The sequence below is a fragment of the Lytechinus pictus genome, chromosome 9 (genome assembly GCF_037042905.1).
Source record: "Lytechinus pictus isolate F3 Inbred chromosome 9, Lp3.0, whole genome shotgun sequence".
Classification (NCBI taxonomy): Eukaryota; Metazoa; Echinodermata; class Echinoidea; order Temnopleuroida; family Toxopneustidae; genus Lytechinus; species Lytechinus pictus.
In genome coordinates this window covers 7,566,041-7,710,219 of record NC_087253.1, presented here as the reverse complement: position 1 = coordinate 7,710,219, position 144,179 = coordinate 7,566,041, and the positions used below count along the sequence as shown (strand labels likewise).

Sequence of the window (144,179 nt, the reverse complement as noted above, 5' to 3'; positions counted from 1 at the left end):
TCATAATCGTTTTGACTATGACGGTGGTTTTCAATTTTGTGATCAAGTCTATGCGGCATTATTGCATTATCCCAAAGGAAGCTAGTGACGATAGTAATTGGCCGATAAAATCATTGTGACAATTGAAATAGAAATCTTAAAAAAAAAAATGGGTAGGAAATGAAAAGCCGTTTGTATTATCCTCAGTTTCCTGACTACATTTTATCAGATTTTTTTTTATGTTTGACAGGATCATACAAATTACATGGTATCTTTCAGAGGCAGATGTCAAAGACGAAGAAATGTGAATTGATTTGATTATTACAAAATCTGTTAAATCTTACTTACATTTTCTAAATCGATTTGACATATGACGAAGAGACTGCGATTTGCATCAAACGGGCAACCTGCACAGTTATGTAAAGCGCAACTGTTTAAAATTCAAACAATGTTTGATATTATAATCTTCAATCAATTAAGTATGGTTGTTTAATCTGTTAAGAAAATAAAATAGTAAAGTGGGTTACTACAAGATCGCGCTTATGGGGTTTGAGTGCGTATATGTACGTGTACAGTATAATAAATTATCATCTTATACATTTTGACTGAATCTAATCTGTTAAACAATAGGCCTAATAGTGTAAAGTTCATATATATATATATGTTGTGAAAGAAATGGATGAAGAGAACAATGGTAGGCGTAGCTTAAATCAAGGTTCCCCAGAGCTATCTACCCTTTGAAAAAATTGGTGATGCCGAAAAAATTTATCTGCCGGGAATCGAACCCGGGCCCCCAGCTTTGAACGCCGGTGCCTTAACCACTAGACCACAGAGACGGGTTAGTGGCTAGGGCGACCCCGATCCGGTTGACCATCAGATAGACAGATTTTCGACACTATGCCAATTATAATTTCCTTTGTCGGGTGTAGGTGGGTTTTGAACAATGACATGCCGCCATGCCTCAGCAGGATCAAAGCTATTGCTTTGATACAGTCATGGACCTATGATGAGATGGACTATCAACGCGAGCATTTCTTTGGTCCAATGATAGTCACCGTCGCTTGGTTATGCACATCTTAATGAGAACATACAGGTGTTGTAACAATAGCAATTACCATGACTACCAAGGCGTATCTGATTGCCAAAAGACGGAACAGTTACCCGGTCTTGATTTTTGTTGGCTGATACCCTGTTTTAGCATGAGCCTTTCAGTCAACATGCTTCATATTTGGAGCGGCAAACTTGAGAAGCAGACGATCTTTATGATATAAAATATGATATCATAGATCCGCTAACTACCGCTCACACATAAGGACCTCAATAACATTGAGAGATACACGATCTATATATGTTATGTACCACGTATATCTGGAATATTATGGAGAAACTTGGGAAAATTAAATTTCAAATGGTGAACAATCAATCACAATATTGCCTCTATATTAAAATATGCAGACATTTCTCCCAAATAAAACATATGGAACTAGGATTACCAAAGGTAAAAAAGAACTGCACATCAATTTTTCCATGATTTAAGTGATTTGTTGTCTATTGCGCATATAATTTGTGAAATATAAATGTCCAGTCACGAACTGCTTCCGTCCCTTCTCACGGTGACGATCATTGAACCAAAATAGACTAGTACGAAGAGAATGTTATTCAGAGGACAATTACAGTCACCTGTTAGTGAATTCATTAGGTAAGCGATGAATGTCCATCTCTTCATAGGTCCATGATACAGTACACGTATGAGAGAAAGTATACAAATGTGTGAAATTATACATATCGGGGTCGCCCTAGCCACTAACCCGTCTCTGTGGTCTAGTGGTTAAGGCACCGGCGTTCAAAGCTGGGGACCCGGGTTCGATTCCCGGCAGATACATTTTTTGGGCATCACCAATTATTCCAAAGGGTAGATATCTCTGGGGAACCTTCATTGAAGCTACGCCTACCATTGTTCTTTTCATCCATTTCTTTCACAAAATATCTAAATAAAAGAGTTGCCAAAGCTGTTGTACATGTATAATTTCACACATTTATATATATATATATATATACATATATATATATATATATATATATTTATATCCCTCTTATGAATATTCATGAGTATTCTAGATAAACGATTGGTCAATTCGTGATCATGTGACAAAGTATAATTTCAATAGGAAAACACATCGCTGAAATTAGCTCCGTATAGTTTTCTTGTAGCTCCGTATATTTTTCGATATACTTTCATGGGCAGAACTGCGCATGCTCATGCTCGATATTTTCTCTCAACTTTGAATTGCGCATGCTCCCTGACTTGACCCAGATATCGATCATTCGCAAAAAGTAAATAAAGTAAAATACAAGCTCTCGCCCAAATTACCGTACCGACAATCTGAAAAACAACGGTGGAATTGGGTCTAGATTACAATGCAGAAAATCTAATTCCAAAGGCTATTCATACAGGATCCTTGACGCTAGTGTAGTTTCGCACCTCCCCGTTTAATGGTTTTCAAACATGTACAATCTCACCCTAAATAATTCACACCCTAAAATACTTGCATCTGAGCCTCCAAAGTCCAGTAGAAGTTGAATATTTGCCGTTTTGACACTTTTTTTACAAAGTTTTACACCTATTTCGGAATCACTCGGTCGCTTGATCAAGCTCAGCGCTGCACATAAGCAGTCGGTACGCGTACAGTACGTACCACCTAGTGAAGTGCAAGAAGAGCGAGTTTTTCTATGGTATCTTCAAAAAGATTTTTCCCCCTCTTTCAGCTTGCACCAAGTATTACGGTAGTGGTTGTGCAGAGTGGTTGATGTTTGTTGTGTGAAGGTATGTGTGTGGGGTGTGCGTGTGTGTGATTTTTTGAATGAAATAAGAAATGTGAAAAATTTGAATACACGTAGATTTAGCGATGAAATAAGAAATAATAATATAGAGCCTTGTTTTGAACTCTAGGTCAGAGAACTTTCCTTCAGTTTACAACTGTATGCTATGTTGATTGTATGCTATGTTGATTTCATGCTAGTAGATTACATTTTTCAATTTTCCACACGCCGTACCATCTCCATCCATACCACCTGGGACATGCAATGAACATTTCATCCTTTTGTTTGCATGCGCATACACTCACTACATGCAGGGAGGTGATCATATTACGTGTATGTCATTACTCTCAGAGTTCAAAAGAAGGCTCTACATTATTATTTCTTATTTCATCGCTAAATCTACGTGTATTCACATTTTTCACATTTCTTATTTCATTCAAACAATCACACACACGCACACCCCACACACACCTTCACACAAAAAACATCAACCACTCTGCACAACCACTACCGTAATACTTGGTGCAAGCTGAAAGAGGGGAAAAAATATTTTTGAAGATACCATAGAAAAACTCGCTCTTCTTGCACTTCACTAGGTGGTACGTACTGTACGCGTACCGACTGCTTATGTGCAGCGCTGAGCTTCAATCGACCGAGTGATTCCGAAATAGGTGTAAAACTTTGTAAAAAAAAGTGTCAAAACGGCAAATATTCAACTTCTACTGGACTTTGGAGGCTCAGATGCAAGTATTTTAGGTTGTGAATTATTTAGGGTGAGATTGTACATGTTTGAAAACCATTAAACGGGGAGGTGCGAAACTACACTAGCGCCGGATCCTTTAATATGGAATAAACATACCTAACAAGGTGAGTCAAGATCCGATACTAAATTTTAGAGCATAAATTTTGACTGCGCGTATTTATTTTGAGTGCCACTGCAGCAACGGCCAACGCAGCACAGCGGACATCTCATTAAGTGCAGTCGGGTAGAAGCCGCGCGCAGCCTACCCAGGAACTGTCTAGCATTATCTCGACAGGCTTAGAGTAGGACGAGGTCCAACAACGTTAGATTTGGCCTAGATCGGTTAAACATCGGCAAGGACTATAGGCCCACAAGTTAAAGAGGGATATAAAACAAATATATCAGGCGTTTCTTTCGAAAGCATAGTGGGAATTATTAATCCTCGGTTGGACTGGCAATGTAACTATTTTTCCCTCGGGGCTTCGCCCCTTGGGAAAAATAGTAATTGCCAGTCCAACATCGGATAAATAATTCCCACTATACATTCTCAAAGCCTGATATATTTGTATAATATATATATATATAATAAACACAAGTTCACAAGGTTGACTGGAGGTTCATCAAATTTAATTGCAACTCTGAGTTTCACGCAACCTACGTGAGGTGCGATCTTCAGGCCTGAAGATCGCACCTCACGTAGGTTGCGTGAAACTCAGAGTTGCAATTAAATTTGATGAACCTCCAGTCAACCTTGTGAACTTGTGTTTATTATTCAAAGCTCTTCCTGTGAAGGACATCGAGCACTCTATACAAGGATAGTATTCCCGAAGTATATATACACTACTCAAAAAAAGTTAAGGACCACTTTTTAAAACGTACATAAAGATTTTATACAAGGTGTTTTATTTCTGGAAATACCTCAGTACAACTGTCCTAAATGTCCTCAAACACGCTGTAATCAATTTCACGCATGGGTGGTTTCAGTTGTTGCACAATGTCTATCGCATCACTGCACATCCTGAAAAGTGGGCCCCGAGGGGTATCAGCTACCGACATGAAGTGGTAAAAACGAATGTCTGAGTGTCTTTCAGGCAGTTCAGTAACGAGTGTGACCACCTCCTGCAGCAATAACGGCTTCACAGCGCTGTCTCATGGAGCTGATGAGGCGATTGATGTCTCTGACGTCCAGTGCATCCCATGCAGCCTCCAGAGCCACACCCAGCTGCTGCAGTCCAAGTGGATGGGCTTCGAGCTGCTCGAGACTCCTCCCCATCATGTCCCAGACGTGCTCTATCGGGTTTAAGTCCGGGGACCTCGCTGGCCACTCCATACGCTCAATCCCCTGGCCCTCAAGGAACTCGGTCACCACCCTAGCTCGGTGGGCACGGGCATTGTCATCCATGAAAATGATGTTTTGTCCCACATTTTCTGCAAATGGCACCACTATAGGTTCAAGGACCTCATCCCTGTACCTCACTCCTGTCATTGCTCCCCCTGGGACCACGTAGAGACGAGTACGGTTGGCGTAGGTGATGCCTCCCCACACCATGACGCTGCCTCCCCCATAACGGTCATGTTCTGCAATACAGGGGTCTGCAAATCTCTCTCCTGGTCGCCTCCAGACTCTCGAACGTCCATCATTGTGGTCAAGGGAAAATCTGCTCTCATCTGTGAACAGAACTCTACGCCATTGCTGTCTGGTCCATCTGACATGCTCCCGGGCCCAGTTGAGACGAATTCTTCTGTGAGCAGGGGCGAGTGGGACACACTGAGCTGGCCGTCTGGCATGCATATTGGCTCTGTGAAGTCGGTTACGGATTGTTTGAGTGGAAACAATCACTCCAGTTGCTGCAGCGAAGTCATTGTTGAGGCGGCGTGCACTGTGAAAGCGGTTGCGGAGGCTGAGATTCGTCAAGTAGCGATCATCTCTAGGGGTTGTCGAAACTGGTCGGCCACTGCGGGGTCTCTCGGAGTATAGCCCTGTCTCTCGGTGTCTTTGATTTGCTCTGCTAATGACACTGTGTGACACGCCCATCATTCTGGCTACTCTTCGCTGACTGAGGCCAGCTTCCAGCATCCCTAGGGCTCTGGCTACATCTGTTTCACTTAGGTGGTGTCTTGGCATTGCTGTTGTAGGCAAGTTGTTGATTGTACAGACTAAAGACGGAAAATGCTTTGGAAGACACTTGTCTTATGGCCCACTGCAATGATGCCAGAGACATCATGAAAGAACTGCATGTGTGAAATTGATGTCATTGTGTTTGGTGGCATTCTGGACAGCTGTATCTTGGCATTGCTATTGTCAGCAAGTTGTTGATTGTAGAGACTAAAGACAGAAAATGCTTTGGAAGCCACTTTTGTACGGGCACATTGCAATGATGCAAGAGACATGAAAGAACTGCATGTGTGAAATTGATTTAATTGTGTTTGATGGCATCCTGGACAGCTGTATCTTGGCATTGCTGTTGTCAGCAATTTGTTGATTGTAGAGACTAAAGACAGAAAATGCATTTGAATCCACATTTGTACCACTTCACAATGGGCCCACTTTTAAGGATATGCAATAATGCGAGAGACATCATGCAACAACTGAAACCACCCATGTGTGAAATTGTTACAGGGTGTTTGAGGAGATTCAAGACAGCCATATTCGGGTATTTCTAGAAATACAACACCCGGTTTGAAAATTGTATACACACATTAAAAAGTGGTCCTTAACTTTTTTTGAGTAGTATATATATATATATATATATATATAAATAGTAAACAGCAACGTTTTATTGTGTGCAAATCGGCCTGCAGATGACGTAATACATTTTTTTGAGGGGGGGGGGGGTCAATAATCCGCATATAGAGCGTAATCACATGACGCATATTAATATATGTATTTTACAAGGGAGACGTTCTTTAAAGGAAATAGCAATATTATAAATTATGATGACGAAAACATTGTTTAAAATATTAGTTTGTTCATTTCCCCGTTGATGTTGTAATTAAAAAAAAAAACATTACATAAAAACATCGAAATTTAAGATCTGGGCCCCCGTAACATAAAGGTTAACGATTAATTGCTAAATAAAATTGCTTGCGCATTTTGCTCAGTAGACTGACTTGGAACGTATCAGAATTGTTCTTTCAAATTAGCGATTAATCGTTGACCTTTAGATCACAGGGCCCTGGAATTTTACGGAATTTTCAGTGATAGTTTGATTTATTCAAAGTAAGCTGCTACGAGTGGTATTTCTATTATTTTTTATCATTGTGTTATTATTTTTTTTTAACAAGTGCACACCTAATTACCAATAATGTATATAACATTTCCATTTATTTGAATGCACGATAAAAGAGCATCTTCGATTGAATGCCTTTCTCACGGTCATAGGTGTCGGGGCCGCGGATGGAGCCCCGGCCTTTCCATGTATAGCCTATAGCCTAGTGTCGAGGCCCTGTCGGCTGCTTTCCGAGCGAACATGGCTCAGCAAGGGATATAGCGAAACAGAGCGCCGCGAGACAGGGCCTCTTGACACCTGAGTCGAATTTCACCGACTTTCTTTTGTTTTTTATTGTTTTTACCAATATTCCGACCAAGAACTGGTCGGTTAAAATTATCCAATGAGAGCGCGGGCCGCTATGACGTCATATTGAATATTCATGAGCTCATCTTGAATGGCGACCCGTGGATTCTTGGCGAAGAGTGACGACGAAATATCAAAGAGCATGTTGAATATGCCTCTAAAATGCTTAATATTGACCGATTTAAGGATTTGTAAGTCGATGAAATTAAATCTGCACTGAAAGGACGATATGCTTTGTAAATCTACCCACAGGATATGGAAAAAAGCATAATATTTCATGCGATTTCACTATGCGTCGATTATCGATCTCCGCTGTGCAGTGAGGGAATGCTGGAGTGAAGTTGCTTCCCCTTGACTCGAGTCTGACCAGCGGCTGACCAGTCTCTCCCGGGAAGTTTCGGGGCGGTGGTGGGTATGTTACGACCAGTACTAGTAGTACCACTACTTGTAGCATTTTGCTGGTTATATCCCCTTTAGTGTTCCGCAATTAAATGAATAACCTGCAGAATAGTGGACTACAATAGTATTCCGAACCCCGGACGAAACAGCTTTGACATTTCATTGGTTTACTAGGTGACCGGCAATATCATGACTCATGTATATTCATAAGGAAGATGTTCCTCATGAATATATAATTCAGCTCAAATGTCAAGAGGCCCTGGCTCGCGCCATGCCTAATTCGCTTCGCGAATTAGGCAATCCCTCGCTTCGCTCGGGAAGCAGCCGCCAGGGCCTCGACAAGAGGCTATGTATAGGCAGGCGCCTTAGACCACTCGACCAGGGGACCCAAATTGTATTGATGTCAGAGGTTAGATATAAAATACAATGATCGACCAGCTCAAAGCTAAACTTAGTCACGCAAAAACAATAACCAATCCAAAGTAGCAGTAATAAAAGTACAATGAAAATAGTACATTCCATCGTATGGAAACCGCCCAATGACCTTGCAATGTGAAATGACGCGGAACTTATTGAAAGGTTTCAGTTCCGGTATTAGAGTGTATTTCCTTCCTCGAAGGGTATCACCTGTAAGATTAATTGAAAGAGAATACCAGCGTTCCATGAGACAAAGGTTAACTAGAGATTGTACGCTTGTGTTTAAAGATTGACTGTACATTGTAGTCCAGGGGCCGCGGAACCGGGGGGCTGGGGGGGGGGGGGGGGGGCTTCAGCCCCCCCCCCCCACTTTTTTCCAACACCGTGTACAACAACGTAAAAATTACCATATGATTGTGATTTTTAGCATAGTCAGCCCCCCACTTTTGGCTCAGCCCCCACTTTGAAAACCGTTCCGCGGCCCCTGTAGTCAATGTAATCAATCGTAAAAAAGAATGTTTTTCGATGATTGCTATACTTTTTGTTACGGGCTCCAGGGTTAGAAAGACATGCGCAAGTCCACCATGCACGCTTCTGATTGGTGAAAAGTTGTGTTTGACTTTTTTAAAAAGTTGTACTTGATTGCATCTCTGTTTTGCAACGGGCCCCAGGTCGGCAATTTTTACTTAATACTATTATTACACAGGAGTCCCTCATTTTAACACCCAAAGCGATTTTCGACTGGGTATTTTAACTGCTTCGAAGTTACCGAATGTGGGGAATAATAATATGTTTTGGCAGAAACGTCGTTGCTTTTGTCATTGTGATTATATCTTGCTGACATTTTGTGATAGAAAGTGTTATCTTGACGAATTTAAACCAATCAAATTGAATAAAATAATTTCCATAAAAATTTCAATACAAAGAAACATTGTACGCTAGGCAAGGCAAATCAAAGGTAATACTCTAAAGGTTAAGGGGAAGAAAATTGCTGGCCACGCTTTGCTATTAACTTACCATTTATCCGAATTCATCGTCATGGTCAGTGACGTAACTACGGGGGGGCATGGGGGGGCACGTGCCCCCCCAATCGGCTGGCAAAAAAAAAAAAAAAAAAAAAAAAAAAAACGGGGAAAAGGAGAAAAAGAGGGAGAAAGGAAGAGAAACGTAGTGGGAAAGGAGAAGTTATTGTTCATTACATAAGAAACATTTTTTGATAACTTTATGAACATAATTTGCTCAAGGCCTATGTCTTCATTGTTCCTGGTGCTTGAATTGTCTGTATAACGAGATAATCCTGTTATACTAAAACCTCACGTTTTCAAGTCAATATAAACCAAACATATTTCCTCGCACTTCGAGTTATTATTGTTTTATGTACTGACATATGCTACTTTTTCATGACTTCTTAAAGTGATTGCCCCATTTTAAGGTCTTAATGTAAAACATTTCCTGTCCATGCTTATGTTCGCATTAGTGGATTGGATTGGTATCTGCTCTTCATGAATTCTTAAAATCGGTCCTTAAAAATGTCCCTTTTTCTGATCTGAATATAAAAAAATTTCAGCTCGCGCTTCGCGCTCGCATGATTATGTTGATAAAATATGGTCTTAGTGAATTCCTACAAACAAGCCTAAAAATGCCCCTCTTCAAGTCTGAATTTCATAAATTTTCAGCTCGCGCTTCGATTATAATGACATTTGCTTCATGTGTTTAGATGTATACAAAATCAGCTAGCGCTTGGCACTCGCATTAGATGATTATTGTGAGATATGTATACTCTTAATGGAGTCCTAAAATATAGCCCTTAAAATAACCCTGTTTGGGGTCAATATATAAAAAAATTCAGCTCGCGCTTTGCGCTCGCATGGTTTGTTTAGCTAGACAGGTACGTATCATGATTACAAAAAAATTTGCTTATAATGTCCTTTTTTAGGTCTGAATATAAAAAAATTTCAGCTCGCGCTTCGCGCTCGCATCAGTAAGTGACTCAAAAAAATTTCGGGTGCCCCCCCAATGCCGTGACCCACGGTACGCCACTGGTCATGGTAATACAAATAATTACATAAATTCACCCTTGCCCTTGGAAAATGCATTTTAGATCAACATTTTCATAGATATACATTTTTTCTCATATTGCTATTTACCTGTACGCAGTCATCATATAATTTAGTTACAAAATTAATGATCGGACATTCGTTTTCTTTTTACCTTGTCAGATAATCTAAACAAAAAAAAAACATTTAAAGTAATCGGTAATAATCAGGTATTGCTTCAGAGCTTAAACGGATGAGCAATATTCAGATTTTTTTAAATAATGAAATACAAAAAATTAGTCTTAAAGTATTTGTTCAAACTTTCCAACAATAACTGATCAGTATAATAACGGCCTCCAGTCTATGATCCGATTTGGAACAAATCGAATTTTGCTTATTTTCTTAAATGTGAATGAAAAGCAGGTCCCTTTTCTTTATTTGCCATATATAAGAATACTAATCTAACAACAATATATATTTTGGATGATTCCGAGCCTTATTTTTAAGTAAAGCCCCAATAGGTTTCAAATCGTAACCAAACGTACGAATGCTATGACGTCATTAGGACTTGCTTCAACTTGCTTCAATTCTAATAATTATGGTAGGGGAACCACATATTTAAACAAAAGTGTAAGTACGATGATTTAGAAATTAAAAATGTAAGACGATCCATGCCAGGAAACTTTGTATGAATGTTTATTACGATGCGACAATGGGATCGAAGGCCAATTGTATGGTGTGTGGTGGCCGTAAATATACCGGGTTGTTTAATTCTAATTCTTATCGTGTAGGCAGGGGGAAAGAGACGTTATTATGACGAAAATTACTAGTCTTGTGATAAACATGTATCACTTCAAGTCATTCATGAAATAGATGCTTTTACAGGGGGGGGGGGGCAAAAATCCTTCCGTGGTTCTAGTATCTCTAGTACCGCCTTTCATCTTTCACCCACAGAACAAAAAGTGTAGTGTTGACCGGTGTCCTCAGAGGACCCCACAAAATCTTTCTGTTCTTAGTTCAACACTCATAGGTGGTATCATCCCCTTGATTACACCCTTTGGTGTCCAAATTCTAGGGTGTAGTTTCGAAACCTAGCTATTTACACCTCAAGGTGTGGTTTTTTGGCCACCAGAGGTCTGTTTAATAAAACTTGTAATGTGAACAAATTTGCAAACAGTTTTAACTTATATGCTACTGAAATCAATCGACTTGACCGGCTGATACTAGTGACAGCTAGAGAACTTGTTGTATATACATCCCTTATTAATACATGTAAATGCATGATAATTATCATGTCTATGATCACCCCCCCCTAAAAAATAGAGACCAGCGCATCATTGGTCATCGCAAGTTTAAAATTGCAGAAAATATCAGAAACAGTTACTTTCTATTCTAATCTAAAGGCATGCCCTCCGGATATCGTCTATATTATTACCTAGACTTGAACTGTGTTCTTCGTATCCTTTACTAGAGTTGAATAACACCAAACAGAGGCGGACCCATTATCTTATAGGAGAGGTGGTACACAAGGGGGTAGTCTGGTTTGAGTGTGGGGAGGCAGAGGTGAAACCAAATTGGTATGGGAAGTGCACATCTTGGGGGAGGTGGAACAAAAGTTAGGAAAATCAGCTGTTGAGAGCAGAAGAAGGGGACAAATTTCGTTTTACTTGCCAGTGTCGGAACTCCTCTGCCTCAGTGGGAGGGTGCACGTGCACCCAGAGCCCCCGCCCTTGGAAAAATTATTTTCATAAATTTTGACATATTGGCAAAAAAAGAAAAAAAGCAACAAAAGTCTAATTCCAAATTAAACAAAATACCATAGGCGAATTAAACTCGGATTATAAAGTTGCGAGGCTTGTTCAAATCCAAAGCTCACGAGTACATAATTTGTAAAACTTAACAGAAATTGCAAGAGATATAACAATAAAATTTGATTGGCTGATTGGTGATTAGGACCGTTTCTTTTTTATATGATAATTACTCAATAATTGATCAATATGGATAACATCTATCTATGGATAACCACAATAGAAGAAAGAGGTTGTTATTTTACACGCAATATCCACAATACTGAATGTAAGTCTTTTATTAGATTCCCAAAACACAACAACATAGACAAAGTCCACTCTCAAAATAATTATATATTCCAACTTTCACTAATGCCCAATTACGGATTTGAAAAAATAATAAGCTTTTGTACAGCAAGTAGCACTATCAGATTAGGAAGGAGGCACCGAGAAGAAGAAGAAAAAGAAGAATAAGAAAAGAAGAAGTAGAAGAAAGGGAAAAATAGGAGGAGAAGAAGATGAAGAAGAAAAAAGAGAAGAATAAGAAGCAGTAGGAGGATAGTGGAAGAAGAGGAAGAAGACAAAGAAAAGGGAAAATGAAAAGATGATGAATGGGAATAAGAAGGAGAAGAAGAAGAATAGAATTATAAATCTAATTCAGGGGTTAGTAGGTTATGTAAATTAAAACACGTCAGCTAACCTATTGATTCAGCGTTCGATACTGAATTCCGACAGATAAACTCAAGGCAGTGTGCTTGATTTCGTTTTTATCAAGTAAAAATATTTTGACATCCTGTCTGATGGACCTGCTTAAACTACTTTGAAAACTTCTGAAAGTAGTATTTCCGAGATAAATTGCGTGACAAAACCTTATAATTTGTGGACCAGAAAAGGTAAAATGTCTACCTTACCCCCCACCTCCAAAGAAATGTAAGATTACAGTACAGCAAAGCAAAATGAATCGTGGTTGCACAGACTGTGTAGGCTCTGAGAAGGGTCGTACGGATATAAGCTGCCGCGGTATTAATACAATTAAGTTGCAGGTTGTCCATGATTGTGATAGTCCATGAGGGGAAAGGGAATTATTTTTAAACTCGTATTTTTTCTGGTATTGAAAAAAAAATAGTCTGGATGATCTTTTACTTTAAAGAGATTCACACGCTCCAGTCCTGATCTAGTTATCCGTTTTGATAAGCTTATATTCCGCAGGATGCGATGAACGAGTTCCAGTTAGTTTATACTGCTCCCATTAGAAGTTGATAACGCCCCAATCATGTCACCCGCGCTGTAATTAACAATACTATCAAAACTCTAACCTAGTGATAAAATACCGAATGAGAGCGGGAAAATGTACATTCACCTATTCCATTTAAATATTTCATGCAACTCGTGCTATGAAGGAATTTGATTACGAAATTACAGTAAATGAAAGTAAGTAAGTACTCACCCCCCCCCCTTTAAAAAATTGATCGGATCACACCACCATGCTAGATACAGAAATAATGATATATAAAAAAGGAAATCATGAGATCCAATATGAGTTTTTATACTCTAACTTGTTTCTTTCATGAATATTTCTAGCCTGTTGCCACACACGATGATTACAGGATGGGGCTGGCATAACACCTATCCCCTGCTCAGGTTTACCCTTAACTACATGGAAAATTATTACGCGCAAGGTTGGAGGTAGTATTACTAGCCCCACCCATGTTTTGTTCCTTTCTTTTCGAAACGGAATATTCTCTCCAAAAGTGGTTAGAATCTTTTCGTTTTCGCTCGCTTGTCAAATAATTTTGAAGTGCATATCCCTGTACCTGCTTCGTTGAGATCCACAGATGCACGGTAAAAACAATATTTTTTTTGTTAACAAGATTTTGTTAAAACTATTTAAAAAATGTTTTGGAATTCGTAATTGATTTGTAATCATTGTTATCATGTTTCATTTGTATTTGTTTATATATTTATAATGTATGTTTGACTTGTATTTGTTTATAATCTGTATAATGTTAATGGAAAAGAAAATAAAAAGTTGAACATTGAAATTTGTGTATCTTGTTGGATCAAAGCCACTATACAAGAGACCATGGAGACGTAAGCATGTACATCCGTATACCTCTGATACTTCAGAAAAGGTAGAACTAGCAATCTCTTCTGAGAACTTTTTTACCCAGCATCAACTCCAAAGAAAAAGAAAAAATGCAACAAAACTCACATACAAAATCACTCCCACACGCTCACTTTCACACCTCACCCACTTTCATTATTCTAACGCACATCACACATCCCTTTTTCTTTTTTAAACAAGTGCACAACAAGTTACCAATAATGCATAGAGCATTTCCATTTATTTGAAAGCAGGATAAAAGAGCATTGTACATTAAATGCTTTGCTCACGGGCATAGGCGCCGCGGCCGGGGATCGAACCCCGGACTTTCTATGTATAGCCAGGCGCCTTAAACCACTCGGCCACGGCACCTCCACATACCCTTTCCCACACCCACGTGCATATATGGACACACCTCCCTCTTTCTCTCATACACACACAACATTACAAGTTTTATGGTGACTGATTAATTATGTTAATTCCCTTTGCGTTTATTATTAAAGGGATGGTCCGGGCTGAAAATATTTACATCTTAATACATAGAGTAGAACTCACTGAGCAAAATGCCGAAAATTTCTTCAAAATCGGATAACAAATAATAAAGTTATTAAAGTTAAAAATTTAGCAATATTTTGTGAAAACAGTCGTCATGAATATTCATTAGGTGGGCTGATGATGTCACATCTCCACTTTCCGTTTTCTTATGTTATTACATAAAATCATAACTTTTTCATTATTTCATACATGTGCGAATAATATGTCTCCCTTATAATGAAATAAGTTGCAGCAATAAATATATAATGTACTAAATCAGTTGTCAATCCAATTTGTCTAGTTCTTGGAGGAAAAAATTTGAATAAACTTAATTTCATATAATAAAATACAAAAGAACAAGTGGAGATGTGGCATCATCAGCCCACCTAATGAATATTCATGACGACTGTTTTCACAAAATATTGCTAAACTTTGAAATTCAATAACTTTGTTATTTGTTATCCGATTTTGATGAAATTTTCGGCATTTTGCTTAGTGAATTCTACTCTATTTATTAAGCTATACATACTTTCAGCCCGGACCATCCCTTTAATGATTAAGGTCTAACTATATATGACTGAAATCATTATCTAAAATGGGTCTGCACAAAACTGCGCTAGGGGTGGAAAGTATTACAAGAGGAGATATGAAAATTTGAAAAGCCTTCATTGGAAGGAAAAACGCAAGGTTTTGAAATATAACGAGAGTCCCTACCTGCTATTGATGCAGAGGCTATAATGCCCAGCGCCAGGATAAGGTAAGTTCTTGGTACCATACTTGTGTTTGGTGTTTGATACTTGTGTTTGATGTCTGCTTGAAGTGATAGGGTGCACCTTCCTCGCCTACCAATCAACGTCGCCTCTTCGGGTCATTGACGAGATCATTGATGGGTTCATTGAGGAGTTCAAGAGAGGAGGTTTACAGATCACTCAACACCAGGCAATGGAGCAAGTGGAAACGAGCTGTTCAAAATCCCTACTCGAACTCACCGCACGGAGACACACTAATCCAACCAAGAAACTTGAAATCTTTTATCGTGTTTCCTCATCAAATAGATCTACGGTGAGATGTAAAACTGCCTCCTGTCCTGGTAAAGTTGGACTAAGTCTGTAAAGTGTCCTGTTCTAACTTGTGCGTTACATCAGATGCGGGTAAGCTAGAACAGCACATGGAGCCAATGCGAGCCCCGTCTGCCTCGATTGCCTTTCCGCAAGCAACCCACCAATTCTCAGATCAGGATTGCACTCCCGTTGGCTGCGAAAACTCACACACTCACTTTGCAAACTATTTACAGGTGTACAACTCGCTGTGGCAAAAAGTCCGGCTGGCTGATTGGTTGATTGTACAAGCACACATCTGACGTAAACATCTATAACGTAGAGTAGAAAAGGAATCATAGTAAGTTGATTCATAAGTCTTCATGCAACTGATAAAAATACTACGGTGTAATACCATTCGTACCTGTCCCCAGTAGCGTAATATGCAATTTTTTAATTTTTTTGGGGGGGGGTCGATCATACCACAAAGAAACACAATTAAATATATTTCTTTAATGTCAGTGTGCGAAGCCAGCTAGCAAAAATCGTGACTGTTTTAATACAAAATATTGTTTTAATTTTAAAGGGGCAACATCTATTTTAAAATATAATATAGGGGAATATTGAAATGTAAATGCCAGGTCATCTCCGCAAGTGCTTTTATTTAGGAATATCCTTTTTTAACAAAAGAATTTTCCTCGCTTTTAATCACTTTCCTGTAGCTATGCCCCGAATACTATTTCTAAGCATTAACAATCTTCTCTCCAATCTATCACTTGCTTGCATTTCAATTTTACCTCTATCTTTTATCATTTTAATTCCTCATCTCATTCTCGCCATTCCATCAACCAAACAATCAATTTAAGGAGGAGGGGGAGGGGTGTTTCACAAAGATTTAAGAGTTTAACGCCATGCTTAGTGCTGACGCCCACACGATTATGTTACACAGTAAAAACGCTGTTTAAGATTTTATGCTATGCTGTTTACTATATGAACCTTACAGTATTTGTTTAACCGTTTAAACAATCATGTTTAATTTATTGAAAATTAGATATTGAAAATTAAACTTTGTTGCTTAAGATTTAAGCACTTGTTTGAACTATTTAATCAATTACTGTAAGGTTCATATAGTAAACAGCGTTGTATAATTTTTGTTTACTTTGTACGCCCCATCTTATTGATCAATACAAAGTAATGCGCGTGCTCTTAGCATAATATGGCCAATGCGATTATGCCTTTTATTCGGAATGCAACGCGACATTTAAGCGCGACTCTATTGGGGTGTTGCAAGAAACTTGCGATTGAATGCAAATCGAACGCAACTCCCAAAATTGAGCGTAAGTCCTCCGATTAAACGCAAATCTGCAATTGAACGCAAGTTACGTTCAATCCTGTTGCAAGAAGAAGTTGCGTTTGATCAATTGAACGTAGATCAAGCGCAAGCTTTGCAATTGATTGCAAATCGAACGTAACTTATGTAAGATTTTGGAGGATGCGCAAAATTTGCGTTCGATTTACGTTCAATTGATTGTCCATAGGCTTGTGTACTAAAAATTCTGCAAAAAAATTTTTTTTTGTATTTTGTTTTGAAAACTTGTGTAAATTATGCCATTTTCAATTTTCCATGGGTTTTTTTCAAGAAAAACTTGAAATAATGTTATTTTTAATTTTTACAGGCCTCTTCAGCAATTATGCCATTATTTTCACACAATTTCAGTACATTCTCTCCTAATATCATTTTAAAGTGTGTCAATCATCAAAAATATTCTGCTCTTGTTATCAGAGGTCATGGAATATTCAAATTGTGATTTCTGAAATAATTTGTATGAAGAAATGTTGAAGAAATAATAACTCTCCATAGGCACAAAAGCCACTCTTTATAAAACACTTCATGCACTGGCAAATGCTTATCAATATTTCTGAGCGTTTGCAGTAAATACAACTCAGAATATGTTTTGCAAGAGCAATAAATTGCTTAAATGCTTTCATTCATACATATCATAATGAATAACATGCCCGATTAAGTTCTTTTAGTTTGATTTTCAAATAAAGCATACATTTTAGGGGAATGCTACACTTCAAAATCTGAAGCTCTCTTGTTTCTCTCTCTTTAAAGGTCAAGTCCACCCCAGAAAAATGTTGATTTAAATAAATAGAGAAAAATCAAACTAGCACAACACTGAAAATTTCATCAAAATCGGATGTACAATAAGAAAGTTATGACATTTCAAAATTTCGATTATTTTTCACAAAAGAGTGATACGCACAACTGAGTGACAATAGTCGATGATGTCCCTCACTCACTATTTCTTTTGTTTATTATTGTTTGAATTATACAATATTTCATTTTTTACAAATTTGACAATAAGGACCGACTTGACTGAACCATATAGTATTAAACAATGCTAATTCCACATGTTCAGGGAGGAATTAATCGTTGTTTCACTTGACAATGAGGAGAAAATTAGAATATTTCATATTTCATATAATAAAATACAAAAGAAATAGTAAGTGGATGACGTCATCACTCTCCTCATTTGCATACCAACCAGTATGTGCATGTAACTGTTTTGTGAAATTAAGGGAAACTTTAAAATGGCATAACTTTCTTATTTTACATCCGATTTTGATGAAATTTTCAGTGTTATGTTTGTTGGATTTTTCTCTTTTTATTCAAATCAACTTTTTGTTGGAGTGGACTTGTCCTTTAATCATGAGATAGCATCGTAGATATATATCACACTTGCATACAGGGATGAGGTCGAGGCTGATTCTTCCGAGTCATGAGGCAGCTTGAGAGAACTTCCCATAGATTCTGTACAGTGACTTGGACCAAGGCCAGCAAAATGTTGCCTCGAGGTCAGCATTGACTACATCTCTGCTTGGACTTGAAAAGATCCATTGATCTGTGCAAAAAAAAAAACACTGCTTAAGACATTCATTATTGATGGACCTTTTATTTTCATTTTTCAATGTTTCTTGCTCCCGAGGAATTACTTCTGAGATAAATTTCATATCATTTACATCAAGTGTTTCACCACAGAATGTCTTGTTTGGAATTGATGTGTATCATGCAGAAGACCACAGTCCTTAAGGTTGGCATGAAGAATCCATAGAAGTCCAGCCAGGAAAGCCACAAGCGTCTCTGCTTGAAGGAACAAATCTGGTTTTCAGAAGCAGTCTAATTTGAGATGAATTTGGAGAGCTCCATGGAGTGAAGTTTTTAAACAAGCAACGCCCTCATTCTGAAGTCCACTCTTATAATGATGTTACTACAGACAGGAGCAGCTCTGAATTCAGTTCTGATAATCAACCTGTTCATAAAAAATAATAATATGGGAAATAATGCAAGCCAATAACTATACATAGCTTGGATTAGTTCAAATTTTGTCCTTTCAGTTGCACTGAAAGGACAAAATTTGAACGCCCTTAGCAAAACATTTTTGTGCACCCATCGGTGCAGAAATGCCCCTATGTCTGCTGGTAAGGGCGTTGTTTGCACCCAAATGATGATGTGATAGAGGGATAGTGGCTTACTCCTGAGACCATAGTAATTGGCAATTTGCCATGATGTAATCTAAAAAAGTGTGAACTGATTGTTTTTCCCCAAATAAAAGAATCATGGAAATTAAAATATGCAATAAATTAAATCAATGAAAGCAAAATACACACTTTCATACAGTACACCTTGGATGAGCACAACCACCCCCTCCCCTCCCCCCCCCCCATCAATGGGATGTCTTCATTGCTGAGAAGTCCAGTCAAGATAGAGATTTGTGTTAGCCTTTTTCATTTTGCATTATCCTTGGGTCAATGTGTACAGATTTCACCCCCATCCTCATTACGATCATGGTGAATTATTGATAATAATACAGTTTACATGTAACCTACCATTCAAGAGTTGATAAAATGAATCAATCAGCTGGTTGCAAGAACACACATTGTAGCAGACACAGTTATGGTGGTTCTGAGGTTCCAGACTTCTTTGTCATAACTGTAGTAAGCAATTAAAAGCAAAAAGCAAAGAGACAAAAAATATTCATGAAATTAATATACAAGTTAAGCTCAGTTGCCAGTGTGTTAATCATTATAGTAGTCCAAGGGTGTTTTGATTAAAGTCACTTCTGGCCTGGGGAGGGGCACTATGGTTCCTCAGCCATGGGCGGCGCAATAAAAAAAATTATGAAATCATACCTTTTGCTTTAATTTACTAAAAAAAGCTTGTAATAGAATGCCAAACTTTGGTGCACATATTCCTTTCTAGAGCAATCCTAACAACTTTACTTTAAAAAATCTGGTATCAAAATAAATTCCTTTCAATTCATATTTTTGTTTTAATATTTTTTCTTAACTTCAAAAAAAATTTTTAGTTGTTATTTTCAAGACAAAGTTCATCAGTGACATTCAATTACTATTGTCAATAAAAAAAAATTACCCAGTTATGAATATTGACTTTTTACATGTAATCATGTTTTTGTCTGACATGTACTTAAACAAACATAATGTTGCAAAATTTCCTGACCCTGTACCTGGGAATGGCAAATTTAGTATCAAAAGTTGTGTGAGACTTGAAAGTAAAACGTGAGTCAGCGATGCGGTAATAACATTTTGAGTGGCAGATTTATTCTGAAAAATGTCAAGGGGGACCATATGCCATATGCCCCCCCCCGAGTATTGTGTTTGATGTAAAAGGATGTAAAAAAATATCATGATTATGCATTCAATATTAATAATGATGCACCATATGAGACACCCTTTAACTGAAAGCACATACAAAAGCATTGTAATCATCCATTAAACAATTTAAAGTGAAAAAAAAATCTGTCATCTATATAGCACCTCATGTGCTTGCATATATTAAAAATCAAGAGTCAGCTACATAGTAGCCCGGGGGGGGGGGTACTCACGAGATAAGGCATATGGGGATATGCCGCAGGAATGGGTCGCCTTTTTTTGAAGAAATCCCTAAACATGGCGTATGGTTTTATGCTGGAAAATCCCTAAGCATGGCCCAATGTTTAGATAATGTCCTTAAACATGGGTCCATATTCTACTCCAATGTCTTAGGTGCAAATACAAAATGACCTTACATTTTGGGCGATAACCTTTTTTTTTTTTTTTTTGCTTGTCAAGTTTTTCCAGGCGAAAATGTGCCCCCCCCCCCTTTTGAAAATCCTGGATCCGCCCTTGTAATGAATCCCTAATAATGGGTACCTTTTTAGCCAAAATGACCTGTAAATATGGATACGGGTTTCGAACTTACAGCCGCACACCTTTGTCCAAACCAAATCTAAGTACCTCCCCCCGGCATAGTAGATCTACATATTGAATCTAAAAAATAAATGTATTTACATGTATATCTTTTTATATTTATATGAGATGGATATTAAAAATGTGACTCATACGGCACATCATTACAAATCAACGACACAAATAGACTGTCCTTGCAAAGAACCTCTTGTGCAATCTGCCCGTAAGAAATTTAAAAAAGAGCCCTTGGCGGGCAACATCCTATTCAATGTTAAAACTTCCCCAAGAATGTGGCAGATGTGGCCAATAGATTCTGAAAAGTAGCCAAATACATGTAGACCCCCTTTACCTTTGTTTTTTTCTTGTCTGGCGAGATATACGGAGTCTGGAGACCCCCCCCCCCAAATAAAAAATAATAATAATAGATAATTTTTTTTTTTATCCTCCAAAGACAAAAGTCGAAACAGCAACATTTTCACTTTATCCCAGGCCAGGCCAAGGAAAGTCATAAAAAGGGAGGTTAACGGTAGACTACCTCGAGCAAAGTTCGTGCAGGCTCCACTCCACTTCACTACCGCTACACTATGCTCCACCTACCCGAACTTCGAGACCGTGAACTCTATCTGATATTCCGAGTGACAAAGGTGGGGTTTTATGGGGGGGGGGGGGGAATATAAAATTCATGCAACATCACGATCTTTAAAAACAATTAAATTTAATATTCTTACTTTACACCAAGTTTCACTTCTTTTCCATGCTTCTATCAGTCTAAAAATGGGTGATTTAGAGCCAACATGAAGTTTCTCACACGTATAAATAATTCGCTGCCGATTTCAAAACATTATTTGCATGCACGCGCGATACGGCGATATTTATTTGTGTGAGGAACTTCATGTTGGCTCTAAATCACCAATTTTGAGACTGATAGAAGCATGGAAAAGTGGAACTTGGTGTAAAGTAAGAATATTAGTTTTAATTGTGATGTTGCATGAATTTTATATTTTCCCCCCATAAAATCCCATCTTTGTCACTCAGAATATCAGATAGAGTTCAGTCTCGAAGTTCGGGTAGGTGGAGCGTAGTGAAGCGGTAGTGAAGTGGAGTAGGGCCTGCACGGACTTCGCTCGAGGTAACGTTAGACAGACTCTTAAAAAAAAGAGAGACAAATGGAGAGGAATCTTTTTTTTTTGGAAATGTCTAGACTGTAAATGTAATGCCTAATGGAAATCTTTAAATTTTAATTTCTATTTACTGGATGGCTATTCGCCGTTGAAACCGATATAACTTAAAAAAATCATTTCAAATAGGAACAAAAATAATCTTTAAAGGTCATTTTCGATGTTTCATACATAATTAGAGCCTACACATTTACTTGCTTCTGGGTGATTTTTAACAGCACTGCACCGGCAATGACCTGCCGTGTTGTTGATACAATTACAACCGTGCATTACCGACACAAAAAGTCAAGTGTGGGACTGGGATTGAAATTGTACGGTAGAAAACGTCCGACAAGTCCTTTCATGAAACGCCCCCCAGACTACCCAAAGTTACCGTATTCTTTCCAATGACATAGTTCTATCAATCAGCCCATTTGGGTAAATTATGTCGGTGTGGCTTGGCATCATTATCATCATATTAAGAAATCGGGTTTACATAGGCCCAATGCCTTCCTCCCTGATCTATGAAGTATTTTGAATTTGATCCTTGAACCACCCCCACCCATATCCAGTATATTTTCCCTTTTGTTCTAAGAGATATTTGTAAGAACTTTCTTTATTACTTGTGTTTTAATCCCTGGACCCCGTGGAAGAACAGTATTGTCTATGGGCAGAGCTGAACTGGGTGTCTTTCCGATTTCACTATTCTCATGTCTCTTTGATATTGTTGTTTCTTTGTATATGTATGTTCTAACTTGTTATTTCTTTTATATCTTGCTTTTATATGTTCATTTGTACACTTATGTTTTTATCGTGAATTTCGGAGAATAAAAAGATACAAATACAAACCTGGCTCCATGACATTTGCTCCGGCGACAATCGCTCCGATGGAAAATCTGAACGTTAAGCCAAATATACAATCTAATCTCCAACACTAAATAAACCCTTATCCCCATCTTCACATTATTCTGGACCAAAAACTCTACAGCAATCCTTATTCTAACCGTACGCCCGCTGAGATATTAAGACCGGAAAAAATGTCGCAGAAGCAAATGTCGTGTCACCGTTAAGGGTCTCACGGGCCTAAAGCATTTCCCATAGACTCGATTGCTAAAGTGGCACTTAAAAAAACTCATGACAAAAAGGATGGAATTCGGGAGTCGAATGTTTACTACAGTGAATAGGACAAATATCTGCCAATTGGTATCTGACCATAAAATCTGAATAAAATTAAAATCTGAAAATAAAATCGGCATTTATGAAGACATCTCCTGAGGGATCAAACTCATCACCTGAAACAGTAAAATAGCCCTAATACTTCCGCCAGTATAATATAGTTCCAGACTTTTTCCCCCCCAATTTGGGAAAATGAAGTTCAGTAGTTACCCTCCATATAATCAGTGTTAGATGCATAATCATATTCATACACTTTGTCAATCAGCTATATAAAAAAGTGTAAAATTGAGAATTAGTTGGCTCGAATGAATACATTTTGCCTTCCCGTCGCATAAAGCTCGTGTGAACTGTACTAGTGTTAAAATAATGGTAAGCCAAACATGTCAAAATTATGTTTACATTGTATGCGTCTCATGTTTACTCTGCTCTTTCCAAATTCTATGACAATGAAGCCAAATATGATATTAGTCATTCTCAAAGAGTTAGGAATGATTTGGGACTCAAATAAGCTAATATATTCATTCTCTACTATTAGTGATTTGTGTCGCAATCGGCTGTCCATAATTAAACCACAACCTTAGACTAGAGTTTAAATTAAACAAGACTTCAGAATACGAGCCATTTTCTCTCACGATGGAAACGATAGTTTTTATTTATGTGCTCTGATGATAGTGATTAGGACACTGGTATATCATGTTAACGACAATGTACTTTTTTATTTGAAACTAAATTATACTGATTGGCAGGTCAATCGAGAAACCGCAATGCCATTTCCCCCAAGTTCGTATGTTTTGTAGGGCTATAAGGCCTTCACTTAGTAACATATTTAAAAATAAAAATGCACATACTGTGATTGGAATGAGTATTGTGCGCATGTGCTGCTCTGCAAATGGTAGCAAGTCCCTGTTGGGGAAATGTAAGGCCTGCCTATAGCGCTAGCATAAAGTAGGTACCATGTTATCTCTGCAACCAAATTTATCATGCCTTAAGATGATTTTTTAAAGTCTATTTTTTTTTTTTTTTTTTTTTTTATTTGTATGTTCTCATTTACATCGTCACTGTATATTGAACAAAAATAAAAAACAACAGCATGATATACATTAGAATTCAACATAAAAATTGACAACATTATACAAATATAGCAAGAAAAATGTTTAGATACATGTTCAATAGTAAGCAAACATAATGCCTAAATTGACTTTTCAATCTTTGTTTTACAATTTTTCCAAAAAATACTTTTTTTTATATTTGCTCTCCATTTTATTTCTTCTAAGAAAATTTCAAATATTTCTTTAAAATTTGATTTTCTTTTTTGTTGAAAAATTGTATAAGAAGCTAAATTGATTAATACATTAAAGAAAGATATAACGTTGTGTCCATTACCACCGTGTCTACCAATCACAATGTCTTTATAACTAATATCCACATTTTTAATATTCAGATTAATGGTAACACAAAAGTTACTGAATTTTAACCAAAAGAGTCTAGAATAATGGCAATCATAAAATAAGTGATAATAGTTTTCAATAGTTTTACATTTAAAACAGAGTGGAGATTCTGCCAATTTAAATCGAAACAAATATTCATTTGACATCAAAAGTTTATACAAAAATTTAAAGTTGAATTCAGCTAAACGAAATTCTTCAATGAAAGTAACTTTTTCTTTCCAGATATTGTTCCAAATCAAATTTTCTTTGAAATAAAGTGACCAATATTGTTCAACATTTGGGGTTATAAACTTTTTATCCACAAGAAAATTGTATAATCTTTTAGAAAGTTTAACAGATAAATGTTTACTTTGTTTTATATGTAAAACAGGATCATGGTCCTTCAATTGAAAGTAGCTAACAATTGAATGATTTGAGCAATGTTTATCATTAACCAAAATGTTTTTCCATTTTTCTGGTATACAACTCCAAATTAATTTCGATTCACATAAATAATTTCCTTTTTTCTTTAATTTTGCATGAATACACAGTATATCCAATAGTCCATCGTTGTTAACAATATCTCCAATAACAAGAATGTCTGAGCATACCCAATGCTTCCAAAACAAACACTTATTCTTATACAAAATGTTTTTATTACCCCATAATAACTGTTGCCTAATATCTTCACCTGTATTCTCAAAAGAGGGTTTGTTATTACACATTTTCCAAGCAATTATACATTGACGATAAAATAATGGAAGTTGTTTCATTTCAGGCATTTGACATTCTTTTTCAAAAGACATTTTAAGAACAAGTGAATTCGGTCCAAAGTAATTGAGGTGTAGTTCAGGAAGGAACTTCCATCTAAAATTGTGATCCCTGGTTTCAAATAGATTTTTTAGCCAAACTGTTTTTAGGGCATTACATTGTAAAACAAAATCAGGCATGTTTATTCCTCCTTTTTCAGTTCTACCAATCATTGTTTTTCTTTTTATTTTATCACGCCCTTTCCATATAAATTTAAATATGATTTGTTCAACTTTTTTATTAATGTGATCAAGCATGGGAAATACAGTCATTAAATAAGTTATATTTGAAAGAATTAAAGATTTTAGTACAGTAACTTTTCCGAAAAATGTTAAATATCGGCATTTCCACAATAATACTTGGTTTTCAATTTTTGTTACTTTTTCTTTCCAAGTTTTTTCATAAGCATCAAACATATTTTTACTGAAATACACCCCTAGAGTTTTTATAAACACACTTTTCCAATCAACCTTTTGAAAAAGATTGCTGTTAAAATTTCCAAAGCTAAAACCCGAGCTTTTCGAAACATTTAACATTTAACATTTTTTAAAGTCTTAGTTGAGACTTACTTGTTTATATGTTTTATTGGCTGTACAAAATATTGTCAGGTTTTAGGACCGGGAAAACGGCCAGAGTCTGCATGTGTAACCGTTCCTGTAATTATGGTAAAATGATCATAAATAGATTGTGTGTTATATGTGTACAGTGCTAAAGCAAAACCTCAAAAATTAATAGCTAAATAAGTGTTTGGTACCGCAAAATCGTAAAATAGCCTTAAAAACGGACATACTGAAGCTTCGGTTCTATTTTTTCGCTCTGGCGCTTTAGCGATTCATGCGGTTTTACTCCGATGAGTGCATGTCAAAAAGCTTCAGGATGTCCGTTCTTAAGGCTATTTAAAAATCAATAACTTTCTTTCTTCGTTTTACAATCATCTTCACTTTTCTGTCCCTTTCTCTCCCCTTTATTCAATAGTTGGACATTATATTGGGAGGGGGTTTCCACTTTCCCTGTACAGATATCAAAGCGATAATTAATTTTCATTTATTAAACATCTATTCACGTCTATCATTAATTTGTTACTTGTTCCTTTCTGGCATAAATATTGGATTTTCCAAAGGCCTTCATTTGGAGACATAATTATACAATAATGATTCCAATGTAATGGGTATGTTGAATAACAACGACGGATCTAGGTAGCTCATTTCGCAATAAGCCTCCCGAACACATTATCTATGCAAGGCCTCAGAGTTATATGACGGACGCTTGCTAACAAATAAACAAATTCACGATAATGATACATGTAATAGGGCCGGAACAGCGTGAGAATAGCTATATCCAGACAGTAGTAATATAACGTGATTTTACAAGTTACATATGACTGTAAACAGAGGAGGTCACCCGTTGAGATTTTTCCCCAAAAAAGGGAAAAGCGAAGGAAAGGGGTGTGGGGAGAAAAGGAATCAGAGAAGAAGAATTTAAAAAGAGAGATCTTGGTCGTTTAGCTCCATACAACGCCTGTCACGCTGATATTCACATGATAAAAAATGGCGTCATTTCTTATTTCGTCTTGCCCCCCGCCCCAATCAAAATACCCTGGCGCTGCCCCTGATTTTAGAAGACAACTTCGTCCCTCTTGGAATACGGCGGTGAAAATGGTGCTCAGTGCCCATTACGAAATCTCCTCACTTAACAATACTATTTGAATCTGAAAACAGACAAACAACGGGATGAGCCAGTGGCAACACATAGGGAAGGGAGGGGGGGGGGGGGGCAGTGGCGGACCGTGACCCAGAGTAGAAAAAGCATTGGAGGGGCACAGCATTATTCACAAAGAATACAGTGCCCCTCCAATCATAATTTTGTCTCCTTTGGGTCTCGGTGCGCCACTGGAGGGGGGGGGGGCCTTTGGGACACTTGCACTCCTGAAAGAAAAGGAAAGAGATAAGGGTGAAATACATAATTTTCTGAATATTATGCCAAAATCTATCACTAAATTAGATATTTTATAATAAAAATGTCGAAATTTTAGATAGCTCGATTCGTTCGTAGCTGGAAAAAAAAAATCCCGATACGCCATGTCTGCCCCTTAAAACTGGAAAGACATAACGCCACTGTATTGAGCTGATATATTTCGTTAAAAAGCGGAGGGTTTCGCACCAATCATGTAAGTTAGCTTTCAACGATGTATAGTGATATGCAATTGAATGATTTCGTTTTAACATGTCAATATGAGAACACAAACCTAATGTCAACGATAGACATGCATAAGGTCACAAGTTTATTTATTTCCGTAGAATTTCCGCCTAGAGGCCCATTGAACAAAGGTAACAGTTCATTGTGAGTTTGAGCTACTAAAAAAAAGGGAAATGCTTCATGATCATGGAAGTTTTTATATTGCGTTCAAACCAGTAGCGTACCTACGGGGGGAGGGGGGGGGGCAGAGGGGACAGACTGCCACCCCTGACGAGTCTTGAAGCATTTTTTTTTTTTTTGCTTGTCAAATTTTTTTCTGGTACGAAATCCTTTATTTGTGGTTGAAGACCTTTTTTTTTTTTTTTTTTTTGCTTGTCAATTTTTTTTATGGACGAGATCATTCATTTGTGGTTAAAGATCTTTTTTTTTGCCCCCCCCCCCTGTGGAAAATCCTAGGTACGCCACTGGTTCAAACTACTTCAGATTTACAAAAAATCGGAAATTAACCCATGTTTTCTGTCTCCTTTTTTTTTACCAGTACCACCTTTCCGAAAATTTACCCGTTGGCTCTCTTGTGAAGCGGTTTCTTTTTAATGAACCGTCGACCCTCCACTCTTTGAAATCATCTGAATGATTAAACAAACATATACATAAATAGGTGAATAAAAATAATATTAAGATAAATATTTTTGATGAAAAGGGGGGAAATATAAATTCGATAATCCAATATAAGCAAACGCATATCTGAAATTGATAAAATGTAGATATGGCGTGGCTCTGTGGATAGGGCGCCAGACTTTGAACCACATGGTACGGGGTTCGAATCCAACCGCAGCATTCGCGTCCTTTGGCAAAGCGTTTATCTTTATTTCTCCACCCAGGTGTAGTTAATGAGTCATGCCAGTAAGAAATGATTTCCTTGAATGCTCCTGCGCCCGAACAAGGTAGCCGTGCTACAGCCGGGTAATACGGAGTTTTCGCAACCCTCTGGAACGCGAGACTAGGGCCAGGTAACACAAAAGTTAACGATTAATCATAGACTCGATTTTCAAAATTGATTGTACATTATAGTCAATAGAATCAAACGTAGAACACTGTTCTACAATCATTGCTAAGCTTTGTTTTACAGCCCGTAAATATCTGCTTTTCGTGTGCAAAATTCTTTCATGCGATACTAGCATGTCATTCCAAATTGTTGAAATCCCGCTTTCATGCATGTACGGCTGGTCTTCATAGCATATTATGCCTGCCTGAGCTCGCGGCGGGACTGTACCATGGCTATCATGACTTCAGCTGGCGGGAGACATGCGAAATGTAGATTATGACATGGATCAGAAAGTGGTTTTTCAAACAAATCGAGTACATATTGAGTGAAGAAAAACTTACTAAATTAAGGCTTAGATATAGATCATTACAGTCCATCGAATCGAAATTGCATTTAATGTGGATTATTGGTGGATCACTGGCAATTGATTCCATGGGTCAGATCACCTCTCCAGCCGAAACCATTTCGCATGCGTTGATATGTACACAGCATATGTAATAGGCCATAATCCAAATTTGCGGTTTTTTTCCTTTTGCCTGCTCCTCCTACACAAACGGTATACCTCTAGCCCACAATGTAATAGGCATTATGCTTTACCTTCCCCAGAAATGGGGGATAAGATTCAAATTCCCGGGGGGAACACTTCCATGGATGAGTGGATACCAGGCGCGATCATTGGGTTTCGGGAAGCAAGTTTTTTTTTCCAGATTATGAAAATGCATCTCTTAAGTATTTGGCTTGTGAAACCCTACAAGTATTGGAAATATATCCCTTTTTTCAGTATTTTAATCATCGTTTTTGACACCCTTATAACGTTACATAGGCCTATCCGTAACGTACTTGCCCACTCTTTCCCTTTTTACACGTGGTCGCGCCTGGTATCCACTCGTCAATGGAAGTGCCCCCCCCCCCCCGGGCGGCCTCTCGAGCTCTGGGAGGAACCAAATGTGGCTCTGGAAAGTCGTCCTAAATCGGATATATCGCTGTTACCATAGTAGCAAACAGAATTTTGCAGACAAAACGCAGATTGAATGTTTCCGTTCCAGATGCGAAACGAAAAAAAAAAATCGAATTTCACACAATTTGCATTGCAGGACAAAGATTTACGACCATGATGACGGGCCCAAAAGTCTCTTCCAAAATCAGTATACCGTCGTAAATAAGCGTTCGCGTTCTCCAGCGAAAGGTCGGGAATACAGAGTTTAGGAACACTGTAATAAGCACTGTTCAAATATTGTATTTTGTCATTATAATTATTATTATTATTACAAAAAGAATAATTACATTTTGGATATTGCATACCGATGCAACGTTAAAAAACAGTCCTACGACCGATTGCGAAATGTGAGGGTAGACTCGCCCTATGATCCAGGGGTTTATTTAACTCATTTCCATTATGTCATGTACATTTAAGTGTGATTTATGTCGAGTTCGCGGAAATGAGAACCCTCCGACAAATTCCAGTTCACACCACTGTCTTTGGTTAATTTTACGTTACCTGTTTTAGACAAAAAGCTATGTACAACTATCCACATGAAATATGCCACCTGTCAACCTAAAAGCAATAAGAAGTTGCCACACATGAATTTTGAGATTTTTCATTGAGATTGATAAAGAAAATCCCAAGAGTTAAAATGATATTAAATTTGTAAAAAAATGATGAAAAGTAACGCATACAAGAACTTGACTAAATGTATTTGTGTGACACGACACAATTGGTTTTGATAGAATGATCTTGATCCAAACATGCTATTATTACATTTGGAGTACCTCAGGGTTCTGTTCTTGGTCTTCTGTTCTTTATGATATATACTTATCAACATTCTTTTGATACTCCTTGTTTGCTGATGATACCAAACTGTTTCTGACTAAGTCACTAAAAAAATTGTTACTAGTTGCAAATCATGAACTCAAAGAGCTGTAAGCATGGTTTTCCTTGTAATAATCTATCGTTGAATCTTCAAAGAACCAAGTTCAAATTTCCGCTCTACGTGCTCTTGGGGGTTAATAAGCTTCCAAATTGTATTGTCTTCAAGGAGGGGGTCCTGACGTTGAACCTAGTGCGAATATTTTGTTCCTTTGGTAGGTATCGATGATCGTTTATCCTGAAAAAATCATATAGATGCTGTCTGCTTTTTTTTATAGGTTAAAATTTTGCCGAGAATGATTCTGATAACAATACATAGTATTATTATTATATCTTACTTGACACATTGCAATTTTGCTTGGAGAAAAACTTTCAACTCATATCTTGATAGGTTTAGAGTATTGCACAAGTAGGCAATACGACTTATGAAAAATTGAAATCATATACATCCAAGTATATGAAAATGCTACCACTTGTGTCATTCAATTGTGTATTGTTTATATTTTAGGTGTGATCACTGCCTGAAGAGTATTTAGAAAAATCTTCAGAACTCACAAATACATAATTATTGTACACGTCGAAGTGATCATGTTCATCCTTTTGCGGGAACAAATGTCACTCTGAAAATATTTCATAGACCCTGCATTAGAGAATGGCACAGCTTGCCTGTTGTAATAGAAATAGTACAACCCTTTCCATGCTCAAATGGTTATCCAAAATGTACTTTCTTAAAGGATTATGATTATTTTCCTTCATTTTGTGTCTACATTTAAAATGACAATTTACTAATCATTTTGAAGCATGTGTGTTGTGCGGACGTGTGAGAGGGTGTGTCTTTGTGTGTGTTTGTCTGTATATGTCTGTTTGTAAAAGTTTCCATTCTAGTTTAGCTTCTTGACCTTATATACTTTTTTCCTTTGTATTTTGTAGATCAGTATATCCTATATTTTATGTTCTTAAATGTTAAATATCCCAGGGCCCCGCTCAAAAGCCTTGCTTTTATGGGGGTCCTAAATAAATTTGACTTTGCTTTAATCTAACTGAAACGTGTTTACGTACTCATTTTCAGTGTATGTATATTTATTGGGGTGATAATATGATGTGTTGATTTTAAATAAATGAACTTCAACTTGAATAGAATTTAAGAGAGAGAGAGAGAAATTCGAAGAATAACAGAAAAACAAATTTTGAAGTTCGGGGTTCACTCAAGCCTGAGATGTGTACACTATGCAAAAAAATGTGTTTTGAAAAATCATATATTTTCTATTTCATTGAACTCTTCAACTTAAAATTTTGACAACATGAAGAAGACAAACTCTTTCAGAAAAAGGTAACTTTAACTTTTATTAAACAAAAAACATCTGTAGCTATTTACAGAGAACCTTCCCTGGCGACTTGTTGGATTTGGGGTACCAGGTTACATTATAATACATGTATTTATTTGGGCCATAACCTTTGGTATATTCGTTGTAAAACCATGGTTTGCCTAATAGAACAGTACTATGATATGTATGCCAGGGAAGGCCAAGGATTCAGCGATGAGGACACATGCCCGTTTCAAAAGAACGTAAAACTATATTTTCCATTATTGTAATTATTCTGTAAAGCTTGATTCTTGATTCTGGCTGTTGAGAACTTTTACAATGTAGATTTATAAAAATTTAGTTGTCATAATGGAAAAGTTACTATAATTGCAACACGTTTAGGGGGGGGGGGGCTAAAGTTACGTACTAGTACCATCTTTCTCCGTGGGATTTTTTTTACGAGGAAAAAAAGACAAAAGAGGGTATAATAATACGCTCCGTTGAAGCTAAGAGAGTGGAGGGAAAGGGGTGTAATACATTTTGATTTGTGCCCAAGTAAGGCAAGACTGCGAATTAATCCAGATGCAAATGATATCATAATCCTACATGAGTTAGTAAACATATTTGCAAATCCCTTTTCAATGAAATAATGATAATAATGGTGGCTACTTATTTAGCGCACAGGTCCACCTTTCAGTGCTCACGGCGCTTTAAAAAATGCCCTGTTGTTATTATTACCCCGTCTAAGCTGGGCACCGATTAAGGCGCACGCATCTTTTGGGGGAATTACTTCCTGCCGTTACCCATTTATATCACCTGGGTGGAGTGCATCACACTGTGGATTAATTCCTTGCTGATGGTCGGGATTTGAACCAACGGCCCTCTGTTTCAAGTTCTGGAGACTAATCTACTGGGACACAACATTCCACAAATTAACGTGTGAGTTGATTCTAAACGTGTTTATTATAGTGTAAATTATTGAAAAGTTGTTTAGGAATGGATTTTAACGCAACCCTTGTAAGAATATCAGACCATTGATATCTGGATTCAGTTATTGGAGTCTTGCCTTACTTTGACGCAAATTAAAATCAAATCATCCAATCGTTGACATACAAATATGGTATCAAATTATCTGGGAGAACACTCTTTCAGGCCATTATAATAATCATGTGTTCATGACACATTTTTACACTTAATTTAGGAGTTTGTGAGGTGTCAACTATTTTTTTACTCACACGGTAGTTACTGAACGCTTGTGGTGTGGACTATTTTACTTCATATTTTACTTCACATTTAATTTTACTACTCACTACTGCAAAAGGTATAGGACCACTGGGTTACGTCACCTAAGTAAGATGTTTTTAAGAACGTATGAACTTGATTCCCCTACTTCTTGCACTTTCACCCACTAATAATTCGGGAATTAAATAGTTCCTTTCTCAGTACCATTGGTATTTGGTTCTGAAGTCTATAATCGCAAAAACAGCAACAACAACAAACGATACAAATAAATGCAATTATTAAAGGGGACTTCACGAGATAAATTACTTCGTCATCTCAAGGGGTCTCTGGCACTACAAAGCTTCCGTAAGATTTAAACTTTGCTTATATATGTACTTTTTTCAAGGTGTAGACTTCCAAGTGCACTAAGTTAAAAAAAATATATATGATGGCCATGAAAACGACTGTCATATATACGACGTTTCGACATTTTTCTTCTTGTCGTCAGAAGATAATTATATTTTAAAATCAATTTATTTTTGTTCTAAAAATGTTAGAACTTATGCTGGTATTTTGCGACTTTGATGTATTACCAGCAAGACAAGCATGTCAAACCAATTACACTCTAATGAATATCATAAATATTTATGATTGACTGGTATCAACGTACATATCAAGACAATATGGAACATAATCGCGTTCCCGGTTGCAGTCATGAGTTAAAATGGCGATCTATTCCATTAATTACATTTTCAAATGCAATTTATTTTCCACAGGTTTTTCGAAATTGTGCTGGCGGTTTGTAACTTTGATAGCGTCACGGTAGAGCACCAAACCTTTTTATACCCTGATGAATATCATGTCTTCAGGAAATTACTTGCATGGTTATGAAAATGATATTGGAAGAAATCAGTTTATATCTCACATGAGACTGGAATCTTTCTAAAATTTGGGAAAACCCAACTATAGAAAGACTTCGATCCCCAAAATACACAGGATATTCTTTTGAGAATGCAACATTACATTCAGATATCCATTTAGAATGCTATAGATGATGACACATTCCAATTAAATGAAATGCTGAATGAACGTTCCATCCCCTCCCCGGAGGTAAAATCAGTCATCATTTTTTTTCCGTTTTGGTCGGCCAAGTACATGTGCCTCTGATGCAGTATTGTAAACATTGGTCTTGAAATCCCCCCAAAGTTCTTTAGCAGTACTTATCTGTGGCAAGACTTCAAGGAAAGCTTTTGTTTTCCATGGTCCTTAATTTACGGCATTAGCAATGTACATACACCTCTTTCAGAGCTCGCCACATAAATGATAAAATGGCAAAGTCGGCAGATGATATAAATACACAGGTACATCCATGCCCGACAGAGGGCAGTAATTCACAATGGCCCGATCACTTTTCATGTTTTAACTTCAGCTTGCCTTCTATTATTTTTCTTAATTACAGCAACTGTCCACCTGATATTTATTTACATATTGTTAACAACCGCATAGCGAAGATTTAATTTTGGAGGGGGCGGTAAGTGAATGCAAATCGTGCCAAAACTTACAGAGCTTCTCAAGTTCTAATCAAGCAAAGACGTCTTTTGCGTCTCTAGTATCCTCATCAACTCGAATTTAATTGAAATGCTGGGGTTAAAAACTTGTTTTTGAAAGAAAGTATTTATGAGCACCTCAAATATGGAAAGAGATTAGGGAATTTTAAATCATTTAATGCCTTCCCCATTGAGCAGATACTTGCCGAAAATTGCTTTCTGAAAAACCCCGACAAAATATAGTACGGATTCGGCGAGTGGTGGTAGTGTTTACCCGACCAGAAGAGAGGGTTTTTTGTGTCAATGCACTTTTAAAAAGTCACTTTTCAAACAATCCGATCAATACATACTTTATAATTTATGACAAGAAATAAACGAGTCGCGTAGATGGGGAGAGGAAAAACGGAGCAAAAAGGTAAACAGGCATTTTCAATATGTTTCAATTTATGTTTACATTCTTTTGACAAAAAATAAAAACAAAACAAAACAATAAAGCTGTACCCTTTTTCCCTTTTTATTCGCCTTTTTTGTTTCTCCACCCCCTTTTTTCTTTTTCGGATTTTTTTTTTTTTTTTTTTTTGGGGGGGGCACCGCCTTCCTTGTTAAATATGAAATCACATTTAACGCATAAACAAATATCATCTCAGGTATTGGGGCTATGGAAATATAAGTAGGCTTATGATTATAATAACAAGAAAGCAAACAGGCCTTCACATAAACACCCACTTTTAGCTATACAAGAATGATAAAACAAAGAAAAAGTTCAACTTTGCTAACTAATAAAGTCACATTTCATGTATCATTATTATTTTCAACCGCATTGTAGCGTACATATTGATTCAAAATCATGAAGTAGATAATGTGCAACGCGATTGAAATAATACCTTTATCACCTTTCCTCATTCCATCCCATTAAGCAAATCAACCGCAAGTCATGATGCAGGCAAACACCTGCTTATCATAAGAATAAATTCAAAATGAATGAAAATGAAAATTTACCTTTCTTAAAATATGAATAGATACAGGACCCGTGCCCACACAGCAAAAACTGTGGTGTTAACCGATGTACATAGAGGACCACACCAGTCATTTTACACCGGTGTTAAATTGACAGTGTTAGTTAAACACCTATAGGTATTAGTACAACACCTTTGGTTGTTACATTGACACTATTTGGTGTTATGTTCCATCTCTATAGGGTGTAATTTTAACACCTCAAGGTGTGGTCCTCTATTAACACCAACTGGTGTCAGTTTTAACACCACAGTTTTTACAGTGCATGTAAGAAATAACCCTCCACCTACTGTTTAACAAAATTACCCGCATAAATCAGCCTAAGTTGCAAGTAAAAGCCATACTATAAAGTGCATTTATCTTTGTCACCATTAAATAATTTTTTTTTTCCATTTTTATCTGTTTACATCCCTTGAATACGAACTGTGCAGGAGGCAGGGAAAGTAATGCTCCTCAATCTCAATACATATCCAAGACCAACCAATAAAGTGTGAAGTGTCTGCAATAGGAAAACGAAATTATTTATCAGTATGGCATATACAATTCCTAAACTGTAGTGATTGTGAACTCAACAGCTTATTACTTTATGGGGGAACCTACTAAATTATGTAAATCACAATGATCTATCAAAGTTTCTATCTGCAATTCTGGCAATTTTCCTGTGTTGTTGCAAGGTTTTGTCTTTTTTATTTTATTATACCAATGCATCCATGGGCAATGGGGCAGTTCTGAGCCTGTTGCTCACTAGAACCGGTTAGTCCCTGGACATTCTATATGGGCATTACTGATTCCAGCAGTTAATTAGCAGGTCTAATATCTGTTCAAGTATAATTGATTAAGAGGATGGCCTATTATTGTCTCATCAAGCTAAAGGGCAAAGTCCTAACCATTGAACTTATGAGTATTTCTTTAAGTTCTTTCTATAAACCTCCTAACCAATCTTTCTCCCTTACTCGAGAAGCCACCTCCGATCTAGGAAATGTAATTATTGGGGATTTCAACAGTCACAGCATTATCTGGGGGTATGGAGAAAACCCGGGAGAAACCAACGAGATGGAGAATCTGTGGAGAACTGGTCACATGCAAATTAGATTTCATCACCCGACAAAATTTGAGAATGTTGTGCTTGACCCTCTCCCGCACACTCAACATCGACCGATTGGGCTGAAGGTGAATGCAGCCATCACTCCATGCACAGTTCCTTTTCACCCTGAAGAAAGCAATCTGGGAGCAGTTTGTCATAGATCCGAATACCTATCCACAGAATCTTCCAGCACTCCTTACGACATTAAGACACGTTTGGAAAGCTGTTGAAGGAATCATCACAGAAAAATATTCCACGAGGATGCCGTACAAACTATTCTCCGGGCTTGAAGGATGACGAAGCTGCTGTACAATTAATAATTAAAGGAATATTGAGAATTACCCCTTTGGTGCCGATACACTTGAATGTGGGGGAAAATTGACAATTGTCATTATGGATAGTAAAAAAAAAGTGACAATAATTCATTAAATCAATGGATATGACTCACTACAGCAGAAAAGCCGGGGAAAATAATTCGGATCCTTGAAAACGACTATGCGAGTCTCAAACTATAACCCTAGTGACCACCGACCAAATTGCCAACTATGTTCTTGTGTACAAGGTATCCCTATTTATTGCCCGCGAAGAGCCAACCTCCCTAAAAGTGCAGACACAGCCTCCCAACTAAGAGTCATTTGAAACCACAAGACCATTCAGCATGAACGTATTGTCTGCTTGTGCTATGCTATCAAAGAAAATAATGAAGAGCAACAAGGCACCTGGATTAGATTTCCTCTGTGAGCAGATCACACTTCTTGAACCTGTTGCAGCCCAATGGCTGCTGACATGTTAAACCACTGTTTGCATGAAAAAATAAAACAACGGCAAGAGGAAATTGAGGGTAGTTGCCTAACTAGAGCCAGGTAAAGAACCAATCAGCCAAAGGAGTTACAGAACAATCTGTCTACTCTGTCACACATACAAGCCATTTGAAAGGCTCCTGATTGAACGCATTCCTCCCTTTGTGACTGAGTTCCTCATTCAAGTATGCAAGATTCAGGCCAGGAAAGTCCTTTACTGAATCTGACTCAGTACATCAAATGGTTTGAGGAAGGTCTGAAAACTAGAGCAGCCATTGTTGACTTCTCTGCAGCTTATATAACAGTTAATCATAGGGTAGGCCTACTTACGAGGAAAGTCATTGTGATGACAAAGGACGTCAAGTTGACAAGGCTAATTTAGACCGGTTGTTTGTGAATCTCAGTGGTTCCAGCAGCAAATGGTGGAGGCAGAAAAATGGTCCCCCACAAAGAAATATCCTTGCCCAAATACACAAACTACCAACTAGTTCACCCAAACACCAAGAGCTACCAATGCTTATGAACTGTACATTGCCTCACAGAAGCAGTCATTTGAAGAGGTGGAAAAAACATTCAGTGATCCTCTGGCGTATCTGGCTCTTTACTATCAAGAGAACATCCAACTTAGCTTCTTCCACCTTAACAATAGAGATGCAGACCGTAAACTGATGGTCAGATGGTGTTGAAACTTGAAAGTGAATGAATCACACCAGCAAGCTTGCCTACCTTGACGTCACTCTTGCATACAAAGAATATGTTTCCAAGACAAAGGCAAAAGCTGGAGAAAGGAACAACATCAAAAACAGGCTTGCTAGCACGATATGGGGAGCTGATGCCAAACCATCCGTTCAACAGCTCTGCTGTATTCTACAAGTTTAACCCAGTCCTGAATGCTGTTTGCAGAGCAATTTCCGACTGTCTGCTACCAAAAAGAGTAAATTATCTTTACCTATTGTGTGACACAGTCCCACACATAGAGGTATCAGCACAGGTGGAAAAACAAGCAAAAAACTTCCTTCTTCTTCCACTCTTTAACTCTGAACCTGCCAAAAAGAGACTCGAATCAAGACAGTTTCCTTCACTTGACTGAATCCCTTGATGGCTATGCACACAGCCAAAGGATCACCCTATGGTCAAACCACCGCTAGTCTGTGACGCAAAAGCTTTCCATGTGACCTAGCGAATCTGGCCCCCAGGTACAAGTGACGAATGGCCATCCTGGCTATGTCTCAATCGCCTATGGTCTGGAACAGGAAGGTGCAAAGTCCTCAATATGCAGTTCGGGGCTACACTGAGCAGGGATGCAGACACTATCTACGACTAAGGAGAGGATCAGACAGTGCATCACCTTTTGGTCTCCCCCCCTCCCTCCTACCAGAGCCGTGCGCTGCCAAAGATCTGGAGTCGTTCAACCCAAAAGCCAAATCTTGCTTGAACCCTCTACTGACCTGTGTACTGACCCGAGAAGATGGGCACAGAGCAAATATTGCCGTTTAAAATCATGCAGTATACTATGACCAAATGGGAGCCTAGGTGTGCAGGAGTCTAGGTCTCCAAAACGTGGCTTTTTATGGGGGTATGTAGATATAAGGTAAGATTGATAGCATAGAATATCTTTGCTCTTTTACTGTCAAATTGTAATTTCACCTTAAAACACTAACAATCAGAATGTAGGCACCGTTTTCAGCAAAGTTTTAGCCTAACCGACAACCCCATCAGGAACCAATCAAGTCCCTGCCCCCTCCCCCTTCCAAAAGTCAGATTACCATAAATAGGTGTCTTCTACCAGTCAGATAATTAATGACACACTTCTTTTTAGTTCATTAAAGATGTCATGTCCTGTTAATGGTACAAGATCTACATGTAGCTTTCCTGTGAAAAGACTCTAGTGCAGTGGCAAAGGCAGTGGCAGTTCAAAGCTCTGGTAGGAGGGAGCAGACACAAAAATGTTGTATCCTATGATCATCCTTACAGTTGCAGGTAGTTTCTCCATCCCTATTGTAGCCCCATAGGCGATTTAAACAAGATCAGGTAGGCCATTCTTCACTTGGACCTGGAGAGTGATGTACTAAGTCCATAGGTGAGATCGTGCATCACAGACTGGAGATTGTTAGACCAGAGGGTGACGCTTTCATGCGTGCAGAGTCATCATGCGTGTCAAGGGATTCTGTTGAGTGGAGAAAACTGTGTCTAGATTTGAGTCTCTTGGCAGGTTGATGGTTGACGAGTGGAATACTATCCTCTTGATTGTTTTTTTTTCCTTCTTCTGTGCTGATGACTTCTCTTCTGATGTACGATGGGGCAATAATACAGAGAAGGTAAAGATTACTCACTTCTGTTAGTCGCAAACAGCCAGTGATGGCTCGACCTGCAAGCTCCATTTAAGACTTGTCACCAAGGGCTGCGTACTCAGCAGTGGAGAAGCATAGAGCAAGAGCTGTGGTACAGATAGATTTGTCATCTCTCAATTCCCCATCTGTTCCCAGCTTCTTCAGAATGATATTCCTTGCTCCAAATTTTGCATTTGTTTTGGAAGCATGTTCTTTTTATGAAAAAGAACGGTCTAGAATAACGCCAAGATAGGTTGACTTGTTACCATCTGATCCTCAGTTTTTTATCTGCTCTCTGTTTTTAAGGTGGAATACACTAAGTTGGGGTCTTTCTGGATTGGCTCAGAGATGATTTATAGCACAGTCAGGAGTAAGACTTGCCAGATCATCACTTTGGCACACAAAGGAGTAATTATTTAGAGATTATTGCAAAGTTCAATGTTTTCCCACTCCATTAAAGCAGTGATACAAAATTATGGCTGTAATTTAGATGCTCCAGCCTTATTATTTGAACTAATCATCATTACAAATACAGATTAGTATGTTTTACCAATACTGTAGGGGTATCATCCCAATTACATCAGTTTTAGATATATTTTAGACGTATTTCTTATACCATGGATGTCTTTAAAGATTTATATTGATCTAAATCTCCATGGAACGAACAGTAGCGTTAGTGTAAGCCCTACAATAGTGGCATGTGTACCTGTTTTTCGGAAGCTTTGTCAATGTCCTTTACATAGGTATGCATGGTGAAGGGAATCCTTGTCTTTTTTTTTCAGACATATTTTCTTAAACTGAGTATTTAAGGCATCAGTTTTTAACAGCCGGAGTCACTGACACTATTGATGTGGCAGAAAATACCTGAAGGACAACATCAAAGACCACTTAAGCTGATATGCCTCCTCTCTATATTCAGGGACTTTTCTTGTATGCCCTTCCCTGGTTGTCTCTATTTGGCAGATGTGTGCCAACATCATGACATATTACATAATGACATAGAAAACATCTCCCAATTTAGTTGGTTGGTTTTCTTGTCATTTTCTTGGCCTAATCAGGAATGATAGCTCAGTCGGTAAAGCGGGGGCTTCGGATTCCGGTGACCTGAATTTGATTCCCACTTGGTACATTAGTGCTCTTTAGTAAGGCGCATCTCATTACCAGGTCTCGGAGAGGACATTAAGCTGTCGGTCCTCTGGTTGTTTTCTTAGAAACATTCATGCTTTCATAGCAATCAGGTAAACAACCACCATATTAAGACCTAAGATCCCAAGTTTCCATACTTTCATCCCTCTGATTTCTTGACAGTTATCAGATTGAAAGTGACATCATAAGTTCCCTGTGATTAAACTTCTGACACTTATTAATAGTATTCAACAGAAACTTGTCGAACTCACAGCTTTGGCATCTTTGGGCTACAGCCGCCACACGGACACAAACTTGGAAGTTGGACATGCATGGGTGACTAGGTATTATTTGACAAGACACATCCATTTGTTAACCATTCCATATTCACTTGAGGAATATGCAGCCAAGAGCTAAAAAATATGTTATGTACCCAGCTATTAATCCTCCAAACCATATTAATTTCTTTACATCTTCAACATTTAAATTTCTCTTTGGAGCTGCTCTTTTTATGTGATCAAGTTTAAATACCGTGCTCATCGTACTGTTAAGAATTTGTAGACAAGCAATATACAAACAAGGATAAATTATTTTTTTTTAGAAATGAGAGAAATTAAGTGGTGTCCTTTAATTTGCCATTGCCAGTATGCATGTAGGCATATTATTTAAAGGGATGGTCCGGGCTGGAGATAGTTCTATCTAAATAAATAGAGTAAAATTCACAAAGCAAACTGCTGAAAATTTGATCGAAATCGGATAACAAATAACAAAGTTATTGAATTTTAAAGATTTGCATTATTCCGGTAAAACAGTTCTAGGCATGTCTTTATGAATATTCATTAGGTGGGCTGATGATGTCATATCCCCACTTGTTCTTTTGTATTTTATTATATGAAATTAGGTTTATTTAAAATATTTCTACCAAGAAACAATTGGATTGACAACTGATTAAGTACATTAGTTATTATTGCCGCAACTTATTTCATCATATTGCAGACACATCATGTACGCATGTATGAAATAAGGAAACATTTATGATTTCATGTAATAAACTGAGAAAAAGGAAAGTGGGGATGTGACATCATCAGCCCATCTAATGAATATTCATGACGATGTGCATATAACTGTTTTCACAATATATTGATAAACTTTAAAATTCATTAACTTTGTTATTTGTTATCAGATTTTGATGACATTTTCAGCATTTAGCTTTGTGAATTTTACTTTTTTTTTATATAGAAATATTTGCAGCCTGGACCATCCCTTCACAAATAGTACTGTACACTTAAAAGTGGATTATTTTCCTCAAGTTTGTTTAATTGGGAAATACATCGTTGCTAAGGTAAATAGTGTTGCTAGGCAATGGAATTGTGTCAGTAGATGATGATAAATTCCTGAATACTGTTTAACAAACTATCATATGTTAATTTTCTCAATATTTGTACTCTAAGGCACACATTCCTCAGCACATTTGACCGAGATGAAGAGTGGTAACATAGCCGTTGTTAGGGAATATTGTTACTAGGCAACACATTTGTCTCCATGGAAGCTAAAAAATAGTCAGTTTGTTGAATGATTATTGAAAACGAGGTTGTAGGCATCTAAATGATAAATGTGTCAGTATTATTGCTCATAATGAACTATTTTTACACAGATTTTTTCAGGGAGGAGAGTCGTTATCATAGTCGTTGCTATGGAAAATAGTCGTTGCTAGGCAATGAATTGGTATCCATGGGTAATGTGAAATGGTAATTCTTTTGTTGTTCTATTGAAGACAAGATACTGCTTGTTAATTGATCAGGTATTATTAACTCAATCCACTTTTTTCACCACAAAATAGTATAAAGTATGTGACTTGTATGTACGTGTATCAATGTAGTCAAAATGAACAATAATATGGCGATTTGTACGATAGAAGGGGGTGTGTTCAGTAGAGCTTAGCCAATTTATTTGAGGTTCGCAATAGTTAAAATTGGGTTTTTTAGTTCTTTTTATTATTTTTTAATAATACTTTATAGAATTTCATTGGTGTAACTTATTAGGTTTAATCTAACCTAGTTAAAAAGTTAAAAGTTAGGTTTGGAATGGAAAAATAAGTGGTTTACTTAAGGAGCTAACTGGTTGCTAGGGAAAGTTATGTTGCTAGGCAACAATTTATGTGAAAATGTTCATAAAATTCATGCTAAGTTGTTATTCAGTAATCCTTCTTACAATAGAAAGTTGAACTATCCTTTAAAAATAAGAAAAAATACCTGATAATTTAGATTAATTAGTAAAAAATCAATATTCACGATAAATATTCAATATGTATTTAAAATGGGCGTGGCTTAATCAAGGCCGGTTTCCATGGTGATGCTACACATTACGTCACTTTTAATGCCCAATTCCGAAAAATTCAGAAAATTTCCTTTAATTTGATGTATGATTTTGCTTTGATCCAGCCGGGGGGATTAAAGTCAAGAAATAAGCCACTTTTTGGCTTCTGGCCGCTCACCTAAAAGCAATGAGTCTAAAACCACCAAAATACCAGTAGCGTACCGTGAACCGCAGGAGACAAAGCATTGGGGGGGGGGGGGCAGTGCATTGTCTGTGAACAATGCTTTGCCCCCCCCAATGCTTTGTCTCCTCCGAGTCACGGTACGCTACTGCAAAATACCCTAATATATCAAAACAATTGAAAAATGCCACATATCAAGCATATTAAGACAGATACTCCCTTAATCATGTACCTTACACTGTACAGCATATAAAAAACGAGGTATAGTAAGCAAATACCAATGCGTATCCATTACACTCCTGCGCATACCCGGTGTGCATAGCGCTCCTTTTACCTCTAGCATGACAGTGAAAGACGTAAATGAACTATACACAAAACTTTCCATTTGACTGGCAAAGCTGATAAATCACCAAAAGGTATTAACTACCAGGACTACTTACAAAAAACTTGTAGTCTCAAGTAAAACATATGAAACTCTAGTCTATGTATTAAATATACGATAAACAACACGAAAAAAAAAGCGAACGAGCAGCAAAAGAAAGTACATCTGACCCTTAATAAAGATCACATGGACAATATTGGCAAAACACGGGGGGGGGGGGGTAACAACAATAAATGTCAAATGAAAAGGTATGAGCATAGGATGTGCCTTGGCCGATTGGTTTCATGCTCCTAACTGTACATGGAAAGTCCGGCGTTCGATCTAGGCGGTACCTGTGAGCAAGGTATTTAATCGGCAATGCTCTTTTATCCTGCATTCAAATAAAGGGAAATGCTTTACGCATACTTGGTAAAAAGTTATTCTGCTCACTCAGCCAAATCTATTTCAGCTCACCTGCTTTTATCCATGTATGTGGCAAATGCTGTCTTGAAGAGACCTTCTTCGGTTTTGAACAAAAGCTTCTGAGACTTTGCCCTTTTCCTTGTAGGACGTCTGTGTGCTCTTTCAATCTCTATTGGGTAGCAATTATTCAGTTTCATAAAGTTTGTTATTAAGTCAGATATGAAATCTGGACATCAATCAAAACTATCCTCAGCACCTTCCCCCCAAAATACCCCCAAAATACAAGGTTATTCCGTTTCACCCTACTCTCCATGTCCCCAGAAGGAAAAACCAGTAAGACCAGTAAGAATTTTTACTGGTTTCCAGTATATTTTTACTGGGCCAGTTGATTTTTAACTGGACCAGTAAAAATCAACTGGAGACCAGTTCCAACAATTGCATTCCAGTTGAAGCAATAAGTAATACCAGTTAAATTGTTTTTCATCAAACTGGTGTTTCTGGTCCAATAAATAATGACTTTATTTCAAGTCAGATCATTTGACGAATTATGGAAAATGAATCTTGCAATTCAGAGAAAGTTATTATCGTTATCATTGTTATCATCATTCTTCTTTTAATTATCATAATGATTATTATTATGATTATTATGATCATTGTTGTCATTGTTATCGATCTTATTGTAATAATTATTGTTAATATTATCATAATTATCAAGTATTAACATTATCATTAAAATAATTATTTCCTTTAATTATGATTAATATCAAAGCCAGATTCCTCTGATATAGTCAACTGGTCTAAAGTAATTCATTGTTTGAAATTGAACTGGTCAAGACCAGTAATACCAGTAATTCTGATGATGCTGATCACGTGGTTTACCTCATTTGCATATTTCCTATTTTAAAAAGAAAAATCAGGATTTAGAATGGAATATCCATGCAATGGCACTCATTGTTGTTTAAAAACTTTCCAAATAAGTGTGTGAACTAATTCACAATGAAAATGTGTAATTTCATATATCACATTTAAATTTATTAACACATGACAAAACAAACGACGCTCCTACATATTGGGCTGACTTTGCCGATAGTCCTATAAATTGGAAGAATGTCTTTCAGAGAAATTTGAAAAATATAGGGGAAAACAAATTGAAACAGTTCAATTTAAAATTGTTGTATAACTTAATTCCTACGAAGAGGATGTTGTTTTTATGGCAATTGGACAATGATGATAAATGTGAAGTTTGTAATATCAAAGAAGATTTAATACATGCTTTTTTGTATTGTAGTTTGAATAGGCATTTCTTTTATAATTTATTCATAATGATGAAAAATGTGTATGACGTAGACCTTTGTTTTCATGTCGATATTTTGTTGAAAAATTAAAAAGAAAAGAAGATTTATGATATTATAACAATAGCACTTTGGAGTATTTATAAGATGTTAATTTTTAGAAACTTACATAGAAAAGAAGAAAGAGAAAATAAATTATGGTTTACTTTTGTCAGAGAATTGAAATTAAGATTAGATATCAATAAGATTCTGAGGAAAAGAAGAAAGAAAGAAATGTATAATTTGCCTGTTTCTTTGGAAATGTATCTATGAGTTTTGTTTAAAAACGATGTGTATATGAAATGAATTTTTGTTGAAAATAAATGCCCCTGTTATGGGTGAAAGAGAAAAAATATATATCACATTTAAAATAACAGCAGAAAGATTAATTTACTAACCATCTTTTCCATCACATTTCACTGACCATGGTATATAACAAACCAAATGCATGTAATAAATTGATCCAGTAAGACCAGTACGAGGACCAGTTCGACCAGTTCGAGGACCAGTCAGACCAGTAGAAAATACCAGTAAAGACCAGCTTAATCGAATTGGATACCAGTATGAAGACCAGTGAGACCAGTAACAACCCCAGAAACAAGACCAGTATAAAATTCCAGTAATTCAAGACCAGTTTTATTTTTAACTGGACCAGTAAAATTTTAACTGGACCAGTATGACCAGTTAGGCCAGTAAACCGATGTTCCAATTTCCAGAGTTACCAGTTAAAATTCTACTGGTCTAACTGGTCCAGTGGAACTGGTTTTTCCTTCTGGGTCATTACATCTTTCTTCCACCTTGTCTGTCTTTCTTAGTTTCTTTCACGAAATTCTCCCTTTTGGATCTTTATTTCCTCATTTTGATTCATAGCATAATTATGGCTACTCTCAATATCTCATACTTTCTGCTTGGTGGTAGACAAGTTTATATCCATATGTGTTTTAATTTCGATTCCGTAGTATTTAGCAGTGTTATCACGCACTCTAGCATAGAGGTTATGTTATCGAGTTTACCACGTAAAATATTGCTGCTGTTAGTCCTAATCGCAGACTCTCGTGATGGAATTGAACGAGGTGCCTCTTTCGAGAAAGGAGAGGCCTTTTTTTTCTTGGATCCTCGTCGATTTTTTTTAATCTGTACACTTGAGTTCCCGGGCTTCGTTCCCGTCTTTACCAGACATCTCTTGAGCGCGTCGATTTCGTCACCTCGATACAAGAAAACAGTTTAATTTATAGACGGGTCAATATATGGTTTGACCCGGAACAAATTGCAACAAATGATTTTTCAACTGTTTCTAGCAGTATTTGACCTCAGGAATTACATACTAAAAATCTACCAAAATCCGCACATGGGGACCTAGTTATTTTCAAGATGGCGGCCAATTTTGGACGCCATTCACTGAAAATGGATATTACTCACTCGTTATCCACCCTAGAATCCTATTTGGATTCATATTCCATGGTCCAGCGGGTAAACGAATTTATTGATATAAGTTAGAGTGAATATTAGCACTCCAGGTTACCAGGAAAACCAAGATGGCGCCCATAATGGCTGCCGTAGGCTAAAAAATCCAAAGTTCATCTATTACTTACTTAAAAGGCTTTAATTTGGTTTTTATTCAATGGTTTTAACGGTGAAGTAGTGCATCAGGACAAGTTACAAGGAGGGCCAGTGGTCTGGTGTGTCAAAAAATCCAAGATGGCTTCAAATAATTGTGTTTAAAATGGCCTTTAATACTTAAAATAGACATAGCTCATATCATATCCACCTGTGAGATATGATTTTGGTGTTCATACCATGGTTTTAATGGTCGAATAATACATTGGGATAAGTTATAAGGACGGTCAGTGGTCCAATGTGTTCAAAAATCCAAGATGGCTTCCAAAAATGGAGTAAAAAAAGCTGTTGCTACTTAAAAAACAGCAACCTAGGTTGTTCAATATCCGGGAATATGATTTTTGTGCCTATTCCATGGTTAAATGGGTCAAATAATACATTGGGATAAGTTACAAGGACGATGGGTGGTCAAATATGTCCAAAAGTCCACAGTGGCTTAAAAAATAGTATAAGTTAGCCGCTGGTATTTACAAATTAGCATAGTTCATGTTATATCCGTCAAGGGAATATGATTTTGATGTCTGTACCATGGTTTAAAAGTCAGAAAGTCAGTTACAAGGACAGTCAGTTGTCCAGTATGTCGACAATCCAAGATGGCTTCCAAAAGATCGGAGTATAAAATGACTGCTGTTACTTTAAAAATGGACATAGTTCATTTAAAATCCACCAAGGAGATATAATTTCGGTGTCCACACTATAGTTCATGGTTAAAAGAATACGTTTGGACTGGTTACATTTATATGCAGTTGTCCATTTTGCCTAAAAATCCAAGAGGGTTTTCAAAAAAGGCATCTAAAACGACTCATATCACTCAATAATGGTCAGAGTTCTACAACATATATCTGTAAGAAATAATGTTAGTGTCTAAATTGTGGTATGAAGTAACAAGGATGGTTAGTATTCCATTCATTAGAAATTGTATTTCCTCCTATCCTGAACATTTATACCAAAGTCTAGAATAAGCTCTTCAAATAATTTATTACCAGGGTGAGGAGGATTCAGTAAATCACCAATATAAATAATACCCTTATCTTACCAATCCGGGTATATGAAATATTGTTTTGACTTTGAACGAATGTTTCTATTAATCCAAATACACTGACAAGAACCAATTGAGGAAAGGGGAGTATCATATTCAGCTTCAGAGAATTTTTACCTAAATACATACCATGCTCGGATAGACTCAGCCAATTGACTTGAGCTTAGTTTATTCAAAATACTTTCCAGAGCATATGATTTCCATAAAATATCCTGTATATTACTAAAATTAATTAAATACAGAAATTTCAAGGGACTTCCACATACCTTTATAATCATCATCAAAAAGCATTTTAACCCATGACATTTTTTGTGCAAGACAAAAAGTATAGGGATCAACCATTCTTAAAACACACAGAGAGAAATCGTTACATATAAGAAAGCTTTTGACCCTGTCATTGCCACCACTCCATATGAATTTAAACAACATAGTGTTCATTTGTTTGAAAAAAACTTTGTAGTATTCTAACACATAAGACAGAAAAAAATAAAGGAGTTGCGGCAACAACAGGGTCTTAACGACACAGATCTTGCCTACCAGAGATAAGTTTCTTGCACGCCAGCAATTTAAAGTTTTTATAAATGGATTTGAGTTTAGTCTTGCGATTGATTTCATAAAGCTGACTTGTATTCAAAGAAAAATGGATACCTAAAGTTTTAAAAGTAAAATTATTCCACTTTAAACTATTATCAGAAAAAGGGAATAACTGAGAACCTTTCTTGGAGCCAATCCATATTGCTTCTGATTTGGATATATTGAGCTTACAACCAGAGCAATTTTAAAAATGATTTATAGTTTCAAACAAATATTTAAAAGAGGATTCTGATTATAATTTTTTTCTTTCTTCCCCCTTTTTTTAAATTTATTTTTTGCTCCGCCAATAGGGGGGGGGGGGGGGGTGGGGGGCGGGCCCCTCCCCTGGATCCGCCTATGTTATACAATAGCGATTCCAAAAATGTATAGTTTCCAATTTCTCCAAAAAAAATCCAGCGAAATTACATAGTGAAACTGACTACATCTGCAAAACAGATTCGACCAAGCTCATATCTGGCATCCTTTCTTTTAGCCGCTTCGAAGATGGTTTTAAGATAACATGTTTGCTGCTACTCCTAAAATCCAAATTTTGTAGCAAATAATATTTTCAAGCCGACCGCCTATAAGATCTTCATATTTTTTTAGTTCAGGAGTTCTCGAATAATTACATTTTATTATATTGAATGGCTTGAAATAGAATGCTTGGTATACAGCATTTCAATATCATTATCATCTGTAATATCTGTGCGTATACCGGATATTTTCTATTGCGCCATCTACTGTTGAGATGTGATACATTTGTGCTAGTTAATTGGCACCTTAATAAAGACACTCTGCAACCGTATCTCTGGCTGGGAGTCAGGACGTATTACTTATTGTGCTCGTCACATCGCATGGTGTAAGAAGTTTTAACCAACCAGCACTTTTATAAGAACATTTGATAAATATGTCGGGTCTGCGACCCACCTGGACAATTGTCCTTTGAAGGGAACTTGTCTAAAAATGTCAACGATTGGATACGGAAATTTAACGTGTATGGGAGGTGAATTATCGGATGGTCTAATACCACTTGGTCTACTTATTAGTTCGTCCAACTTCACATAGTCTAAACTCATTTAGTCTACAACCAGTTCGTCTAATATCCAATTCGTCTAATTCCCACTTGGTCTAATATCCAATTCGTCTAATTTCCATTTGGGCTAATTTTCACTTGGTCTAATATCCAATTCGTGTAACTCCCATATTCAATTAGTCTAATGAGCAGTTGGGCTAAAACCATTGAGTCTAATTTCCATTTGGGCTAATAACCAGTTGGGCTAATTTCCACTTGGTCTAATTTCCATTTAGTCTAATTTCCACTTGGTCTAATATCCAATTGGTTTAATGACCACTTGGTCTAATAGCCAATTGGTCTAATACCCAGTAGGGCTAATCGTCACTTGGTCTAATTTTAATTTGGTCTACATGTAATTCACACTTGGTCTAATGTCCATTTATTCTAACATAACATCATTCATTATTATTTATTTGATCTAGCATTAAATATGGTAGTGGATAAATACCATGCATCAGTTAATACATGTCGCCAGGATCCGGAGGGGTAGAGCCGGGGTAGGGCTGGTGGGCGCAAAACCTCACCGTGAAGGACTATCGATGACGAGATAGTCGCTCATCAAATGAATTATTCTAATCATATATAATTCTTATAATTGGCCTACATATCGATTACATAGATGATGATGAAAATGACATCATACTCATAATCATTACAACACCGCATGCACATTTACAGAACAATAATTTGGGGACCGTGTAGCTTATAATGGTCGAATGGCGGGGTTTTAATCAGCATGGTGATATTATTGACAATGTTGAATGCTATAGATACTTAGGAACGGAAATCGACAGTAAAATGTCGTGGGATGCAAAGTCAAAATGCACTTTGACCAAATGCAATCAACGGTTATATTTCCTCAGAAAGTTAAAGTACTTTCATGTAAATGATAGGATCCTGTATCTATTTTACCAGTCGATCATCCAGAGTATCATTACTTTTGATTCAATCATCTGGTTTAATAATGCAAAACAGAGAGATAAAATAAAGCTTAGAAGACTTGTTAAGCAAGCCAGCAAAATAATGAATAACACTGTTGACTTAGATGAAATCTGTAAAGAAAGAGTACTTTCGAAAGCTCTCTCCATTATGTCTGATCAAACCCACCCCCTGAATAGCCAGTATATTCAATTAAGAAGCGGACGAAGACTGAAATCTGTAAAAGCAAGAACCAGTCGCCGCATTAATTCGTTCGTCCCTTTCTCCATAAGAGTTGTCAATGAAATAAGGTAGAATAAGGAGTGTGGTTTATCTGTAGAAACAAAGAGAAAATGTAGCAGACAACTCTGCAACTTACACGTAAGTAGTAATTGTAGAGTTTTAATTAACAAATAAATGAATGAATAAATAACTGAATAAATAAATAAATGCTCAATAACTATGCCAGCAAAGTCATCGATTTTAATTAATATATACATTACATGTACTTTGTGTACAATCATGATGATTACGTTCATGTTCATGTTTAATATGTTACCGGTATGTTCATTGTTGTTATGTTATTCTGTGAATAATATTTTTGTTGCAAGAATTGTCAAGTTATACAATTATCCGTTTTAACGGACAAATAAATGAAATGAAATGAAATGAAATGAAATAACATTATTATAAAGAAAGGAACGAAAATATAATGTAATTGATTGTGTAGATACGTATCTGGTAAACATGTTTATGCCTCTTTAGATCATTGCTTTCCACCATTACGGACGATACTTGAACTTGGTGGAAAATAAGCAATAGCTATGCAGTTTGGGGATTCCAAAAAGTTACAAAGCCATTGGAATTAGATGATGTAATTTTGTTATAAATATTTTGTTCAGTTATTGCAATAGTTAGTTTGGAGGCAAATAACAGACCAGTTAGATATAATTTGATCCCACTATACAGGTTTATTGGGTTAGCTGCGACAACATCACTGCGACCATCTTGGTAGCAGCCATATAGACGTGTTAGTAACATAGTATAGTCTACGTTTGTAGACCTTTATCAGTTATCACCACAGTAGTCATTCATCTTCTGTTTTTTGTTCGACTTCTTCGCCTCCTCCTTAAGCCGGTTTTCCACTAGGGCACGGACAAGACCAGGAAGGGTTGCGGAAGCAACTTTTGTCATTTCGGCATGCTGTCCGCACCAAATCCCGAAAAAGATTATGCAAATGAACTTGTCCGAGGACATAACCAGGACTGTCTCCGTTTTGTCCTAGGACATTCCTAGAAATGTCTTGGGAGTGTTTTAGGACAGCATTGTCTGAATATTTTTCGGCGTTTGGCGCGGACAGCATGCAGATCGTATCAGGACAAAGCCGGACAAACTTAGGACAACGTCCCGAGAGGTAAAATCAAGGACTCGGATAATCATAATAATTTACGGACAACCACTTGATATACAAAGAAATTATCGTCAAGTTATTAAATGAAAAACCATTTGTTTCCAAAACGACCAATTTGAGACAGGCGAGAATATAAAATTGTTTCGTCATCAAAATACACTTTTCAAAATCGTTATTCCTATTAAATAGGCTACAAGATTTTCTTTTATTTTCAAATCAAAATTCATCCATATTTTATGCCTTCATACGAATGAATGAAAGGAAAAATATATCTTTTCGCCTGACATGTCAGAACAGTGTTATATTCTAACATGGAAACGCGACCCATGATGTATCACATCATATCATAATTTGCAGGATTATGCATCTACCATATTGTTCATGATTTTATCATAGTCCATCGAATTAAAAAAAAGAAGAACAAAATGTCATTAAAATGTCACGGCGTTGACGTTTCAAATTTGGATTCGGACAAATTTTGATTTCCCGAACACCAGGAAGGGTTTAGGACAGCATGCGGACACTCCCAGGAATGTCCGGACAGATTGCGGAAGGGTCGCGGATTACAATTATTACATTCCGCGCCTTGTCCTGACGCTGTCCTGGCCGCGCGTTTCCGTTTTACACCCTGGCGAAGGCATTTTCCGGAAAAATAGCCACAAAGCGACTAGTGAAGAGTCTACGTCTACGTTTGTTTACATAATCAGCTGGGCGCGATCCAAAAGTCCGCACCGAAGATATCCGCAGAACATACGTGCAAATGCAGCTGAGCTTATAGACCAAAAGCTTCAGTCCATGTATTTTGGTTGTTCCGCTGAACTACTGTATATACGTTGGCTTCATGATTTTTTTTACTTTATCGCACATGATCGTTTATATGAATGAAAACGAATAATAACTAAAATATTGAAAAATAAAACACATAATTACTTTTTTTCATATTATATCTATCCTTATATCTATCATATCTGTCTATCCACTATCTATGTTATAAATCAATCTATGGTACTACATGATATATCTATCTGTTAATTTGTCTATCTACTCTGTCTCTCTCATTCTCTATCTACCTATCTATCTGTCTATCTATCTATCCATCTAACATCTATCTCTCAAATTCTCTATCCATCTGTCTCTCTTTTATTTCTCTCTATCCATCTGTTAATCTACTCATGTGCAATATCAACACTGCTTCGACTACCTTCGGGAGTCTATTTCCTCAGCTCTACTTTTCCCTTTTTTGTGCTCAATTCGATTCAATTACTACTTTATTTACTTGTTACCATTGTTAAATGTCTTGTATTGCATAATGATTTTTTTTTCTTCTGAAGGTTGCTTCCTATTCTCTTTCAAATTCCACCTCTTGCTTTCCCTTCTCTTTGTCTTATCCCAATTTCTTTCCCTTCTCTCACCTCTTTTTCTTAATCTTTCATTCCGCTTTTTTCTTCTTTGGTGACACTTTACTTTTGGCCTTTTGTATTTATTTATGATACATTTCTTTTTTATCTGTATGAATTTGTATTGTATTTGATATTTATTTATAATGTTTACTTTATATTTTGTTATGATTCTATTTGTATGTAAACATTCACTTATTTCAGTCTTTGACTGCTTGTGATTGTATTTTGATAGTTTTTATTGCAATAAAATCCAATATATATATATCTCAAATTCTCTCTATCTATCCATCTGTCTGTCTTTTTCTCTCTCTCTCTGTTTCTCTCTATCCATCTATCTATCTATCGAATTCTCTCTATCCATCTGTCTGTCTGTCTCTCAAATTATCTCTCTCTATCCGTCTATGTATCTATCTCTCAAATTATATATCTATCTATCTATTTATGTGACTATACAGTATCTATCTATTAATCTTCTCTGTCTCTCTCTCTCTCTATCTATCCATCTGTATTTCTCTAGTTCTCTCTCTCTCTATCAATCTATCTATCTATCTTCTATCTATCTATATGTAACTGCAGTATCTATCGATCTGTTAATTTGTCGCTCTTCTCTGTCTGTCTCATTCTTTATCTATCTAACATCTATCTATCTCTCAAATTCTCTATCTCTCTCTCCCCCTCTCTCTATCTATCTATCCATCTTTCTGTCTTTCTCTCTCTATCTATCTTCTATCTATTTATTTATCTATCTCTCAAATTTTATCTCTATCTATCTATGTAACTACAGTATCTATCTATCTGTTAATCTTCTCTGTCTCTCTCATTCTTTATCTATCTATCTCTCTCTATCTCTCTCCCTCTATCTATCTATCTATCTATCTATCTATCTATCTATCTATCTATCTATCTATCTATCCATCTGTCTTGTTTTCTCTCTTTATCTATTTCTCCTTTTCCGTCCATATATATCTATCTATCTATAACATCTCTCCCTCTCTCAAGTTCTCTCCCCTATCTATCTATCTATCTATCTATCTATCTATCTATCTATCTATCTTCTATCTATTTATCTATCTATGTAACTACAGTATCTATATATCTGTTAATTTGTCTATCTTCTCTGTCTCTCTCATTCTTTATCTATCTATCTATCTATCTATCTATCTATCTATATATCTATCTAACATCTATCTATCTTTCAAATTCTCTATCTCTCTCTCCCTCTATCTATCTATCCATCTGTCTGTCTTTTTTTTTCTCTCTTTCTCTTTTTCCGTCCATATATATATATATCTATCTATCTATAACATCTCTCCATCTCTCAAGTTCTCTCCCCCATCTATCTATCTATCTATCTTTTATCTATTTATCTTTTTCTCTCTATCTATCTCTCGAATTCTCTCTATCCATCTGTCTGTCTGTCTCTCAAATTCTCTCTATCTATCTATCCATCTGTCTGTCTTTTTCTCTCTATCCGTCTATGTATCTATCTCTCAAATTATATATCTATCTATCTATCTATTTAATATGTAACTACAGTATATATCTATTAATCTTCTCTGTCTCTCTCTCTCTATCTATCCATCTGTATTTATCTAGTTCTCTCTCTCTCTATCAATCTATATATCTATCTTCTATCTATCTATCTATCTATATGTAACTACAGTATCTATCTATCTGTTCATTTATCTATCTTCTCTGTCTCTCTCATTCTTTATCTATCTATCTATCTATCTATCTATCTATCTATCTATCTATCTATCTATCTAACATGTACCTATCTCTCAAATTCTCTATCTCTCTCTCCCCCCACTATCTATCTATCCATCTGTCTGTCTTTCTCTATTTCTCTCTATCTATCTTCTATCTATCTATTTATCTAGCTATCTATGTAACTACAGTTTCTATTTATCTGTTAATTTGTCTATCTTCTCTGTCTCTCTCATTCTTTATCTATCTATCTAACATCTATCTATCTCTCAGATTCTCTCTATCTCTCTCTCTCTCTCTCTCTCTTTCTCTCTCTATCTATCCATCTGTCTGTCTTTTTTTCTCTCTCTCTATTTATTTTTATCCGTCCATATATCTATCAATCTATCTATCTATCTATAACATCTCTCCATCTCTCAAGTTCTCTCCCCCATCTATCTATCTATCCATCTCTCTGTCTTTCTCTCTCTCTCTCTACTTCTATCTATCTATGTCTCTATCTATTTATCAGTCTTCTATATCTATCTTTCGGCATCTAAGTGTATCAATCCATCAAACTTCAATTTTCTTTCTATTATATGTATCTGTTAATTTTTATTTTGTCTGTCATTCTATTCATTTAGTTAATAATTTATATTTAGAAAAAAAAAACTTAAAAACGTAACTGCAAAAGCATGTTCGGATTTCACTTATATGACTGCTCTCTGAACATGAAGTGCCGAGGAACTTTATGCTCTGATCAGTAACTGTGCAGATTGCATGCGGTGGTGTGGGGCTCGCCTGTGTCGCACGCTGCAACCAGCGACGTGTGTAGACTCTTCACTAGTCGCTTTGTGGCTATTTTTGCGGAAAATGCCTTCGCCAGGGTGTAAAACGGAAACGCGCGTCCTGGCCCTAGTGGAAAACCCCTATAAAGGGGAACTCCATGCTAAACAAATGCTTTGAACAGAGAAAAGGTAATCGCGGTAGTGGTTTTTTCTGTGCACCATGTGCAAAGTCCTGGAAGGACTGGGATGAAAGTGGATACAAGAGAAATGGAAATGCGAGAGAGTGGTGTTGGGAAACAGAGTATTATTTTCGGGATGAGTGTGGAAGCTTGATTAGAAGGCTTGAGTATATGATGCTGGTTGAGTTGAATAGGTGAGAGAGGCTTGAGCGGGCGAATGAAGCTGTATAGAGAGATATGGCAAAAGTCACTGACCTTAAACTTACAGAATATTGACACTCAACATTACTGATTACTGACATGCAAGGATTTTGTGTAAAATATTGCGATGTAATTTAATTCAGCACAATGTGGATATATCTGAGCAGTAGACTAAAAGACCAAAACTTATTTTCATTTGTCTTTATCATTTAGTTTTATTTTACCTTTCGGTCGCAATTCGTCCTGTTTCTATTAATGTTTATTTCTTTTCCTTTTGTCGTCCCGTTTTTTGGCTTTTATTACGTTTTGTTTTAACTTTTTTTTTTAAAGTTTTGTCTTGTTCTTTGTGTTATCTTGTTCTGTGTTTTATCTTGTTCTTCTTACTGTTCAGTAAGTCTCCGTAGGCAAGTAGCAACTATTGCGTCTCTTTCTCTAGGGAAGTTCATATTATACAAGCTATGCTTTTAAGTGAATATCCCATTTCCACATATATATTATGTTTCTATTTAAATTATAATTTGTCTACAAAATGTACCATATTTTGTAATTACTTGTATTGATAATATTGAATATAATTATAATGACAAAGATTTGTATCGTAAATGTCTGTTATAAATGCATAACAAATCATTTGTATAATCCCTTATGTTCTCTTAAAAATAAATCTGAATGAAATGATAATTACAGTTAATGGCCCGTATTCTGAAGTCGGGTTTAACTTAAACTCAGGTTTAAAGTTGTGATTTAAGTATGGGAAGCCAAACGTATCAAAATCTTTATTAAGTTGTATGTTTCTTATGTTTCCTGTGCTCTCTCCTGATTCATCGATGGTGAAGACAATAATCTATATTTCCTAGACAATTATGAATGATTTGAAAGCCAAATGAGCTGTCAAGGTATGATATCTCTACTGATAGTGATTTATGTAACAATTGGCTCGCCATACTTAAACCACAACTTTTAACCTGAGTTTAAGTTAAACCCGACTTCAGAATACGGGCCAATGAGTTATAGACTAAGGAAATATACATGTAGACCAAACTGCAATGACATAAAATATTGGACTATATTGGTGCAGCCCATGTAAAAGTAGACCAACTGTTTGTAGACCAAGTGAGATTTAAAAAATCATACATACCTGTACGGCTTTTTCATTTTATATGTATTAATGCATTACATTCGCTTCAACTACATGAAAACCTACATGTACCCTACTATCCACATGTTCTACTATCACAAGGAGTTTGATTGTGTTATGTCCATCCTATTTTAAAACTAATACACTGTATAAATTCAATTTTTTTTTCAAAGGAACGAACATTAATTTTGGTGGAAAATCGCAAAAAAAATCGACAATCAAAACTTTCAATGTTCGAAGAAGAAATCAGAAACAGAAACCATCCGAGAATTTGTTTTTGTCCAATTATTCGTGGACATGTTAGCAACTTCGCAGCGCCAGATCGGTCTAGCTCTATCCCTTGTATTGTTGAACGCCAATCAGGGTAGCAGCAACTTCTGACCTTTAACGTATTTTGGTATGACGCGGCCGGGGATTTGAACGCCCGACCTCCCAAATGTGACACGGACGTGTTGTATCGTGGGTTCTTGAACTAATATATATATGTACAGTAACTGAAAGTAAAGGCAGAGAAACTCAATAGGTCCAGTTGCAGAGAAGTTTAATGGCAGACTCTCAGAATCTCTGGATATCAAATCAAGCAGGCACAGCCTAGGATTGGAATCTTTAACATTCAGAAATGACCATGCTAGGCATGTGCACAAACACAATAGAGGTGGTGAAGAATGTATTACAGAAAGGTAGCTACTGAATTACCATTAATGGTTGCCATGCAATGTCTGAACACAACATTCTCCACCTTGTTGAAATTCGAAACTACTACTAGGTCATTACACTTTGGCTTGTTTACAAACATTGATCAAAGTATAAACAAACGAGTTTCAATCAATTATCAGTTTAGTGAAGAGATCTTTGTCAAAGGAAAAGTTTAAATGTGAATTTTGTGACATATCTTGACATCCATATTTACTATAAATTGAGCATAACATTATCAAATCTTTCAACAATAAACTTCACTTTTCTTTTTATAGTTTTACTTTGATTTGCAACAAGATTGTAAAACTAATTCAAGATTTGATTTCTCACATCAACTAACATAATACACCAAAAAGATGTTATCAAATCTTTCCTAGATTTATTATTTAATACCTCACATAATCCTGAAGGTATGTTGGTTCTTTCCTTACTCTACTACTTCTCCTTCTCTCTTGTAGACCTCTTTCCCTAATCTGTCTATCTTCAAGGTCTCTTTCTATGACCTGTCTCTCTTCTCTTTCAGCAACAGAAGTGTGATTTTCTGTGGTACATGGGGACAAATGAAAAGCGTTCCAAATTGTATGATCATCCAATTCAAATGTTGCTTTTCCTTTGTGTTTTATGATTTTTCTCTTCTCCCCAAACTTTGGAGTACCTTTCTTTACATGTCTTTGCTTCCTAACTCTAACAAAACTTCCTACTTGGAACTCTGACACTCTAGCTTTTCTTTTAGCGTCGGTGTACTCTTCAGACTTTCTTTGTTTTTGTTTTACCCTTCTTTTGACTTCATTCTTCTTTTTTTTCAGTCTTAACTGGCATTCTACCCTTTACATCTAACTTGGTTCTCATCTTCCTACCATGTAATAACTCTGATGGAGACAGACCTGTTACTTGATGAGGCGTAGACCTATATGTCAACAAAAGATCTAACGTGGTCTCTTTGAAAGACCTTTTTCCTTCGATCATAGCATTTTGAATGCTAGACTTCAAAACCCTATTGAACCGTTCTACCTCGCCGTTTGCACGAGGGTAGTACAACGACGATTTTACATGAGTGATACCATATTCTTCTAAGAACTCTTCAAACTCATGTGACACAAACTGCGGCCCATTGTCTGATACTAAATGGGTCGGAATTCCCTCTCTAGTGAACAATGTTTTGAGAACCTGTATTACAGATCTGCTTGTTACATTGCTACAAAACGCTACTTCAGGCCATTTGCTATGGTAGTCAACTACTACAATTGCATATCTTTGGTCATGAGGTGCATTCTCAAAAGGACCAGTAATATCAATTGAAATCTTTTCCCATGGTGAATTAGGAAATTCTACCGATTGCATTGGTGCACTGTGTGTGCGATGTGATTTGTCATTTTCTTGACAAGTGACACATTTTTTGATTGTTTCTTCAACAATTTTGTCAATATGTGGGAACCAGTATGTTTCTTGCAACCTTTGTTTTGTTCTCACAATGCCCTGATGTGCTGAATGAGCAAAATCTACAAACTTGGCCTGAAGTGACGTTGGAATTACAATTATATTCCCTCTCATCACAATGTCATCTACTACAGACAATTCATCTCTCAAGATGAGATATGGTTTGATCTCAGGAGGAAAGGATTTATGGTTACCAGACCATCCTTCCTCAATGTACTTTCTGACCTGTACCAATACTTCACCATTATTAGTTGCATCTTGTAACTATTTGACAGTGACAGGTGAATCTACTCTTACTTGATTTAGAACATACTCTTCCTCATCTACTACATCTGACCATTCTTCATCACCTAACGTTAAGCTTGACAAAGCGTCTGCAACATAGTTTTCTCGACCTGCTTTGTACTCTACAGTGTAATCAAATTGTAACAACTGAGCAGACCAGCGTCCTATACGCATGGTTTGTCTACCTGTACCTCTAGTACTCAACATGGTAACCAGTGCTTTATGATCTGTTCTAAGTACAAAGTGTCTACCCCAAAGGTAAGTATACCACTTGTTACAAGCCCAAACACAAGCTAAAGCCTCTTTTTCACCTGTTGAGTATTTCCTCTCAGCAGGTGACAGTGACCTGGAAGCGAATGCTATCGGAATCTCCTGTCCCTCTTTGACTTGGGAAAGTACAGCCCCTAACCCATAATCAGATGCATCAGTGGTAACTACAGTATGTAAATTCGGATTAAATAACCCAAGAACAATTCTCTTTGCAATTGTACTTTTGACTTTGTCATAGGCCTCTTGTTGCTCGGCCCCCCACTCAAAAGGTACATCTTTACACAAAAGACGTCTCATTGGTTCTACAACAGTGGCATAGTTTGGTACAAACTTAGTGTAGTAGTTTGTCATTCCTAACACTGACCTAAGCTTACTAACATCTGTAGGCGCTGGTGCCTCTATAATAGCTTGGACATGACTATCATCAGGTGCTAGACCCTTACTACTCACACAATGCCCTAAGTAACTGAGTTCTGACAAGTAAAACTGACATTTACTAGGGTTCAAACGCAATCCTGCGTCTTGCAACTTCTTCAGTACATTGTTCAAATGTTTGTCATGTTCTGATCTGTCCTTACCATACACGATGATGTCATCTAGGTAGCATTGAACTCCTGGTAGTCCTGCGAGGATACTACTCATGAGCTTCTGAAATGTGGATGGCGCTGACGCTAATCCGAAACAAACTCTCTTGAAGCGATATAATCCATCGTGTGTGATGAACGCTGTAAGATCACGAGTTTCCTCATCCAATTCGAGTTGGTGATATGCTGACGCTAGATCCATCTTGGAAAACACTGTGGATCCTTCCAGCTCAGACAATAGCTCACCGATATCAGGTAACGGATAACTATCAACTACAATGGCTTTATTTACTTCACGTAAATCAACACAAAGCCTGATGCTTCCCGACTTTTTCGCGGCGACTACAATGGGAGAGATCCATTCGCTTGAATCTATTTTCTCTATCACGCCTTCCTTCTCCAACCGCTTCAATTCTTGTGAAACCTGATCCTTCACAGATAAAGGTAACCTGCGTAACCTTTGTTGAACGGGTGGATGATTAGCTTTGACTTTGACGCGATGTTTGAAGTTGTGTGCACATCCAAGTCCTGGTGCAAACAAAGTAGGGAATCCCTGTGGAATGTCGCTTGATGTAGACGATGTCGACTCTGGCGTTGGAGAATCACTTCTGACCGTCTCGACGCAGAGCTTGCTGCCTTCAATCTTAAGCTTCAACTCGTCGAAGATGTCCAAACCAAGTAATGCTGAACCTCTGTGTACGACGAAAATCGTGGCGATCATTGACTTAGCTCCAACCTTCACCTGTGTCTCCAAGATTCCAACTACTGGAATGTTTCCTTCAGAGTAATCTGAAATGCTGATGTTTGCTGGCTTGAGAGCATCGACTAGAAAGTGTTTCTTGTAGATACTGAGCGGAATTATTGACACACTAGAGCCTGTATCAATAGTCATGTGAACCTTGGCTTTCCCAGCGAGCTCAACTTCACACCTTATTGGCTTCGTAGGGTGAGTGTTCACAGTTAATACCTTGGGCATTTCAAGTTCATCAGCTCCACTTTGAACTTTGCGGACTCTCCTGCTTATCCGGCAAACCTTAGCCCAATGTCCAGTCTTGCCGCAGCTGTAGCATTTACTCTCTCTTGCCTTACATCTCTCGTCGAATGCTGCATGAGATGGACTTCCACAATTTCTGCAACTGTTTTTCTGTGTTTTCTGCTCTGTTTTCTTCCTTTCTCTTCCGTCCACTCTACCTTCCTTCGTTTTCTTTCTGTATAGTTCATACACCTTCTCACTGTCACTTTCATGTCCCTTGGCAATTGCTTTGGAGTCTCGCTGTGCATCTTCGATGCATCTACTGAAATCGAGAACTTTCTGTAGATTCAAGTCCGATTCTAACAGTAGCCTCTCACGAATACGGGGATTGTGACAGCCTTCTACTACCTGGTCTCTTAACATCTCGTCCTTCAAGTTTGCAAACGCACAATGTTTTACAAGTTCTTGCAAGGCTGCTACATACTCAGCAACTGTCTCGTCTGGCCTCTGTTTACGCCGTCTGAATCTATATCTCTCAGCGACTACGTTGATTCGCGGAACAAAGTACGCTTCTATGGCAGCCAATGCCTCCTGGTATACATTGGTAGCTGCTTGAGCCCCACGAGCTGGGCGTGGCTCAGATGGTGAGGAGATGTCCAGTGAATAAAAGATTCGCTGTCCTTCAGCTCCCAGACAATGTAACAGAAGCGCTTCCTTCCTATCTGGCAGAAACTCGCTGCCTCCTGAGGCTAGGAGATAATTCTCGAATTGCTGGAACCATAAATTCCATGGAGTCGTCGGTTTTCCAGGGTTTTGCAGAAAAAATGAAGGTGGAGGTATTGATGTCATTTTAATGAGTAAAATCAGGAACAATATCAGAAACTATAGAGTCCTTTGAAATTAATGAAAAGACATCCTCGTCGCCAGAAATGATGTTGTATCGTGGGTTCTTGAACTAATATATATGTACAGTAACTGAAAGTAAAGGCAGAGAAACTCAATAGGTCCAGTTGCAGAGAAGTTTAATGGCAGACTCTCAGAATCTCTGGATATCAAATCAAGCAGGCACAGCCTAGGATTGGAATCTTTAACATTCAGAAATGACCATGCTAGGCATGTGCACAAACACAATAGAGGTGGTGAAGAATATATTACACAAGGGTAGCTACTGAATTACCATTAATGGTTGCCATGCAATGTCTGAACACAACAGGACGCTCTACCCACTGAGCCAACACATTTGTTCATTTACATGTGCATCTACGTGTATGAAAATGTTTACATTTACACCGAAATCAATCAATTAATAACTAATACAATCAAGTCCAATTGTCAAAAAGATAATTCTTGGCCTCCGTACGCTAATTACTGTGAACATATTGAAGTGCAGTGGAATTTCCAAGCCGTTCTTTTGAGGACCAATCATGACCATTTGATTTTGTTTCTGCATTCACATCTGATAAGACTATAACAGATAAAAGTGTGCTAGAGATCGTAAATGCTGCTAATAAAATAATCGTATGTAATGTAAGCAAGAAAAAAATATTTTGGCAGTTGAAGATTATCTTTTTTTTTTAAGACGTATTTCATTGTGAGCGGGAATAGAATCCACTCACATTAGGATGATAAGATTTTATCCGAAGCAAGCGCAGTTTCTTTAGAAAAAAAAAAAAAAGAAAATCCACAATGGCATTGGTCTTACGCGAAACTTAAATTTCAATCTGATGTTATTCAATAGCAATTGTAAGGCTTTGAGTAAGTGTTTAAGAGGTAAGCCAACGGTGCACGACTAATGTAAAAAAAGTCACAACTCAAAGAGAAAAAAATGTTAAGGAAACAGGACTTACATCAATGATAAAACCCCTACATTATCGCTTATCGTGCAATCCATGCCCGAAAACTCCATTTGATCCGATATCGCTATTTCTTCCGCCACATTCCATGGTTATGTAATGGTTAAGCAAATAAAAAAGAAATTATTTAAACAGTTTGGGATCTTACGGTCTTTGAATGTAAGTGATAAAGTTGAGATATTTCTCATAACAAATGCTTTATATTTTCACATTTTATCTCGCAATTAACATGTTTAAGTCAAACCTTGAAACTGAATAATTCAAAGATTTACCAAAATTTTAAAGAGGCTTTAAAACTGACGGGCCCAGTAATACTGTCACTGGGATTAAACAGAGCCATCGTTCGTAGAGTTGGTGTTAATATTGATAGGATCGTCAAACATAGATAATTTTCGAACCTCTTTCCTCGTGAAAAGTTCCTTAACCGCCTGGCGGAACTTTTGATAACGGACACTGTAGATGACCGGATTGATGCTCGAGTTGACAGCAGCAAGGATAATAAAACCCTCGGAAATCTGTTTTTTCATCTGGGACTTAAGACGGAGCAATCTTGAAATCAAGTGAAGAGCCCTGGCAGGTGTCCAACAGATGATGTACGCCATAATGACCATGAACATCATTTTAATGACGGCTTTGCTAGCTGCTTGATGATAGGTTTTAGAACCTTTGAAACGCTTAGACTGCGCTTTGAGCTTGACAGCAATTAAGGTTTGAGTGACGGCCATGATGGTTGCCGGAATGAACAACTGGATGATTGCCACGTAGAATGCAAATGCCGTGTGGAGCTCGGGAGACATTCTCCTAACTGCGCATCGACGATGTACCTTGTCCACAGTGATAATCAGCGTTTGAGGGATGCAGAACATCATTGCGCAAATCCACACAAATACAACCACCTCAGAGACTCGGCGTCTGGTCAAAATCCTCCTGAAATAGATGGGGTGTGAGACCGCGATGTAGCGCTCAACCGAGATTGCAGTCAGCAAGAAACCCGACATGAGGGCCCACACCCACATGTAGAACGGAGACCAGACCACCTTGCAGTATAACTGCCCTAACCAGGATACCGGGACAGTTTTAGCATACGGTGCAGGAAGCAACCCAACCGATGTCAGAAGATCGGCAACCGCTAGTGCGCCTATCAGGGTGTCAGTGGATCGGCTCTCAGCTCGTCGCAGAAAGAGAACGATGACTACCAACAGGTTACCGATGATGCCAATAACCCCAACAACTAGTTCCCCACATGTGACAAATGTCCAGCGAATCGGAAACCAAGACCATGAGCCAAAATCATCTGCATCATCACCAATATATTCATAACTTATTGTTGTAACGTCCCACTCATCCCCAAGTTCTTGGAGCAGCGTATGGTTCAGACGATCCAAGGAACCTTCTTTGCCATCTTGGAGGGTGAAGTCAAGATCATCATAAAGGTAAACACTGGTTCCCAAAACAGTTGTCATGGCCGCATTCGGCGTCGAGGACGTGGCGGAGGAATTGGAGACAGCTTCGGGTGTTTCCATACAGGCTGCGCGGCGTGAGGTGAAAGAAATAAGCAGTAGTTGAATGAACATAGACAGATCCATGCCCCCGTGACACGTTCGCAAAATAAGATCCTGAAAGATAGACAAAACAAGTTGAGGAATAATACGGGATTTAGTATTTTTTTGAATTTGATATCACTTTATTGAAGTCACAATAAAGGAAAGACATATACAAAGTAATTACAAAGGCATAATAGATATTAAGATAGGCCCAGGTCATGACGCATTACTGTCGATGCAGGGCAGTAGAATAAAACTAAATGTACAGTTTCGATGTAAGTAACAGGTACATAACTTATACATATAAAATATCTTAAAAATCAGTATGTGAAAAGTAAAGAAAGTAATGAGTAAAGAATAACTCAATATCCCTAAGCCGAATTGGGTAAAACATTTGAAATTGTTGTTGAGCCTAACTTCATATCCCGGAATTCCGTCCCGAAATGCAGATAGGAAATAGAAAAAAAAAAATTACCGAAATCCTCATTGGATTATTTGAATATACATAATTATGAATGTTTGTTTTCTTTTCTTGATTTACTCGACATGAACTCTCGTGGAATGAGTTCGTTTTTTAGAGGCAAAGTCCATCTTAGAAGAAGGTTGATTTCAATCAATATAGGAAAAAAAATTATAAAAAGCAAAACACTGAATATTTCATAATAATCGGACATAAGTAAAAAAAATTATGACATTAAACAATTTTGCTTATTAAAAAAAAAAAAAACAAGAGTTATATGCACAACTCAGTGATAAATGTTATGTAAATGTGCGAGTCAATAATGTCACTCATTGACCATTTTTTTTAAATTGAATCATTCAATATTTCAATTTATACAGATTTGACATCAAGGACCCTCTTGACTGAACCACAAAATATTTCACATGTTAAGGGAGGAATACAATTTTGTTTAACATGACCATGGGAAGAAAATTGATTTAATTGTCCATTTAGTAAAATGCAGAAAGACATAGCGAGTGGGTGATATCATCAGTCCCCTAATTCGCATACTGACCAGGATGACATTAAGCGAAACTTTAAAATGTTGTAAATTCCGTATTTTACGTCCAATTTTTATGAAAAATTTTCAGTTTTATGCTTGCTTGACTTTCCCCTTTTATTCAAATCAATTTTATTTAGTGGTGTTCTTGTCCTTTTATTCAGGAAGTATTCGATTTATTCTCTCATAATATGTTTTTGCATGGGAAATAGAAGCGGTATGGTAAAAATCTCACCCCCCCCTAAAAAATAAATTAAAAAATATAAATAAAATGAAATGATAATTGTAATAAGCGAGAGTTGAAAGCGACGGAATAATAACAAGCTCCTGTAACTTCTACGCAATTCTTCAGCTCCGAAAATGAATGAAATGTCCCACCTTAAAATACAGTGGTCTATGTACCATAAGTCATTATTTCCTGTCATTTGGGGGTCTGTTTGAAGCTCCTATTCGTCTTGCGTCAACTTAACTGCATAACTTTTGCACTTTTTCGACGTTGTCGATGAAAAGTTCACGTCCGCAATTTAGGACATTCTGCAGCGGACCATTAGATGATATTTATAAGAATATTGAAATCATACGATTGGTAATCATTGCTGGACCTACAGTGTTGCCTAAGCATAAAACATTATTAATTAAAGATTTACAAACATTATTTGGTGAAATAATATTATGCAGCGATTTTTATCAACCCATTGAAAAATAAGATGTTCGTGGTGTTTCAAATACTTAAAGAGTGTTCGCTCCCAATCATGTCAGAATCTGCTGACAAACGTTTATTTGATAAAGATTGTTAAGGACAAAATATTGCTTCGTATTTTATGTCGATAAATGATAATAATGATATTGACAATACGAATAATAAAGATAATAATATCAATAAAAATGATAATGATAATAATGACAATGAATGATGACAATGAATTATGACAATTATTTGTAAAGCGTATATGACATGATAATTAACTTCTCTATGCGCTTTTAAAGGGAGTTGAATATTGTTAGTCCCATACATTGACGGTCCGGGAACGAAACATTATATCTGAAGGAGGGAGTGACAAGAAATAAATAGAAATCATACGTTTAAATGAGGTTTCAAATGTCCGTCTTTGAATAGTTAAATTTGAGATAATTTAACGAATTTCATGCCATCGGACACTCAAGTCTATCGTTTTTTCTGCCTAGAATGTGCATATGATTAATATTCACTATCTGTGAAATGTGAGTGTAATACAACATTATATATGATTTAAATACCCAATGAACAACATATTTACGCCTTTAATTTGAAACTTAATGATCGGGAGTTCGAAAATGGATATAATAATCAGATAATATATACTTACAACTTGTCTATGAAGTAAACAGCTAGTTGTGAAAAGAAATTTGGAATCTCAGTAGATCCGCAGGAAAATTCGTTCGATATTAATGACGTTCCTGGATTGAAATTCTCCATTTTTATACTCTGTTCAATTTCTAGGTGCGGTAATGTATTTTGATTTTTAAGATATATTTCTCACACTTTTGATACGCACGCACAACATACACCCATCCAAATGTGTTTTTTTTTTCTTTGACAACATATTGAGAAAATTTACGAACTTTTACCATGCACTCGGGCTATCCCTTTACTATGAAAAGAAAAATATGAATGGGCAACGACTGTCATTATACACACAAAGGTGTTTTTTTTCTTATTCCAATCAAGTAACCCACAATGGGGGAATTTCCTATTCTTAGAGATCTTCCAACTTATTTCTGGATGGTTGACTACTTGAAAAAGTAATATTTCAGTTCCATATCATATTGAAAATCTTACCTAAAACATTCAGAAAAGGCATTCCAAAGCGATTTTACGGAAAATTAACGAAAAATAAAGAGTGTTTTATTTACTTGAGATCTTTCTCGAGGAAAAGCATAACGGCATGACTGACGTCTAGGCGTCTAGTTTGATAGCACAAATAAAAACATATTGTAGTTCAATAACCTATACGTAATGCACTGCTGTTTCTTTTTTTTTTCGACTCTGTGGGGGTTGTTCTTTTTTACAGAGCAATAGATCTCGCGTTCTCGCATTTGTCGCCAAATCTTCATTTCCTAACTTAACGATTCATTCTTTTTCCCAGCGTGTGCCGAATTTTAACAAAAAAAAAAACATATGAAGAGTTTAGTTGCAAAAGGGCTTAGGTCTACTTTGGACCATTCTGAGAAAAACCATGTTTTTTTATTCTCACTGCGATATTCTTATGAGAAACTAAATTGTCATGATGTACTACCCTATCATGTGAACATAAAATTGGGTATAAAAGAAATCTACCTGTCTTCAATTTTTTTCATAAATTCTTTTAAAAATTATATTGTGGACCTAACCCCTTTTGCAAGTAAACTGAAATGAATCCAATCTATTTTGATTAAAAAAGTGATTTTTCTTGGCCACTTTTATTCACGTTTTCATGTAAATTTCAAATTTTCTTTGTTTTCATCAAAGCGACTCAAAATTTTGAGGTTTTGAGACAGAAAACAATACAATTTATGAACAATGGACCTAACCCCTTTTGACGAATGAGCTCTTCAGAAGAGTTTGTTTGCAAAAGGGGTTAGGTCCAATCCAAGAAAATCATATTTTTTAAAATTCTCCTATATTGCATATTCTTATGCGAAACTTAATTTTCTAGATTCCCTACCATGACAACATAAAATTGGGTATAAAAGAAATCTACCTTTATTCATATTTTTAAAATATTCTTTTCCAAAAAATTCGGTGTGGACCTAGTCCCTTTTGCAACTAAACTGAAATGGACCTAACCCCTTTTGAAAAAAAGGGATTTTTCTTTGCCATTTTTGATCACTTTTAAATATGAATTTCAACTTTTCCTTGGTATCATAGAGCTACTACAAATCTATACATTGAGACCAAAAAAAAAATCAAATTTGATGAAAAATGGACGTAACCCCTTTTGCAAGTGAGCTCTTCATATTTCTAGTGATGGGTGACCTTGCATGAATCTGTCCTTTAACCACGTTGATAGCGTGGAGATAATTTTTATTACTTCCCCGATCCTCTATCTCCATCATTATTATTTCATATCAAGACAATTTCTTGTTTGCCTTTTTCAAAATGTTTAGCCAGGCGTAAGCTTCATCCGTCGGAATAAATCCTTTCATCGAATATTTGCTCACTTATACGATCATTGGCTTTTAATTATAATTTTTTGGTAAATTTTTTTTTGATAAGCAATATTGATCCTTCAATCGATATATTTCCTTACTTTGAGTTGTAGATTTCCAATCAGGTATTTCTTTTCTACCTTTTTTGATGTTTGAGATGTCACTCATTTTCCTTTTTTCAGAATGGTCTTTAACATCATTATCAACGTGGAGAAGGTGTTACAATAAAGCACTAATAAAGGGTTTTCGCAACCACTACGCGGACGCTTTCAGGAGCGCAAATAATCTATTGTCAAAAAGCCCTACATGACAAAGACAGCCTTTGTCAAAGTCAGTGATTCAAAACTGCAAAATGTCGTCCTTGGGAACGTTTCATCAACATTTTCGTCCAACAAGTTGCCAGGTCTGACAACTTTCCTTGATAACGATTGGCTGAGATTAACTGTTACCATAGCAAATGTCGGATAAAACAGTTATTGTCGGATAAAACGTTAGAGAAGTCCTTCTCATGAAACGATTTCGAATTGAACAAAATTGAGTTTAATGGACGTTTTTAATACAGAACAAAATATATATCCAACAAAAAATTATTGTAAATTGAAGCGGGAGTTCTTCAGAACTGAAAACTGGACATTCTATTCACTTATTTAATCATGAAAAGTGTGGGTTTCTGCTACAGAAATGCTGCGAGCGCGAAGGGCGAGCTTAAATTTTTGTATATTCTAATATGAAAAGCGGACATTTCGAGCACAATTTTGAATAAAGAATGAGTTTTGTATATCAATCTTGCTTGCTGATTTTTGTGTAACATTACAATCTTGTTCCATTGTTTGCACATGCGGAATTATAGGGGGGGGTGCAAAACGATATGTTTACCCCCCAATAGTTTCATTGGTGGGGCGATACCCCCCCCCCCCCAGGATCGACGCCTCTGCTTCGCGGACAGACACCTGATTGTGTTCTCATTTTGTTTTGTTAAATATTCGTTTTGCAGTTTGCGAAGATGACACCTGCAATAAACAGGGTGAATGTAGAGACGATGCTACCACTGGCACATTTTACAACAGAACAGCGTGTTACTGCTATCCATGGTTTTATGGAAACAGCTGTGATTTTACATCCAGTGTAGTCGCTCGTGAGTAAGGAAATGTGTCAAAACATGGTCCACGTAGATAGTCTGGTTAAACTCCACTCTTGTTAACAAAGGAAACTAGATGTCAAAATCAACAAAATGTTTACATATGCTAGCTTTAAAGCACTTGTAATTAATAAAGAAATCACAGTGAGGCTATTAAAGCGACTTACACCATATTTGTTTCAGAATCCAAAGTCACAACGTGGCAAATGAAAGATCAATATGATGGGATTAAATCAACTTTCAAGCTTATTGCACATGTCATACAAGGCCAGGAATCGTCTCAATATAAAAATCAGGACTCTAAAAATGTTTGCATGACTGGAAGAATCACACAGGCTATCTTGGGATGTCCGGGTTAGCGGGGGATAAACTGGACACGGTACATGTACATGTAAGTGGAGGTCACACGGGCCTAATTACAACTGGCGGGCAAGAAATATTAATTCGACCCAATCCATTCTCAATTTTTTAATTTGATATTGCTGATTGACAAAAATGAATGAGTATGATTGACAATCCAACACTGATTCTAGAGAGGGTACCTACTGAACTTATTTTTTCCAAGTTGGAAAAAATATTATCACAACATTGGAAATATTCTTTTTACTGGCGTAAGAATTAGGGCCATTTTATGATTTGTTCCCCCCCCCCCCCTCTTTCTGACTAGAATGCGACACATGCTACTGCTCCGTGAATTCAAGCTCGGCTGCTGTAAAAAAAAAAATGAATAAATACAAAATAAATAAGTGAAAGGCAGACGGGATGGGATGAATTAGTGATTCCAATTGATTTGATTCCAAGACCCGGGGAGCGTAACACAAAGATTAGCGATCAATCGCTAAATGAACTGACCAACCAAGATCATCGTTACACGCGCATTTGGCTCAAAATACTAACTATAAACCAATCAGAGGCATTCTTTGATAATTGCTATTCATCGCAAAGCTTTGTGTTACGGAGCCCTGGTCTAGTAATCCAGAGGTGATGGTGGTTAAAAAAAAATTTCTGCGATTTTTTTTTCTTCAAATCATTTCGTTCGCGTAGCAGTAGCGTGAGTTACATTTGGGGTATCGTTGGAGACAAATAATATATCTGTTTCTTCCATGAGGGGGGGGGGGGGAGGGGGGGGGGGAGGGTTGTATGAATCTCATCACAAATACACTGCAAAAACTGCAGTGTTGATTTAACACCAGCTTGGATTATATGTATGTCCACACCAGAGAGGTGTTTAGCAACACCAGTTTCGTTTAGGTGTAACACCTTCGAGGTGTTTTTAGTATTAAAACGGGATCGGTTTGATACCAAACTGGTGTTGTTTAAAGGCTTTTCTGGTTAGGACATGGATATATTCCGGGTTGATGTTAAACTAACACCGGAGTTTTTGCAGTGTAAAAAACAAAAGCAACAATATAGTAAAAAGTAAACCCTTCACAATCATTATGTTAATTCGCATTATTTGATCTGCCAAGCATATAGCCGGTCATGTTTATGGTCCGATTTTTCAGTATGTTAATATGTTTTGAATCAACACATTTTTTTTTTTACTTTCAACAGCATATTGTGACTTTTACGACATGCCAGTAACCGAATCTAACGTAGTGATTAATGCGACTGATTTGAACGGTCGTATGATGTGTGCCATCACTGTGAAGCCGCATGGTGCTGATGTCATTCGCGTTGAAGTGCTACATTTTGATGTGGAAGGAGGCAAAGACAGCGTTCAGGTTGATCCTGAATTGGCCGTTTTTAATGTAGAATATGACAACTTTTCAAACAATTATACTGGATACCATGGTGGCACATACAACGCGAGTACTCTATACATTGTCACGCAAACTGACAGGAACATCAACAGTTCTTGGTCCTTTAGAATATCTTCTGGTGAGTACGAAGAATTCTTCTAGAGCTGAACCGACGAAGGTAAAATACAGTAATAATGATGGCAACCATGAAAATGTTACATAATTATGTTACATACTCATCATCCATATATTTTTCTTTAAATACATGCATCAATTTACATGTATTATCAAGTGTACATACCTTCTTACATGTATGTACCTATTATGACTACCATTGCATGAAATTCTTATTAGTTCTAATTTTTTTGAACTTTCTCTACACTCTTGGATCTGAAAAAACCCGATAGTCATTAGTATTCAATGCTGTATCAATTTTTAGGAATTTTGTTATTTTCATGTCTAAATCTGCACAGTTTTTATACCATGACGATTTCAAAAGTATAACAGTTACATATATTAATAGTATGTTGTTCCCTTTTCCATAATGGATTTGTCATTTTCATTTGAATATGTCCATAAATGTATTACCATAGCAGATCACAATTTGCATAATTATAAAAATATAGAAAATGGACTATTTCGACGTTGATCAAACAGTTCCACAATATTAATAACATGTATTTTATATCTACACACACACACTCCAACACACACACACATGCATATATATAATAATAATAATCCGCTTTTATATACCGCTTAATCCATCGGAACGACGTGTCTAAGCGCTTTACAGATATATTATTACCCCGGTCGTCGGATTCAATCAGTCATTCCCGCACACAATGTGTGCACATCCTCCACTCCCTGGGGAGTATTCCAGTCAGTCGCCTGTGAGGCGCACACAGTACTGGACAAGCTACAATGACTTTCACATCCTACCGGGTACACACTTAGCACCTGGGTCGAGAGTGGCAAAGTGTGGATTAACGCCTTGCCAAAGGACGCTAGACCGCGGTGGGATTCGAATACACGACCCTCTGTTTACAAGGCGAGAGTCAGAACCACTACACCACGGCCCCTCCACACACACACACACCCCCACCCCATCCACACACACACACACACACACACACATATATATATATATACACCTGTATATCAAAATACAAGGTAAATAAAACAACCGTAGAGAGAAAAGTTGATCAAATTTGATCAAGTAGATATATATATACACACACACACACAGACATGTTGGATATATTTGGAATAAGCGTACTGTGTTCCAGCTCATATATGATTTTTAATAAAGTACATGGCATATCTTTGGTATGTAGACAGAAATGACTGTTTGAGTGTAGTAACTCCGTGTCAGAATGGTGGGGTGTGCATAGACCAATGGCAAAATTACACCTGTGTATGCCAACCCGGTTTTACTGGCCAACACTGCAAAATGGGTGAGTTTAAAATTAGTGAATCATAAATGGTATTCAATGCTAATTACATGTATTCTCAATGTCAATACTACGTCACAATTATTACACCATTAGACACAGTCATTACTTACCCAGGACATGAATCGGAAAGGATTAAAGTCCATCTTTTAAGAAAAAAACAGCCCCTAACTTCTTGAAATTTGATAAAGCATGCGCAGTCAAAGATCATCTTTAATTGGGCCTCCAATTTCAGAATATTTCTTGCCAAATCATTTTAAAATATTTCCTTTCATGATACGTATATTCAGGCTCAGACATTATCTCCATCTCATGTTTTTTTGTTCATCTTGTTTGCCTCCTCTAGCGTGTCTAGTATACCAATATATTTATAAATAGTGCACTTTGTGTGGATTAGTTTTTTTTCCGTTCGACATTTGAAAGCTGTTGTTAGTTGAGATTAATCATCGTAAATTTGCCCAACCGAAAATGCAAACTATTTTTTTTCGCGAAATATCGACACAGGACCGGGAGTGGACTTAGCTGATAGTAGATGAAATAGAAGATGATTTATTTTCTTTGTTCTTGAACTCATATCGCAGGCCAGATTGTTTAAGTACTTAGTAAAACTAAATGCTAGTCTACACCACTAGTAGAATTTCCCTGAAAATCCCCCTATCATGTCTCACGCTAGCTTCCACATGTAAGTATACCAACTTGTAAGTGTGTAACCTTTTCAGTTTGAATTAGTTGAAAAAGTTTTTTTTTTATTCCTATTCACAGAAATTGATTTCGTGGAGATACCAGCAATGCCACCAGTAATCGGTTTCGAAAACAGGCTATTGCCACATAAAATCGGTTGCAGTTGCAAAGATAGACCAAAACCACCAGAAACCACTTTTGAAGACATACCAATGCCGCTGAAAATTAGTGACAAAGACAGGCGAATGCCATCAGAAATCAGTTTCGAAGACATACCAATGCCACCGGAAATACGTAACGAAGACAGGCCGATTCCACCGGAAATCATTTACGAGGACAGACCCAATGCGCAAGAAGTCGTTTAAGAAGACAGGCCAATGCCACAAGAAATCATTTACGAAGACAGACCAATGCCACCAGAAATCACTAACGAGGACCGATCCGAGAAACTAGAAGTCGTTTATGAAGACAGACCAATGCCCATAGAAAATAGTAACGAAGACAAAGCAAAGTCATAAAAAATCACTTGCAAGGACAGACAAAATGCCTTGAGAAGTCAGTTCCGAAGATAGCAGATGCAGCCATCAAAATATTACTATAAAAGAAGACACTTATTGAAATACCGACCGACCTCTTTTTGCTCTATTTTTATTTTAAGTTCACACTAAGTTACCAATAATGCATTTAGCATTTCCATTTATTTGAAAGTGGTTTAAAAGAGCATTGTACATTGTACATGACTAGTGAACTTAAGTCGATTTATCCATCATTGAACGAAGATATATGCCGTCATTTCATTAAAACTGGCAAAGATGGCCATCTTAGTAATGGTGGTCACCCTACAGACCTACGGGACAGTAATCCCAAACAAAGAGATATCGATCCATGCCAGTGCTGCGTCATTGAACCTAAGCTCCACTTTCTAAAGCAACAAATCGAGACAATGTCCATAACAATTGACCAACTGATAGAAAGAGTGTCTTCCCCTAAAAATGACAATGTGCCCACTGTAGCAAAAACCAATTTTGGCCTAAATACCCCAACTTGTAATGAGGTAGACAACAATGGTCAATCATTTGAGTCTCAGATTGCTGATTATCGATCCAAACAACAGGAGATATTTGTATCTAAATCGACCAAAAACAAACCTGAACAAAGCGTCAAATCAACAGAGCCTAGCGCTAAATCAACAGAGTCAAATAAAGCCGATATTCTACTTATTGGTGACTCTATGATCAAATACATACAGCCGAAAAAGCTGTCAAAACGTCGAAGGATCAAATGTAAATCTCTACCAGGAGCCAAATTGAAAATGCTTATGACACCATCTGTGACCTCACAACGCCTAGTCCTCCTGATTAAGTGATTCTACACCTTGGAACAAATAATATACCCAGTGATAACAATGACGTGATTATTGCAAAATGATCATCCCTGTGTGACGAAATTATCACCCTCTGTGATGTCCCTAAGCTCACATTATCGACCAGCATACATCGATATGGCGAATCCCCCAGCCAACGCCAAAGAGTTGACGAAGTTAACGCCCACATCAAACTTTTGGCCTATCAACGCGGATGGTCGATCATAGACAATGACGTGATTCTCCCGCACATTCATCTCTCGTCAGACGGCATTCATCTGAATTGGAGCGGTATCGTCGCCTATGCTCGAAATATCATACGCCATCTACGGCATTACTCCTCTACTGAGCACGACCAACCGCGTTTAACAGATCACCGGATGACCAATCATTGGCGTACACCCCGCGGCCAGGAGTTTCCCCGCGATTGGACGAACCCGACAGGAAACTGGTGGCCGATGAACGACAGTTAACTCTCGCAGAAGTAGTTAGTGATAATGTTGATGATCATGATATTTGCTCAAATTTGAACATTACGTCAATTTCTGACTCCAATGATTATGATGTATGTATAAATAAACTCAAGAAATACAATGGTCTCAAACTAGCTCACTTAAATGTCTGTAGTATGTATGGGAAACTAGATGAACTGCGATTTCTCTTGCAGAAAATTGATCTTGATGTATTATGCATTTCTGAAACTTGGCTATCTGAAACTATAAGTGACAATCTGGTATCAATAGATGGATATGCACTTTTCCGTAGGGATAGAACAGATGGTCGCCTTGGTGGTGGTGTTTGTATATATGTTAAAAACACATTATCATGTACTCAACGCGATGATGTTAAAAGTTCTGAAATAGAGGCGATATGGATAGACTTAAAAATACCTTGTCTGATAATCTGTTAATATGTTGTCTATATAGACCACCTGACTCTAATACTGATTACTTTAACAATATGTTGGATGTGTTTGAAAAGGCAACCGATGATCCATCTGATTTAGTAATCATGGGTGATTTTAATATAGATTATAGAGTTGATGAATCACTCCATGAAAATCACATAAATCTCTTAGAAAATTTATTTCTTTTTACACAAATGATACGTAAACCTACTAGAGTAACCTTGACTTCTTCAACCTGTATAGACCACATATTAAGCTCAATTCCTCAGAAACACGTTATATGTGACGTAGCAGAAATTTCTATGAGCGACCATTATATGATATATACATGCATTGATTTCTCCACCGAAAAGAAACAACACAAATGTCGTCGTTTTCGTGACTATAAATCATTCGATGTAAATAGGTTCATTGCCTCTGTGGAAAATGCTGAAATATTCAAAGGAAACAATAACGGTCCATTTGAAGAAACATGGAACACCTGGAAGGAATCTTTTCTGACAATATGTAATGAACAAGCACCTATCAAAACAGCAAGAGTAAAAGATAGAATATGCCCTTGGATGACCCCTGACATTATAAAACTCATCTACACTAGATATTTTCTCAAAAGAAAGTCAGTGGCTTCTGATGAATATGCAATACGCACTGAATATTATGAAAAATATAAGCAGGCAAAAAACTATATTACTTGTCTTATCCGAAAGCGGAAACAAGAATATTTCCATGATGTACACAAGAAACATAAAAATAATTCTAAGAAGTTATGGTCAGAACTGAATAAGATTCATGGGGTGTCGAAATCTGTGGACCCTAGTTGTAATATTGAATGTAATGAAATGAATGATTTTTTTATTGATACTGGTAAAAATATCTCTAAATCCTTTTGCAAAGAAAATTTAAAGTGGAATCATCCACCATGTATCTATGAATTCAATTTTCAACCAATTGACTGTTCAATGATTCTACGGCATTTGGACAATTTGGACTCAAATAGTAACTTAGATATCCTTGACTTTGATACAAAATTATTTTCGGAAATTAGCTGCCCCTTTTATTGCCCAATCCTTATGTGACATATTTAACACTAGTTTAGATACGAGAATTGTACCTGCTGACTGGAAAATTGCACGTACGACACCAATTTTCAAAGGTAAGGGTTCAAAAGACGAAAAATCTAATTACCGACCAATCTCAGTCGTTAGTCACATCCCCAAAATCACAGAAAAGGAAATACAATCTCAACTACTATCCTACCTTCAAAAGCATGACATGATTAATGTTGATCAATACGCATTTCTTCCGAACCATTCAACAATAACGTGCCTACATCGTGTCTTAGATGATTTCTATGATGCATTAAATATGAAAGAAATGGTTGCTGCATGCTTTCTAGACATCTCAAAATGTTTTGATTGTGTAGATCATGGACTTCTTCTATTCAAACTCGAAAAATATGGAATTATCAATAATATGCTCACTTGGTTAAAAAACTACTTAAATGATAGAAAGCAAGCTGTATTTTCCAAAGGTAAATTATCTAATATTAAAAAGTTTTCAATTGGAGTACCGCAGGGCAGTGTTCTGGCCCCCATCCTGTTCTTAATTTTTATTAATGATATATCTGAATGTATTACAGAAGGTACTAGCAGCATATTTGCTGATGATGTAGTAGTATTTGCCTCTGACAGTAAGTTGGAAGATGTAACAAAGAAATTACAGAAAAATGTAGACGCCTTAAATGACTGGTATAACCGAAACCGATTACGCATTAATACAAGCAAAACCAAAACAATACTAATTAAATTAAGATCATCTGATACATTGAATATATTCATTAATGATGATCTGATTGAACAGGTAAAGTCTATAAGATATTTAGGCATTGTGATAGATGAAAACCTGAAATGGAATGTATATTTAAGAGAATTATGTAAATCGATTGCCTATAAGATCTACTCTTTAGGCAAGTTGAGTAAATTCCTGAGTTCACATGTACTAAATATCCTGTATAAATGCATAATTCAGCCCTGTATAGACTATGCAATCTCTGTTTGGGGCAACTGTCCAGCAGCCTACAAACTGCCCCTAAACAGATTGCAAAAAAGAGCTGCCAGATATGTATCTGGAATTTCTGACTATCAAATTGCGAGCGGGAATGCATTGATAAATCAACTCTCCTGGCAAACTATTGACCAACGTCGAGATTATTTTCTGGCAATTCTCATGTACAAGTGTATAAGGGGCGTTGCCCCTCCCCGCTTATCAAATGAAATTGAAATGTACTTCGATCGCCATGGCATGAACACTAGGAATGCAAATTCACTAAATGTAGTATTACCCAAACCTAACATATCCTTATTTAAACAATCCTTCAAATATGCCGGAGCAGTAACTTGGAACAAACTCCCGGAAGACATCCAGAATGCCATTTCTGTTGAAAGTTTCAAACATCATTACAAGAAACTTCGCTCAAATCTATAACAATTATTCAACTGTTCTACTTTGGTCCATATATATCTGTAGTATTGATACTATTAGCATGATTGCCAAATAATACACATCTACTTATTATCGATTATTATGATTTCCTATGAGTATTAATATTGTTACGATTCTTTAAATTGAGACCCATTCCTGTCACTATCGATATATAAAACGTACCTCTTTCCTTTTTCTTCACTTCTTTATCTTACTATGAGATAAATATTGCTAATTGTTCTTTTTTTCTGATGTTTCATTTTTTTAGCATTATTTGTATTTTAATCTTTGCTGTTTATAATTACATGTATTCCTAATTATTTGTAATCTTTCCTTTTAATATGTGTATATTTTCTTTATGCAGGACCATTATGTGAAACAGCCTGCGAGCTGATTAATTTTTTATCCTGTTGAAAGATGTTTTTAATAATAATAATAATTTAATGCCTTGCTCACGGACATAGCGCCGCGGCCGGGGATCGAACCCCTGATTTTTGTATGTATAGCTAGGCGCTTTAGACCACTCGGCCATTTCGAAATCTTCACCAAATATCGATTATAACTGGTTTGAGGCCCGGATAACTACAAGCACCCCACCCCAGATATTTCATTTTTATTCGACTTCGCGAGTAGAATAAATCGGGAAAAGATAACAAAAAGTAATCCTTTGAATTTTACATTATTAGAAAGTTATACTTTCGTTTTGTTATTGCATTACATTTCATTTTTTTACGAAACAGTCGTTGAATTTTTATTTGTTTCTACGTACACCGCTGGGGGTATTTTGAAGGTGTCTGATTAATGGTGGAATACTATGTAGAACAGTAGTTTAAGAGTTCCCCAAATGGGTAAGCTAATCAGCCGGTGACTGGTTTTTTTTCTACGTATTTTACTAAAAAAAAAAAATTTGATTGCATCTTATTTACGGTGAAGGACTTTTAACTGTAATGTAGCAGTTCCCTAACAGGTTTATCGTTATATTTCCGTTATTTTGTAATTTTTCGTACATACAAAACACATTCCTTAGTGGGTGACCATTTCATGAATATTTTCATCTTTGTATGGTTTAGGGTTAGGTTGAAGATAATTTAATGACGGCGGAAAGAGTTTTCAATAAATGGTAGTTTATTTATTTTATACACTTTAAAACATATTGGATCAAATCTTTGCCACCACGATGTAAATTATGTGTCCAACCAATTTGGGGCAGTATTTTACCCAATGCGGGAAGGATATTGTCTAGTAAGGTTAAAAAATAGGCAGCAATTACAAAATTTTCACCACCCTGGATGAATGAAAATGCCCAATAGAAATGCTCAATGTTGGTTGAACACATAATTATACGTTCAAGTGATCTTCTTCTGATCATGCGCAAAATGAAACTCCAAACTTGCTTATTTCACAAGTTAACAGCGTAGTGATATGTTGTATTATAATACATTGCGTTCATAAGAAGCTGAAGCTGGGTCGTGTGGTCCCATGGTTAGAGGATTGGACTCATAATCGCAAGGTTGTGAGTTCGAATCCCCACTTTTCCATTGTCTTTTTAATGAAAAGGCCCAAGATAAATATTTGCTGTCTATAAAGTCAGCGACTATAACTCATTAACCAAGACGTAAAATGTTTACTAGGTAACTGGTTATAATTATACCACCTTGGCGTTTACCAGCAAAAATGCTTTCCCTGCAGAGTTCCTACTTGAGTTACCATTAGCCCTAAGAAGACTGGGGGGCTGATTCAGCCGCCCCCCAGCATTTTTCGCAATAAATCCACTGCTCGGAATTTTTTAGTCGCGTCGCTCACAGACTTTTTACTTTCAAGTCTCGCGCAACTTTTGAGACCAAAATTGTGACCCCCGGATACGCGGTTCCGGAATTACGCAACATTTCGTAAATGCATGCAGACCCCAATTACTCAAAAACGTGAATTTGTGTACAAATCCAATACAAATAATGTTTTAGCCAAAATTCATAAAATGTATTTTTTTTCCTTTTACGGCTTAAAATCAATTAATTTTATCTTGTTTATGGTCAAAATAAAGCTCCCGACAATTTCCAATGAAAAAACAATAAAAATAAAAAAAAATCGAAAAACAAAGAAATACATAAGAATTTAGAACACAATAGAATACATAAGAAAATAAATGTGATGTTGAATTTTTTGAAAAACAAATTTGATCAGATGCCCATCTAAAGTATGTGAAACAAAAATTTGCATTTTAGGGGCATTATAAAAAAATTCGTAAAATCATAAGTTTGCTCTAATTAATAAATTATTAATCATAGCAAACTTACGATTTTACGCATAGATTAGCATAATTAATGAGCAATGAGATTTTTTGCAGAATTTGATATTATAGTTTTGTAAATAATCCCATGGGTAAAACACGTGCCAATTTCCGTCGCGATCGCGCCATCGACGGCCGAGATCATAAAGGGGGGGGGGGGCTGAATCAGCCCCCCCCCCCCAGTTTTCTTAGGCGTCCGAATAGCCCCGTCTATCTAGGGTTAAGAGAAACAGAAACATAAATACACGTTCTAATGTTCATATTATGATTTTTTATATTTACCAACGTAAAATGATAGAGGGAATTAGATAATTCTTCATTCCGGTAGGGTATCAAAAGTTTTAATCATCATTATTTTTAGAATATTTTTCATGACCTGCTTTATTGCCGCGTCACACCTAGAATACGAAATAAGGTCCCGTTAGTGGAATCGTGCATTTGGAGTAATTTAAATAAATTCTGAGCTTACACTTAGTTGGTCAGCAGATTATAAATCATGTCTATTAAAAAATATGGGCAAGAATAAGTTCTATATTTATCAAATGAGTGCGTCCAGTCGGAAAACAGTGACGTCCGGTATGTAGACTTGTAGCGACGAGTATGACAGGTATTTCGATGAAAATGACAAGCCACTTGCATTTATCATGGCCGTCGAGTTTGGGCCATGATTGGGCCGATTCGATCGATATGATCCCATTATTAGTCCACAACTTTTTCAGCGTCATGATTCTTGACAACAATTGGATCCACCTTCAGCCTTGTTGAAATGCCATTCTGAAATAAGAATCACAATTATTTCAAGTAAGAATATGAGTAATACATCAAAAAACAAAATTTTAGGACGATTGATATCCACAAGCTGGATTGAGATTGCTGTATGACCCCGTATGGTATCGAATTGAATTTATTCCCGATAAAAACGAATCCATGAGAAAATGAACCTTGTAAAATTACTTAAAGGCGTGGTCCAGGCCAGGTTTAATTTATATCCACTAGATAGACAAAAACCTTCTCTTTCCTATACTATTTTTTTTTAAAGAAATAAGAGGCACAGTTATTTTTTATTGAATTTTCAATTTTGCCAAAATCATATTCTGGCACGAGTCTGTACGATCCCAGAATGCAATGCGCAGCTTTTTCTGTGACGTAGCATCTCCACTTTGGCAGCGCGAGCGAGCTAGCTAGCTAGCTAGCTATCGCTCGCACGTATGCGTATAGATCATCAGCGCTGGCCGCATACGTACGGTATTAGTTTTCGACTTGCATTGATTGCAGCCACCGTCGACCCTGTAATTCACAATTTGTTTGTTTCTCGCCGTTTATTTCATAATTTGAACAATTAATATGTCGGGTCCTGCGGGATATGCATTCCAACCAAGGTGGAATGCGGAAGAGTTGGAGAACCGTCGAAGAATAGAAGAAGAAGAGGTGGAGGAAGATCCGATCGTACCGCAGCCAGCGGCCGATCGAGTGGGGAGAAATGACTGGTGTCGGTGCGGGAACTGCCCGGTGATGCCGACGGCCAGAGAGAGCATTTGGTCCTCGCAAACGACTCTACTCGCGTTATATTTGTATGTGTTTATGTCAAACTTGTCAGTCCCAATATTGTGAAGCCACTGGGCACATCTCTCTCGATCTCGGATCGGATTTGGTATAGAAAACGCACTTTTATGGTTATTTTCTCCCGGCCGAACCGTGCAGCCGTATGCCTGACACATAGGCATATTGCAGCTGTGAGACGTCGCGCGCTGTATTGTTGCGAAACCAAAGTGGAGATGGTACGTCACAGTCACGTGACCGATCTCGCTACATGTGCGCGAAATTTAATTCTTTTTGCCCCAAATAACCGTTACAAGAAATGCTCTTAAAAATCTCCAAAGTCGAGTAAGGAGATAATACTTTTTGAAATGGCTCCTGTAATTATTTACTACGGGCTAAATATTTTTTGGAGCTGGCCTGGACCACCCCTTTAAGGATACGGAAGGATGCGCCTACTCAGCTGTATCAATCATGGTCCTACTGGCCTACCGAGCTTTGATGTGTCTAATCAACGCGTACAATCAAGATAAACTACACAGTGCGAAATGCATGCACACATACACACAATGACTACCCTTGGGACCCAAAAGACCGCGTGGTAGCTCTTCCATCTATTGTTATCGACGACTATGACCCAAGTTTTGTGTCATTTGTTTTTATTTTGAATCGAATTGAGTATATATAATTTAAACAAGTAAAGAAAAATAAATAAAAGAAAAATGGAAAAAAAAATGCCTAGGAGCAGACAATAGGAGAGGCGCTTCATGAAAGGGCTTGTCAGACGTTTCATCATACAATTCCTGCTTTATCCGACAGTTACTATAGCAACCGTACTTTTCAGCCAATTAAAACCAAGGAAAATTGTCTCATCTGAGAACTTGGCGGATGAAAATGATGATGAAATGCAGCACTGATGTTAAAGGTATTGTTTAACTTTGTGAGCAGCCGATTTAAAAAATTCTCAAACCAAGATGAAACATGTGTACAAGTGCATGTATTAGAACCAATAAACCCTGAAAACAACCATTATTGAGAATGAAAAGCTAAAACTACAAGGCAAACCCCGATTTTGTAAATAGGCGTCTTATAGACGCCTAAATAGTACACATAAGTGTATGGGATGAAATTAAGATGGTGTTTTTGGTCACTTTATATTTCAATTTTTGAAGCACTAAATAATTATTTTCAAACGCAATTTTTTTCTGGGCTTCATTTTTGTAACATATCGCAGACACAGGTGACAAGTGTGACCTTCTAGCTCAGATTTTTTTAAAGTCAAACCAATGTTAACCAATCACTTTAAATTAACCCGTAGAACGGTCATTTTCGATCATTATCTTTATTCTAGTAAGTACTCATTTGACAAAATCATATTTTGAAAATAAAAGAGATCATTTTGTTTCATAATGAATGCAAAACAGATCGTTTAAATACAGACGAATACAAAAAATCAAATCAGTGTATCATTAATATATAGGAGGTATTGGAAGTGAGAACGTTATTTTTAAACTTACCAATTTCGTTATTAGATTCTTGTGATAAGTTATTCCCCCTTCTTGTCTTACTTTCTCCATATGGACTCTCTCAGGGTCGCCTGCAACTAGTACTTCCGTTTCCCCATCTGCCTATAATGAATCGTACAGATCATTTAATAGATTGTATATAGTTTGAACACGATTTATATGTCAAAGGGTATATGTGAAGCTATTTTGGTCGTGTATAATTCATGAAGATGGAAGTGTGCTATATAGAGTACTTGACTAGTTTGATTTCTTTCTTAAGTTTAATGCATTGGAGCATTGTAGTATAGATACACGACAAAGTCACCCCTTTTATACTTTTTTTCTGCTGGTTTTATCATATTCCTCTTCTTTGCACTTCCTCCTTTTTATTACTTCACAAATAATATGAGTGAATGCTTTTTGGCCGCCTTAACACACTCATGACAGAAATCAACTATATGAAGAGTTTAATTGCAAAAGGAGTTAGGTCCACTTTTGTTTACAACTCCGAGAAAAAAATGTGTTTTTAATTCTCACTTACTGCAATATTATTATGAGAAACTAAATTGTCATAATGTACTACCCTATCATGTAAACATAAAATTGGGTATAAAACAAATCTACCTGTATTCATATATTTTGTTTGTATTCTTTTCCCCAAAAAATGTGTGTGGACTTAGCCCCTTAAAAAAAAAAATTCTTTGCCATTTTAGATTACTTTCTAATGGGAATTTCATTTTTTTTTTGGGAATCATCGTATAAAGCTACTAAAAATCTATACATTGAGACAAAAAAAAAATCAAATTTGATGAAAAATGGACCTAACCCCTTTTGCAAGTGAGCTCTTTATATATTAAATTGAATTAGCAAACTCACTGGTTCAGAATTCCTGCACGATGCCATCAATGACGTCATCCTCTCTGAAAATCCGGGAGCGAATGCATCAGAATTTATTGCCACAAAACACTGACCCTGAATTAATCAGAATAAATTAATAAACTAACCATTTATGATGGTATACAGTATGTGTACAATGCATAACTAAATTTGGTAGTAGCGTTACAAAAGAAAAAAAAAACACCAGTGTGGGTCTTGTTTGCGTTTTGAGCGAAGCAAGAGAGCAAGATATCGAAACTTTTAATCAAAGTCTGTAATAAGTTAATTTAGTCTGTTTACGCAAAACGAGACGAGTATAAACACATATGCGAATAACTTTACTATACAGCGGTTTCTACTTAGAATAACTCTTGAGGGTCGGCAGTGTGCTTTATTAGTGGGGGGGGGGGGGGGGGGGGAGTCGACCGAAAAGTTATCTTTTTTGCCTCATTCAAATAGAAAGGGGAATTATAGAGCCAAGCAACGAATTTTCGGGATTTTTAAATCCCTTTTTTCTTTTTTCTTAAAAAGTCCATCCTTAAATCCTTATAAAAAGTACAATAAACTGTTATTAAAGTAATCGTATACTTTTACAACATATATACATGTATATGGGTTTAATGTAATGCTTCTTAAAGGCGCTATAACCACCGGTTTTATCACGCCTTCCCTGAACAAGTGCATAAACATTAAAATAATTTCTTTGTACAGGAAACCAGTTTACTACATCTGGGTAGAGAGTGGTAAAATAAGATTTGAGATAACAAATACTAACCAGGTCAGCTTCTCTGTCACCACCGTGCCATTTTCTGATGTTGGAACCAAAGTGTGCCCCTCCCAATATACCAGTCAACACCTCCACCATAAGAGCAAGACCAGTTCCCTTATATCCCCCCGTTATCTCCTCTCCTCCAAGGGGCTGAAGGCCCCCTCCGTTAAGTACCTCGCTTGGATCAGAGGTCTCCTGTACAAACGTTAATTAGTCCTTTGTTTAAAGCTCTACCATGTCTGCTGATACAGCAATGCAAGCCACTTAAGAATGAAATGAACGCTGTTACGTCTTTCTGCTAAGAATTGCATTGACCATCTTTTTCTATGTTGAAGTCATAAACGACGTTATAAACGATATAACAATTATCAGCAATATTATTTGCAATAGTATATTTATTGTTTTAAATTATTCATAGGTATATTTATTACAGGCTTTACTATCATTATTCTCATTATTATCATGATTGATGTCGCCACCATTGTTATTGGCATTAGTGTGATGATAATTATAATAATACTAATGATAATGATATCCAGAATATGATTAATAGTGATAACAACGATAACAATAACAGTAATAAACAATAATAATAAACAATTATTATTCTCTCTTTTATAATCAATGATTCGCTAGTACTACAGATGATTTATTTTATAGTAATAGTATTGCCGCTAACAATAGCGTTACATTGGCTATATAATTCTTCATTGGACGATTGGAAACTTAGGTAGGTTGCCAAAATGAAGAAGTTGCTCGGAATTTCCACGACAATGTTATCTTTATGAACATAACTACATTATACCCCCTCCATATATATATATATATATATATATACACACACACATAAATGGGCGTAGCCTACCTTTCCGCCTGAATCACAACCCCATCCTTTTGGTAAAGATTGTCCCTTCAGATGACATATTTCAGCCTGTAATATAAGTGTTACAGATGAAAGAAAAATAGCACACTCTTCAAGAAAAAAAAATCAAATTTGCGCCTCTAAAAAGGGTTTCCTCCAAAATGTCCTTTACTTGTTTACAACCTTAAACACTGCTAAATGGTTTAACAAAGAACATAAACGAAAGATTTCCAGACTTGCTGTTTAAGGCATTTTATAACCTTTGTGGGAGCCTTTAAAGGTTCCATCTTCGGGACAAGCACAAATCGGTATTTTTTTCTTATACATGTATTCCAGCTAGGGAGACATGAACGTTAAGTTCAGGAGCGTTTCAATTGTCAATTATTGTACAACATCACGCTATATAATTACTTACATTTCCTATTCAGATTTTATTACCTTTCTTTGTTTAAAAAATTTACTGATGTACAATCACCTTTGTAAACTGTACAAACCAAAACATTCAACCATGTTTTATGGAATGCAATTCAACGGTAGTCCAATCAGGTATTATAATTTCACCAACGAATTACCTACATGACTTTGTTTCACTTTTTGGCAAATCGGTAAACATTCCAATTATACCCCTTTGAATGAAAGTCGGGTATAGAATGTTGTAAATTGCATCGATTGAACTTAATTAGTTACTATGATAAACCTGATTTAACGTAATCATTCACGTACACTTTATATGATACACCATATATCAAATTGAAGAAAAAAAATCGTTATTATTCAAATGTACTGTATTTTGAAAATTTGTAATCTCCAATCACTTTATAAGAAAAATAAAACAAAAATGTTTTTACGCAATTGAATTTTATATAACAATTTCCCTTTATTATACACATGTGTGTTTTTTTTCCTTCAAACAAACTGATTTCACTTTTTAGGATGTAAGCAATTTATTGCTAGTTCTTCATGATTATGATTAATACAACTGAATACATTAATCTGACAACACTACCTTGCCATATGCCACGGTCGTGGTAGCCATGTCTAAGTCAAAACTATCCCCGTTCTCGGCAGGAGCACTGCATGCTAAGGGGTTCGAACCGGTGATAATCTATATAATAATAAAGAAAGAAGGATTGGGGTCTGTTTCTTTGAGCCTCATACTTACGAAAGCTGTGCCTCCATGGTGAATACTATTATAAAAAAAAAACCTTTATTAAATCGCCGGGGCATACCGTGGACCTCACAAAGGTATAGATCTTAGAAAGGGAGGATAGATGGTTTGAGAGAGGACTGAAATAATCCATCTACATAAAGACGCACCAACCTTAGCTGAATCGTGACAGGGGGTGAAACAATCTTCCAATAGTTTATGACCCAAAACGTCACTTCCAGCGAAGATCAGATCGGTCATATCCCTCAAGAAGACTGAAATGCGCAGTAGAAAAAAGGTAAATAATCTTTGTTGAATTTCTTCGGTATTAGGATCAAAAGTTTAAATTTTGGGAAAATGTCAACAATGCAGTTTAAGTTAATTCGATTGTTAAATACTGGAGCAATCTCACAGCCACCCATAGCTCGTCCTGGAATATCTTGGCAAGCAGGATATTTATATTTTTAATGGGCTATTCAAGATGGTCCATTTTTATAAAGTACAACAATAGATCTGAGCATTCGCATTGGTTCGCATCGGTCCGTATTCTGAAGTCAGTGATAATTTAAACCATGGTTTAGATCTATTTATGTATGTATGTATTTTGTTTTCACAATTTTGATTTTGCTCATTTTGTAAAGCGCTGTGATACAATCATTTTGAAGAGCGCTATATAAATACTTATATTGTATTGTATCTGTGCTGAAGTAATTAGAAGCCGAAAAAATAAGAACTTAGTTATTACATTTTTTTTCTTGTTCATGTGTACTATGTTATTCTTTTAGACTTTAATGGAAAGGGGCAAAACAATCTAGTTATCATTCCCAGCTAGTTATAACAGTTAAACAAAATGCAACAAATAAATAATAATAATGATAATAATAATAATAGAAATTGAACCCCAAAATTCTTTGACAGTTCAACAAAAACTTTAGACCTGAGTTTAGATTGAACCCTAGCAGAGAATACGGGCTCTTTAAGCAGGGTAAGAAAATAATTTTTGTTTACATTATTAAACGGTATCTCGCAATCCCCTTACCTGTCTCGATCTGGTAGGAAAGGTGCAAGGAGATGTGTTAGTGAAACTCAAACCAATCATTCCAGCATCCTTTATCCTCATAGAGTACCAACCTGCTATGCCATAGTGGTTTGAACCTAAAAGAAAAACCATCAATAAATGATGATCTCTGATAACAAACAATAAATCGTGATTATCATCCATGCTACCTAGGTGGGGGAAGGGCGCGCACTTACCCGAGTCTTCTACGGCGCTTGCGTTGCTGTTGCGGTGTTATTGGGGACTTAACGTGATAGGAGCATGATGTAAAAGTTGGCAAGATATATGAATATCCTAACAGAATTCAGTCAAGCATGCATGTATTAAAAATGTTTTGTATGACATACTCGTTTACTCATGATCAAAGTAAGAAGGGTTCAAAGTAGTCTCGTTAATATACGATACTTTGTCTTGATACCACAATGAAGGAATCCTGTCACAATCAAATTCACATGCTCTAGAGACAGTTTCAGAAAGTAGAGTGCGTGAATGAATGATAATGCATGACAATTAATGTAACAGAGTGGCAGTAAATTTATTTTACCCATGACATCCTTATTCGGGTATTTGAGCCAATTTCGTGGAAACTTTCCGAACATACAAGCTACTTTTGCAAGCGCAGTTTAAACAATTACGCTCAAGTTCCGAATGGGCGCATTTGATTGGTTGAAATCAAATACTGTAGCTCATGAGCGAAACTTTTTCCTGCAACTGGACCCTTCATCGAGCGATGTAAAACCTCACCTTTTGCCACGACCCATCCTATACCAGCTTGCTTAGCCTTCTCGATGGCAAGGTCCACGCAGAATTGACCAACGATAGGACCAAGCAAGTTCTTCCCATCTACCCAAGCTGTTCCAGCCATCTCTTTTATAATAACAGGTTTGCCATCCTTAGCAGTCACGCCTCGTTCAACGTTACCAAGGTAAACATCTGTGAATTCATGAAGATGAAAGAAAATTCGTAAGGACACTGTAAAATAAAAACACGCTCACTTGCGATTTCAAGGGAGATTTTATCTCTCTCTTCAAGTCGTCCCTCCTCCTTACGAAATAACAATGATAATAATAATAATAATGATAATACACACTAATAATTATACTTACATCTATACTACTATTACTATTACTACTACAACTACTACTACTACTACTAATGATAATAATAATGATAATAAATAATGATACTATTTACAATACAAATGAAAAAATGAAATAAATTAAAGAAATTCAAAAAGAAAAGACAATAGAATAAATTAATGCAAATTAAAGAAGTATGTTAATGCTTCTCAACTATACTAAAGCATTGACGTAAATAAATATAAATAAAAACTTTGACCATCATCAAACCAGTAAAGGGAACAATCACATTAACAAGGCAAGATTCAGGCCGAACAATGACATGTCATCGAAATAAAGCAATTAAGCTATTGTCGGCATTCAAGTGGTTTTGACTGCATGACCCTTTAAAAAATATTTGCATAATTCATGTTTACAAAAAACAGTATAAACTTGTGAAATGGAATACAATAAATGTTCATTTGAACTAAATTGATTAATTTTCGAATTATGTAATCTTACCGATGCGATTTATGCCATGGCTGTAGTGCCCTCTACGGTCGGCTGTTACCAGGAGCTCGGCAAGGAGAGTAGCATGGGAGGGGTTTGTTCCGATGGCAACCATGCATCTCTCAATAAACGAGATGGACTCTGCTACTTCTACCAGCACGTGATCCCTGGGAAATAATGAAGCGTGTGTGTGTGTGATTTATCTTTTTTTCTTCATTGCCTGCGATGAATATTTCACAGCTGGTTTGTTCAAATATGTATATTTTTTTGTTTTTTCCTAGCCGCAAAAAAAAAAACATAGACGAGTTAAATAGGGATTTTGAAACATTTCCTTGTACACTGTAATCTAACTTATAAACATACGCATTATAACCAATTGTATGAGTTTTTTGTGTGTGGGGGGGGGGGGGCACATTCACCCAACATCACGAAACAATCAGACAAAAAATATATATCTTTATCTATTATTTAATATATCCATGGTTTGATATTGATATATTCAGAGGAAGCGGAACATCGGGCTCAGACAAAGAAAGTGGAGGGGCCGAGGGGCACCTTTTGTCTGCCAAACAATAGGTGCCTCTCTACTTTCATTGTATGAGCCTGACATTCCGCCGCCTCTGTATATATTGATATCATAAAAAAATACGCAAATCACATATTTACAACTTACTCCATATAGGCCTATACTGTTTACAGGATGTAGAATTTGACCCTGTGACATCTGATTTCCGTTCAAACTGTCAAAGCAAAATGAATCCTTGCTTTAAGCTCTGTTTAATCTCACTTTAGCCTGTAGAAGTGCATAGAATGATACGGTTCTGTTAAGGTTCACATGAAACCCAGCACCCCCCCCCCCCTGCGATCCCCCTAAATAAAAAATAAAGATGTGTCATATAACAGCAGCAAACGCCAAAAAATATGCAAATATGCCAGAGCTATGAATATATATATATATAATATATATATATATATATATATATATATATATATATATATATATATATATATATATATATATATATATATATATACATATATATATATATATATATATATATATATATATTTACTGTTATACTCATTGACTTCATACCGTCATAACAAAACAAAGCCGAAAGTTATATCTTTTTTTCCAATCAAATATCCTTCGTCTTTAAGAGGATGGCAATGATCAGACCAATCATTATTAGAGGGCGCACACTAAGAAAGACGTTGCTATCTGATAAAATGTCATTCAAAATTTGAGTAACTTGGAATAAACATTTAGGGAGCGAGTTGGCTCGCAAAACCATGATCGTGGGTTCGAGTCCACCCTGGGCGGATGACTGAAGCCTGCGTTGCATCCCTCGGATATGACATTAAATGGGGGCCCGTGCAGTGTAGAATCACCACCTTCAACGCATATCTATAGCCCAATGCACTATTCGTAAATCTATTGTCCGACCTGTACCTCCCTTCCCCCATAATCGGTTATATTAGGAGAGACCTGAGGGTTATAGTGACTCAGTTCGCTTTCGCCTCCAAACAAATGATAACAATAATATCATTTGATTGACCCCGATTTTTTTTTATTTATTTATTTTTTTTTAAGTATAAACTGTTCTTATTGATATTGCTCTATTGCTTAGGATCTGATGTAGAATACACATGTATGCCAAAATGTACAGGAAATGCAGTGAATAAATCCGTATACAAAATGTTAATTACATTTTCATTGTCAACAAAATTTACATACTGCAGTTATTTTTTTTTACAAGGATAGAGAAAGAGAGAGAGGGGGCGGGTATGACTGTAAAATCCTACCATAATTATGGATTAGTTGAACAGTGTGTTTCACTCACAAAACCCACATTCTATTAAATGAACCAAATAAGGAAACTTTTTTAACTCACCGAAGTTCAGGGATGGTAATGATAAGTCTATGTTAAAACTGGTGTGAGAAATCATTACCTCCGTGGGATGCCTCATCTGATATATCCCCTTTATCTCAGTCAAACGTGGTTTGCACGTATAACGCTGGAATTTAACTTACGGTCATGGACTCCGCGGAGGATATATTTGAAGCTTGAGTGAAAAGGGTCAATTCAGTTACATTGCGAACAAAAGCGACGACAACAATCTATATCAATTCACATAAACGTCAGCGTTTAATTACGTACAAGTATTCCTCGAACATTTTATTGAATTGGTTGATTTAATAAGTAGTGCACTACTGTGCATGAGTGTTATGTAACCAACCTTTGGTCCATGAACTATCGGTGTTCGATTGTTTACTTGTATGTCTTTATTTACCCGTATTTGACGATGTACAGAATATACTACATGCAGTTGTCGTTTATGTGCCAGTTAGCATGTCACACGTTTGAGGCATGTAAACTAGCTGTACATGTATAACCACTGCTTACACGGATGCGACGTCCAAAACAAGTGGAGCTAGCGCTATAATAGCATTAACAGCTGTAAGGCCTATCGAAGGGCAACGGGGCATAGTTTTCACGCCACTTTAAGGGCGGAGAGGGAGGATGCGAAGGGGAGAGGGGAAAGTAATGAGAATATTTGTTCATTTATTAGTTTATTCGCTGTATTGTTTTGTCTTTTTAGACGGGTGGTCTCTCACATTAAAGGGGAATCCAACCCGAATAAAAACTTGTTTTTATAAGGAAAAGAAAAATCAGACAAGGTGATAGGTGAAAGTTTGAACAATATTGGACAAACAACAAGAAAGTTATGATTTTTTTAAAGTTGTAAATATTGGTAATCACTATACCCATGGAGACTTCAAATTGGCCGCATATGGGGTGTCATAGTGATGTAAGGCAAGGACTACTCTTCCATATACTCCAATACATATTTTGGCTAAAATGTCGTTTTTCCCAAAAGTTTTATTTCAAATTATATTTTTCTTTCATGAGGACATAAAAACAATATTCTACCTGGGTTATATTTAGATTACTTCCCCGGGGAAATGGGTACTTAAGAGAAAACCACAAATCCCTGATAATAAAGTACATGGCCTATGGGAAAGTTGTCCTTGCCCTTGTCATAATTTACTTACCCAGTTGCCAATTTGAAATATACATAGTATTAGTGATCTCAATTTTAAAGCATATAACTTTTTTATTGCTTGTCCGATTTCTTTCAAACTTTCACCATTCTGTTTAATTTATTTTTCTCCTTCCCAACGCCCCATTTTATGGCCAAGGCTGGATTCCCCTTTAAATTGTTTAATCATGTTAATGATCTAGAGAGCCCTACACGTACACCAAGCACGATCCAGTATACTGATTTCATATTATTCAAAACAATAATTGTGTTGTATTGTCCATTGATGAAATTCATAATCTGTCCATGCGACATCCAACAGTATGATAAGGCTATATTATGCAGCGCTTGAAACATTGAATTATGCGCTATATAAACGGTGGATATTATTATCATATATCAATGTGGTTGTTGTTATCTCTGTTGCAGCTATTACTAGTAATAGTTATTAGCGAAGATAAGCACGCGTAATAATGAATAGAAAAATAATCGATTTCAAAGAGCAAGAGTAACGATCTTGGCCGAGTTCAATCCCCGGCCATGGTACCTATGCCCGTGAGAAAGTCGTTTAATCGACAGTCCTCTTCTACCTTACATTAAACAGTTAAAGTAAATTCAAATGCTATATGCATTCTAGGTGGCCGGGTTCTTGTACAAAAAAGAAGAAGAAAGACTAAAAAAGAGGGTTCGCTGACAACTGCTAATATTCAGTGCTCGTCCGCGCTATCATAGTTATTTTGCTGTTGGCCGAGCTCTGATTTTCCCCCAACATGTGCGCTTAGAATTGTCCATCTGGTACTAAATCGATTGATGCAGCTGCTCACTTTCAAAACAGTACAACGTTCGCATTCCGACACGAGCCCATGCTTTCTGAACAGCATTGTTTAACGTTTAATAGCAAATTTATTGCATTTATATCATATAATATATATATATGTATATATATATATTTATGTGTGTGTGTGTATGTATATATATATATATATATATATATATATATACACATATATATATATATATATATATACATATATACATATGTATGGGTGTGTGTGGGGGGTTGGGGTGTGGGTGTGTGTAAAGGGGATTTTTTTTTCCAGAACGAAACCACGCTATATTTAGGGGTCTTGAAAAGGTCTTCACTTTTCAGTATGCAATCCATTCTCCACTTTTTTGTAGGGGTTTCAATAGGAGGGAGGGAGGGGGTGCACGGGCAGGATGTACCTCCCCAGGATGTGCCACATACAGAGCATTTGGGACTTCTGAAATCTCGAAAAAGTACCTCCTGAAGCCAACCAGGTCCTCATTCAACCATTCTATTAAAAATTCATATTAATATCGATTTTTTTTTCACTCAAACAGTAATATTTAATGACACAACAAAATCAATATATTGCATGCCAATCAATGAAATTTATACAAAACTCTATATGGACCAAGCCAGGGATAGCCAACTGTGTACCACGTATACCAAATGCATAGTCCACATATACCACATGAATATTCACTCAGCCCTATGAACAAAATCAAACGAGTTTGAAAAGCAAAACGAAAAGGAAAAGTAATCTTAAATATATCAACGATCAATAAAACTATATATGTCAGTTCATCATTTAAAACAAAGAACCATTTAATCAACTTATAAAACAATTGAATGTCTATCAAACCAAATTCGTTAGAGACTTATCAAACCATACAGTAAATCATTCATGGTATCTCTATAGCACATTCGATTGTCTCCTGGACTTATAACAGGATTGTATGATATAGGGCGGAAGTAACAAACAATAATATAAATACAGCCGAATAAATGACTTAAAGGATCATACCATCTCCCGTAGACAAAATACAAGCAGGTATTACAAAGTCAATTATCTTCAGAATTTTCACTCAAACATATAAAAGAACAGTAATAAACATAAATGTAATATTCATAGAGACAAACAAATATTTTAATTCATGAAAAATACAATCCTAAGGGTAAATAATTCAATGCACACCACACTTTTTATACAACACCACTAGCGTACCTACGGGGGGGGGGGGGGCACTCTGCCCCCCCTGACGAGCCACAACCCATACAAAAGACATATACCTGCCCCCCCTGACGAGCTTAAAATACCTTTTTTGCCCCCCCTGACGAGCTTGAAGACCTTTTTTTTTTTTTTTTTTTTTTTTGCTTGTCAATTTTTTTCTGGTACGAAAACCTTCATTTTTTTAATTGAAGACCTTTTTTATTTCTTTTTTTGCTTGTCTAATTTTTTGGCGGCCGATTTTGCCCCCCCTGTGGAAAATCCTAGGTACGCCACTGTACAGCACCAACAATTAATAAAAATAGGGGAACAAGACGACCAACACGACTTCAAGGTGACAACACTTTTCATTTCTTAAATAGAATTACCCTGTACAAAGCAGTTATAGAATTGCAGAGCCCAGATTTGTACAAATGCTTCTTATTCTTCTCTCTTCAATTTCCCTTTCCCCGTTCCGCGTTTCCTACTTTTTTCATTTCTTTAAAATCATAAAAGGCGGTCTGGTTCCAGCCCCAACCCGACTCGTGGCACCACCCCTGAGAAACAGCGCTTGGAAGTAACAAACTGCCGATCACGTTTACCGGTATATTAATTTGAAACAATGTAGACTGCAAAGGATTCTTTAAAACATACGACTTTGACCCTGTCAGTGAAATTGTTCAAGAAGCTAACGTTAACGGTCTTGCACGTATAATACAACACAATGTGAAATGACACTCTTTATTTATTTTGAACAAAAAGATTGAGCAAGAAAGCATAATCTTACGGAAAGCGACCTGATAACAGAGTTCTGTAAATATATTCGACAGGTTATTGAGCATGGGGTGTCAGCTTTGTACTGAATAACTAGCAAGAGATCACACCTTTCAACTTGAACAATACTAGGTCCCGATAATAATTTATACATAATTATCAGCACTTGCAACCTTAAATCTTTAATAAAGATATAGGCCTAAGAATGAAAATATGTCTTGATTTTGCGCACTCTGTATTACATGTTTCAATACATGACCTATAATTGTAAAGCTTAGAGTCTTCTCTTTCATCTGGTGTAACGTACATGTAGGTAATGCCTCCTTTCCACATGTCTAAGTGATAACATTTGAAGAAATAATTTAAGAAAAATCACTTAGCGCCTGGTATCTTACATAAAGAAAAATTGTCTAAAATATCACTGTCTTTCATTTATAGCAGAAAATACATGGTCAAGACATATAAAACTTCTTCTATTTGAGCTACAAGTTGTGATAATAACAATTACTAGTATGTAGTACGTTCTCTATATAAAAACTATATCTCAGCGGTTACAAACATTGAACATCGAAATACATAACTACGATACATATACAAAATGTTATGATAAGTAATTGACAGCTCTCTCCGTTTCGGTTTCCGGAAGTACGAGAAGACCGCCTTCCATACATAATAAAATTGGCTGAAGTTTAATTTTCATCCGAAACATTTCGATAGGCATTGCGCGGAACCAGTGTCAAATCTTTTACCTGGGGGTAATTTATACGAAAAAAATTACCCCCCCCCCTCGCCGAAAAAAATGAAGTTGTCATGATTAAAAAAAAAGTTTCTTTTGGAATTTGAGTTAAAGTCTAAGTTGAAAAAAAAATAATGAACTAAAATGAATAAAAACAAAAATATTCCCGAGAGAGGGTGGTAGATATTAAATAAATTATTGTCGCAAAGTGTCTTCTTTTTAACAAATAACAACAACTATACTTTTTTTATTATGTATACAAACTCCTCAAAAAAAGTTTGGAAATCTGAGTATGGCCAATAATTTATCCCAACTCCCAATTTTACGCAATGTATATTCATTCAAAAGATCATTTAATTGTCTTTAGACATGTTAAAATGATACCCTATATGGTATGATTATGGTTCATATGGAGGTACAGGGCCTTAAAATGTGGGGCAATTCAAAATTCAAAAGTTGCTAGTTGTCACAATATTAAAAGTCACTGTTCTTTTTTCCCGTGGTGATAAGTGAGTTTCTTAGTAGTTTCTTTTCTTTTTATGCACGTTAACATCGAAATTAACACGGAATCAAACACACCTCTGCACAAGCAAACACTTAACAAACAAACAAACATGCATGGGTATTTCAAACCACGATCACTCATACCATGTTATATCACAGAACCATCACTACGGAAGCAGGGGCTTGATTTGAATGGATTTTCATCTCTATTGACACAGACATAAGTATCATGTTCTGTAATGACCCTTCATGACTATTTCTGCTCGTTTTGCAGCTTTTCAATTCAGACCTCATCCAACACTTTTGAAACCTGCTCTTTTCATTATGGCATGATCATACAAGCATGGCATCATTTTTAAGAAAATTAAATGATATTTTGAATGATATTAAATATTCATTATGTAAAATTGGGAGTTGGCAGAAATTAATGGTCAAACTCAGATTTTCAAACCTATTTTGCTTGTTTTGCAGCTTTTTAATTCTGACCTCATCCAACACTTTTGAATCCTGCTCTTTTCGTAATGGCATGACCATAACAAGCATGGCATCATTTTAAAGAAAATTAAATGATCGTTTGAATGATGTGAAACATGCTATTTTTTAAAATTGGGAGTTTGGAGAAATTAATGGTCAAACACAGATTTCCAAACTGTTTTTGAGGGGTTATATATATATATATTTATATATATATATATACATATATATACATATACAAAATCACATTGTCGTGATTTTTTGCCCTTTCTCATAATTCAGGCGGGATATGAATTGTGAATAGGTTTGAAATCATGTACTTATTGTGAGAGATGGGGACAACTTGATCATATTCAGGTATTATAAAATAAAGAAGATTTTCAAAATAGAACACTAGAAATGATAACTGTATTATCCATAAATAAATGTCATAGAATGTTTTATCTCCGTATCGATTGAGAGAGGTTCTTTTTTCTGAACATTCTACTCAGTTACATTCGTTGTGCAGTTTTTACTCCTTCGAATTAACATCCGAGGCCCCTATGTAGAACCACAATGGTCCTGTACTCTTCTTTTATGTTTAGGTCATTCAAACTTCGACAAATCAATTACTTTCATTTTGAATTTTAAGCTAGAAAACAAAATGCATGTACTGAATCTATCATTCAAATAAATATTTAATTCAATAATCTAGGGGCTGGACCACCTGTATCTTCAATTACTACCTTTTTTTTTACTGAATCCTTGGAATCGCCATGCAAGGAGCATAGTTCTTGATTTTTTTTTCAAATGTGGACTTAACCTTTGTGGATAACAATAGAAAACTTAGGCAATGGTGGATATTTAGCCTTTGTGTGCCCTAGAATAATAGGTAATATCTTTATTTAGGTTTCATATTTCTGCTTTCTTCTTTTCTTTATGAGGGCATCGACGTACACTATAAACGTATATAAGAAAGGGTTAATGGTTGAATTGATAGGGACGATGAGAATCACTGTCCAAGCATAGAGCGAAGGATCAAGGGTGACTGCACCGGTCTGAGAAAGGATTCCCATGATGATAACTGGCATCCAACAGACGAGGTCAGTAGCAACGATCATCGCCATACGAACAGCCAATCTGGTCTCTTGCTTATTGGAGCGGTTCTTCCGAACTTTCGCTGAAGATCGTGAGGACTTTATGAAGATCATAATGTAACAGATCAAGATAAAAGTGAATGAAACAAGGTTGAAACCAATGAAAATTATAAGGGAAAATAGCCATGGGGGCCTGGAACTGTTGTCTGTGACCACGAAATTGACCTGATACTCAAAAAAGAAATTTCCTGTGATCTCCAATACCCCTGTGTCTGCAGCTTCGACATGAAGAGGGAGACCAAGGCAAACGTCGGAGAGGCCATACACATCCGGTCTGTATGATGTAATGATTACCAGACTCAGACTTAACATTATAGTGAAAACCCAGACAGCACCGACAAGAATCAATGAACTCTTGCGCTCAATCTTCAGATCTGGCCTAAAAGGAAACATGATGCAAATGAACCTATCAACGGTTATCAAGGTCAGGGTCAAGATCGAAGCCTCACTGGACAGAAAGCCAAGGAAACCAGCAAACCGACACAGCTGGGATCCTCGCCACTGAGGGGCGCTGAGATAAAACTCATTTCCATAGTAAACATCGGCAGAGGTGATAATAATCATGTATAGTCCCATCAGAATATCGGCCATTGCTAAGCTAGCAATAAATGTATTCTGAACTCTGGAAACCTTCTTTTTCCTATCCCTAAGTCGAATAAAGAGAACAGCGCCGTTGCCACCTAGAGCCAGCAAACCCATGACCCATCCTGCAATCCTCAAGGCCAAGTTTGGATATAACCTGCTACAGGTGTCCAAAGGACTGGTCTGTGATGTCCTTGCGCAGGTGAAATCAGCATTATCTTCTAGAAGACAACATAGACGATTGTCAGATGTAGACCTGAGTAAAATCAAAATAAAGGTGAACTCTTAAAATCTTCGGGTTGGATTGAGTATGTGTATCAGTTAGTTGGGCAACAATTAGTTCCAGGTAAAATATGAACAAGAAAAGGCTTAGAGTGATCCACACTACAGGTATTAATACCATATGCACCTTCTACACTTATATCACGGTTAGTATCTATACTGATAGAAATAAAGTTTGAAAGGTTTATCCCCCCTTTGTTAGGTCACGACGCTGGCTTCGAATTTCTTTTTCACCAGCAATTCTGCCATCGAGACACAAGCGACTATTAAAAACCACTGGTACGATAGTCTAATAAGCTAAATTAAATAAATATTGCTATCATATCCAAAAGTAGCCTTTTCCATGACAAAACAATGTCACCAACTATTAAGGGGGTGGTCAGGGGGATCTAGACACGTAGAACAAGTGCCTCGAACCTGTGGCATTTCGGATTGAGATCCATGTCACTACCATACTAGACGTAGCTTCTCGCGAGCGGGGCTGTTTCAAACATTGAATCTAGCTGCCACGCTTACTTCACTCCAGTCGTTCGTTATATCTATTTTACTGCAGATTAATGGAATATTTTGGGTACGTGGCGCAGCTACGGGTGTGAAGTATAGGAACTGAGGTGCTTACATAATTGGTTAAACAGTGAATAAAGTGATTTTTTGTTGGATCACGAAATAAAATATAGTGTACAAAATTAGACCCATAGTCTCGAAGCGTGAGCTCATGAATATATGTAAATACACTGAATGGTAAATAAATCACTGAATGGTGTAATATGTGCTTCCTTACATTTTCTCCAATGATGTTAGACCAGTCAGTGCATCAGGGCTAACGGCTCTAAGTTCAGTACCAAGGAAGAATCTGATTTAAAAAAAGCCAATCCAAAAAAATGAGGTTCATTAGCTGATAGACAATCATGAATTTACTTCCACTACCACAAAAACAACAAAATATACTACTACAACAACAACAACAACAACTACTACTACTACTACTACTACTACTACTACTACTACTACTACTACTTCTTCTACTACTATTGTCTCTACTACTTCTGATACTACTTCTACTAATACTACTACTACTACTACTGTTCCTACTACTTCTGATACTAATATTAGGCCTACTACTACTACTACTATTACTACTACTACTACTACTACTACTACTACTACTACTACTACTACTACTATTACTACTACTATACTTCTACTACTATTTCTACTACTTTTGATACTACTACTATACTCATACTACTGTTAATGCAACTATCATTACCTCTATTACATACTACTTCTACTCTTAGCTTTATACTTATGCTACATGTATGACTATATAATCACCACTACAACTACTACTACATTTTTTTTTATATTACTGCTACTACTAATACTACTACTACTACTACTTCTACTACTTCTACTACTATTACTTCTACTACTACTACTACTACTACTACTACTACTACTACTACTACTATTACTACTTCCACTACTACTTCTACTATAACTACTACTACTACTACTCATATTTCTGATACTACTACTACTACTACTACTAATGTTACTACTACATGTATTACTATTACTACTACTACTACTACTACTACTACTACTTCTGTTTCTTCTACTTCTGATACTACTACTACTTCTTCTGATACTACTACAACTAATACTACTACTATTTCTAATACTACTACTACTATTTCTACTACTCATGATACTACTACTACTACACTTCTGCTACTGTCGATACTACTATCTCTACCTCTACTACATACTACTGCTACTCTTAGCTTTATACTACTGCTACATGTATTACTAGTATTATTACTACTATACTGCTACTCTTACTTTTATATTACGGCTACTACCATCACTACTACTACTTCTACTTCTGCTACTACTACTACTACTACTATTACTACAACTACTACTTCTATCACTTCTACTACTACTACTACTACATTTAAAGGAAACCGAAACCCAAGAACATAAGGAATCTTATTAAAAAGAGTAAAATAAGCGGAACAGTTAAAAAAAGTTTCATCAAGTTATGGATGTTTAAAAAGTATAGATGTACTTTCTATGGGGATCGTCAAATAGGCAAACGTGTTTTAAAATGGCTGATTTTGTGGACAACTCTTTTCGGTTTATACACAAATTGTCTGACATTGACATATGTGGTGTGAATCATATTTTCCCATGACATATGCTTTGCTCAGCAGGAGGCAAGATTCAATTTGAAGCATAATGAGGAAAATCTGAAAATGTGTGTACAAAACAAAGTGAGAGTTGTCTACAAAATCAGCAATTTTGAAGCATGTTTGCCAATTTGAGGATCCTCGTAGAAAGTACAACAAAAGTTTTTAAACTTCCATAACTTGCTTATTTCATAACCGATTTTGATGAAACTTTTGTTTAATTGTTTCTCTCATTTTACTCTTTCCAATAAGATTACTTCTCTTCTTGGGTTTTGGTTTCCTATACTACTACTACAACTACAGCAACTACTACTACTACTACATTTAAGGCGACTACTACTACTGCTATTACCAAACACACTATATCCAATGGAAAAAATAAATGGCGGGGTAACATTACTTACATAAACTGAAGAGACGCCATATGTTCAAACGTAAAGCCATCAATGGATTGGATGTGGTTGTTTATCAAATCACTGAAAAAGGGGAAAGAAGAAACCCACATGTCGTAAAAGGAAATTGCGTCGGAAATTAAAGGAAAATAATAAAAAGGAAATACAACGGCATATAAAAAAAAAAAATTTTTTTCAATTAATAAGAAACTTCCAAGAAAGGACCCTTGTTATCTTAAATTCGCATAACGCTAGGGATGCAGAATGTATATTTTTAATTTGTTGCAAGCCTTGTGGTCGAGAAAAGTATGAATCGGCTTAAAGTCGCAACCAAAGATGACGTCATTTCGAATTGGAATTCAATTTTTATTTTCACTTTATTTTTTTCATTTCATTTATTTCCATTTCAAATATTTTTTTTCGTACAATAATTCAGATATTTAGGCAATGAAACATATCAAATTTCGACGTACAAAAATTACAGTTACGAGTATCAATATTAGCATGTTAGAAATGGAAGAGGCTGCTAAGAAAAAGCGGAGCTTCTAGGGTGCAGCCTCCTAAAAGTGTTATTGTATATTGTATACATCAAAACCAAAAAACGCACAAACACACACACACACTGCCAACTTGAGCATAAAACCAGTTAGAAGTAAAAATCAGGAAAAATTAAAATAAAACATAATACAATGGTATTCCTGCAGGGAGGCTCGAAATAGACCAAAATTTCAATTTCAGCGTTTACGCCGCTTTTTCAAATTTCATAGGTTGGAATAATCATATAAAATACTATTACAATTTTTTTTAAAATGTAATCTCAACGGATCAATCACAGTGTTCCAGGCTTAAAAAAAGCATCAGCGCTTTTCACATTGAGTGATTTGCAAGCAATCAGGAGGGGGGGGGGGGGGGGCAAGACGAAAATGAAATAATACCGACAAAAATGAATTTATGGATATCAAGGATAAAGGAATTCGGAAGAAGGGCATACAACAAACATTATTCGGTATTCGGATAGGCCTGTCCCAACGCATTGCCGTGAATTCCTCCTTAGCTGGGGGGGGGGGGGGGTAAGTAATATATTTAGATGAAAATTATCATATTTTTAATTCTATTTATTAATTTCTTTTATTGTTAATCCTAATTCATTCTTTCTTTCATTCATTCATTCTTTTTTTATATTTATCATCATAATTATTACTATTATTATTATTATTATTTTTTTTTTTTTGTGGGGGGGGGGGGGGGCACTGAACGTCCTTCCTATATGGGGTACATAAAACGTGTACTTACATGTAATATATCATAGTAGGTAATGGCATTTAAGGCATATGCGATTTTTTTTTCGAGTGATGTTTGAATTGTTTTGGTGTGGTATAAACTACTGAATTGGAGTTGGGCTGACCATTCATATCGATATGGGAGCAAGCGAAGCGTGCGAGCAAGCACACTTCTCGTAGTTGGATGTTGAAAAACGTCTCTCAAGTATGGGAGAGACTGAAAGTATTGCATGTAATTGGCGTTTCCATGCTGCCTTAGAAACGTCGATTTAATTCATTTGTACTTACAGATATGAAAGAGAGAAGAGACCAGCAAACATCCCGCGTTGCAAGTGCTGAATGGAATTAGACGACAAATTTCTGAAAAGAAGCACACAATACGCACAATTAAGGCGCATTATCAGTTGAGAGGTATTATACATTTGTTTCAACTGACGTTGATATTCGAAATATTACTTTATACTACTTAATTATTATATTGCATAAATACAGAGGATTGTGAGGTATAGTTATTTTACGTAAGATAATTCATTCAGTTTCTATCACAGTCATTTGTGAATTTATTTTTTCTTTAAACAAACATTACTCTACGGTTTACCTCCATTAAAAAAAACCTTTTTTTATATACAAGAGAACCTGTGGTCTGCTAGATGCACTTTAATGTTTCATTGTTTGGGTACTCATTCATCTAGTAATGATTCGTTTACATTTTGGATATTAACGAATTTGATAGCCAACGATTTGAATGAAATTATGCATTAGATTAAAACATTCTTAGATTAATGGTATAACATACTTTTATTCTGGAAATCGTTAATAAATTGAAAAATTACAATAGTTGAAGATTCCTTAGTTCAGAAAACGAGCCGACCTCGATCTCGCTAATGTTGTTTGATTCCATATACCTGAATGTGATGACAATAAAACAATAAAGGATGATTTGTAATATAACTCGCTGGAATACATATTACTAATAATACTACATAAAAAGAAAATCTAAATTTTCAATAATGATTCATTATTTTTCTAATATCTTAAAATTGTTGTTCAAAATTAGTATGTATAGACAACAGTAATGAACATCGTCAAACGTAGAGAAGCATCAGTCTTTGTTCTATTTGTGGGATGTGATGCATAGTAACGTCTATAATATCTCAACTGGAAAAAAAATATTATGAATGGGTTTTTTCATCAATAGCTCAAAAAAATATTTCATATTGAATGTTTGACAAGGAGCAAGATTGATGTCCTATTTCCGTATGTAAAAAGAAAAAAAAATGGAAATTAGGCTTATCAATAATTTGCGAAAAAGATACAAATTGAATATATAACATTAATTTCATCAATTAGTCAATTATGTAGTTTTTCTTTAGAATCCTTTTTTTTTCGTGTCCCTAAAATTTTCTCATAAAACAACTAAATTAAAAACTACTATTGTATCATTGCATTTGCTCGGAACATTCATTAACTTGTTGATACTATACCGGGAAAAGAAAATTGGTCGACAGGAAAAGTAAAAGGGAAAAAAGTTGGAGTAACACACTTACAGAAATTGTAAACTCTCCATACCATAAAAGAAACCCTGTTCGATCCGACGAATTTTGTTCTCTGAGAGACCCCTGTCAACGACATTGATATTACAGATTAATTGATAATGCTATAATACTTCAAGGACAATTGAACAATGAATTGAATTGAATTGGACACCAAAGCCTGTAGAGAAAATTTAAAAGAAGAAGGACGTTGTTTATGTTCAGGCACACATATCCAGCATCAGATCCTATATGTCCTAAAAAGCATTTTATGGGCCTAATGGTCTCGGGAGTCGGGACAATAGTGACGAAATTATGCTTGTGCATGGGCCCTAGTTGATGCTAGATACGCTACTGATGTTACTGCATTTTTAAATTTTGTGTGATTTTGATCTTTGCGATCTACATACTATCGAGTTTAGCATCTATTTCATTGTTTAGCTGTAGCATAATTGTCAATTAAACGCCCTTAGTCACTTTATATTGTTAATCAATTTCGATAACGCACCTAATTATGACAATTAAATAACATATGATTTCTCTGAAAAGGGCCTGTCCCCTAAAGATTAAAAACAAGATTACAAAAAAAAAAAGTAGTAAATCATATGGGGGTGGTGGTATGTACATAGTACTGGCGCCCTAATATATTGTCGTTGGGATTGAAAATGTATTTTCTGTTTCGGAGACAGTGTATTCTCGTGCTGAAAATCAAACATCAACCTGTAATCCAGTGGATGCGAAAATTGCTAGCTTATTTGTGCTATAAACATGACAAACTCAAAAAGACTGCGTTCTCATGATCTCAATTTTGAATCTTAAATTTATAAACAGAATCGAGTTGATACTATTCAAGGTGGTGTTCAGTTCTAAATTAACCGTAACTAGGTTGGGGTAGTTTATTGCATCATAGACCGAGGAGGGGGGGGGGGGGGAGGGGGGGTGTGATCGAAGACCTCCACTTTCACAAGATATCGAAAATCTTAACGCATGTTGCTTATGTCATAGTTACGACCGATAGAACGCTACATAGTTACAATGAATATACACACTAAGAAATAAAGGTTCAAAATTGAACGCCGAAAGGTTGATGCAAAATCAGCACCATATGGGTTAAAAAATTGAACCCTGCGGTTGGGGTTCATTTTTGTACCCTGCGGGTTCAAAACTGCACCCTAGGGGTTCAATTTAAAATTTAGGGGTGCAGTTTTGAACCCGCAGGGTGCAAAAAATGAACCCCAACCGCAGGGTTCAATTTTTGAACCCCAAATCAGGGGTTCAATTTTTGAACCCATAGGGTGCTGATTTTGCATCAACCTTTCGGTGTTAAATTTTGAACCTTTATTTCTTAGTGTGTACGTAAAACATTGCCGCATTGTTGAATCATAGATAAACATAATTTTCATTTTGATTTCACGGGGGGGGGGGGGGGATTCCGCCCCATAGAACAAAACACAAATGAAAAAAAATCCAATAGACAAAATCTCACTTTTAAAAATGAAATTTCATTAAGAATACCACAACGTGACATTCTCAATTTCATTTTTCCTATTTCTATCCCGAGTCTCTCAGTCGCTAGGCCCGCTCGTTGAACAAAATACGACCTTCATGTGTATTTTTCAAAGCAATTTATAATTTGATATAACAAAGTGCCAAGAAGAAAATTACATAGAATGAAATAAAGATGGGATTTACATTAAAAGTCCATGGCTTGGAAGACAGTAATCTCACTTGCATTTTCAAGTTTTTTTTAGATCTCCTTTTCAAATGTTTCCCCCTCAACCTACATTACCGGAAAATTTTATACCAATTAAATATAAAAATATACTTTATTGGTATCCATTAGATCGTTAAGGAACATATTAATACATTTCACTACGATGTTATAAACCAAAACAGATTTGGGACTATTCGTGTGTAATTGATCAAATAACTGGTATTGAAAGAAAGTGGTTAAACTTGAATAAAGATTTTGATAGTATCTGAAAACGGAAGAAATGTCCATATTAATGAAATCGAGATTTTGAGCTGTTGATTCAAATGAACTAGTACAATGTTAAAATTGTTTACTATAACAAATAAAACATGAGTTTAATTACTTACAGGCTTCTGAGATTTATCAAACCGGTAAAGGCGCCAGGTTGCACACGGACTAAGCTGTTATTAGCTAATTCCCTTAAAAAAAAAAAAAAAAACACGAATATAGAACTTAAAGAATTCATGACAATTTCTTGAGACTTTCATCTCGGTCAGAAAAAGGGGATGGGGAAGGGGATGCATGTAGACAAGACAACACTCTCTCAAAGCTCCGTAGGAAAGGGACACACCCCACTTTACAGGCCCGTATTCAGAGCGTGTAACCCAGTTCTTAAAGGTCCTCCTTTTCAAAATTGAGTATTTAGAAAGTGCAAGATTAAATGCAGAGTTTTACCCGTGCTATTTTTTTCATCATGTTCATGGTCACAAAAAGGTACTTAGGATGTAAATTTTAAGGTAAGAATATACAATATTTCTCTAAACAGTTAAAAAGGGTCACGTATCGGATCAGAATATCAACAAGTCTTCAACCCAACGACTCGTTTATTTAGGAAGAGACCTCTTTTTGTCATTATTAAGAAAAAGCGCACAATTGTTTTTAGGTCTTAATGTGAGAAGTTTTTAGCTCGTGCTTCGCGCTCGCAACGAGATACACAAGTTGTTTTATCGGAAACGCTATGACCCACGTGCATCAACTTTATACATTACGTTGGATGTATAGATATGTACGTTTTGCTTATTAAGATCGCAACATACGTTTCAAATGAAGCTACACTCCCAATACTATACTGATTACAATGTGGACCATTCATATACCAAACATCATCAAAAGTCAATTTTTTCTTGACTTACGCCCCCCCCCCCCCCACACACCTCCTGAAATATCCAGGCTTCTATACTTACAAAAACAAAAGACTCTTCAAGTCAGCAAACGAATCATTTTCGACAGAGATTATCCTGTTTTGTCGAAGATTTCTAGAAAAGAAACAAAGGTTAAACATGTTTAGAAATACTAAAATACACAGATACACACGCATGAAATTATATTTTTATTTGTTTCACATTATTGCCGGAAAATCGAAATTGAATAAGAATGATAATTTTACCAAATGATGATGACAGAGCATTGAATGGATAAGAATATATCCTACTTTGGCCATAACAGCAATGCATTTTAACCTGTAAGATAAACCATTTGGTCTGGCAATGAGGGGGGGGGGGGTACCGGGTGATCCCTCCCCATTCTGATACTTTTTTAAAGAAGAAAATAAAAATAGAAATAAATAAAGGAGACAAGGTGACAGAAACTGGGAACATATACCTACAAATTACTTTGTGATATGATCATAATAGTACGATTGATCGTGATAATTTCTACCTGATTGCTATCAAGAGATGAATTATTGCAAGCAAGCAACCCGAGGACGGACGACTTAAGTCCCTCTCCGAGGGACCTGGTGATGACAATAAATGCCTTACCAAAGATACATAGGAGGTGGGGAGGGTGGTATCGAAATCATTTTCAGGAGGATGGGTTGGACTTTAAACAAAATGTATTGTGTGGACTAATGAAACGCAATAAAAATCACCCTCCATCCCCGCGTATTGCTGTACAGGTAACTTAAAGGGGAATCCAACCCAAATAAAAACTTGTTTTTATAAGGAAAACAAAAATCAGACAAGTTGATAGGTAAAAGTTTGAACAATATTGGACAAACAACAAGAAAGTTATGAATTTTTAAAAGTTGTAAATATTGGTAATCACTATACCCATGGAGACTTCAAATTGGCCGCATATGGGATGTCATAGTGATGTAAGGCAAGGACTACTCTTTCATGTACTCCAATACATATTATGGCTAAAATGTCATTTTTCCCAAAAGTTTTATTTCAAATAATATTTTTCTTTCATGAGGACATAAAACAGTATACTACCAGGGTTATATTTAGATTACTGCCCCAGGGGAATGGTTACTTAGGAGAAAACCACAAATCCCTGATAATGAAGTACATGGCCTATGGGAAAGTTGTCCTTGCCCCTTGTCATAATTTACTTACCCAGTTGCCAATTTGATATCTACATAGTATTAGTGATCTCAATTTTAAAGCAGCTATAACTTTCTTATTGCTTGTCCGATTTCTTTCAAACTTTCACCATTCTGTTCAATTTATTTTTCTCCTTCCCAACACAACATTTTATGGCCAAGGCTGGATTCCGATTTAACTTACTTTGCAAGAGAGTGCATGAAGTCATGTAGATTAAAAATATGCACCATTGTATTGTCTTTTACATAATGAATTCAATACTGCCCCCCCCCCCCCCCCTTGCATCCTCTCCTACCCCACAAAAGTCATCTGTAAAATGTTCAGTTCACAGCCGGAACTTGAACAATTTACTGAGTGAGCACGTATTTAATATCTTATCTGTAACTCAAATCGTGAATGAGATACCGCTGCGACACTTTGCACTAAGACTCAAGACTTTGTGAGATAGTAGTTCAAGCTACGACATTATGCGCTGACTGTGACATTATACGTTGGTTGATCATCGCATAATGTCATTGCTTGCGACATTGTGCATTACTGGGACATTAATATCATACCATTCATGTATATTGTTTAATCAAATTTTACTATATATATTTATTTTCGTTTGAGATGCGTAAGATTGGGAACTACAGAGGAAAATACAAAATGCAACAAGAACATAGACAATACTTGTAAATTTACTTTAAGCAAAACATGACAATAATAATCATTCATTGCCAAAAATAACTTACAGCAATTGCAAGAGTTGTAAACCGCTGAAAGTTGTATTGTGGAGTTCTTGAATATTGTTCTCCGCTAAGACGCTATGAAAGCAGAATAAAATAATCGTAGATATATAATTTTGGTTTCCATATATACCTTTGACAAAAAAATGCATTATTATCTATTCAAGCCAGTGCTATAAAACAAAACTAGTAATAAGCCCCCATCATACTTATTCGGAATCAGCAGGAATCAAGCAGAAGCTGGAACAAAAAAATATTTAAAAAATCTAGAAATTTTTGGGAGGAACTTATGAATTCACCAAACTGGGGTTAAAATTCAGTAAATTGACCTGGTGAATCATCATACACTGGTCAAAATGAACCGCAATGGAGTCAGATTAACAATTCGTGCTACATTCTTGGACATTTTAGGCGCATTCTAAATATTCTGACTGCATTCTGAGTCCATTCAAAATATTTTTGTCATTTCTTTTGGCCGTCCCGAAGGTTTAGGTCATGTTCAAAACATTCGAGGGGTATTTTCGAACGGTGTTCGAAGTAGATTTAAATGACCGACTGGTGGTCGAACCAAGGAGATAGTGATATCTCCTTGGTCGAACAATAGTCCTTTCATTCAGGCCAATTCTGCTTGATTCGGAATAAGTGTGATGGGGGCTTAAGAGCAAGATAGGTGGGCGGCGGAGCAGAAGATTATCCTTTGTTCATGGGGGAAATTTATTATTGCGTCCCCCCCCAAAAAAAAAAAAACCACACACACACACAAGATAATCCTATGCTCCACTGCACATAGTAGGATGATTTTCCCCCCTCATGATATACAGTCATGAAAGTTAAGATTTCAGTTTCAAAACGTGATACAAAAAATCAAAATCAATGTTTAGCTTGGAATGATTAATTCACGGAATGGACTGTAGTAACGTAAAACAAGTAAAAAACAAATGTATGCCCACAGTTTGATTTACAGTCAATTGGTCATTGATTTATTCAGATGAGCGCAGTCTGTGCCTTTACGAAAAGGGTAAATTGTGTGTGCCATTTTACTTTACCATATTTACTTTTTTTATTCTTTTTTTTCAAACGTAAACTGGAAAATTCACCAGTACGACAATACACCAGACGATGGACTGTACTGTTTCCAGAAGAAGAAGAAGAAGAAAATATTGTATTTTATTTAATCTGTGTATGAGCATTTCTTATGCGAATGAAGAAGAGTTTGAATTGAATTAAATTTGAATTGAATATTATCACTAATATTTCCATTTTGATCAAAAGAATTAGATGTAGTACCTTTCGGACGGCTTATCCTAATCAGTCGGTTCACGTGCGCGCGCGAAATCACTCGGGTTTGGATTATTGGCGATTTTTTTTTTTTTGGGGGGGGGGGAATTTCGATGGGATTTTTTCTAACAGTGTCGTCAATGGGACAAACACGCTGGAAAAATAACATTAAATTGGAATTCGAGTTTCGTTTAAGCAGGCAAGTGCCTTAAATAATGTGTACTGGACAACTGTGTTAACACTTCAAACAAGCAAATCAGCCATGCGACCGACTGATTAGTATAAGCCTTTACGGAGTCTTATGCATCCAGCCATACCGTATTTTCCTCCCCCTACACACAAGGCAATCATACACACATTACTTTTCATGTAAGAAAAAATGACTATGATAATTGTAATTATTAGTACAGTGACGATAATGATAGCATGGCTTCAGTTTCTTCCGATTTATTTATTCCGTGGAAGTAAAGGTATACTAATTCTTACAGTGTACGAAGGCTTGGAAATCCACTGAAAGTATCGTCGTCAATGTGGTGCAAATTTACACCATACAGAACCCTGCGGAGAAAGGGAAATACGGAAAAGGGGACAATCTTGAGTTAGGAATGGCAGTCGTCATCCGATCGGTAAAGCAGGAATTATTCTGCGAATAACTTGTATGAAAAGATGAAAGTAGAAGAAAAAAATCAATAAAGGTTTGAGAAAAATGAACAAGGATTAAGGGAGTTATGGGCACTTAAATATTGACATCACTAATGATATGGACATACTCCCATTGTCAATCTGACCAATAAATATAGGTGACATCGCACTTGTACAACTCCCAATTTACTTTTTTTGCCCTTTCGGAATGTAATAGAGGTTTCGCAAGGTATATCATGGGCAAACAAGTATGCTCTTTCGTTAGAAACGCGATGTTAATGTGGTATATTTGTACCTATTACTCTCTGTTTTCCTAAATGCTAACTTGTTCCAAGGCTTTATTGAAAGCAATCTTGAAGTTCGCTGCTGTTTTCAAATTAGTAGATCGAGTGGTGCAATAACTATACTAGATAAGATGGGTAAAGATTTAAGTTAATGAATTAAATTTGTCGAAGGCAGAAAACTTGCATCTGAATGAAGAAGAGTTATTAATTTGTCTCTTGATTTTTTTTTCTTGGGGGGGGGGGGCAATTCATGAATCATTAACAACCTAAAAGCACAAATTGGCAGTTTAACCACAGTTCTGATTACTTAACTCTTACTCTGCCAGGCCCAATACCCCTCTACTGCCAGGGATATTCGAGGGAATCCTAAATTGACCGAAATGTGAGCAGCGACTGATTTTAAAACGGTCATAATTCTTTACCCGTACGTTGTATAATAAAACCTTCTACACATGAAATGATGCATGGTTCATGGGCTTTATGGTCGTGTTATTATCTTTCATATTCGCGTTTGGAAAAATTGAGAAAAGATGTAATATTTTACATCATTTTTTTTCAATAAGTAAAACCTAGAAAATTATGATTTCATGAACATTTCAAAGAGTAAATAACCTGATGAATTGTAGAGATACCAAGAAATTAAGAAGATAAAATGAAAGTTCAATGTTTACCCTTTCAAATGACGTATCTATTGATGAAATTGAACAAACAGAAATAACGAAAAATAATGCTCTTTTGAATGAAATACTATTTTGCTATTCAAGTTATTTCCTCTGAAGTACGAGAAAGCGACCTGTTCCAAAAAAGGGCATTGTCGCCGATCAAGTGACCAATCACAGCACAGCTGCGATCCCCACGCAAACACACACAATAATATATTAGAGCCATGTATCTTCAAAGTGCGCCAACTGTACCCTTTCATTCGTGTAGTCTTCAAAATAAGACTCTGTAATTTTTTTTATTCGTAGTGTAACAAACAAAGTTATTGCCAGTCAGAAGGAGACAAAATATAAAAGAACTAAAGATGATATATTGAAATATAGATAAAGAGGGGTCGGACAGATTCAATACTTTCAAGTTTGGGGTATAAAATCCCACAAAATAATATGGGCGTTCTTGGCAAAGTGCACAGAAGTAAGAAAAACAAGTTTATTTTTCGTGAATCAAAGAAGAGGGAATGCAAATCAGTTACAAACAAAAAAATCAATACAAATTTTCAAAAAGAAAATAGGCCTATTTTTTTCTGTATTACTGGTCTGACCAAAGTAGCCACCTGTTAACATTCTACGTGACTACATTCCTTTGTTCATGCCACCAAGTCATAAACAATAGATGCCCAGACTCTCTTTCATGAGGAATCTCTAATCCGCGCTCCCTCCTGACCTATTATCTAGGAGAGTAATTTAGCACAGGATGTTCATAGAAATCGGGGCTTACGCGCGTCTTTTGATTTGATTTTTGAATACTTTCAAAGGTTCCGGTATTGATTTATTATGGGTGACCCAGGTAAAGAGAAAACAGTTTGCCCCCCTACAGAAAACTCCTGCATCCGCCCAGGGCCTCCCCAGCTTGTAGCACTATCCGTGGTAAAATAAATAATTTGTTCAGATAACATAGTGTACAATAATATGCGTGGTCTAAAGAAATGTAATATTCAACCCGTTATCATCGTTATCATTTTCAGTTTTACTCTCTAAAGTCGTTTTAAAACCCCCTTGATAGTGACGTCAATGATGCAGCAACTAACAGGTCGGTCTGATCGGTTTTGTTAATGTATCCCTTTCTTTCTTTTCCTCAAAACATCTGATATTACTGTATATACTCCGTTTACTTTTTCTCTGACCAATGGTTTGATTTAGCAAAGGAAAAACATCCACCTTGAAAAAAAAAAATCTTGAGACAAATAAAGCTGATGATTCTGATGGCAATAACATTAATAATAAGAAGGTGAAGGAGAAGAATAATGATAATAATAATAACAATAATGATAATAATGATTACGATAATAGTAATACTAATAATGATAATAATGAATGAATAATAATAATAAATGAATAAATAAATAATGAGTGTGATGATTACAGTGCGATGAGAGTTGGAAATGACAGCCTTCTTTACTCATATATTTATAACGAGAAGAATTTTGTGAGAATGCTAATAAAACAAAGTATAAGACCTTTCCGCCCACCCCCCCCCCTCCCCCCAAAAAATCTCCCCGAAACTGTGCACATTTGCAGGCAGAAAAAGGCCTTGACACAAGAATACTACCATACCGGCCTGCAAAAGAACCGATCGATAGCTCATGAATATTCATAAAACAATAGCGAATGGGCGAGTAGCGTTGGGTGAGAGACATCGTACCGCTCTGTCATTGGTCAATTCTGAGCTGAATGCCTTCGCACACTCGCCTTTGCTCTGCCCATAGAAGTACGTGTATTGCTACACACAACCTTTATATCACACGTGTCTATAGGGGAAATCTTGATTCAGATCGCGGTAATATCCGCAATCAACTCTTCAAAATAATGATGCAAAAATGCCATTTTACTCAAAAAATGTCTATGTAAACCACTATTTTTTATATAACAAAATCAATTGTGAATTCCTTGCCAATATAACAACATAAAAAACACAGAATATGGTCTTGATTTTCTGGCTGTAAAATTGGTTAAACAAAAAAAAAGTTACTTGGGCAACTATAGCTGCCAGTGGCACTAGAGGGCTATGGGCAACTATAGCTGCCAATGGCTCTTAAAGAGTTAAAGAATGGCAGCGGTTTTTTATAATTCGCTATCATATAGTTATGAAATGTTAGTTGCATCGGGTGCAAGGGGGACAGTTGCCAAAGCATGTAAATGTTTAAATGTATATTTACAAGTACAGAGGCGCATTGAGCCATAATTCTTAGGGAGCTCGACATGGCGTACTGCGTAAAATCATTAAAAAGTTGTGTTCGAACGAAGCGAGCGAGCAAAAATTTTGACATGATCATTACAAAAATGCACGTTTGTGATAGATTTCGTCATAATATTGACAGAATAACAGAGAAACAATATAATATTTTACTCTTATTCTGTTCGTTTCTCTCCTTTGCTCTTTATTTTCCTTGGACTAGCCCCCCCCCCCTCCCTCCCACACACATACACACATATATAAATATAACAAACACACACATAATATAATACACTGGCCATCATCTCGGATGTTACTCTTTCACGTTCTAGTTCATATATTTTTATTTATTTATTTATTTTACTTTAGCAAGCCCTAAAAATTCTAAAACATTTATATCTATGGAAACTGTATATCAATATTTCAACGATCTAAGCAAAATGTTATTTCAGAAGATTTATAAAGAAAAAAAATCAAGCTTTTTAGATTCGAACTTAATGCGAACTCACAAGACTGTAGCCTGGTTTTGACGGTTGTATATATGCATTGGAAGAAGACGTACTCCATCAAGGTTAGTCAGGAGAGAAGTAAGTCTATCTAGAGCAATTATAGAATCATTTTCCAAAGTAGACGATGCGTACTTCAGTTCGTTTATCGTAGTTAACAACTCTTCTATCAAACTAGGTATAGGAAGATTGGTCTGCGTATGTTCGTCTGGATTCCTGTTATCGGGAAATCAAGAAAAGTTGGTAATTATTCAAACATCAGAGAACTTTTCATCCGACTCTAGATACATTTTTTGATTGAATCACATCTCTACATCATTAGAATTATTGTCCCACCTAAGAACCAGCAACAAATGTTTATGCTTCAGCAGAGTCTCGCGGACAGCTGTAAACCTTACTGCACTGTATTTTTTTTTTCATTTTTAATTCAATTCAATTGTTTCATTTTTCATTTTTTCATATTTATAATTATTATACAGTGGACATGGTAGCATATAATCATAGCTGAAATATACTACAAGATATTAACATACTATTACAATAGACATCGATGAATTAAATAATCCAGTAATCATTTATAATAAATGGATTTAGTCTTTTTTAACGTTTATCGACCAACATGTGCATTGCAGAATATCACTTGTAAAAGAATTCCATAATTTTGGACCCATAAAAACAAATTTATGTTGAGAAATTGTTTTTTTTCAATGAATGGCAGCTATCTTGGATGCCATCTTGAAAATAACCACTTTCACATTTGTCCCACCTAAGAACCAGCAACAAATGTTTATGCTTCAGCAGAGTCTTGCGGACAGCTGTAACCTTACTGCACTGTATTTTTTTTTTCATTTTTTAATTCAATTCAATTGTTTCATTTTTCATTTTTTCATATTTATAATTATTATACAGTGGACATGGTAGCATATAATCATAGCTGAAATATACTATAAGAGATTAACATACTATTACAATAGACATTGATGAATTAAATAATCCAGTAATCATTTATAAGAAATGGATTAATTTTTTTTTTACATTTATCGACCAACATGTACATTGCAGAATATCACTTGTAAAAGAATTCCATAATTTTGGACCCATAAAAACAAATTTATTTTGAGAAATTGATTTTTTTTTAATGAACGGCAGCTATCTTGGATGCCATCTTGAAAAATAACCACTTTCACAGATGCAGATTTTGGTACATTTTTAGCATGTTAGTCTAAAGTTCAAATAATGCCCAAAGTAGTCGAAAAACCCTTATTACAGTTTGTTTGTGGTAGTGGTATTTTGGGCTGTATATTGACCCGACAAAAATAGTGTTGGTAGGAAGTGTTTTATTTTACCAAGGCTAAAAGCATTACGAGCAATGATTTTGTAGACATTACCAATATGTGGTTTCCAAAATAGTTTTCATCGATGCATTGCGTCATTACAGAAAGGGGGTATTTAGTGTATGACATTATGACATCTTACAAATTGCCTTTGAGTCTTTTTTTTTTACTTGTTTTCTTTTGAATTGAAGACAAATTCCTGTCCTAACAATATACAGAATCAGTCTGTTTTCGCTGTGTTTGTGCAAAACATTATACATGTAAATAAAAACGACAACATCCAAGCAGTCAATTTCATAAATGTGTTAGGAGTCTTGTTACCACGGGACTTAGTCTCAACCTATTGTACTGAAAATTAGATATACAATTGATAAATGAACAAGAATTGATTATGCGATCTATCCTCACTCAGGTTGAGGCTCTCTTTAATCCATTTTCCCCAGTCTAACGGCTTCGTGCAAGGGGTCAAACACGGCTTGCAACGTTTAGTCGCGTTATCACGTCTTGCGTACATTCGTAAGAAACATTCTTCTTATAAAAAAAAATGTTGGGGTATGTGACCCAGCAAATAGGTGAAATGCTACAAGTAAAATACGAATCACCACGTAACGTTAACGAAATAAATGTAATTTGTTACAATAAGATCATAGCGTTACCCTTCCTTTTTATAATACAGGTGTGTCGACTTACATGCATCTTACTGTTGAAGGAACGGGCTTGACTGGCGTAGGTAAACATATTAAACCTGTTGATGAAATCAAGTGATAATATACGCTCTTATCCAAGATATACTGTCACGTATCACAATTGCAAACGTTGTTACCACACTTGTTCGAACGCACTCAGCAAACTAACATTTGAACTATAAAATCAGTCAACTTAACTTGAGAAACTAAGATGTCATTGTCTTCATACTCAGTCTGTATGCCACTTGTTGACTGCGTTTGTTTTTTTTGTTTTTTTCTTTTCGTGCACTGTAATACTTTGGTTTTATTTAGGCCGTATGTCTCCTAATAGCTTAAAGGGATGGTCCGGGCTGAAAATATTTATATTAAAAAGAGTAGAGTAAATTTCACAAAGCAAAATGCTGAAAATTTCATCAAAATCGGGTAACAATTTTTTTTTTTGAAAACAGTTATATGGACATCGTCATGAATATTCATTATGTAGGCTGATGAAGTCACATCCCCATTTTATTTCTTCTTATTTTTTTACATGCAATAATAAATGTTTCATTTTTTCATACATGTGTACATGACGCGTATCCATTATGATAAAATAAGTTGCGGCAATAGATAACTAATGCAGTTGTCAATCTAAATGATATGCTTCTTGGTAGATAAATGTTGAATTAAGATAATTTTATACAAAAAGAACAAGTGGGGTTATGATATCAACAGCCCACCTAATGAATATTCATAAAGACATGCCTAGAACGGTTTCACTGGAACAATGCAAATCATTAAAATTCAATGAATGTGTAATTTGGAATCCAATTTTGATCAAATCTTCAGCATATTGCTCTGTGAATTTTATTTATTAAGATAAATAAATCTCCAGCCTGGACAATCAGTTTAAGCAAGTGTTTAGATGCCTGTTAAAAAAACCTACAGTTAAAGTTTATAAAAGACTATGTGCCATTGCATTTCAAATCACATAAATTTTCATGAATAACAGAATAATTACAAGTAGACCGAAGCGAGTTAATAAAACTATAGTACACGCGATAATTCTTTAGATATTGCTACACAGTGTACGGGCCACAGACAGTTATATTAACAACTTTCGGCAACTACTGCGTAGACGCTTTTTGGAGCGTTGGAAATCTATTGAAGATGCTCATCAAATCATAATGACCGACTTAGAGGTCATCATCGAAAACAGGGACAACAGAGGGTTATGGGTTCGAATCCTAGCCAAGGCGTAAAAAAGTCCTTCATCAATAAAGTGATCCGAATTGTGTGGCGCTTGACCCACGCGGGAAGGCAAAATATAACATGGCAGGAACGTATTATCGTGCGTAAAAAGGCAAAAGCAAGATGATAATATGTTAGCTCTTTAGAAACTCATAAATACGTTAAATGTTTGACAAATAGAGAAAATGCATGAGTTCGATGGTGCGAAATTTCGCAAGAGGTGAAAAAGATGTTCTATTCAACGACGCATGTTACAGCCGATGATATGGAACAAACGCATTGTGTCGCAAATACAACATTATGTCTTGACTGTGAGAGTGACATTGTGCGTTGGATGATTTTCGCATAGCGTCACAGTCAAAGCATAATTTCGTAGCCCGAACCACTATTGCATAACGTCGCAATTCTTAACGCATAATGTCGCATCGGTATTTTCTTTTGGACTTCAGTTACAGATATATAAGATATTTTGTTACTCAGTAATTTGCTCAAGTTCTGTCATCTGAACGTTTCGAAAGTGTGTTTGATGGGACAGGCCGGGATGCAGGGGTGGGGTATTGAATTAATTGTAATAAAGAGGGGCCACTTTTGACAAATTTAATGACATTTCATCATTATTCAAGGCATTATAGTTTATATTGTTACTCGGAATGTGACGTATGAACAATAATTTTAAAGGTATAGGTCATTTACAAATTGTCCTTGGGAGAGAGGGGAGCACGTGATAATGTTTTTGTCGCTCTTCTAAGTAACGGAATCACTCCTAGCAGTGGTGGCACCAGTATTTGAAAACTAATGGGGGCATAAGAAAAGTTTGGGAACAGATGAGGGGGGGGGGGGGTAAGATTTATTTTGCATGTTTCACAAAACAGTGTGAATCACGATCTTTATATAGTAACTAGGGCGCTAAATCCACCTTTTGTGTCCCTGCTGGAGTCCAGGGGCCGATTGCACGAAAGGGTCTTTGTATGAACCGTCTTTCGTGTCGCCCAATTATTATGATGCGTCATGTGAAACGCGTTTAAAATAAATTACCTGCAAACATATTCACTCATCCGTTTAAGTTAAGAAAATCTTTTTTCATAAAATGATGTGATATGTCATGAAATTGTATACAAATACCTAACGAATTTATGTAATACATTTCATATATATCTCGCATACAGCACATCATAAAAGATGGGGGACAAGAAAAACGGTCCTTGGAGAGACCCTTTTGTGCAATCGGCCCCAGGTGCAAAACACGCAAGTAGTGTTTCTATTACAATATATAAAGCGATCCATATTTTGACCAGCGTATTGGCTCAGTTGGAAGAGCGTCCGTCTCACAATCGGTAAGTCGGGAGTTCAAATCCCAGCCGCGTCAGACCAAAAGACGTTAAATGATGGGAGCTGCTGCTACCCTGTTTGGCGTTCAACGATAAAAGGGATATAGCCTTGGCGATCTTGCGCTGCACAGCGGCTGCCGGGTCCACGATCAAGAGGGCAAAACAAATTTCTGAGTATTTTCATTTGTATGTCTATTTCGAACAATAAAAAATGAATTTTCATTTTTTCATCTATTTCCAAAGGAGGTTGGGGGGATATTTTCATTTATCTTTCCCAGATCGGCGGCTTAACTCTAAACAGGCCGGGGGAGGAGGGTGAATCAACACCCCCCCCCCTCAACATTTTCTGCGATCATTTCGCCGCGCGAAATTTTTTGACCGCGCAACTCACAGAGTATATACTTTTTTATAAGTCTCGCGCACATTTTGAGACCAAATTTACGACGCCCGGGTACGCGATTCCGAAATTACGCAGCATTTCATAAATGCAAATGCAAATTCAAAAGTTTATTGATAAAAAATCCTGATATTTAAGGATCATCATCAAAAACAAAGAAACATAAGAAAAAATAATAATACAACATAAACATAATATAGTAACAACGAGGTATTCAAAATAAAAAACAAAAAAAATACAAATCTTGGATGAAATGTTAGATGCGAGATATATAAATGCATACATATACACACACATACATAATATACCTAAACATTAATACACCCATATACAAATACAAAAGTATAATACCATATTTTTCTTTCAAGCATGTCAGACCAAAAATTGTTCCAAAACTTGATATTGTCTACAAAGCCAACGCAAATTGAGTTTTCTCATTTTATTTCTAAAGATATGATTATTTTACTTTAAACAGCTGAAATCAATTGATTTTAGCATAATTACATGTATGCTTTAAAAAGGTTGTGCAATAAATCTGGTAGAAAAAACAAAGAAAAACAAAAGGTTGAAAAACATAGAAATACATAAGAATATCATAAAACAATAAAATGCATAAGAAATAGATTTCCAAACCGAAGTTTTTTTCAATTGCGATTGTTAAGAATGCTACAAAGAATATTTTTACCAAAAATTTGTATTCTAGGAGCTTCATTTAGTGAATTAGATCGGCGGCTGAGATATCGGGGGGGGGGGGGGTTGAATCACCCCCCCCCCCCCGGCCACAGAACAGCCAAAAAAGCCCCGCCTAGTTAGGGTTAAAACGATTTTTTTTGTTTTGAGTGGAGTTTTAGGTACATTTAATTAGCATTATTCTTACAAGAAAGTGTATCTCGCATGGCATAAAAAGATATTGCGAGCGCGAAGCGTGAAGTCAACTTTTAGGATATGTGATGCATTTATACCAAATGAATGAACATTATTCAATATTCTTAGCAGTTTCTGGCTATATAAGATACGCGAGCAAAAATTGTGGTTATATTGATATACAAGTATTGATTATTTTCTATCATCATTATCACTATTGTTGTTAGTGCAATTACCATTACAACTATGAGTATTGTTATCCTCGTTGTCTTCGTCGTCATAGTAGCAGTAGTGCTACTAGTAGTAATAGAAGAAGTAGTAGTAGTAGTAGCAGCAGCAGCAGCAGTAGTGGTAGTAGTAGTAGTGGTAGTAGTAGTAGTATTAGTAGTAGTAGTAGTAGTAGTAGTAGTAGTAGTAGTAGTAGTAGTAGTAGTAGTAGTAGTAGAAGTACCAGTGGAATTATTATGAAAATTAATCTCTCTTCCTTACCTTGATACCATCCTACGGTAAAGCAAATTTCAACAGCTGATATGCACCTACTTGCTGTATGGAATTAAACATTTAAACATTTATGAAAAATATGCGATGATTGTATATCGCTTATCACAAACACATATCTAAGGGGTAAAGACAATCAGTGGAAGGAGAAAGGAATTTTAGCCAAACAGATATTTATGGTTTTTAGTTCATGTATAGATTGATGAATCACGCCCCCCCCCCCAAAAAAAAAAAAAAAAAAAAAAAAAAAAAATATATATATACATATTGTATATATATATATTTATGTGAAGTTATACATGTACAACAGCTTTGACAACTCTTTTCTTTGAATATTGTGTGAAAGAAATGGTTGAAGAGAACAACGGTAAACAGCTCTGGGGAACCTTGATTTAAGCTACGCCTAATATTGTTCTCTCCAACTACTTATTTTACATTATATATATATATATATATATATATATATATATATATATATATATATATACATATATATATATATATATTTATATATTTATATATATACATACAATTAGTGGCAATGATAGATTCTTACCGTTATTCTCATCGACAAAGCAATGGCCAAGCACACACGTATCTTTCAGAGGCAAAGAAGGGGCCGAACCTGAATAAAAGTAGTTTGCAAATAAAATGTGAGGTTTAAATTGTTAAATTATGACATTTTATACAACTGTCAATAGTTCATGACCTAATATTTCGAATTGTTCCTTGATTGAGTAAATTTACACACATACACACACACAGCCGCAAATCCATCCCCACACACACCCTTACGCACATACACACACACACACACATATACATATACTATACAGAACATATATATAAATAAATAAATACATATTCTGAAATTGTTGTGAGCAATGGTGGATGGTGGCTGCCAAAATATAGACAGGTTGTATTTAATTGAACGGGGTACAAGTTTAAAAAGACCTGTGCGAATGTCACATTTAATGCAATTTTTAGTAGAAGTAGTAGTAGTAGTAGTAGTAGTAACATATGGAGTAGAGGAAGCAACAGTAGTAGCAGTAGTAGTAGTAGTAGTAGTAGTAAAAGTAGTAGCAACAACAGTAGCAATAATAGTAGAAGTAGTAGTAGTAGTAGTAGTAGTAGTAGTAGTCGCAGTAGTAGTAGTAGTAGTAGAAGTAGTATTATAACAGTAGTCGTAGTAGTAGTGATTTATAGGAGTAACAGTATCAGCAAAGGTCAGCAGAGGCAATGGCAGTGATGAGATATTACGCCTAGTGAAAATCTACTTTTTTCTGTCGAGTAAGGATTGAATCACCCTTGGTTTCCATTGTGTTAGCTACACGATTCGCCTACCATTTTTACCAAATATATCACATTGGTTGCAGCTGCTTTGGCAAACAGGCCACACGTTTCCAGGGTAAGACTCACACGCTCCTTGACTAGCCCACGCTATACAAAGTGGATGGACATCTCGGCAATCTGTTATATATAATAATGATAATAATAATAATAATAGGCATTTATATAGCGCCATCTATCTAGAAATATTCTATTCCGAGGCGCGTTGTAATTATCGTTATTACCCCGGCTTTAGCTCGAGCTGCCTTTCAGCGCTCATGCATTCAAGGAATTAATCCTGCCGGGTACCCATTCACCTCACCTGGGTCGAGTGCAGCACGGTGTGGATAAATTTCTTGCTGAAGGAAATTACGCCATGGCTGGGATTCGAACCCACGACCCTCTGTTTCAAAGTCAGAAGACTTATCCACTGGGCCACAACGCTCCACTATATGGAAGCTATACGGAAGATAAGTTTGAGTGATGAAGGGGGGGGGGGTCACGAAAAAACAGGGTATCAAGCTTGTAATAATGACAATAGTACGAAGAAGAAGAGGAAGAAGAAGAAGAAGGAAAAAAGAAAAAGAAGAAAGAAGAAAAATGAAATGAAGGTTCGTATTGTGATGAATAAAATATAACTGGTTTACTTAATTCAATTATCTAGATTGATCAAACTCATTTCCAATAGTGTAAATATCATTACTTTACTGTTGTGATAATTAGTCTCATTTCATTCATTTTGACTATACTTGTCATATTATTTAAAGTGCATAAATAATCATCACGGCACCTCGCTTTTCCATCTCTTCAGCTACATTGCTTCACGTGAAGAAAACAATGAAGTATCTACAATTTTGCAAAGGACCGTTTTACTTACCTGAACACCTCACGCCAGCCTCACGAAAACTGGACAAGCATTGCGGCTGAGGATCGGGGATATTCCTCAAACATTCCATGACGTCAGCTTCTGTCCCATCACATTGGATATTGTCAAGATGAATGTTTCCAAAACTAGGTCCAAACTCAGAAAACGATGTGGTACCTAATGCCCCGGTGAAGCCAAGAGTGCGACAAACCACAATGGCGTCGTTGAAGCTCAGGTTTTCATCACAGATCGTACCCCAGACTCCATTGATACGAATCTCCACTCTTCCTTCTCTAGGTGTGAGTCCATTTACTATTCTTACATCTTTAAGATAAAGAAGAAATACGTCAGTTTGCTTAACTAACATAGAACACCAATTATGTGATGGTTTGCTATTGTAACTCCATTTGGGCTGGCTCCATGACACTGAAATTTCGAGTAAGTCATCGATATAAGGTGCCAACTAAGCTCTGTAGTACTTGGCAAAGGACAGTGATGTAAACGTAAGATCTTTAAACATGTAACAAGTGATTTACAGTCAAAGTAATCGACAGAGCAAGAATGATATGTGGTCATCTAAAATCAACAATAAGTCGCCTTGAAGGTTTTCAGAAAATAGCTGGAGTAGTTTTTTTCAAAGGGTGGGGATGGGAAAATAACCTAATCTGAAACAATAATTCTTTTTCATACTTTCAAAAATATTAAGTTGATTAAATATTAATAAAGACCAGATACACAAATTTATTTGACCCAGAAGAGAAGTTTCACCCAAAATACACAGGTTGGAAGTTTCACCGAGATTGCGCAGTCTACACATTTCAAGTTTCACTTAAGCTTATGTTGGTCTTTATGAAGCTAAATAACAATCTTACAATTTATTTTGTGCAAAATATGTTTGGTTTTGGCGTGGTTGGTTATACATAATATAAAAAAGAAAGTTATTTTCAAATGTACAAATCAGATACAATATAAGAGACCCATCGTTTGTAGAACATGTTTTTTTTTCCAAGAAAAGAATCATCTGTCATTCTAACATGAATGTATGGACGATCGACAATTGTGTCGGAAAATGCACGTGCAGGTACAAATCATCCAACCACCCTTAAATGGTAATTCTTTTAATGTCCGTATTTTATAATCTACCAACATGACAACAGGTTGGGCGCAATAAAGACCATTATAAAGGGCCACGGGTGTGGATACATGGCGTCACTCCATTTTAGTGTGTGTGAGGGGGGGGGGGGGACAGTCCCCCTCCCCCTCCCTGAACAGTTTGCTGCCTGAATTTATGCAGGACTATACCTGGATTTGAATTTTCTTCACTGGTAATTGTTCGCTGAGTCATTGTCGTTTCTGCCGGTGGAACTCGCGTTGGAACGACAGTTGCAGAATCAGTCATTCCTAAATCAGCGGTACTCATTGCTTGGTTTGACGTCGTCGCTGTTGCCTTTTGCGTTGACGTTGGAACTTGCTGTGTTGAAGGTACTGGCACTTTAGTGGTACTTATGTTTGGAATGTAAACTAAAGAATTGAAAAAAAAATGTTTATTATTCACAGATCACCACTTCGAGCAACATCTCGTGTCACATTTTTCTAATAGTGGCGTCAAAAGTTCAAAATTTCCAAAATGTATGTACACACGCCCAAACCAACTCACACAACGACATACACCTCAACCGACTTTGCATCATCATCATCATATCGGCCTCTTACTGTATACAGGTCATGATATAAATATATAGGTAACATAAAGTGTTGGTCAGGTAAGCACATGTCTTAACAACATGAGTACTCCTAATAATAGTTTTTTACCTAAAAAAAGTCGTATCTATTTTGTAATGCTGCAGTTATCTTGCTTTCATCATCATGATAATGGATGTATAAACAATTACATCGACTTACCTTCGTAATTCATAATAAACCCGGTTCCTGAAGATCTGCTTTCAAACCGAACCACGAACGACGAGATCGGGTCGGATATCCACGTTCTCCTTGAATTGAATGTCTCATTCTTACCCCCTGCAGAGATAGTGATGACGTCAACAAAATTAATGTTAAAGGCGGGAAATGTAATCTGAACGCGGTGCGTGGAACCAAAAGTGACCTCCCATACTTGGTGGTCGTTGGCGGCGTACTTGCCTGGGTAATCATATGACGTGATTGAACCGCTGTTATTGGTCAACGTGTAACCAGTAGACCCGAGAAGAGCTGAACAAAAATAATTCAGATATGAAAAATATGATTCTTTTAGATTTGTTTTAGCTGTGGTGTAAGATTTGAATTCCTACGTTGCGATCATCCACAGCATAAGTATACACAGCCGAATGCTAAAGAATGTTTTAAATGAAAGCATAAGGAAATAATTGAACATTAAATTCTTACTCGAGTAAACGGCGCGATAGGCTCCTATTCCCCCACACAACTGGTAAGGATCGTTTCCACACAATTCAGCACAGAACGAATCATCTACAAGGGTACCGAATTCGGACAAACTATGTCCACAGCGGTGACTGTCCCCAACCGTCTTAGAAGAGCCGGCATAGTCATATCTGAAGATTCTGCAGAGTCCAACAAGGCCGTGGAGTGTTTGGGAATCGTCCGCTATCCCTACAGGAGTTGAGCTTTCGTAGCAACCTTCGTAATAAGGAACTGGATGGTGAAGAAGTACAAGTTCTTTAAATAGCACCCGCGATCATTGTCATTCATTTGGGGGTTATTGTCAAAATTTATGAACTAATTAACAAGCGTTATTACATGCTTTCTAATGTATGCCATATTTTGTGTTTAAAATATGCGCACATTTACGTATCAATTCATGGACGGGCGCAGAGTGCAAAGCGGCCGCCCCCTTTCCCTCGCCCTACATGAGTGCAAAAAGAAACTCGCAGTACTCTTTAGTGACCATTGTATTTATTGTTTCACAATAAAAATGTGAAATTCTCCAGATTTTAGATCATTATGAAAGATATATATCTATATATATATATATATATATTCATTTGTAAATATATCAGCTCTGTTGTTTTCAATTAATATCGAAATTCAGTTAACAGGAATCCCCCTTCCTCATCCGACCCGAATTTGACCGCTGTAGTAGCCAGCAAGGGAAACTGTTGATAATTAACTGCCCCCCCCCCCATACGACTTACGTGCGCAGAACATAGCGACCTGTCTATCCATAGAGCATGTCCTCTCGGACCACGTGACATCAATGCACTCATCGAAGTTGTTCTCATTTCCGACGCAGCTGGCGCTAAAGAGGATAGTATCAAGCGAGGTGTCCAGTGTTGCGAAGCTGAAACCATCTACTTGGCCCATCCCAAGAGCACCGTGTCGAAACCCTATTAAGATAAAATCAAAGGGTTTGTAGAGGGGACATAATATTTGCTCCGACGACAATATATTGCCCCGGGCTTCATGTAGTATAATATATATGGTTGCAGTAGATTTTTATGTTAGGTTTAGGATAGGGTATAGTGTTCTATCATTGATTGAAGTTCGACATTCCTTTCGTATGGAATTTACAGACGAGCAATTGTTGCTGGAACAAATGTCATGGAACCTTTGTAGATACCAGGTGGGTGTTTCATAAAGCTGTTCGTAAGTTAAGAGCAACTTTAAGAACGACTGGTGATCCTTTCTTGTGGTAAATGTATTCATTGGTGATGGTTAAGCGCGTATAATAAAGGATCACCAGTCGTTCTTAAAGTCGCTCTTAACTTACGAACAGCTTTATGAAACGGCCCCCAGGTGTACATGAGAATGGGTTTGAATTATTGAAAACATTCTATAGAGAAACCTTGAAATAAATGTATTCAGGAACGTTAAATAAAAACAAGAAAATGTTTTTATGTTGTGCTTAAAAATATAAATTATTAGATTAGAACGTGTATTTCTTTTGTTGCTTATTTTAATTAATTTGTAGGTGATTAACTAATTATATGTTATAAACAAGCATGTCAATATCCTACATTTTCTTACCAAGTTGTCTACAGACGACGTCAGCCATTTTGATATCGAATCCATCGATGCATACTGCCCAGAAGCTGTCGTTATATCTCATCTCGATCCGACCTGAGTTCGCTTCTCCACCTCTTAATCTGATTTTCCTGTCTGGAAATATTGTATGCATGTAGAATAAGAAACATCATTTTTTTTAAGGAGAACACAAAGAGAAGTGGGGAAAAAAGTAAGTGAAACGAGAACAAGGGCAAACTTTGCAGGTGTTTGAGCCACCACATTCTTTGTTATATCAATGATTAATAATTCAAATTATATTAAGACGAAACTGAAGAAACTTTTATCGTTTAAGTATCAAGTGAATCATTCCGGGAATTAAGTATCATCATTCATAAATTTCAAAATATAGGTTTTTTATGTAAAAGTGTAATAAAAAAATATTTATATATTTATATTTATATATATTTATTACATAGAAATTCATGTACAACATGGAAAAGGTTTACGGTTCACCATGTGTAATATGAAGAAGGGAAAGGAAATACGGGCAGAAAAATTGAAATGGAAAGACGAGAAAGGATGAAAAGATGAATTTAGAGGTATTCCTTTCTTTAAAGTAAGTGAAGTCCTGAAAAGGATTGTAAACCAGACGAGATGAGCTGAATGTGGCTTAAGTAGCGCTAGATTGAGAAGAAGTAGGATGAAATCATGGAAGTGAAAAGAGGTTACTGGACGTTTCTGATTGGTATAACATGGAGAAGGTTTACGGTTCACCATATGTAATATGAAGAAGGGGAGGAAATACAAGCAGAAAGATTGAAATGGAAAGACGAAAAAGGATGAAAAGAGGAAATTAAAAGTATTCCTTTCTTAAAAGTGAGTGAAGTCCTGAAAAGATGAGCTGAATATCGCTTGAGTAGGATGAGGTGAAGAGAGGTTACTCGATGTTTCAGATATGTTGACTGTTATTTGATTCATGACAATGTTTATGTGGGACAACTTATTTGCATAAACATTATGGGCATAGCAACACTAACACCAATACTACTAATAATACAATTAATAATAATAATAATGATGATAGTAATAATTACAGTAATAACAATACAGATACTAGCAACACCAGTCCAAACACAAAAATAACATTTAATACATGATAACGGTACACAACTGCATTTCATTTATGAGTTGTGTGAAAGATATATAAATATACACGCAATTTGATCAAAATTAATGGCAATTTGTAAGGTTTAAAATGGCTATAATATCAAGAGTAAAGCACCGTTGTATATGGATGAGTTTGGACTATGGCCCCTAAAAGTTCTACAACCAAACAAAATAAGGAAGAAAAAAAAAGCAAAAGTGGAATATATTTTTCTGAAGATCACGTCAAAATCTATCTTCATGTTAAATTATCATGAAAAGGTGATTTTTATTTTATTTCACTCGTAACTTATATTAAGCTACTTCTTGCCACAAGCGCCATACTGGGCCCCCTTGAGCATATAGAGCTTCGCCCTCATGCGCACAATCATAACAAAAATCCTGTTCACCGAGGCGTACAAACAAGAGAGAGAAAAGCGTAAGGAAAGAGAGGTAGGTAAAGTATGATATTTTCAATTATGTCAAAATCTATCACAAAATTTGATTTTTGCAATAACTCTGTCAAAATTTTTGCTCGCTCGCTCGCATTTATATGCATTTTTTGCCCGATACACCATACCGCCCCCTCAATTCTTTTCCCTATGATGCCATTTCCTGTTCCATAATATGAGCGGGATTTTTTTTGCTCTTGCCCCCCCCCCCCCGGCCAATTACCCCGCTTATTATGATAAAGGTTTATAAAAAAAATCAATACTGAAATGATATAAAATGACAATAAGTGGGGCTCTTGCCTTCCGTGCATGATCCGATGTCGAAAGAACACATCAACGTCGGATCGTAATCGACAACCACCTTTGAAGAAATCAAAGAAAGATCGTGGCACAAAATGGAGGCGGCAAATTATCATGAGTCGACCTCGTGCATGACCGATGTCATAAACACCTAGCGGCATCGTATCGTAATCAACGATCATTGTGACTATTTCCAGCGAAAGGAAATGATAAATGAGCACTGGAGAAAAATGTCAATGACTCGGGGAAGGCCTTCGTCCGAGAGTACATGTATCTATATGTCGAAATGTTTAGATTCATTGCGGTAAACGAAAAATAATAAGGTTCGACGTTCCAGCCAGGATGACCAGATTTCACAAAATTAAATACGGGACAATCGGCAAAACACTTCATGTATGTACCATAGGATCGACCGAACCAGGCCAAAAAATCAACAAAAAAGGCCACACAATGTTAAAAAAAATATTTAGAAAGGGAAGGAAGGGTTAGCGGAAGAAAGAAATGAGGAAGCAAGAAATGAATTGAGAGGAAAGAACGAAAAAAAAAAATTAAGGAAAAGTTAAAAGGAAAAAAGTTTGAAAGGAAGAATAAAAGACAGATAACAGTTTCCGTCATTACTTGAAATGAAGAAAGAAATAAAGAATTAAACTAAAGGAAGGGAAGATGAATGAATATGTGAAAGAAAAAAATATATGGAGAGAAAAGTAAGAAAAATGGAGGAAAAGAGAAAGAAAGAAAGAAAGAACGAAAGAAAAATAATTTCTTCATTATTTGAAAGAAACAAAGACAGAAGAAAAACGGGAAGGAAGCAAGGAAGGAAGAAAGGGAAAGAAATAATAAGGGAAGAGAATTAAAAGGAAAAACAGAAATTAAAGAATGAAAGAAAGGATGAAAGAAAATAAAACAAATAACATCTATTAAAATCTAAAATTTAATCTACAATATTCCGATCACGCTAGTTTAAAAACATAATGGTCTATCACAAGATAACCGAAGTACATGCACATGTAAACATAAAACAATGTACGTACCCTAGGGTACCCTAAGATAAGTGCGGGCACGGCCAATATTATAGAGCACGCAGGAAACTGCGGGCGCGGCTAAACACACTAGTCTGCTCCCCTTGAATACCCTCGGTTAGACGCGAAAGCACCCTATAGGGTGTTTGCTAGTCTAGATTCTAGACGTCGGTGTACTTGTTATTTCTCTCCCCTTGCTTTATCTCCCATGCGCGCAATCTCCAGTGATCGCGCAATCCCCTCTTTCACGCCCCTCATCAACGTCTAGATAGCTCTGTCAGGAGAAGGGTTCAAAAGTTCACCTATAATTATTCTGACGTAATGCCGAAACCAGCCCCTTCGCCGGCAATGCTCATGAATATTCATAAGTAGAGAGTTTGTGTGCGTGTGTGTAACTTTCGATTCACCAACAATGAGGCACCTTCAGCGATCCTAGGCCGCCAGGCCTAGCCGACCCGGCTTCGATTCGGTCATGCATAGCGCATGCTGCTTCGCCACTACTGGTTGGAAGTTTTGGCTATTCAATACCGGAACGGTACCGTACGCTGCCCAATTCACCCTCAAAAGCGCGATGCGCACGCTGCTTATTATGATTATCATTTTAAATTCGTCCCAAATTCCTTATTGTTTAGTATACTTCCATAATTAAGCACCCAAGAGGAGACCATTACATGAAAAAAACGAAGTGTGGAAAAAATAAAATTAATCCCTTAATAAATCATCGTGAAATACTGCGTTTAAGTGTAAACTAACCCGATAACTGTTTAAACTTCGATCAACTCCACCGCAACTGCACCAAATTAAGGTTTTTGTCAAACACTTTAAAAACTCATAGAAACAGTGAAAATGTTATATTCTTATCTGATGAATGAAAATGTGAGAGTCGCAGGTGCGGGAGGTCCTGATATGTAGTCATGACGAATTCTCCAGAATAAATATTTGTTGTGTGAATGAATTAGCGAGGGCATTCCTTGATATAGCAGCCTGCCCTAACTTCGCTCACCCTGATTGTAGTATCATGATAATCATTGTTAAAGTATAGGGCCTAAACGGATTTGTCATAATTTTTTCAAGCAGACTTTTCTTTAGAATCTGATTTTTTGTGTCATTTCCTCTATTTTGAGGGTGCTGAACATGAATCTGCTTGTTGCCAGTTCCATAAATGTCTCCTTCCGCCGTTGCCATGGCAACGGATTAATATGTTTAAGAAGATAACATAATTGAGCCTATATGGCATATTCCCTTGTCAATTTAAATGGTCCAATCTATCATTCTTAAACATTCCAAATTCAATTTCTAGATATAGGCCTATCAAGTCATCAAAGTAATTGCAAAAGATCCATTGCCATGGTAACGGCTTATCTTGTCATAATTGTCATAATTTTTCCCGCAGAAAAATAAGTTGTCTTGATTGCTAGCTGCAGAGACAGGGCGCCGCTTTTTCCGACGGCGCCCTGCGGGCGGCGTCGTAAACATTGAAATCTTAAAATAGGATAAGTTTGTGAAATGTAATCATAAGTTTGAAGTAGGCCTCTAGGTTTCTATAGCTATCATGAAACTTAGAAATAAGGGAGTCAGTGAAAATCCTATAGTGAGTTTCAGGTCATGCCACGGTCAAAGGTAATTTAAGGTCAGTGAACTTTGGCCTTGTACGTTGGTGGCATTTATTGAATTGCCATCATAAATCAACATTATGGTCGGAAAAGATGAATGGTGGAAAATGACGATAAAAATGCCAAAATCTACATAGATTCGACCACCTCATTTGAATTAAATTTCGAACACAACAGAGTGTTCTGCATGGATAAGTTCATTTGAATGCATGGTAATGATATGTTGCCATGGTAACGCCTGATTACTCTACTAATTCAACTCGTGAATTTAATATGAGATGAAAATTAAGTGTAAACAATGTAGGAATGTCTGAATTTATTTCAGGTCATAATTCAGCATAGGCCTACCTCATAAGAAACATCGCTTCAATTAGAATAGTGGTAATATTTGCTTTTACAACTTTCTAAGAGATATTTCTCTTGATCAGCCTATATGCTCATGTGTAGGTAGGGCAGATTATAACTGCAATACATGAATAATAGATAAGTCTTAAAAGAGACCGAGTGTCATATGAATTCATGAACAAAATTCACGAGAGTATTAACATGGGCGGGGGGCGTGTCCCCCCTACTCAAAATAGTAGGGGGGACATAATATCAAATGTCCCCCTACTATTTTTGGTCTTTTATGAGGGTAAGAAATACATTATTCAAAATCGAAATAAAACATGTATTTTAGGATGAGATTACCTTACGTTGGGATGATAACCTTTTTTTTTTGGCTTGTCAAATTTATTTTCGTCGAAGTGACCTTGAATTTAAGGTGATAACCCCTTTTGTGCTTGTCAAATTTTCCAGCCCCTTGTCCCCCCCCCCCCTACTTTTTGGGAGAGATTTCCGCCTCTGATTCCGAAAAAACGAGACACTTTAAGCCCTTTTGGAAACAAGACATGAATAATAAAAACAAATAGGCAATGCGGGCGCGAAGCGCGAGCTGAATAGTTAATTTTGTTTTAAATGAAGGGTATAGGTATTTGTCGGTCCCCCAACTCTAATTTTCGTCTTGTCTTCTCTCTTTTATTTTCTTTCCTCTTAATCTTTTTTTTTTTTCATTTTCCTATTCCTGCCTTTATACCCCTTCCGTTGTTGTCTTTTTTGCGACGCGGCCATTTTTTCTTCTTTATATACTCTTACATTTTCCTCTCTCACTTCTCCTCCGATTTCTTCTCTGTCTCCCCTCCGAGTCTCTCCCGCTCTCCCTTTTAGCTGAGGGTGACGGCAAATAAAAGCCCCTCGGTCGTCAACGATTTATCATGGAGCAGGCAGATAAGCTGACGTTTACAGAAATGTTGAAATATGATCAAAAGAGTTTGTCACTGTTCACCAGAGGTATTTTGAGATTTAATTGTAGTCATTATCCCGGCCCAAAGTGTTTGGGAAAAAGTTTTAAAAAAATTATCTTGCTCTATAACGAATCGTAGGGTCATCATACAATGCAAAAAAATGAGATTTCAACTTTTAGTATTAAAGACTGCATACCGACGTACAAGCAACTTGGAGACAGAGGGATAGTTTTGTTTTGTTCTGGGGTGAACCTCCTCCCCCGGTTTCGCGGCCCCTGCATGTCTTCTAGGGTATTATCGATCTTAATGCTGTGTTTTATGTGGCATATTCATATTTTGATGATTACCAATATTATTTACTCTGAGTATGAAATTTAGGGATAATTTAATTGGAATGAAACAAGGATTTTATACACGTCACCTCAAATAGATGTGCAATTAGGCCTATGTGATAATTTATGAGCCTAATGATACATATAATACGTTATGCCCTTTATCTGTAGGCCTATCTGATTCATTTCATTTCATTTATTTTTCCATTTCCAACAATCATTTACAATAAGTTTTGTTACATACATATTGATATAATCAATAAAACAAAGAAACTTATTATATGTAATATTTAAGATAACAGTTCAGAAACGGAGGATTCATATCTATAATTCTAAATAAAATAAAGAATTTAAATGAATAAGAAAAATCCCACTAATAGGCCTATAAAGGCCTTTTGAACTCGGTCAGCAGTTTCCTGATTGATTTGAATAGATGAAACTTTGTCATGTTTCTGGAGATTTCCTTTTTTTTTATTATGTTTTGTTTGAAAACGGAACAGGGTTTACATTGACCAATTTATTTTGAACAAAACAAATTTTCTTGAGTGCCTTTATTATTCCCCCCTCTCCTATCTACATAGTGGCGGACATAATTTCAACACGTTTCGATGAATTGCAATAAACAGAAAATACGATTGAATAATGATTTTCAGATGATAATATGTCAAAGCGAGGGCGAAATCGAAAAAACAACAAACAAGCCAAATAAGCGAAATTCGTATAACCTCGATCCGAGACGTCAAAAATATTTTGATTAATTCAACTTTCGCTTTATTTTTATTTGTGTGACCAATATTACCTTTGTACATTCATATAATAATAATAAAAATTACTAGCTTCATCATTTAAAACATTATTATGCATAAAATGCAAATATGATTAGTTATCAGTTAAATAATAATTCAAACATAATTTTAAACAGGCTAACACTTTCAACCCTCCATCAAAAATGACGTAATGTTCGTAAGTAATTGTCACATTCAACCGTCCAATGAGCGGAGATCAAATTAGCTCGGAGGTGTGGTCAGTTTCTGGAGTTTTCGGGGGACGGTCGTAAAATTGACAGAGTTGAAAGGACTGTGATGAGGGTAGGAAATCGTGTAGCTGTTTTCATTTCGGGCGTAGAGGTCAAGGATTGTGTTATTGATCAACTTAATAGTAGAACAGTCCTGGCAAAGGACAAGGTGTTTGCGTGCTCGGGCGTGACGTTTCATGCGGCCGGCACTGTACAAAAACAAAATCTGTATCAATTTATCACCATCAGCACTAGGCCGATGTTGCAATACAGTGAAGCAACACCACCTTATATTAAATATATATTCATCACTGCGGTGTACATTTCATGCCAATGACGTGAAAGCTTCATGGGGGGTTACTAGTTGGGGTTTCCCTTCTTTTTTACCTGCCTTTGCAAACGACGCAAATAAGTTGCCCCACATGATCATTGTCATGAATAGGGTAACTGGATGTGGATCAAAAAGGGGAGTGAACGGGGAGTAACGAGGAGGAGGGGGGGGGGGTCACGGGTGCTTCCTTGTATTTAAAGTTTCGAATGATTTGAAAAGAAACTCCTAGTGATGAAGTCACATCTGAAAAATAAATTATGTTTATACCGTACACAAATGATGCATAATCTAAACTCCTCAAAAAAGTTTGGAACTTTGATCGATGATCCCTCCCCGGTTTGTGTAAACATTAATAGGTAATTGATACCAATAAATAGTTAATTTAATTTCCTTTAAAATGATACCCTACATGATGAGATTATGGTTCACATGGAAGTGCAGTGCTTAAAATGTGGGGCAAGGTTAAAATTCAAAAGTTGCAAAATTACACAATATTGAAAGACACTTTTTTCCGTGGTGATGAGTGAGTTTCTCAGCGGTTTCTTTTGTTTTCATGCACCTTAACATTAACATTAACATGTAATCAAACACACCTCTCACTAGCAAACACATAAAACAAACATGCATGGGTATTTCAAACCACGTTTCAAACCATGTTGTCTCACAGAACCCCAGGGGGGCCACTTACATTGACGAGTGGATACCATGCGCGACCAAAAAAACACGTAAAAATTATGTTTTTTTTTCGAGATAGGGCACGTCACATACGTAACGTGATAAGGGTGTCAAAAACACAAAAAAAAATCGAAAAAGGGTATCTATTTCGCTCGGAAATATATACGTGTTTAGGGTCAAATGTGCGGGGATGATAAAACAAAATCAAAATGTTTTATAAAGGATGTCCTTTTAGCCCCAACACTATGTGTTTAGAGTCCACAAGGTGTGGAAAGTAGGGCCTTACTAAACCAAAATAATGGTGTCTAAAGGCCCAATGGACCCGTGACATAACAATAAAATATCGCTGTACTTGTTTAGGGGTTCATTTCAGGGAATACTTGCCTAGAGTATCGTTTTGTTTCCAATACTTGCTAAGGGGTGCATTTTCAAAATATGGACAATACATCGCTGTACTTGTTTAGGGGCTCAATTCTGGGAATACTTGCCAATAGTATTTGTTTCCAATACTTGTTAGGGGTAGGGCTTCACACGCCAATACTTGTTAAGGGGTGCATTTTCAGAATATGGAAAATATGTGTTTAGGGTGCTTTTCAAGACCCCGTGGTTGCGCATGGTATCCACTCGCCAATGGAAGTGGCCCCTCCGGGACAGAACCATCACTGCATAAACCACAACAACGCATCAACAACGAAGAAGCAGAGGCTTGATTTGAATGGATTTCCATCTTTATTGACGCAGACAAAAGAATCATGTTATGTATTGACCCTTCGTTTCGCAGCTTTTCAATTCAAACCTCATCCAACACTTTTGAATCCTGCTCTTTTCGTGATGGCATGATCATGACAAGCATGGTATCATTTCACATGGAGAATTGAATGATCCTTTGAATTATATCAAATATCCATTGGGTAAAATTGGGATTTTCGAGAAATTATTGGCCAAACTCAGATTTCCAAACTTTTTTTTGAGGGGTTTTATTAATTAATCTGTTGACTCCTTCTTCCTCGCGGGCGAATTATACCAAAAAAAAAAAAAAAAAAAAAAAAAAAAAAAGACTTGAAGGTAATTAAAAAAAAAAAAAATTACTATGACGGACACTGGTCTGAATGATAATGCATATCTTCACAAAGAAAAACAAAACCCCAAAAGAAACTAAATCATGTAAATTAAATCTGCCAATTTATGGTCATTTTGGTTATAAAAAAATGGGATTTGAAAAATACAAATATAATGATAGGGTTTGGTGCTAATTTTAGTATCTTTCCTTTGATATTATCAACAAAAGATATCATGATTAAACAACACAAAAAAATGGCCAGGGTAATTTTGGGAGCCAATCTAAGAACTCCTACCCAAACTAATTTAAACAAACTGAAATGGGTTCCAATCGAAGATAGATGGAAATATTTTAAATGTAAAATGATATTTTCTGTATTCTTTAATAAAAATCCAGCCTATTTGTTAAATATCTTTAAAAAATCTGAAACTGTACATAGTATTCGTACTCGTAGTGCACAAAGCACAGGTTTGATTTTACCCAAAATTCGAACAGAAATGGGCAAACAAAGTTTTTCATTTGCTGGTGCATTCATTTGGAACAATTTACCAAATTTTTTAAGAAATGCCCAATCCGAATCCTCATTTAGTCTTTTATTTTGGCGTTATAATAATCTTAATTTATAAACTGGCCCTTATGTGTTGTTCTTTTCTTTACAGTTTGTTCGTTTCAACTTACATTGTACACTATTTTACCCATGTTTGTTATATGTTTGTATTTTTGTTGTAGGGCCTCCAAGGACAACAGTATACCAATTACTGATGGAGCCACCCTACTAAAAAAAGACTTATAAATAAATAAATAAATAAATAAAATCTTATATTTTGTTTCTGCATGCGGCTGAGCTCAACCCAATGCTTAAATCATAAATGCTTAAGGGGGGGGGGGGGAGGATTAAAATAAAAGGAAAAAATGAACATCTCCAGTTGTGACTCCTACCTTAAATGCTCCTATGTATGTTCAAACAAATAAAGGAGACCCCCTGGTGTTTCATTTAATAATGATGCACTGACGTAATAAAATATGCTTAGAATCCAACCATTGCCGCCGTTACTATGTTGTTAAACATTCAGTTCATCGTTCATTGTTGTGAATACAATAAAAAAGATTTGGGGGTGTAGGGTACATGCCCCCCTCCCCCCCTCCCCTCGCCCCCCTCGTGGTCTAACGATACAGCTTGGGATGCAGGTGCATACGTTTATTTGCCGAAATTCGTATTTCCAAAAAAAAGCTTGTTTAAAGGCTGCTTTCACTGGGGTCAAAAGTCAGTTTTGTATCAACCTTCTAACCTTCAAAATTATTGTAATATTTGTCTGTGTATGCGAGGTAAATTAAACAAAATATTTGAGGAGATGCAGCTTTTCTGGCAATGATACTCGCTCACACTTTGTAACAGGTTTTCCAGAACTTAAGCTCGCTTGAACTCAGGTATGAAGCTCGTTTATTGACCGGGAACACTACAGGGAGCAGGAGTGGGGACTGCCCACCAAAAATTAAGATTTCAGTGTTGAAAATGAAAATATAAAGAATAGAACGGCAGTGTGGTCCAGTGGTTAGAATACTAGACTCATAATCACAAGGTTGTGAGTTCGAATCCCTACTCTGCCATTGCATCCACTTTGATAAAAAGGCCCGAGAATAATATCTGTCGTCTATAAGGTCAGCCACTATGACTGATTAACCTAGACGTAAAATGTTTCCTAGGTAATTTGTTATATACCAGCTTTGCGTTTACCAGCAAAACGCTGTCCAGCCGAGTCCATACAGGAGTTACCATAAACAGAAACAGAAGAAAACGAACAAAAGGAGGAGATCAAGGGAAAGAAAAGAAAATTAACACGAAAAGGTCTGGTTATGGGGGTTATGTTTAATTCTAATTACCCGTTCTAATACATGTAAATAAATTGAGAATAAAAAGTTATCATCCCCCTCCCCCGGAAATAGGTTACAACAATTTAGTGAATCCCTCTGAATATTTGTTTAATGAAAGAACCCCCCCCCCAAAAAAAAAAAAATAATAATAAATAAAAAATATTGTTGAAGTCACACCTATGAGAATGGCTTACACATGAATATGTGTTCTACGCTTAAGGTTGGCGAGGCCAATAACGTATTAAACCTTCATTCTGTGTGATTAGAAAATATATTATAAATCTTCAATCGATTGTTGTATTGCCGATTTTATTAGTGTGATTGTGACATATAAGGTTTTGAGTTTGTTAACTTCTTTGTTTATTTGCTTCATTTCCAGTGCAATGGAATAAACCAAGTGGAAACTTACATTTCAACAAATAGGAATGATGTATCTGACAAAAAAAAACGAACAATGGACAGTTTTAGCATTTCCCCACGGGCTGAGGCAAAAAGGAAGTTGGTGAAATTTATTCGAAAACTTGGTCAATAAATTAAAAAATTTCAATACACTTGTACGTGAACTTTTCTCCTTTTTTGCATAGGTCTTTTTTTTTATTTCTTGAAGTGGGGAAGGGGCAAACACACACACACACACACACCTAATTATTTTCATGGCTATGTTTGCCAGAAATTAAATTAAACCTTTTTTAAGTACAAGTCCACCACATATAAAAATAGAAAACTCGAACCAGCATAACATTGAGAATTTCATCGAAATCGGATGTAAAAAAAAAAGGTAATATCATTTGAAAGTTTCGCTACATTTCACAAAACAGTTATATGCACATCCTGGTCGGGATGCAAATGAGGAGACTGATGACTTCATTCACTCACTATTTCTTTTGAATTTTATTATGCAAGATATGAAATATTTAGTTTTCTCCTCATTGCCAAGTGAAACAACGATTAATTCCTCCCTCAACGTGTAAAATGAGCATTGTGTAATACCATGTGGTTCAGTTAAGTTGGTCCTTATTGTCAAATCTTTAAAAAAAAGGAACAATGTATAATTCAAACAATAAAAATCAAAAGAAATAGTGAGTGGTGGACTTTATTTACTCATTTGTATGTCACTGAGATGTGCGTATCACTTTTAATGAAAAAATAAAGGAGGCTTTAAAATGTCAAGACTTTCTTACTTTACATCCAATTTGGATGAAATGTCCATTTTATGCTAGATTTTTTTTATATTCAATCAAAGCAACATATTTGTTCCGGGGTGAACTTGACATTAAAAAAACATTAATGTGAAGGTTTCACGGTTTTTGTCAAAGGAGTTTAGGCCTTGTTTACATTTATACAAGTGGATTTAAATTGGTACTCCAGCTGAAAATAATATCTAAATAGAGAGAATAAAAATCCATTGAGCAAAATGCTGAACATTTGATCAAAATCTAATAATAACTAACAAAGTCATTGAATTTAAATGTTGGGCAATATTTTGGAAAAACTGTTATCATTAATATTAATTTGGTGGGTTGATGATGTCATGTCTCCACTTTATTTTTTGTAATGCTATTACATAAGAATCATAATTATTTCATATGTCCATATATGTCTTCCTTATAAGAACAAAAAGGTGACCGCACACCTTATGATTGGTCTGCAACCCGATTTTGGAATAAAACCTCTTAGAATTAGATGCTAATATTGAGACATGGAATATCTTACTGTGTAATGTTCGAAATCATCGTACGAATACCTAGTGTATGTTAAAATCTGTGACTTAGCTATCATCCTTAGAATAAAAGCAAATTTTATATCTAGTCGCAAAGACGTCATAGCAGTCGTAAGAATTGCTAGGATGTATAACTAATTTTGCCTTTACTCCAAAATAAATGCAATCTTTCAAAATGGTTATATTGGCATTCTTTCAATTAATTTTAACCTCAAATAAAATGATATGTTCCATTCACATTTTCACGAAATGAGCAAAGTGCGATTCTTTCCAAAACAGTCATAAGGTATGCGGTGGCCTTTAAGTTGCAGCAATGACTGCTCGCGATCCGATTTTGGAACGAATCGCATTTTGCTCATTTTCTGAAAATGTGAATGGAACGTATCATTTTATTTGAGGTTGAAATTAATTGAAAGAGTACTCATATAACCAATTTGAGAAAGATTAGAAGCCTTTATTTTGGAGTAAAGGCACAATTAGTTTCAAATCGTAGCCAATCGTACGACATTTTATTCTGAAATCAGGTCGCATACCAATCGTAAGGTGTGCAGTCGCCTTAAGGCATCAATCAAATACGAGTTCAATCCATATTCTGTTTCTATGGAAATCAAACACGAATTACGCTGTATTATGTTAATAATTAAGTAAAAACTAAAAATGGTGAAAAGGATATATCTTTTACCTTAATTTATAAACAAAATTATTGAGAAAATGAACATATACAAATATTCTTAATTCGAATGGTTAATAATTGCCTCACAATTATAAAGTTTAAATGAAAAGAAAAGGAAATTGAACGTACTTGTCTCTTGACAGAATGCTATCCTGGTTAAGATTCCAATGAAAAATGTGAGCACAAACATTTTCCTAAATTCGGCCATGCTTTCCTCTGCTTTCCGTCGTGTACTAGACACAAGATAAACATCTTTGATAAACGATGCCCTGTGTGAAGGTAATGCATGGATCAGCGCTTGTCAATACGGAACATACCATTGGGGAAATCGCAGTCCTGTGCTAGCTGGCGCCCTACGGAATTCGGATATTTGAAGAAGAAAAAAAAAGCTGGGTAAGCCTCAATTCCGTTTCTGCTACTGTATTTATCAATTACCACGAAATCACAGTAAAAAATGTTTTAACGACTTTTACACTGTCGATAAATTCAGCATTTGGTTGTTTTCATATGAATCTTTGATTTGTTACATCAATTTATACAATGTATCTTGTATTGAATCGAAAATCAATAAATTCACGCCAAAATAACCCTACTAGCAATGAACTAGTTTACTTAGTTTTAATTGCCAATCTGAGTCGTAAAAGACGGAAAAGGAAACATAACGAACATAATATCTACTTAGTAGCAATGAAAGCTATGAGCTATGTTTAAACCTTGCATGCGTTCATAGTGTTATCACAGTGTGGGGTTTCATATCATTCATTGATTTACCATGTCATTATGACGTAATTAAGACGTCATTTATTTATAAATCTAGGACGAGTAAATTATCATCGACATTTGTGAAGTGAATATTTATTGATTAAAGTGATCATTTCACTTTGTTCTGATTTAAAAAATTCTCATTTTGGTTCTTGAAAATGGGCTTAACATTAGGCTTATAGTGTAAAAATACCATCCCAAAAGTTTCAAAGTATTATATTCACAGGATCAATTTTAAAACCTTAAAGATGTAAACCAAAGGTTGAAAATAATTGGGAGTTGGTTTCAATGACTATGTGTATACAGTGAACCTGTGCACCACAACACACGAACTCTAGATGAACACAGCATGGCCTACATACAGTGTGTACTAGGTATACACTGAATGTTCAGTGCAGCTAATAGCGTGTGTGTGTAAATAGGAGATATGCACAGCAGAAGGCAGTCAAAATAGCAAACGGACTTTTTGAATTGGAGTAAACTGGTCATAAGCTTAACCTGTCTACTAGACGGTTCTCAAAATCAAGCTAATAAATTGCTACTTGTATCTAAATTATAGTTTTTCATTCTATATTGTGGTTTGTTTCAGGGTTTTTGAGGACAAATACATGCACTCATACACATGTTTTGTCTCAGTTTGAGAATTTTTTAAATCAGCTGTTCACAAAGTTAAACGATCCCTTTAATCAACGACGAGTCAATGTTCTCTTCTATCGCAGTAACCAGTTTATATGATATTTACCGAACAATCACATTTCAAGAATATTCCTCAAACGTTTTCTTTATGTGTTTTCGTTATGACCCTAGGGGTTGGGGTGCTTTCTTGGGGGTGTTGCGTGTATTATTCTCCAGAGGCAGCACCACTAGACGGGTCAATATACGACCAAAAATAGCCTTACCCGGAACTAATTGCAACAAATGATTTTTCAACGGTATTTTGTATTATTTGATCTCAGGAATAACATACTAAAAATCTACCAAAATCCGCATCCGGGAAAGTGGTTATTTTCAAGATGGCGTCCAAGATGGCCGCCATTCACTGAAAATCGATACAACTGACACATTATCCACCTTAGAATCCTATTTCGGTCCATATTTCATGGTCTGGTGGTACAAAAAATGATTTAGGCTAGAAAGAATTATAAGCCCTCCAGGGTACCAGGAAAATCCAAGATGGCGCCCAAATGGCTGCCATGGACTGAAAATCCACAATTCATCTAAGTTTGTTTTTATTCAATGGTTTTAAGGGTGAAATGGTACATTGAAACAAGCTACAAGGACAGCCAGTGGTCTGGTGTGTCCAAAAATCCAAGATGGCTTCCAAAAATGGAGTTTAAAATGGCTGTTGATAATTAAAATGGACATAGTTCATTTCATATCCGCCTGGGACATACGGATTTTGGTGTCTAGACCATGATTTCAATGGTCAAATAAGACATTGGGACAAGTTACAAGGACAGTCAGTGGTCCAGTATGTTAA

General features: G+C 36.3%; 4 protein-coding genes across 8 annotated transcripts; all 4 read right to left on the bottom strand.

Moving 5' to 3' along the window:
• Positions 1 to 59,817: 59,817 nt before the first annotated feature.
• LOC135155563 (uncharacterized protein K02A2.6-like) lies at positions 59,818 to 62,514 on the bottom strand. Its single transcript, XM_064105045.1, has one exon. The coding sequence runs from the start codon at positions 62,512 to 62,514 to the stop codon at positions 59,818 to 59,820; it is 2,697 nt and encodes an 898-aa protein (XP_063961115.1).
• Positions 62,515 to 63,844: 1,330 nt separating this feature from the next.
• Positions 63,845 to 65,041, bottom strand: LOC129268836 (QRFP-like peptide receptor). The gene has a single exon (XM_054906328.2). The coding sequence runs from the start codon at positions 65,039 to 65,041 to the stop codon at positions 63,845 to 63,847; it is 1,197 nt and encodes a 398-aa protein (XP_054762303.2).
• Positions 65,042 to 81,540: 16,499 nt separating this feature from the next.
• LOC129268369 (uncharacterized oxidoreductase YjmC-like) lies at positions 81,541 to 92,978 on the bottom strand. Of its 5 annotated transcripts, none has more exons than XM_064104592.1 (11): positions 92,500 to 92,978; positions 91,278 to 91,397; positions 90,617 to 90,771; positions 89,781 to 89,969; positions 89,019 to 89,134; positions 87,839 to 87,937; positions 86,836 to 86,901; positions 85,977 to 86,165; positions 85,202 to 85,297; positions 84,338 to 84,448; positions 81,541 to 82,058 (listed from the first exon to the last, which is right to left on the bottom strand). In XM_064104592.1, the coding sequence occupies exons 2-11, from the start codon at positions 91,280 to 91,282 to the stop codon at positions 81,984 to 81,986; spliced, it is 1,101 nt and encodes a 366-aa protein (XP_063960662.1). In that variant the 5' UTR covers positions 91,283 to 91,397; positions 92,500 to 92,978; the 3' UTR covers positions 81,541 to 81,983. The 5 variants fall into 5 exon arrangements, with proteins under 5 accessions (XP_063960662.1, XP_063960664.1, XP_063960663.1 ...); XM_064104594.1 differs by having other exon boundaries at positions 91,278 to 91,344; positions 92,500 to 92,976; XM_064104593.1 differs by having other exon boundaries at positions 92,640 to 92,836.
• A 5,564-nt stretch (positions 92,979 to 98,542) lies between these two features.
• On the bottom strand, positions 98,543 to 128,599 carry LOC129267821 (uncharacterized). Its single transcript, XM_064104591.1, has 21 exons — positions 128,471 to 128,599; positions 127,639 to 127,830; positions 126,872 to 127,138; positions 126,392 to 126,697; positions 125,792 to 126,010; positions 124,502 to 124,813; positions 123,640 to 123,765; positions 122,852 to 122,920; positions 122,287 to 122,340; positions 117,983 to 118,037; positions 115,962 to 116,174; positions 112,121 to 112,192; positions 110,363 to 110,434; positions 108,486 to 108,557; positions 107,649 to 107,720; positions 105,564 to 105,635; positions 104,850 to 104,921; positions 104,305 to 104,376; positions 102,749 to 102,820; positions 100,931 to 101,002; positions 98,543 to 100,123 (listed from the first exon to the last, which is right to left on the bottom strand). The coding sequence occupies exons 1-21, from the start codon at positions 128,550 to 128,552 to the stop codon at positions 99,034 to 99,036; spliced, it is 3,633 nt and encodes a 1,210-aa protein (XP_063960661.1). The 5' UTR covers positions 128,553 to 128,599; the 3' UTR covers positions 98,543 to 99,033.
• Between the last annotated feature and the right edge of the window lie 15,580 nt (positions 128,600 to 144,179).

Excerpts from the sequence above, each read along its gene's own strand:
- LOC129268369 (XM_064104592.1), bottom strand. Across the intron at positions 89,135-89,780 it reads AGGATGGGTCGTGGCAAAAG|GTTCAAACCACTATGGCATA; the intron begins GTGAGGTTTTAC and ends TTTTTCTTTTAG. Across the intron at positions 84,449-85,201 it reads CGTGCAGGAATTCTGAACCA|GCAGATGGGGAAACGGAAGT; the intron begins GTGAGTTTGCTA and ends GATTCATTATAG.
- LOC129267821 (XM_064104591.1), bottom strand. The coding sequence starts at position 128,552 with ATGAGATATAACGACAGCTTCTGGGCAGTATGCATCGATGGATTCGAT. Across the intron at positions 126,698-126,871 it reads CTATCGCGCCGTTTACTCGA|CTCTTCTCGGGTCTACTGGT; the intron begins GTAAGAATTTAA and ends ATTTTTGTTCAG. Across the intron at positions 112,193-115,961 it reads CAAAACCAGGCTACAGTCTT|GGTTCTGTATGGTGTAAATT; the intron begins GTGAGTTCGCAT and ends CTTTCTCCGCAG.
- LOC129268836 (XM_054906328.2), bottom strand. The coding sequence starts at position 65,041 with ATGGAAACACCCGAAGCTGTCTCCAATTCCTCCGCCACGTCCTCGACG.
- LOC135155563 (XM_064105045.1), bottom strand. The coding sequence starts at position 62,514 with ATGACATCAATACCTCCACCTTCATTTTTTCTGCAAAACCCTGGAAAA.